The sequence below is a fragment of the Uloborus diversus genome, chromosome 9, assembly GCF_026930045.1.
Source record: "Uloborus diversus isolate 005 chromosome 9, Udiv.v.3.1, whole genome shotgun sequence".
NCBI classification, from domain to species: Eukaryota; Metazoa; Arthropoda; class Arachnida; order Araneae; family Uloboridae; genus Uloborus; species Uloborus diversus.
In genome coordinates, this window is record NC_072739.1 from 50,556,493 (window position 1) to 50,700,671 (window position 144,179).

The window sequence follows — 144,179 nt, forward strand, 5'->3', positions numbered from 1 at the left end:
ACTTACAGAAATTCAGGAAAGATTTTTGGGAATATACTTGATTTAATGGGAAAATAGGTAAAAACTTGGAAAATCTTGAAACGATCCATGGAAAAAGCCAATAACGTTTAGGAATTTTTTTGCAGTGATGTACATGCTTCAGAAAATATACTTCTTAAATTCTTTCTAATTTTTTGTTATTATTATTCTTGTTGTTATCATTATTATTATATATAGCCACATTAAATGCGACAGTTCTCTAAATGGGTCATTCACTTTTATGTAAGCAGTTCGTTACGAGAAAACCCTTGCATAAAACAGCTTCCTGCTGAAAGAATTCCCCAGCGTAAATGAAGCGACACCTGATCCTTAGTAATTAGCGTATTTGTATGACCGTAGGGAAATTCACGTTCCTGGGAAAAGTCAAAGATGTTGATGCAGATTGTCTACTGTTGTACTTATTTGTAGTTAGGAACTAAAGTAAGGACTAGGATATTTATGAACGTAGCTCGTTTTGCCTTAAAAAGCAACATGTACCAATTCTTATTGATGTCTAAGAGGGAGGCGGGGAAATAATTTATATACGGGAGGAGTGGGGACTTATAATATTTCATTTATATCTGTGCAAAGTAATTTTGTTTGGCTTAACTTACTAATTTATAATGTTATTTATGTTTAAAACTTTTAAGAAAGAGTTAGATCTTTCAGAAATATTAGAAATAAAATTCTTATTAATAATTTTTTAATTCGTACAATAAATACAGATTTGATTCTACTTTATTGTTAATTCTAAATTTATTTTAAGCTATGATTAAGTATTTGATTTATTTTTCTTGTGGTTTTGTTGCAAGGGAATGGCAACAGTAAATCTGTATAATGCAGGTGTAAGATAATCAAAAATTTTAAAGTCTGGTTACACAAAACTTAGATGATGTGTATTTTATGTTTTCATTTCAAGTATTACATATAATATATTTCTGAATCACAAAAACTTTCTATTTTGTGTAGAAAAGCAATTTAAAATTCTTAAGCATAAAATTTTAACTATGCAACAGAAAAACATTCTATTTCAGTGAGCTTAGTCTTAATGACTTGGAAAGTTACAATTTTTTCCTTGCGTTGTCTCCTTAGAATATTTAATTACATTATTTACATTAGTATTTGTATTTGTTTATTTGATTTAGCTTATTTTAACAGCGAAAAATATATAAAAACCAAATTTCATAAAGAACAATCGAAAGATTATAGTTTTAAAATGCTAACAAAGATACTTCGCTAAGAAGAAAAATGTCAATTTAATCCTTGTGACATTAAGTTATTTTTTCCCTGAAATATTCTAAGAGTTCAAATATATTGCCTCAAAACCGAAAGGATTATCAAATTAGTTGAAAGACAAAACTATTCAATAAAAATAGAACCGACTTCAAAATTGCTCTAAAAAGTGAAAAATAATTTTATTCTTTAAACACCATCGATAATGCTTTTAAACATAATTTTTGAAGTTGGCGCAAAAACAAAACGTAAAATCCAGTGTAACCATGCTTCGTTCATATTTTTTTTCAGAAAAGCATCGAAAGTTACGAACGAAACATTTATATCGCTATTCAAATATGCTGTCATCAATGCATAATGTATGTGATAGTGAAGAAACTGGTCCTGGTTAAATTTATAGTTGTATTTGAGTTATGGCTGTGAATGATTTTATCTATTGTTTTTGCGCCAACTTCAAAAATTATGTTTAAAAGCATTATCGATGGTGTTTAAAGAATAAAATTATTTTTCACTTTTTAGAGCAATTTTGAAGTCGGTTCTATTTTTTTTTTCAAAATTTTTTTATTTCATTCTTTTTAGTGTAAATGTAGGTATTTTAGAAATAATAAGAAGTTACCATCACGATAATTCACATTTTTTCTTAAAAATGCTCCATACTAAAAAAAAAAAAAAAAAAACTATTGACACGCGTTAAACTTTAAGCGATTGGCACTAAAAACTTATCTTTGTTCCTCTCTGGAAATCATGCGTAGTTAATTTAATTATAACCATTTAAGTATTACGTTTTTCCTAACTAATTTACATTCCACAGCATCTAAGTTGCTCATGATGCAATTCTGTATTTTCTTACTTAGCCCCGATCATCTGTTATCGGCCTAGATGATAACGATAAAAATACTACAGAGTAGTTGAGTCAAACCTAATGCTTGCATTGTGAAGGCTAAGCAGATCCTAATCACTGCATCACCTCGCTTCCAGGTTAGGTTTACCCCTACTATGGAGCAATAGCACTGAAGAAAGGAAGATTTTGATAATTCACATAGGGCTACTATAAATCAGCAGGGTTACTAAAATAAAATTATTTACGCCAAAAATGAGACGACAGCGTCAGATTCCCCATTATCGAAATATCCCTTGAAGAAATTTGATGCTTGCTTCAGAGAAGCCTTCATTCAAAATTATCATTACAATTACTATTAATGTTATAGGGCACCAAAGTTTTATAACAATGAGTTTCCTACTGTCGCGTAGATGAAGAAAGCGAAGACAATGTGAAAGCCAAATGAAGCGAATACTCGTTAGTCTCAACTCGAGATCTTTATTCAGAACCACGAATGAACGTTACATCTCCTTATATACAACTTGAGAAAGTGCTGGAACTTTCCAGACTTGGAAAGATACAGAAATTAATAGAAGATTCGAGAAAATACGGGAAACAGTAGAAACGAAATTTTAGTAAAATACACTTTGTCCTAGTCGGGATTTGAACCCGGGTTGCTCGTGTGGGAGGCGAGAATTCTACCACTGAGCCACCGTTGTCCACGGATGAAAAGTGCGAACTTCGCTACAAAATCATTTAATAGGGAAATTGCATAAAATTTACTGTTTTTTGCCCATAACTTTTTTTCTAAAGAACAAATATGGTCAAACGAAATAATGGGACCTAAGTTGAGCCATCCCCTATCCATTAAAAAAAGAATCATCAAAATCGGTTCACTAGGTGAGACGCTATGAGTGGACAAACAAAAAAAAAAAACATACATACGGTATGAATTGATAACCGCCTCCTTTTTGAAGTCGGTTAAAAAGCAGTTATGCTTTTCAATAATACAGCAAAAAAAATTTCGTTTTCCAAAAATTAAGAAAGATAAGCCTCATTTAAGATCAAGTCCATATAAATCGTTAACTCTAAGCCATATCTATTACTAAAGTTTTTCCTATTATTAATTCATTCAACATATTAGATTATATCAACTAGACTGCATTTCAAAAATATTTTTTAAACAGAAAAACTGGCTAAAATTTAATATTTTAAATGTTTTTAGACAACTGTTAGCAGAAAAAAACTTTTGGTTTTCTGTAATCTCTTTCAAAAATAGTTAATTTAATAGTTATTATTCATGAAAATGTTTTCTTAAAACTCGACAGTACATTAAAAAAATACATAAAACGTAAAAGTGAAAATAAACATAAGTAATATTCAGATGCTTCAATGACATATACTTTCGCGTTTCTATTGAGCAAGTTAATTGTTTTTGTCAACAAAGGCAAAATCAATTCCTGTTTTAAAATAGTGTTAGTGTGAAATTTCAGTTTTCAGTTTATAAGACTTTCAACAAAAGTTCTGTAATCACTTGAGTGAAAAATTCACAGCATTTTTTTACTGTTTTTTTACTGTGTATAATGATTTTTATTATGCCTTATGGTTTGACTGAGGATCTGTAAAATGCCTTAAAAGAACTCACCAATATCTTGGTCATACCAGAGATAAAATTTAAATGTTTTTCTCCATTGTAATGCTTAGAGCGCTTGTCGGTGAACATTGCAACTCTATGAGTAAAGCTTGTGGCTTTTATCACATAATTTGTTTTGTTCATGCTTACCGAAAACCCTACTGTACTATAACTTCTATTATTATTATGATCATGCAAGTTATATTAGAGCTGGTTAATAAAATATGTTTCCATTTTTCGGGTCTTGAAAATCTTCACATTTTCTTCAACAGCCAGAGAAGTTGCGTTCGCATACCACGACCGGTCGCTACTGGCTGGTTGTTCACACGACAGCCAATGACGTGAGCGGTTATTTACCGGTTGTTCAGCAACCGATGATTCATCAAACGCTTTCGGTTCATCCCCGGTTACTTGCGCAAACGAATTACGCGCAGGTGAAAAATACTTATTATTGTTCAAAGATGTCACATGGTTCAATCAACCAATCAACCAGCTTAAATTGCTGTAGATCTACCAGTGAAGCTACACTGGTGTGCAAAAATTAAGGACGAGACGGTTTTTTCAATATAACTTTGTACAAAAGCTTTCCAAATCAACACATTTAATATCGTAAGATCCCCAATACGTAAGGACATGTGTAATGTAAGCAACACTTACTAAAAGAGAAATCAGAGGGATAAAAAGAAGCTTTATTGAAAAAGTAGCGTGGAGCACAATGCGACTGAAGGCCGAAACATCGCTGTGATGGGTGTCCAGCAAGAAACATCCGGTCTTTAGTAGGGTATATGATCTCCCCCGACTGCTACGCAGGTTTCACAGCTTCTGCCCATGCTGAGAATGAGGGTGTCAATGAGTTGTTGAGGCATTGCTGCTCATTCGTCTTGCAGCGCCAATCGAAGCTCCCGAATTGTTACTGGTGGTAAGGTACGAGTTGCAAGGCGTCTGCCCAGAAAATCCCATACATGCTCGATGGGATTGAGATCCGGACATCGTGCCGGCCAATCCATACGTTAAATATCCTCACTCTCTAAGAGCTGTTCGGCAGCTACTGTGCGATGACATGGTGCATTGTCGTCCATGAAAAGGAACTGCGGACCCATAGCGCCTCTAAAAAGACGCACATATGGAGAAGAATCTCTTTACAATAACGGGTCCCGTTGACTGAACCTGCGTCGAAGATGTGAAGGTCTGTACGACTACCAAGCATGATGCCTCCCCAAACGAGAACACCACGACCTCCATACCTGTCCCTTTCAATGATGTTCGAGGGATGATTGCGGCTTCCCCGCTCTCTCCGGATGAGTATGCGATGAGAATCGCTACTCAGAGTGAATCTGCTCTCATCTGTAAAGAGTACTCGTCCCCATTCATTGTCTCTCCAATTCCGGTGTTCCCGGCACCACAGAGAGCGCCTTCTCCGATGGGCAGGCGTTTGGAGGTACACACCGTGTAGGGCGTCGTGCAAACAGACCACCACCGTGCAGTCTTCTGGCCACGGTAAAACGCGATATCGGTCGTCCAGTCGCCTGTGTCGTGTGTCTAGCGATTTCTCCCGCTGTCTGCCGCCTGTTTCTTCTGACCTGTAAGACAATATACCGGTCATCTGCGGGTGTGGTTCCTCGTGGACGACCACTACTGAACCCCCGGATAGCTGTTCCTGTAGTTTGAAATTGTCTCCAAAGTCGTGAAACGATGCTGTGAGCAATTCCGAACTCTGCAGTCACACTTGTCACACTGCGGCCTTCCTTCAACTTCCCAATGATTCGACCTCGGGTAAAAGCATCCAGATGTCGTCTAACAGATTGATTATTCGCCATTTCTCGCTGAGGCAGCAACTCGGTGTGGTTTTAACTGCTATACCGCGTGCAATCTCTTTGCCAGAAATACTGATCTTACACCGGCAACATGCTTTATCTACTCCACCATTCCACCATTACGTCTGCCTGTATATCTGCGCATGCGCTACCGTACATCGTCTTACTTAATTTCCTGATTGGTCTTTCCGTCCGCTCTGCCTCTTCGTTCAGCTGATATGCTAATTTTTCGACTTCGTCCTTAATTTTTGCACACCAGTGTATATAGAATGACATCGGAAACAACTAGTTTCCCGGTAGCGGTATGCGAACGCAACCAAAGAATTTTTAAGTCCAATGTAATCTCTTCATCAGGATGCAGCTTAAAGTATACATATTCATTCCTTCACAGCTGATCCGGAAATTATTCGCATCCTCTTATCTTTTTTCCCCAAAAGCTTTACTTTGCCCTCGTTCACAGCAGTGAGAAATCTGCATTCATGAAACTCAGGGCGATTCAGCGTTTTTTTTTTTTTTTTTTTTTTCAATTATATTTGTTTTGGATTGGTAACTGGTGGACATAAGTGAAATCCTGGAATGTTGGCGGAAAATAATCTGTGACGTTTCAAAACTTTCTTCCAGTGTTACTATCACATTTCATCTGATGATGTTCTTGGCTTTAAAAAGAACTTTAAATACACGTCCTATAGATTTTTGTTTTTGTGATATAGTACATTTTATACCCGAGGTACATATTAATTTTTAGGCTCTGTGTTTCAGTTACTTATATTTTTTCAACTGCCAAACTGCATTCCATAGAAATGCAGTTACTGTTTCGATTTTTACAGTACTTTATACGTAACAATTTATCTTATCTAAAAATTCTATTAACTAATTTTTCTCCTTTTTTTAATCTTTAATAATTATTTACTACGTTCCAAAAAAAAACACACAGATTATAGAAAAAAAAATTATATTTCCTATCGAAGATAAAACTCAGCCCTTATCATTTCTGTAACTTTACTAACAAAAAGCATACTTTTTCTTCACTAATATGAAGTCAAGCTGTCAAGAATAAAAAGTTCTATCAAAAACTCAAGCATAAGGTTAATGATGTGTAAGTGTAAAACGGAAAAAAATTAGTTAAGAGGAGTACTTAAAAAGAAAATGCTGGATAGTCAAGTGAAAGAAAAAGGTTAACACAAGGTTGAGTGCGCTCAAAGTACGTTATAAGGCAAAGCACAAGAGGTTTTCTTTTTATTATTAACATTTTATAATTTTTATAAAGAGACTAAAAATTAAATTTCGTAAGCTCAAAAATATACAAGCTTAATTAACTATTACAAGTAGTAAAATGTTTTTAATAATTATGCAGAGAAAAAATGTCAAAAAAAAATGCTATCATCTATTTAAGTGGACAAAAAAAATTTAAGCTGTTTTTATAATAAAAACGGAATAAAAACTTCATCAAGCTTAATTGGTGTGAGTAATTTAAGTTTCATCTAGAAGTTATAACAGATAAGCTTTCATCAACCCAGTTATGAAAAAAAAAACCTAAAACTTTTACATTTTTAACAAAAAATGAGCAGTTTATGTTTCATCAACATATTAGAATACATTTTTTTTAAACTTAGCTTTTGGAAGAATTTGAATTTTCATTACTACACTGTAAAAAAATTCCGAAACGTTACTGGTTATTTCCGTGGAACGTTTCGTGATTTCAGAGGTTTTCACCTATTTCCCCAAAAAATCAAGTATCTTCGCAAAAAAGTTTCCTGAATTCCTAAAAAATGCACGAATGCAGACCTTGCACTGGTGTGAAAAATATTTTTTGCTACCAGTTTAAATATTGACGGAGCGTATTTATTAAGTGTATCGGCTTTAGATTGTTTATGGCCCGTCCGTGTTGAGTACGCTTCCAATGGGAGCAAATAAGTCACTGGATAGCTACAGCTATTGCAGGCAAGGAATATGCTTGGTTCTTGCCTGCAATTTTTGCGTAGCTTGGCCGTGGTTGCTCTAATATTTCTGGAGCATTCTCGGTAAATCAAGAAGGTTCTAATCAAATAAATTAAACCTATTTAATTTTTCTAGAAGGTGCACGACTGGCTTTTATAGGGGAGATTTTGCAATATTTCAGAAAGGTTACTGACTTTTATTGGAAAACGTTCCTGGTTTTTGCAAGATATGTTACTGGTTGAAATTGGGCACATCAGCTGCCTATTATTTTCCAGAAACGTTTCTGAACCGTTTTTACAGTGTAAGCCACTATATCGAGTACTTGCGAAAGTACACCATTGGGAACGTTATTGGTGGAATACTTACAGTCATTCAGGATGATTTTGATCTGCAATTATTTCTTTTTAACTGCCTGAACTCATCGTTTAGAGTGTTATTACATCGATTAGCGCGAAACTCCTAAAGTATTGTATGGAAATCCAAAAATTACGAAGTAATATTTATAGAAACGAGCTGATGTGTGCACCACATGACTTCCTTTTACTCCAATTTAATAATAATAGTGCCTCGGTGTAAACAAAGAAACACTTTAAGTGTTTTCAACCCAAGTTTGTTGCTATAGTCGAAGCAAAGAAATCGTTTTATACAGCTAAATTTTCCAATTTTTGGCAGTTTTAATGTGATTCAATGGTTAACTCTCAAAATATGGCCAAATGGAAACCAGATTAAAAGAAAAAAAACGCCAAATTTGTCGCCAAGTTGGTGATAAAACTTGGCGACCAAAAGCTTGGCGATATATTGCCAAGTGTATGCCAAATTAAATCAGCAGTTGAGTTTGCATTGAAATTAGCAATGATTTTACCCCAAAAAGGTGTAAAAGACTCCCATTTCGAACATCTGAATGCCTCCAAAAGGGAAGGTTCACAACTAGATTCCACTAAGACGTACCAAATGTCAACTTTCTAGAACATGCCGTTTTTGAGTTATGCGATTTACATACGTACATACATACATACGCACATACGAACGTCTCGAGAAAACTCGTTGTAATTAACTCGGGGATTGTCAAAATGGATACTTCAGGTGTCTATACGTTCTTAGGCATATATCCACATGTGGTCGAATTGAAAAAAAAAACTCAATATTCATTCGGAGGTGAGCAAAATGGAAATTAAGACCGATTTTTCAGTGAAAATTTTTTCGCTAATACAATACTTCCTTTTTTGTAAAAGGGAGTAAAAACAACTTAATAAGTAATTTTATTCTGCTTTAAAGTTATCCTGCCTCTAAAAGTAGCTCCCCTCCCTCCTATACAGCGAACAATTTTACCCACCCATCATTAGTGCATTCAGGATTTAATAATTGCATCCAAGATGAATGGATGTAAAATATCGTGCGATGCACATTATGTTCAAATAATTCATGAATTAATGTGAGTGCCCGCCGCAATCTATTTAATTTATGAAAATATCTAATTGTATTTTAAAGACTACTTCCTTCCTCTACTTCTGAATTAAATTAAATTCAGTCTCGACTAAGTATCTTATTCCTGGTCAATTTGTTTTTTTTCTTTTATTGACACCTAAACAGTTCCAGAAAATTTTCATGCCCAAAATGTTATATTTTTCAGCGTTATATCATGAAGATTAAGACAAAAAATTGGTATAAAAGTGAAACCTTAAAAAGGATAAGATGAGACATGCTTATTTGCACAGTTCCAAAATCAGTAAAAATGATTTGTTGTTCATTTTTACTGATGTTCTTGTGTTCAAATTATATTTATTTTTGGTTATGGTAGGTCAAATTTGTTTATCCTTTCTTGTTTCAAAGTAAGTGTAGTCACTTGTAAATATCAATTTCGTTGTTCAGGGAAAAGCTTATATACGAGATTCTAGAAAGCTTATGATAACTTGTTATATCTAAATTTTTGAAATTTTATTCCGCAAATTTTTATGCTTTTATTTTTGTTTCTAAAGTAACAACTTACAAAACTGCCAGATTTAAAAGACTTGTTAACTTTTTAAATTAATAGATTTTATTGTGTGACAAAAGACAAACTACCGAGGTTTGTAGAACTTTGTCGTCACGACAGTCATTTTTCTACCTCCTGCTAAGTATTATTAATGATCCCACCAATTCAAGTAAGAAAACTATTTATCTTAAGATAGAAAGGTTACACAAAACACTCTTTTTTGTTGAAATATTATAGAAAATGGTAGGGTCAGGTGGGGTAAAATGGCTATAAAATAGCCTACTTTTGGATTTTCACTCAAGTATTTTTGTCAAAATATTTCGTTTCTAATTTTTTTTTTTTTTTTTTTTTTTTTTTTTTTATGTATACATTACATATGTTGAGAGTAGAATTAAATGATTTTCACACATAATTTGATATAAATTTATTTTTGAGAGGAGTGTTTATGACTATATGTTTTGTATACCCATTTTACCCCACGCAGGTGAAAATGGGAAGCCTATGGGGTAAAATGGGTATTAAAGTCTAAGAAGTGATGAAAAAGCATACTATTTGTTCAATGCAGTGTGATAGTAAAGGCATAAGAGTCAGTTGTCAAAATTTAAATGTTTAATTTTAAAAAATAGTGCAAAGAGTAAATTTGACAAAATATTAATAAGGTTTCTTTGAACGCATGATATCCATACTTGTTTTTCTTTTAAAAAAAGTAATGGCCTATTGTTAATTTGTGGCGCATTAAATTTTTTTATTATTTGATGTTCTTCAATGAAATCCATGTCGTCTATATCAGGAAAAATAAAAAGAAATCCCCCATCTCGGATTTTTTAAAAGTATTTCACCTCATAAAATTTTCCTCAACAGCCATATATTTGCCAATAAATTCTTTCTTGCTTGTTTCCTCAAAGTATAATACTTATACCTTTGCACCTGTGGTTAAACTTTGCTTCATAAGCATATTTTCAGCAGTTTCTATTCCAGATACTTCCTCTGAATGGAGACTTTCTTTTTCATCTATTTTTTATTTTCTTGTTTTTAAATTCCTTACGTTTTTCACTTTCAACTCTTAGCCTTTCTAAAACATCTTTGTCATTTATTTCCTGTATTTGCCAGCACCTGTTTAAGTTATTTTAAATAAATCATGCAGATAGTTGTCAAATCTGAAGCACTTGTTAAAATTGCTGACAATATTGCACTTTTCAAATCTTTATAAGGTGACGAAATTGTGCTTTGTGACGCATACTTTTCGGATTGAAACGAGGATGTGTACCGAGAAATTAAAGGTACATTAGAGTACATTAGAGAAATTGATATAATCTGATTGCAATCAAATAAAAATGTGACGAGCAGCAGGCTGGGCCCAGCATATTCTGAGGAAATTGTTATTTTATGCGCAAGTGGCACATAAACACTAGAATAAGTATGCCTGTGGCTTATTTTTAGTTATTATGATGGAGTGAAGTTTATTTTATAAAATCATAGCATTGTGCATGTTTTTATATTTCAATCATTTTGAATCAACCACAAACGAATTAATATTCATTTAAGGGAAAATATGCTGTACCTTTTAAAACAACTTGCTGGAATGATAAGCCTAACCATATATACCCATTTTACCCCATTTTCAAAATATGAGATTAAAAATAGAAAAAATTATTTTTTTTCTTCCCTGTAAGTTGAAGCAGCAATAAAAATGTCCAACTAAAGATATTATGACACAGTAATAAAAATTCCTCAAAAATCAGGAGCTGGAGATAGAAGTTTAAGCAGACAACATGCGGCTTGAATTTATCGACTTCAATTTAAAGTGTTACCACTCACTAAAAAATAATCTACTGAAAAAATATATTTTGTGATATAGAATTCAGAACAGCCAAGTATAATAACCAACTCAAAAAAATGCAAATTTAATTTTAAAAAACTGACTTTTTAAACCATATATATTGACTACCCATTTTACCCCACTACCCATTTTACCCCACCTGACCCTAACAATAAAGTATAACACAACCTTATTATATTGTAGTTAGCTTGTGTTTTGATTATTATCGTGAAATACAAATAAATAAATCTTGTATGCACGGGACCTCACGATAAATGCAGCAAATTTAGTTTAGAGTTTTGAAAGACAAATGTTTTAATAAATTATTTTTGGTAATTGTATAGATAAACAAAATATGGCTTATAATTCTGAATTTAATTCATAGAAGCAATTTTAATATGTTATTTACAAGATAATTTATATTCAAAGATTTATTCAAGTACTTCCAATGCGATAATTTTTCTAGTCAGAAATTCAAAATATTATTGATCGATTTCTTATTCCTGAAATACTTATAAGTTTATTTATTGAAGGGTGTCCCAAATGAGTTCATATTTTTTTTAATTTATCACATTTTTTTTTCTACTATCATTTCTGTTTAGTAGTTGGTAGTAATTGTGCTTTATCACAATGTAGTGACATAAGGTTTGCCCCGTGAAACGTTTCAAACGATAAATAAGTCGATTGCAATCAACTCATTTTTGATAAAATCTTCCAAAATATGCTGACATAAGTTTTACTTAAAACCTTTTATTGTTGCGTGACTTTTCATTCAATTTTACTTTATGTTATCTTCAATGTTCATGGAAATGTACATTATTTTTGAGACTTTTTTAACCAAAAAAAAAACTCAAGCGGGTCAGCGATCTCAACAGATGAACCAATTTACAACATTACATCTTATTTGCGATATTTTTTCGTGACTCTCTCATAATTTAAGAATGAGTTTCGAAAATTGAGTTCTGTCTGACTGTGTAGTTTTGCGCAATTTTCATTAATGCTTAATAATGATTATACACCAAAGTTTAATTTTCGCGCTATGAAAAACTCTCAGAAAAGAGAAATTGTTTCGACCTAAAAGAAATGTTTTTTCCGTATGTAGTGACGATATTATTCGTTATATTTTTTATAATTCTTTGACTTTTGTATCGTCCGAGAATCAGGGTGGAAAACAAGTATTTGCGTACCCGTATGTTTCAATAGCTGTACGTTTCAATACTGGAGTAATAAGTTTGTTTTGAGGAAACATTTTAGTAGTAAATAGTGTTTGGATTACTGGCGCAGCAAAAATTTACCTTTCGGAGTGGAATAATTTTATCATAAAGTCCTTGCCTAGTGTAAATTACTGCACTGGGATTGGCAACAAATGTTAAACCCAAGGATTTTGAAGTTTTGATTCCAAAACGCAGCCCGTCGTTCTGCCACTGAATCTGATTCTTATTTAAATTGAAATATACATTTAAAGTTAAATGTATATTTAAATAACAGTTTCATCCAAACTCGTTCAAACCAAAAAAAAATCAAAGTACCTTTCTTACGTTTTTTTCTCTCTTTTTTTTTCAAAACGAGTTGATTAGCAGTTGAAAAGAAATACATAACAAATTTCATTGTAGTGATATTCAGAAGCAGGAATACATTGTTCATGAAAAAAAAATCTTTTTTGAATTGAAATCTGGTCGAATTAAAAACACTGTCACTTAATAATGTAAGAAATAACAACGTCAAAAAGCAAAAATTGCCGAATATTGCAGACACGTGTTTCGGCGTTACGGGGAAAGTTTTTTTCAATGCAAAACGGAATGTGCTTATGAATGAAAACACATCAAAGCCAAGCTTTGTTGGATGTCTTTTCATCTATAAGCTCATTCTTTTTTGCATTGAAAAAGGCATTCGTTGTAACGCCGAAACACGTGTCTGCAGTAATCTGCAATTTGTGCTTTTCGATGTTGTTTTTTCTTACTTTATTTTTCAGCACATAGGTATTTATTTATTTTAACTGACACTTTTTTTTAAAGAAAAATTGAAAATTTGAAAAGGCATAAACTTGGCAATGAATGATGAAATACTTCCTTAAGGTTCAACCGAGGTGGGAGAAGAACGCTCCTAAAATTTAATTAGTTTCTTTTTTAACTTGTCATTCCTTGTTGGAACTCAGAGAGAATAATCTGTTTGTATACGTTTTCAATTTCGATATTCGCTGGCTTTTTGTAAATATCATTTTATCTGTCAAATACTCATCGCCACCATGTATTTTCTTAATAGTTTATTGCCCCCTTTATGAGACAATGATTCGGTGCGTATGATGTCTAACTTTGTGATGACGTCATATCTGCATGGCGTGCCATGAGCTTGGTGAGAAACGAAAGAGATATTTTTAAATTTTAAGCATTTACCAGACTTTTTCGGCTCCGCATTCGGTATGAAATTGCCAAATGTTGCCGAGTTTGACACTGCTGGCGATTTTCGAACCTTAAGGGTCATCATTGTTATGTGACCCAGTAAGATCTCATGAGATCTGCGATGACGTCATCCACCCCACTGCCAATCGGAAACAACATCAACCCGGACATACATACATAAATATATTCATTCATACATACGTACCTACATACATACATACGTAGATACGGTTTGATTTTAACCGTGTAGATTGATTACTTTATGGTAAGTAGTATACAAATATTTTTTCGTGTTGTTTTTTTTTTTTATTGAAAACCAAAATTTTTACCAATGTAGTTGTTGATTTTTTTTTAAATCTGCGTTTAGTATAGCTACAACGTCAGCATTTCCGAAACAAATGGATCATAAAAATTAAAATGCGAATATAAACGGCGAAAAAAAAATCGGGATTCACAAAGCAAAAACATCTGAAAGTATTACCCGATGAATATTTTCCACATCTATTTTATACACAATATTACTAACAATATACTGCAAATTAGAAAACATTCACTCCCTTAAGCTATAAATTTCTAAATATATCTCTCTTTTCCGAAAATAATTTCGTCAAAATAAAACTTTTCATGAGAGCAAATATACAACACATGTAAGATAAATAGAAACTTTTCTGAACTCGACGTTTTGTGTTTGTATTAGTTGTATTTAACTTGCATTTCATAGCATTGTTTATTTAAGCTATGCTTCGAAAGGTAAAACTCTGTTTTGCTGGAAAATCAAAACAATACATAAAATTATAAAAATATTTGCATAGTATATGCCTAGAAGCAGAATATTTTTTAGCTGTCTAAGACGCAGACTAGAAAACTTAAAAATAGTCTTCTAGGTAAACCAACATTAGATAAGACGTATACTTATTACAAATCATCTCCAAGGAATACCTGAAAATAAAAGGCTAAATCTAAAAATTATGAGTGAAATATAGGCTGAAAAAATGCAAATTAACATAGAGGACTAGGGCGCAGGCAACTGCCGGAGCAAATGCTGCTGACTTTCAACCATTGAGGAGATTTCATAGATTTTATCGAGTTTTTTGTTTTTACTTTTTCTTCCTGGATTATCTAAACTGTGTTTTTCCACTTAAGTTTCACAAGTTTGAGCAGAAAGCGACCATTGACTTTCCTATTCAGAAATAGTCTGTATCTTTCTTCAAGAATCTTCATTGCCGCGTCACGTGTTGTTGCTACTGAGGGTATACGTATCATATAACCTCAGCCTTTTAAATGCTCGTACAAATCGGAAAGTTATATTCATGAAGATGATTTCTTTATGAATCAAAGCCGGGTATTTCTTTAACTCACAACATATTTACTTCATGAAGAATGTGAAACAAAGACAACTGAATTTGCATAAAAATATAAAATTCTATTTTACCATAGGAAATTTCATTAATTATCTTTTAATTAGTCTGTATAATTAGCATCAAATACATTATTCAAATGTGTCTCAAATTTTTTTTTTGTGAAATAAACGTCTAAAATATAAGACGTATCAGTAAAATATTACGATTAGCGCTGATTGATTCTACGCTGAGAAATTCTCTCATTAGTGCAGCAAACTTGAATCACTGAATTATTATTTATTTTTTTTTTAGTAAGAAGGGGGGAAAAATTCCTTCTTTAAAATTCGATGAGTGAATTTATCTATTTAACTACACTCCCTGAAATTAAGCTCGAAACATTGTAGATTAATGAAATTTTTTACAAACTGCTCAGAAATTATTAATAAAAAAAAGAAAAGAAACGCAATTTTTTTCATGTATTTTGCCTAATTTATTATTTTACAATTACCGTCCCTTGCATCTGCCACACTGCAAATCATTAAACAATTTATGAATCCATTATAGACATTAGTCATCTTTTTTAAAACCCTTTGAAGCACATTTTTAGAATAGTTTTTAGTGCTCTTGTAAGAACATTGTTCAGAATATTTATTAGGTTCAGCACACTTTTGAGAACGCATTTTGGAACATTTTCTGAACGCTGACATTTTATGAACAGTCCCGTTTTCTGGCTCACTTGAGCACACATTCTTACAACATCTATGGAACACTCGTTCTTTTCCAAACCGTAAAAAAAATTCGAAACGGTTCTGATTGTTTCCGTGGAGCGTTTCAGAATTTCACAGGTTTTAATCCACTTATTGAGAAAATCAAGTATATTAGTCAAAAAGTTTCCTAAACTGTTAAAAGATGCACGAATGCAGATTTTTCACTATTGTGAAAAATAATTTTTGCTACTAGTTTAATGATTGACCGAGCTTGTTTATTGAGGGCATCGACTCTTGGTCGATTAATGCCAGTTCAGGATGACTAAGCTCTCAATGAGAACAAATTAGTCAATGGATAGCTGCATGTTGTAAGGCAGGAGTTTCAGGCAAGGAACATGCTTAATTTTTACTTACTTGCTTGCCTTAGCCTGTGGCTTCTATAATGCTTCTGGAGCTTTCTTGGTAAATAAGAACGGTTCTAGTTAACTAAATAAAACCTAACCTAATTTTCTTGAAGGTTCCTGAGACATGACCGTTTTTAACAGGGGAGATTTTCCAATTCTTTAGAACGTTTCAAAGGTAATTTTAGAAAGGTTACTGACTTTTTAGTGAAAAACTTCCTGGTTTTTGGAAGATATGTTACAGGCAGAAATTGGTCATATCAGCTGCCTATTATTTTCCAGAAACGTTTCTGAATTGTTTTTACAATGCAACTATGTTACATCTTTTACTAGCTTTGGCAGTTAATTTTACTCCAACATGGCTGCAGGCATCGGCCGCTGAAAACTGTATTGCCCAGTCTTCCAGTGAGAGTAGCTGTATTTTAAAAAATCATGCACGACGACTACCGACTCAATCTAATAAAATTTCTACAAGTTTCATATTGAAGGATTTCATTGATTGGTAGTTAAAGAATGCTGTTCAAGAAGATGTTGTCGGGAAAGTACACGAAGATTTCACAAAGGTGCATAAGTTTCTTTCCTATCTATTCTCAAATGTGCTGCTCCCAAGATTAAATTCAACAAGTATCCAGGGCAAGACACATTTGGAAATGGCCCGGAGTACATTTCAGTACACTTTCTACTTAATAGAATACATTCGGGGCACATTTTAGTGTATTTTTCTGAATTAAAGTATTTCAAACGCGTTTCAAATATGTACTTGGAATTTGCAATGCAATAACTTTTCTATTAAATTTCCTCAACTTCATTGCCACAAGAAATTTTCTTATACTTCTTTGTAATTCTTAATTCATTAATAGAAAAAAGACTTAAAAAATTCGTTTATAGGTTTATTGCTCACATTTATGTGAGCGAAGAAGAATTATAGATCAGAAATTAGAAACATAAGTCTACGGTCTAATTTCTGAATATTATTTTTAGCAAACTATGAAGTTGTTTTTTTTTTATACTTGCAACTAGCAACTTTTCAAATGTTCAGAAAATACCAAACCATAGCTTCATACCAAAAACATTCTAAGCATAAAAAAGAAGGCATTTAAGAAAACCTTTAGGCACTACAGTTATTAAGTGCTCTCCGCTTTATTTAAACACTCATTTATTTACATTACTTTTTCCTATTTTAGTTCCTGTTATATATTTCTTTATATTTGACGTTTTAATAGCTTTCATCAATTCCTTTATTCTTTCCATACACCCTATTTCCTTTTTATTCTAATATTTTATGATGTGTTCAAACTTTTTTAGATATAGATATCGTATAAAAGCATTCGGGGGGAGTATTCAAAGATAATTGCATAATTCATCGCTTGCAGTACCTTAAAATCAAAATTTTCCCTATGTAGAAAAAACACTCATAAAAGGCACATAAAAACACAAAACAAATACTGTAATTTGTTGTATTACTAAACAACTTTGAGCATCGTTTAACAGTGTCAGCACTAGCTTCTTGAATGTTTTCGTTAGATATTTATGTGAGCCTGAACAATTCCTGACGTAGCCTCATATAATAAATGTTGTTAACCATGCGAAATCTTTACTGGTTTAAACTGCATTACTGACGGAGAAGAGGTTTGCATAAAGTACTAATACATGTAGGAATTTTAAAATTATGATTACATAACTTACATTTACCTCATAAAACACTTTAGTAACAGTGTCATTAGCATGTTTTCGTTAGATATTTATGTGTGCCTGAAAATTCCTCCCGTGATGCAGCCTCGTATAATAAATGTTGTTAAATATGCAAAATATTTCCTGCTTTAAACAGCATTACTAACAAAGAAAACGGTAGCGTAAAATGCTAATACATGCTTGCTTTTTCAAATTATGTTTACGTAACTTGCAAATTTTTAAACTATTTTTTAAATCCTATCACTAATGTTTTCCTATTTTATAAAAATTGAGTTTTTTTATTTTAGCTATAACTCTTTTAAATGGAATTTAAACAATATTTGATTTTTTTTATTTGTCAAGATTGTGTGGTTTTTATACACTAGTTTGAGCTTCGTCAATTTTTTTTTACCCACAGGTTTTGGAAATTTTGTGTTCTTTATTTTTTTGGTAATTGTTTTGTAAATAAGAAACAAAATTAATAGTTTCTCATTTCACGAGCTATCTAGAAGGTCTCTGTCTTAGAGCAGGAATAAGTAAATAGAGGGAACAAGTCCAATCATTCGCTTAGCAAAAGCTGAGGCGAAAACCACACGTCACGTGACTCGAAGGCAACGAATGGTTGACACGTTTTGCATAAAACTAGCGATAGAAACCTGATTTTTTCCAATGATTTGCATTGGAATCTGTCAAGTGACTTGGGGTCTTTGCTTCATGAATTAAAACCCTCACTCCCTCCATTTTATCTCTTCTCAATGGTCCATGTAGGTTTATGCCTTAACTAAAGTATGAATAAATTTTAGGTAGTTCAATTAAAGAAGACAGATATTTAATTTTCCTAAAGTAATAGCCAAATACATTACATAAATTAAATCATTCGTAAATAAAAAAAATTACCAGGATTTTATATTTACTTAAATACATAAAGTCTACTTTATTTATTTAGATAAATAAGAGTTAAGTAACAAAACTGTTTCATACCTGAATGAAACAACCTTTTCCCACACTTAACCATAGCAATATTGCTTCAGAAATTCAAATAACAATTACTGCTGTAATTGTAAAGCATACAATTATTAATATTCAATCTAAACCACCAGTCCAGCATCACAGAGAACAGTGCCAATGATACTGATTACAGTTCCACGCGTTTCAAAGTGGTTTTAAACGGAAACTATTTTAATTAAAAGTCACTTGAGTAAATAAACATTCTTTGCTTGTCATGATGCAAAATACCGCCAAGGCTAATAAGATCATAACATCCACTAAAGACAGCATGAATGCTCCAGTGAAAATTAATTTGAAAGCAACGTTATCTGTCACACAATTCCACATCTAATGCATTTTCGGTACTTTCGTTGCAGGTTTACTCTCCTTAGCTTTGTGTCAAGTTCATTTGGTAATTGTATATGTATAATGAAATGTTTGAATATAATCAAGAATTTTTTGAAGCCCAGGCTAACTAGGATGTTAAAATAGTATTTTCACACATTTTGTCCTTATATTTACAGATACCAATTACGTTATATTATATTATTTTCATGACTAGAATTATTTAATGCATCCCATATTTATGAAACTAACGTGAAATGGTTATCGCGAGAATTATCTTTTAACAAATAAAGATTTTTCATGAAAATACAATATACAGCCTTGATTATCAGCACAACATGAAATACACTTTATCAAGCGTATGAAAGTGTAAATTATTTTTTATTTATTTATTCATTTATTTATTTATTTGTCTATTTATCTGTCTATTAATGTAATTACTATTTACTTTATTATATATATATATATATATATATATATATATATATATATATATATATATATATATATATATATATATATATATATATATATATATATATATATATATATATATTCATATACATTTTTCATATACAGTTTATTTTATCATAAAAATTTCCTAAAACATTAAAATTAAAGCTAATTTTCGTGCATGAAACTAAATTTCTAATTTATACGAGCATCGGATTAAACGAAAGTTAATAACTGAAAAATTAACAGAAATTACATTTTTGTGCCTTCATACATCTTCATTCTTTGGCAGTTCAACTTGATTCGCAATATGAGGGGATTTTCGTTTGGACAATGTAATCGAGAGAAAAGTAAAAAATCAATCTACTTAACTTGAATGATTTTTGCTAAAGCTAAAAAGACTAGGAATGATAATCAACAGACAAAAAGGATAACTTGAAACTGATTTTACAGTGTTACTGGTTACAACTAAGATTTGAAATAAACTTGAGGGAATTTAAGAACTTCAGAACGGAACAACGACCTCTACACATTCCTCAAACCTAGATTTCTAATGAGTTTCGCAGCAACCTTTAGTAAACATAATTTTCTCCCCTAACCTTCATTTTTCATGAGACAAACAGTCTAAAATGGAAAACAATTCTACGAATGTCTCGGAAAAAAATTTCGATATATAGAGATTTTTCCGATGTATAGAAAATTTTGATATGTGGAAGTTCAATGTATATACCCGTAGAAAAAAAAAAAATTACATATATATATATATATGCTTAAAAAACACGCAACACGTTATTTTTTGTGTAGTCATTAGTAAAAATGTTTTATTCGAGTGTTTTAAACTTCAATTTTGCTTTTTGTTGGATCCTGTACGTTTGTAATTGGTGTAACATCTCGAAAAATGCTAAAACTTTATCTGTTTTGGCATAAATTTATTCATAAAATGTATTTGCGTTGGATAATTAGGGCGGGGAAAAATATACATACAATTATTTATTTATTTATTTATGGATAAATGCAGAAATGTATACAGCTACCATGTTTGTAATTGTTCTTATTTTTGGTTTCTCATAAAAATAAATAAAATGTTCTAGTTCCTCAAAGCTCAAAAGAAAATAGTTATCCTTTACAATGGAATTAACATTGAAAAATTGTTTTGAAGGTCTTTCAAAGTTGAGTTTGTTAATAAATACAGATTCTACAAGTACAGCATGAAACAATAAATAATGAGCTTTAACGGTCTACTGTAATAGCTTTAGAGTAACAGATTAGTTCAACCCATTATGCCTTCATTCCTAGTCTGTCAACTGTCTTAAGATTTTACATACAAAAAATGGAGTTGAAACGGATGAAACTGATAATATTTTTAATCTAAGATAACATCACATCTGCATAATCCATAATCTATTTAAGATGGTTATTCGTGGTTATATTTAACATTTAGATCTCGCGGATAAGCAAGAATGTTATATGCTGATGTTGTTGGCCCGTTGTAAAAGTGTAAGAAATTAAAAAAAAAAACATTAAACCAGCGACAAATTTAGACTTGCTTAAAAAATTGTCTACATGAAAATTATTATTTAAGTCAACGGTCGAACAGTTTGGTTTAAGTCATTTGAATCCTATATTTACCAAAATAACTGAATAATAAATGAACACTAAATTAGTGCTTAAGAAAATAATACGCTCTGAAGTTTCAAAGAAATAATAAAATGTATGATTCAGCAAGTAAACGATTTAAAGTAAACTGTCAAGGAAAACATTTTGATACGAAAAAAAAGGAAACAATTTTTCAAGCAGAAAGCATGATGTTAACTTTTGCTATCAATGAAGACATTTGGAAAAATTCACGAAAAAGTAAAAGATATTATTTCTTAAATTTAAAAAACTAAGAAAGTTTCGACAATCAACATCACTTTCGCTCAACTACAGCCAGTCTTCCCCCTCCCTCACTTAAAACTAAGACTAGTCCCAGCTAGAAATTTACAGCGTGATATCTTCCTTCCATGATGCTATTATCTTTTTTTTTTTTAAGGATAATAGCATCTCATTCAAAGATTAACTCGCGTATCAAATCTAATGTTAGTTTGTATCACCTTTCGAGTTCAGGAATCTCTTTTTGTAACAAAAAATTCACCAGTAATCTGGGGAGAAAGAAGCAGGAACAATGTAAGTAATGAAATTTGTCAAGATCAAAAAATTCGGTTAATGTATTTTTACCAATTTTGTGGTGTAAAGAAATAAGAATATTTAACATTTCACCGTTTAACATTTGTAGAATTTAAGCAGAACATTTTTTACAACTAGTATGTACTCAAAACTATGCATCAATCATTTAATATTTTGGAATCCTTTTGAACCAAAACTACCATATTTAAGGCATGAATTTATAGAATCGATTGACTTTTGTAAATAGTATAAAATTTTTGCAAGATTCCTACAGCTATTTATGAAGCTCCAGATGTTTTATGTATGAGTCACACAAGTCTCATATTCAATAGCACATGTGAATTTAATTCAAAAGATTGCAGTTAAAAAATATACAGCTTGTATACACTGTAAAAAATAAAAACTTATTGATGAATTATAGCTTTTGTGCAGAAACATTCTAGAAACACAAGGTTTTTAAGCCCAAAAGGAAAAACTTTTGAGCTTAAGACGATTGCCGCAGTCACAATAACTTCAGGTTAGCGTTTTGATGCTTAAAACTTTTACTCACGCATTTGCCCAATTTTTGATATATTTTGCACAAACCATGCACTGTAAAAATTGTTCATTTTTGTACATGCCTTTAGCGATGTTAGTAATCCATTGGAGATGGAATAGCTATTTCAAACGTTATTAACCAGTATGATGTCTTTTTATCCCTATAGTCAAACCTGCATTTTTGCAATGCAGGCAAATTTGTATGTGCAACCATTTTTGCACATACAGCATGCGATGTTAGTAATTCATTGGAGATTGAATAGCTATTTTAAACTTTCTAGTCAGTATGATGTCTTTTAATCACTATAGTTCATTTTTGCACAAACATCATGCGATGTTAATAATCCATTGGAGATTTAATAGCTATTTTAAACGTTATTAACCAGTATGATGTCTTTTTCTTACTATAGTCAAACCTGTTCATTTTTGCACATAAATCATGCGATATTAGTAATCCATTGGAGATTGAATAGCTATTTCAAACTTTATTAACCAGCATGCTGTCTTTTTATCACTATAGTCAAACCTGTTAATTTTTGCACATACATCATGCGATATTAGTAATCCATTGGAGACTTAATAGCTATTTCATACTTTAATAACCAGTATGATGTCTTTTTATTACGATAGTCACACCTACCGTTGATCAGTGAAACAATAGAATACCGTTGATCCGGAAAACAGAAATGATCTTCGCTTGCTGTTAAAAAAAGAATATGTCTGAGTTCTGCTAGTAACATATCTGGCAAAAAACAGAGGGCAGTTTCTTGATAAAAGTCAGTAACCATCCGAAAATCTTTCGTAAGGATCCAAAAACCCCTTTAAGAACCAATTAAATTTCTGGAACAAAGCAGAAACCTTCCAAGAATTACGATGTGTGTATTGCCCGTTTTTTACGAGAAGGCAATTTGCCAAGCCTCCTCGAACGCAGAGTTCTATTTTCCGCGGGGGTGATCGGTAAGCAACCACGCGCTTCTAAAGGAGACAAAATCAAACATCCTTAACTTGGGCGTGCATTTCAGTTTGCAAAAGAAGTCTTAGTGTTCTTTACATCACTTGCTTCACTTGTCTAATATCACTTTAGTTATTCTTACATTTTGAAAACTGATGCTTTTACAACAAAATGCCATGATCCGAATATGGCTTCTGCCGAAAACTGCGAAATAGAATCATCGGATACCATGTGACTAGAGAGGAGTCAAGTGCCTTCTCCTGAAATATAGACAATATAGTCAGAGCTTTTTCAAAGCCAATGCCGCCGAAGTTAAGGCAGAATTGTATGAAAATATCGAGCAGCAAATTTACCTGTTATTCTTGCATTAACTAGAATATACAGAGACTGCCTTTCGCCCTAGCTTGGCTCTCTCGCTCCGAACCTTTCGAAATTGCTGGGGCTCCGTCTAATTAGAAAAACTCGTAAGCGAATTGAAGGGGAAGCACCAAATAAACAAGTTGAATAAATCTTCGTACTGCTTGCTAGATTTTGAAAACAAAAATGAAGTTTAGTTCCATGAAACTTATAGTGAGTCAGGGTTTCCGCAAGTATACTTGTTTTTCACAGGAAACTGGACTGTTGCGCAAAACTAATATGTTCTGTTTCGGAAATTTCTTTCAGTGTGAAGGTAAAGAATTTTCCTTCAATTGCACTTGTTCTCCTTATTTATCAATGAATACCAAGAAAAAACACATGCATCAGAGTTGGACAAATTTTAATTGCATTGATAATTAAAGATTAACAATTGATTAATTGGTAAACGTACCCATAACAACTAACAATTGATCAATTGTAATTGTTTAAAATTACAATTAACAATTAATTAATTGTAGTTTACTACAGTTAACAATTAATTAATTGTTAGTTGTAGTTTACCACAGTTAACAATTAATTGTTAATTGTAGTTTACTGCAATTAACAATTGTTGATTGTTCTGTGAATTTTAAATAAAACTAACTCATAAAAAAAATACTGGTTTTGTACAATATATTCTACAGACGACAGGTCTACCTGGAACGTGGACGCTAAACGGGTACCATATTACTATCTAACTATTTAAATACAGATGTTAGCAACAAATAAAATATCAATAAAATATCAGTAACTTTCAGTAAATTACCGCCCAATAGCCAGGGCTAAAGCAGAAATACATGAAATACTCGAGTTGAACCGAACCATTGCTTCGGTCACTCGCCTGGTCTGCGCTAATTCTATATTAGCTACCAGTTTGTTTAGCACTCTTGGCTTCCTTAAGAGGTTTTCTATCTCCAGCTCAGGCACTTTCCTATGTCGGGCTGATGAGTGCTAATAAGCACGAAACTGCTGTCCTCGGGAGGAAATGACTGAGCTGGCGGTGTAATTCATGTATCAGTAACTTTATTACGAGCAGTAAATTATTTACTGTAGTATATGACTTCTCTCAAAAAATCTTATGGCTATAGAAAATATCCTCAAAAAGGTATATTTCAATTAAAAATTAATTTTTTTCCGTACTAGTAGAAGTCCAAAGAACATCTGAAGGAAATTACGGAAATGCATCTTAATTACACGATTAAAAAAAAAAAAATAAACGGAGCGGTGTCTGAGATCTTACGTGCCCTGTTATGTCCTTCTTTCTCATTTCCCTCGTTACAGGTTAAACTATAAAACAATGATTTTCACAATTTTAAAACTCTTAATTAAAACACAAACATTTACGTGTGGAAAAAACTTGCCAAAATGAGAATAGTTCACGCGGCGAGCGAGCAATCAGCACTGAACGAAAATACGAATTCGAATAATAATTTGAACTCTGTACGCTGCCCTGTACCTATTGATACATTAAGTTAATTGTTAGTTTTAATTGTTTCATAAAACAATAAAAAAAATTTATTGCAATTATTTTAATTGTGAAAAGCGATTAACGTACATTGATCTAATTAATTTAATTGCAAAGTACAATTAATAGTTTAATTGCAATTAATTTAATTGCAATTACTTTTTTAATCAATTAACAAGGCAATTGAAAAAATAATTGATTAATGCCCAACACTGACATGCATACAAAACAACGCATCACGAAAGGAAGAAACTAACTTATTTAGAAAATTTGTAATAAACATCAAGAAAAAGAGGAGGGGGAGTCACGAGTGAAGAATTTCACAAAATGCAAAATAAAGCATAAAACTGACAAAGATCAGTTTTAATCCAAATTCTGCTGTTCATTAAGGGTATTTACGTGTTTTTTTTTTTTTTTTTTTTTTTTTTCACCCATTCAATTGCCATATAATACATTATCTTTCTTTTTAACCGACTTCAAAAAAGGAGGTTATGACTTCGTCTTGCTGCTTTTTATGTATGTTTTCGTATAGCTCCAAGACTACTGGACCGATTTGAAAAATTCTTTTTTTTTTTTTTCTTTTGTTTGGAAGGGTATATTTTCCATATGTTGGAATCTTAATTTTGTCTGGATCTGACGAGGGGTCTCGAAGAAATCTAAGAAACTTTCAATTTCGTACGTTGTTGCTATGTAGACCAGCATTCGTCAGCTGCGCGATACGTCACCCGGTCACGTGGGTTTGGCGTGAACGGTGCATTTTTCCAACTGAGGAATCTTGTCTCGAAAAATATTTAATTCTCACGCATCGGGATATTTGATTTTCAAGGAGTCGCCTGTTGATTTCAATTATAGTCTTACTAATGTATTTATTACTCAAGTGCAAATCAGTAAATTAAATGTATTTTGCAACGAAAATAGTTGTTAATTTTATAGGGAAATTTTTTTTTGTTAATAAATAACTTCATTTAGTCATTAGTTTTTTTTTTTTTTTTTTCGATATTTCAGTTTTAAAATATATTTAGTGTACAATTCATCAATTCAAGGGGAATTGAACATAAAAATTCCCCCCGCACGGCCGATAACATTTATATTCCTTTTTCAATATATCGTAACTGGTGTCCAATTTTTGAAGTTTGACAAGTACTCTTGATTTAATATTTTATGACGCCGTTAGTTTAATTTACAGTTATGGCAATACTAATTAACAGACTTCGTTGGAAGTTTTTTATGTACTATGCTCCCCGATTACTGGATGACGGCTGGACCAATTAGGAAAATTCTTTTTTTTTTGCTTGAAACGGTATAATTCTCCCGGTCGTCTGATGGTCTTCGAGTCCGGGTATGAGGGACCCTGGAGAAATTGAGGGAACTCGTCAAATTTCATACTCACGCTTTGTTGTTTGTAAATTTATAGCGTCTCACTTAGTAAAACGATTTTTATGGTTTTTTTTTGTTTAATGGATAGGAGTGATTTAACTTAGGTCCCAAACCTTTGCTTCAATATATTTGTTCTTTAGAAAAAACAATAAACTTCATTTAATTTGAATATTAAACGATTAAATATAAAATCCATTGTTAAAGAAAGTTCCCATAAAACAAAGGTACTTTCTTTACTCAGTGTCAAAGAAAGTACCATAAAACATTAATATTAATCAGGGGTGCCCCCTTAAGGGCAGGGAGGTGTTTTGAGGAATATATTTCCTATTTAGGGGGCTCTTGCTTTGGGTTAGTATCCCCCCCCCCTTAAATATTTCCCCTGTGTAGCATTAGCAGTCATATCGCAAATTTTCAATAAAGACTCCTCTGAAGCAAACAGGAAATTCATTTAGTATCATTGCTCTAGTAGTATTTTGATCTTCATACATATAACATCACAGTAGATACTCTGTTTCTAAAGTAGTGTTGATCTATGACGGGGCCAAATAAAGAGAAATGCGACTTTTTTCACGAGTTACGTGACACGTATTATTGTAAAATATAAAATAGTTAGGAAAACCATTGACATTTAAAAGATTCTAATTAAATTAGCGCACAAATAAATCCTGGAGAGGAACAAAAATCAGTTTTTAGTGCCAATGGTATAAATTGTTGTGCGCATTAAGATTTTTTTTTAACCGACTTCAAAAAAGACGTTCTTAATTCGTAGGAATATTTTTATATATGTCCCCCGTAAACTCAAACACGCATAGACTAATTTGGAAAATTCTTTTTTTTTTCTCGTTTGAAAAGGTATATACTTCCCAAGTGATGCCATGGTTATCATGTCAGCATCTGAAGATGGGACTCTTGAAAAATCAAGAAAACTCTTCAAATTAGATATGCAAAAATAAAGCCATTTCTGTTGTTTCTTAGTGACTCGTGATTTTTTTTTTCGGAAAGCATACTTAGATAAAGTCAAACTGATGATGAAGACAATTTTCTTTGTAAATAATTGCGCATTTGAAAAAGCCTTTCCTCAGTCTTCGAAAGTCTCCGAGACGCTGTGCTCCATTTCTTTCTCTATTTTGCTCATCTTAGCTGTTTTCAGACTTCTGTGCTAGACGCTTTCTCACTCGAGATGTACGTAAGGAGTGTACCTTATACTCTACCTTATGTACTTATTTTATATTTACACCACTAAAAAGCAAAAAATAAATTATTTTCAAATAAAAAAAGAACCGACTTCAAAAAACAAGAGGAACTAAAAAGCAAAAAATAATTGGTCATACTTACATACGATTTCCGACCCAAACGTATAAATTAAATTTATTTTACGATTCCAGTACAAAAATCAACTAAACACCCAATTATAAAATAAACACTGATTTTAATTACTATACGATGCATTATTTTAGTACCTAACTAATTAAATACGATCTCTTAATTTTTAGTGACCATTTGAAGTCAGGGCCACCTATAAACTATTATCTAACGTAACTGACAACCCACCAAATCCTGAGTTAAACACTAATGTAACAAAGTCTTTAAAACTAAACCTAAAATAATTCAACGTATAGTAATTAAAATCAGTGTTTTTTTATAATTGAGTGTTTAAGTTTAGTTGATTTTTGTACTGGAATTGTAAAATAAAATTAATTTATACGTTTGGGTCGGAAATCTTTTGTAAGTATGAGCAATTTTTTTTTTTTGCTTTTTGGTTCCTCTTTGTTTTTTGAAGTCGGTTCTTTTTTTATTTGAAAATAATTTATTGTAAGATTGTGTTTTCACATTATTAAGCCTATTTATTGAAATATACATAATTTTAGAAAACCTAGTCCCTATGTCTTAAAAATCTCAAGTGCACTCTTCAGATAGTCACATCTTGAAAGTTCTGAATAATGAGAGAAAGGTTTTTAGTTAGCTTTTCTTCAATTCTTGGGAAAATAATTTTAATTGAATAAAAACACTGAATGTTTCGAAAAGAATTGAGGAAAAAACCGAGATTTAATCAAAAAGCGTTCTTTGTTATTTTAAGGATCTTTTTTAAATAAAAATTTTGAAAAGAAAGGACTTTTCGAGCACTTTGAAAGATTGGGGAAAGATTTTCTCGTTATAATTACAGTCAAATGTTTCAACATTTTATTCAGTTCTTTTGAATCAGAGAAATAAATAATTACGTTTCTTACGTTTCTCTTCTCTCTCTCTCTCTCTCTCTCTCTCTCTCTCTCTCTCTCCATCTTACTCTCTCTCTCTCTTTCTTTGATATAGTACGTTGCTTTTTATTTATGAATTTTTTATTTGTTTTAATATTTGTATTAATATTTAAAATTTTCCTGAAAATTTACGGTAAAAAGTACTGGCTTAGTTTTTACTAGTACTTTTGACCGTTAAATCCTGTCTTAGTGTAAATTTTAATAAGTAAAAAGAATAAGATGCAGAAGGCGGGACTCGAACCGACTCATAATATATTCGCAGACCAGTTTGCTATTTCTTGTACCCATTGGGGCGTGCCAGGTGAGTGGGAATAGAAACATAAACGCTTCGTGCCGTAAGTCACGTGGTGCTTGAGTTGGAACTGCAATGTCTTACTTTTCATGGTACGATTTACTGTAAAAATATTCTGTACTGTAAGCACTCCATTTTTACATTCATATTTATTATCAAAATTTTATGAATTGATAACAGAGTATTTATTTGAGTTGTTAGGTTGAAAAGAAAATTCATGTAAATTCAAAAAACCAATACCTTCATTGGATCTGTAACATTTATATACAATCAACTATCAAGTGCTAATTTAAAAGAGCTACATTTTCATTTCTATAAAATGTTACGAAAACACTTTTTTTCGTTTCTAGTCTAGTGCATCAAAAGATTTATAGATCTTTGCCAGCTGTATGCATTTTCCTTTTGGTTTTTAAGTGGCTCAAATAGCAAATTCGCTATTTCTTAATTCACACTCTTCAAATTATCATATCGTTAACAGGAAAATGTTCTGAAATGCGTTCCGAATGTGCCTTGCTCAGGATAGTAGATAAATTTAAACTTGAGAACAAATTATTGTTCACTTAAGAACGGATTGGGAACACTTGTGAAATCTTTGCTTTTTTTTTTTTTTTTTTTTTCAAATATAGAAAACATTGATATTCTGCTGTACTTCAAAGTGCTTTAATGCATTAAATGAATTTAGTAATGTAATTCATTAGATTTATACTTGTTACGCTGTTTGTTTATATATTTATTTGCAGCGGTTTTTCTTTTCTGCAGCTTTAAGGTACTAACGAATGAAAAGGCAGAAAAAACATAACACTTCCGTAATTTTGCCAAGCTGTTTTTATACAATGTATTTTATTGTTATTTGAAAGTATCTACTTCTCTCAATTTTAAAGGTTGCATTAATTAAAATTTGTCTCTTTTTCATTTTAATTAAGTTAAGTCTGTAAGACAATCATTGATTTTAAATTCGAGGAGTTTGGACACTTCCTCTTTAACTTTTTGCATTGTCTAATTAAATTCCATTAGATTAAAATCATCTAAGTTAATTAAGATGGACAAATCATTGCATTCTTGTGTGTTTAGTTTTACTTTTTCGAATAAAACATTGTTCAATGAATTAAATCACATCCGGTATTTCACTCGATCTTTTAAGCAGCAATGTTAAGAATTTTGAAAAACAATTGGAATCGGTTAATTTCTAAAACTATTTTTTACTCATACAAACAACATCACAGTATCTTAACTATTTCGGTTTTTTTCTGCTTGTTTTATTTTAAAATATATTTGCAGAATTGTGCCTCTTTTATAGTTACTTCTTTACATTTTATTTTATTTTTATTTATTTCCAATTCTTAAAGGCAGTTTTTTTTTTTTCTTCTTTTTCATTTTTGTGAGTATGTCTATAAATGTGTGCTCTTTTTCTTTCCTTTTGATAATCAATGTGAAGCGTAAATATGATTAAATATTCTGTGAAGTTCCGTTTAAGGAAGATTGTTGGTGAAAATTTGAACAAAAAAATGAATCCAAAAAAGACTAACCGCCAAACGTTTTCATTGCTACATTCAAAGTAACATACATTTTCTTTACTGTTTTATCTTTAAGTTTAATCACTACATTTTGCGCTGATTGTTTTTTCTTTTCTTTGTGATATTTTGAAGAAGTTTTTTACAATGGATGATTTTTATGTTACTCAATTTATTTTTAGGGCAACGTTTGATAATCTAAGATATTCAGCAATCATTTCTTTTAACATTTTACAATTTAGTACTTTTCGTTATTTGTGTATCACTTAAACTGGAGACATATATATTTTCCGAGGTGAAAACTGAAACTTTACGCTCACGTCGTCGCCATGTTAGCTCTTCTCTTCGAATTTTACATTTTTTTTACTTGAAATGTTTATTTATGTCTCCATATACATTAACTTGGTTGATTTTTTCTTATATTTTAAAGGAGCATTAAAACTTATTCAGCGAATTATTTTAATGGGGTGTTTCCCTGTTATTTCAGAGCTTGTCTTTTATTCGCCATTTTGTTTTACTTTTAACGACTTACTTAATTTATTATTTAGTGAATTATTTTCCATTTTCAATTGAACTTTTAGTCTTTTTCTGTAAAAAACTTCATTTAAAGTCAAAATAATGAATACTATCTCAGGACAAGTAGCTTTTGTGTAACTTTGCCCAAACATAGCGACGATAGATAAAACGAAATCTAATCGCCTAGACTAAAAAATGCACCGTGACGTATCTATAATGGAAAATTACTTAAACAAGTCCACGGGTAACTGACTGACATCTTAGAGCAAAACTGTGCAATTTGCAACATTCAGCGCAAAATATACGTTGTGCAAACGATCTTTTCGCCTGGATTACTGTGTTTTTAGGCTGAACTTAATGATTTAATTGAATTCTTGAAATACATTTTGAATGATTTATAAAAATATAAAAAGCATCGTAATTGACTGACAAGTAGGTGACTTTTTAAAATGTCAGTTATTTACCATGTTTTGAACAAATTTTTAAAATCAACTGAAAGGTATTTCGAGAATTCATCTAAACCATTAAATTCAGCTTAAAAGAATACAATAACCCAGAATAAAATATCGTTTGCACAACGTATATTTTGCGTTGAACGTTACAAATTAATTACTGTTTTGCTCTAAAAATGTCAGTCAGTTACCCGTGGAATTGCCCACTCACAGTTTACTTCGATCATACAAAAATCCTCTATTCAAAGACACCAACAAGTTTACAGTCGACATCAAAGAAACGACATCCTATCCAAATACGAAACAAAATGTATAAATAGTGAGCATTTTGATTAAAAGCGCAATGTGAGTTAAACAAGCTCAGAAATTTTCTTTCAATTCTTCCGGATCAACTAGTTTCCTTTCAAGATGGCGCCTACATGGATTATAAGATAAAAGTCCTTGATGCTGTGTTGAAGAGCGGAAATATTCTTTAATGGGAACTCTACAGAATATGCTATTGAGAAAACTATCGAAGCCGGCAGTGAAGTTCCATTTTAAGAGATTAAATTCTACTTTTATTGCTTATCGTTAAACAAGAGATGTGAATTTCATGTTCAAGATGCCTAAATGATAGGTTTCTAAAGGGTTATTTGGCAGCTTCTTGATTTGCACGGCTTGGTGCTGATTTGATTTATAACTTGAGCAGTGAAAAGTACTTGAATTTTCAGTCTTGAAATTAGCTATCGAGTGGGAAACTCTTTGAACTTTTCTGAAGAGCCTTGAGCTGACTTACTTTATTGATTAAAAAGCAATTTTTAAGAAAGGGGGGTATTTCACATAGAAAATTTTAAGTGGAGAGAAAATTTACGCGGTTTTCTATCACTAGAAAATAGTACAACTAATGCAATACTGCTCAGCAGATTATTATAATGTATACCAGTTATTTACCGTAGATTTACTTGCAATCGAATCGAATGGAACAGCAGTGAATACGAGGGACTACCCAATGTAACGCTTACAAAAATCCTGTTGATCTGCCGACAGTAAATTCAGATGCCCATAAAATTGAGCAAAAATTTATGGGCATCTGGCATCATGGGCGTTTTGCATAGTGGTATTAACAATGTGAAACGATATGTTCTTAATATTGTCCAAATATGTTGCCCACCCAATCACGTGAAAAGCTATTGTATGACAGAAGGCTCAAGACGGCAAATAGTGTTTGGTCTACATATTGGCATAGGGTGTAATGTTGTTACAGAGGGTTAAACGAACTTAATGTATTTTTTTAAAAAAAAGAAGAATCTACTTCAAATTGTTAAAATATCGAAATTGTAAAAATTATACGCATTTCCCTGGTTCGACGGTGGACTTAAGTATCATAAGATATCACTTTTTTTCTTTTTTAAAAATTAAAAGGGACATACTGGGCAACTTTTTCAATACTGGCGATGAAAAAAAAAATCATGCACAAACATTTGAAAAATTAATATAACCTATATATTATATTATATGTTATAATAACTTATTTAGAGAGACTTCAAGGGCCTTGCAGGAGTCCTATTTTTATTTTCATTTTAAAATAGTTTTTACAAGCATTTGATAATACTACACGACAATTCCCAGGCAGGAAATTTTCAATTTAAAAAAAAAATTTAAAGCGGCTCACCCTAATAATTATATGCAGGATACTATTATTATATACATAATCCTATTCTCTACTCTAAGCACGAGTAAAAATATAATTAAATAAAAAAAAATTGCCGAACCATATTTTTAAAATGAACTAAAAAGTATAAAATAATTTTTTTAAGCTTCATGTAGGTTTTTAAAACCCCATACAGTTTCAGAATTTCTTACAGATTGTCTGACAACTTTGAGATTGTGAGTTTTTACTAGCTACCAAAATAGTTCTTAGGCTCTAAAAGGAAAATTTGGAAAGCACGATTCAGACAGTTGATGCATTTATAATTTAACTAACGATTCATTAACTTAACAATGGGGTCGCGGAAAAAATTTCAAAACACAGGAAGTAGATGAAAATTCAGTTGCAATATTTGGCCGGATATACCAAACCAAGTTAATTAAATACATTGTAAAAGTGCGCTTTTAAAATTTATTTACTTATTCATAAACGTAATGTTATTATTGAAAAAAACAAAGAAAGAAAATAGATAATCCTATATCATTTTCAATCCGCTTTTGTCAATATTTGAAATTTTGATTAGATCATCTTTTGTAAAGTATAAACATGTCTGTTACATGTATACACTGTAAAAACGATTCAGAAACGTTCCTGGAAAATAATAGGCTGCTGATGTGCCCAAATTCTGCCAGTAACAAATCTTGGAAAAATCAGGAACGTTTTCCGCTAAAAGTCAGTAACCTTTCTAAAATTAACCTTGAAACTTTTAAAAGAACTGCGAAAGCTCCCCTTTTAAAGCCAGTCTTGTCTCTAGAACCTTCTAGCAATATTAAGTAGGTGTAGTGTAATTGATTAGAACCTTCCTGATTTACCAAGCAAGATACATAAAAATCTGAGCGACCACGGCCAAAGCTATGCAAGAAAGAACCACGCATATCTTTTGCCTGCAATTCCTGCCTTGCAAAGCTGTAGCTATCCATTGATTTTTTGCCCTTACTGGGAGCTTAATCAATCAGGTGAGACCGCAACCGAACTTTGGCAGATATACTTAATAAACACGCTCATTCAATCATTAAACTGGTTGCTAAAAATATTTTCCTCAACAGTGAAAAGTTTGCATGCATGCAACTTGTAGCGATTCAGGAAACTTTTTTGCGAAGATACTTGTTTTTACGGGGAAATAGGTGGAAACCTGTGAAATCCTGAGACATACCATGGAAATAACCAGTAACGTTTAGAAATTTTTTTACAGTGTAGCAACATACTTTCAAGATTAAGGCCATAAGCAAGCCACGATCTAAATCCTTTAAGGATTTGAAATGGGTTTTGTTTCATATGCGTTTAAAGAGCCGTATTTGAACGCCTCGTTGAATAAACTCGCAATTTATTTTCAGATAGTGGTGAGAAAATTCCACCACTTTCAATAAAAGTAACGTTTCCAATGTGTTTGAAAATCTATGCACATATATTTTTCCATCCTCTATTTCATACGAAGTATTACGACGTACATTTCACATGGGAGATAATTTTACCTTAACTAAAGTTTTCCTTACTCCTTGTTTTTTAACAGCTAATTGTATTGGTTAATGTCTGTAGCTACTGAAAAGTAGCTCCAAACTTTAAATATATACAATAATACAGTTGAAATGCTCTGAAATATAAATTTTATCACACGTAACGAAAAATGTCAACTTTCTGATCAATCGACTTTTATTTCCAAGCTCTATTTCGTTATTGTTCAAAAACAGTTAAAATTAAACCAAATTGCCATTGAAAATTGTACGGTTAATCGTAAGTTAATCGCAAACAAATTCAAAAAGCGGTTTGATATTCTGACTCGATTGAAAATATTGAATTATTGTTTACATAGCTCAAAGAAACTTTCTTGCTCTTTCAAGAAATCAACTCATATCTTTACTAATAATAAAACTCAAAGTTTTTGTCTGGATATCTGTATCTCTGTGGAGATATCTGTAAGGATATCTGTGACGCGCATAACTCCTAAACCGTTCCGAAGATTTTCATGAAATTTGGTACAAAATTATTTTGTAGCATAAGGAGGTGCACCTTGAAGCGATTTTTCAAAAATTCAATTTTGTTCTTTTTCTATTCCAATTTTAAAAACATTTAACCGAGCAAATTATCATAACATGAAAGAGAAAATTTCCATAACGTGGCGAGCAAATTACCATAATGTGGACGAGCAAATTACCATAAGAAGGACGAGCAAATTAACATGGCGTTGCATTCATCGTCCAGTATTTGTAAATATACAGGAGAATCAAATGATCTTTAAGTTTTCTAATACAGGCAAAGCCGAGTGTGTACCGCTAATTAAAAAATTAATTTTAAAAATTAAAAAAATATTTTAAAAAAAAAAAACAAGAATTGTTTTCAGTACTAATAAATCAACTTCGAATTATGAAGAGCAATTATATTGCCTGTGTTCAAAATTTTTGGTGTTTTATTAGTTTATAAGTTCTTTTTCAATTTGATAAATGACTTTTGAAACAGGAAAGTCCTTCCAAAACTCAATTTTGTTGATAAAATAATATGTACACAAACTCTAAATACTGTCAAGAAAGAAATTGAAATCATAATGTTGCAAAACTATGTGTTAATAATAGATGAAATAAATTGCATTAAAAAAATGATTTTACTGAACTTGAAATTTAAAAGTCAAACGTTTTCTTATTTTTTAATTAACTCAATGTATTTTAATTTGCTTCGACTTGTTTTTTTCTTTTTCTTCTGCCTTTTATAGCACAAAACAAATACAATGTTCAGAATTTCAACAATCATCTCGAGCTTTCGGAATTTCTAATGTACGCTGCTGTTTCTAATGCTGTTTCGTTCGCTCAATAGTCAATAGCATATTAAAAATATATATATTTAAAATTCTCTTGATTGTATTGGAAACAATTGAGACAAAACTAACTATTAACTGTATTTGACAAAATTGTTACACTAATTGTTCTCATCATTTGTTATATCAACATTTTTCTTTTACAAAAATATCATTCTAAATCTAAAAACAATGCTCAAAAGTATTTAGGAGGGATAGACAGAAGAAATTGTCCCTCCAATTAAATGAACTTCATTTATTTATTTTCAGTTTAATTAATGATTTTACTTTTTTTTTTCTTAAAAGTTAAGCTTCTAAGTTAAGCTTGTTTTTATACCATTTATTTATCGTTTTCAAGTCTGCTTTGTCATAATGCGACTCCTCACTTTCAAATGCAGTAATAATCATTTGCGAATGTAATTCTTAACTTAATACATTGGTTTGTAGCAACCAACTTTTTTATTTTAATCAAAAGTTATGCAAATAACGGATTTAAATACACAAAATGTTGTAAATTAAGCCTCATTTTTTAGTTTAATTTGGGTAAGACGAAACGTCTCATCTCCATATAAATTTTTCGATGAAAAACAATAACTAACTTTACAATTAATTATAAGTTATTCTATTTCGATAAACAATGGCAGACAATTGAACTAACCCTTATCGGAATTCTGTTAAAAATTCAAATTTCTGAAAAATCGACAAACAATTTAAGCCTTTTCTGACTTCTATTGGAAATTCAAATTTCTAATAAATCAGAAGGAGTTTTTCTAAAATCAGCTTTTGTTTCATTATCTCTTTGCTCTTTTCAAAATAAAAGTCCTTTCAACTGCATTTCATTGAAGGAAACGAAATTCTGCGAATCCTTTAAGCTTTATGTGGATCGATTTCATTTTGAAATTGTATCGCAGAAAACATTAGACTCTCTCAAAGTGGTGAAACTCTTAGGCTTTTTTTCCCCCGTTTCTGGTTTTGTAAAAATCTCTGAAATGTTTATTCATTTTATACGGCAAGCAACATTTTTACTAAATCTTAAAATCTTTTTATTATTTTAAATAATAAATAAGTAACGTAATATTTATTTTAAATGGATTTTTATCTATACGCAGCTAACATACGTTTTATTTTTAAAATACTCCACAAATCGATAAGGAAAAGTAATTTTATTTACGTTCTAAAGAAATTACCCGTGGAACGTCTTGAAAAAGTACATATCAATGCCCATTACGGTAAATAGCGCTGCTTATTTTAAGTATTGCATTGGAGATATCTTTTCATGGATAAATAGACGAACATTGTCGGTTTTTTTATTATTTTATTTTTTCATTTTAAAGCGGATGTTTGTCCAGATCTAAATAAATTTATTTTCCCTTGAACATAGGAAAATAAATTTATTTAGTTGAGAGCATGATTTCAAGTGTACTTGATGCGTTAAAAATGAATGAAACATTTTGAAAATCAACATAATTTGGCCTAACTAAAGTTTTGAACAAACATTTCTAATCGAATAAAATTAGAGTCCATGAAATTGAAGAAACATTTCTCGACAAACAAATATCTGCACTCATTTTCCCATCTCATAACTTCACCTCCAGTTTTGATTAATTAAAGTGATTTTTTAACTTATATTTTATAGAAAAGTTAAGCCCCCTATCATGCTTCCTTTTTTCTTTTTTTTTTTTTTTTTTTTTTTTGTTAATTCTATAGTACCTAATGTGCGTAAAAATTAGAATGTAGCCAAAAATCTAAAATATCATTTGCAGTGAGAATCGTTTGGATAAATTTTTATTATCCAGTTCAGACTGTAATATGACGTAATTATCAGACGATATTTTACAGTCCGTGCCGCAGTATTTAATTTTTGCAGCACGCACTTTAATTTCCGTCGAACAAAATTTAAAATGTTTCCCCCAATAACAAGATAAATAAATTCCATGCAGTTTTACAGAACTACATCCAAATGGATCAACTCCAATTACAGGCGTCCCTCGTATTACACGATACTTCTACAACACGGTTTCGATATTACACGGTACCAAATTTGCGACTATTATAACACGGTTTCGATATTACACGGTACGAAACGTTGAATTTAATGCTTCATGGCTTTGACACAATACGAATGTTATATTTATAAAAAATGAAATTTCATTTTTGTTTAATACATTCTGTTAATTTTTGCTATTATCTCTAATATTTTAATTTGTTTTTATGAAATTTGGTTTCGATACAACACGGTACACATCCCTTGATTTACATTATTTATAAGTCTCGCATAACACGGTTTCGATATAACACGGAACACGGTTTCGATATAACACAATACATCTTAACCCGATTTTTCTCATGCACATAATTAGTATTAAAAATAAGTAAAAATGTTATTTTTAAAAATGTCTCGTATAACACGGTTTCAATACTGCACGGAACGAATTAACCATGTTATACAAGGGACACCTGTATATAGAATTTTTGTTAATTAGGCGCCTACGAATAATTGTATTCTACACTGTAAAAAAAATTCCGAAACGTTACTGATTATTTTCGTGTAACGTTTCGGGATTGCATAGATTTTCATCTATTACGAAAAATTAAGTATCTTTGCAAAAAGTTTCCTGAATTGCAACAAGTTGCACGAATGTAGACTTTTCATTGTTGTAAAAAATATTTTTAGCTACTGGTTTAAAGATTGACTGAACGTGTTTAAACACGCTCAGTCAATCTTTAAACCTTTCCATCTTTAAGTATATCGGTTTCGTTCCGGTAACTGCCCGTCCAAATTGACTAATCCAACATACAAACAGCGGCCGCACATCACGTTCGCCCACGTCAAGCGGACACACTTACGTTTTCCGAACTGGGGGAAGCATTCCTTACATTCGAACGCGCGTAAAGCACATGTCGATACTCTCACCCAATAGTAAGGAGAGCGCTCATCTCGTGGAGACCAATGAAATGCGACTCCCAACTCTACGGACGTCAGAGCCGTCAGATATCTGGCTTCTAGGCACGTTGACGGGTCCCTCACGGCTTGCTGTCATGGCAACGCCGGCCGTAAACTGGTTTTATGCAACATTCACACTACGTCCGCACATCCGTCACCAACGTATGCTTTTCTCCCCTAAAACCAGTTTTCGACCGGCGTTGCCATGACAGCAAGCCGTATTGTACGGGACCTGTCGACGGGACGAGAAGCCAGATTTCTGACGGTCCGTAGAGTTGGGCGTCGCATTGCATTGGTCTCTACGAGATGAGCCCGCTCTCTCTATTGGATGAGAGACTGACATGTGCCTTTTTCGCGTTCCGCAAAGTATGAATGCTTCTCCCTTTTCGGAAAACGTTACTCTGTCCGCTTTACGTGGCGAACGTGATGTGCGGCCGCTGTTTGAATGTTGCATTAGGGAGAAAAGTATACGTCGGTGACGGTTGACGGATGTCAGTGGCGGATGTGCGGAAGCAATGTTGCAACAGCTCTCAATGAGAGCGTATAAGTCTCCGGATAGATGCAGCTTGGCAAGGGAGATATTTGGATCTTACCCTGTAAAAACAAATCAGAAACGTTCCAGGAAAATAATGAGCAGCTAATGTGCCCATTTTCTGCGAGTAACACAGTGCAAAAAAAAAACTGTTGTTTTTACAGTATAATACTGGCAGCTCACATTCCAAAGAAAAACTGTAAAATTTACAATTTTAAACTGTAAAATTTGCAGTAATATACTGTCTTATAACAGACTTTTACTGTGAAATTTACAGTGCTAAACTGTAAAATTAGCAGTAATATACTGTCTTTTAATGGAAATTCCCAGCGAAATTAACAATGATTTACTGTAAAATTAGCAGTAATATACTGTTTTTTAATGAAACTGCCCTGTAAAACTTACAGTATGAAACTGTAAAAGTAGCAGTAATATACTGTTTTAGGAATGAATTGGCCTGTAAATTTAACAAAGATAATATGTAAAATTAACAGTAATACACTGTTTTTTAATGAAATTGCCCTGCAAAATTAACAGTAACAAACTGTAAAGTTAGCAGTAATATGCCGCGAAATCAGCTGCACTGAATCATAAAAGCAGTAGTATACGGTTTTATATATGATTCGAACAGTAAAATTAACAGCAGTAAACCATAAATTAAATAGTTATAAATTCTTATGCAAAAGGGTTCCCCCCCCCCCCTATCGTTGTCTCTTTTCATAGCCGAAATCAATGCTTTTACAGCTGAAGAACAATATAGAGAAGTAAAGCAATTGATTCTGTACGTACGTAGTAGAAATCAGCCTACAAACGAAATCTGTGTTCCTTTTCTAAAGTTTTTCAAGAACAAAAATAATGTTTTAGGCTATGAAAAGTGACAAGTAAAGAAATATAAAAGCCTTTTACATACAAATAATCAACTGCTGCTAAATCTGTTTTGTTACAAAATAAATCAATGCCCCCCCCCCCCCATCTCTATATTTTTTAAACACCTGTTAAAGATGAAAAAGTCGCGCTTTTTCATTTCTACAAAAATACCTTGCTCTATTGCTAACATAAAAATTTACAAATAGAAGGAAATTGCAAAATGTATTCTGAAGCTTTATTTTAAGAACAATTATAGCCTTTTCATAAAGCAAAACTTTTTGATCCATGAAGGTAGTAAAAATGAGAAGGTTTTTTATATATATTCAAAATACTACATCGTATCTTTACTAAAAGTACCTTTTTTCACTTCCAGCATTATTGCGTTGCTAAAATGTGCAGCATAACGTGGGAAATGTTTTGCAGTATGCAATCCATTATACCTTTAAGTTTATTTTAACTTCATACATGCAATTCTGTGCATTTATTTTCCTTTTCTGGTAAAACAGATTATTCTTATGTATTTCTTCTTTTTTTAATGTTATAAGTTGCACTTGGACCTATATTTTATTTGAGAATTACTGCTGACAAACTAACTTTATTTCACAACATATGTGCAGTATTCAGCATTTAGACTGCACAGAATGGTTATTATTGTAAACTGATTATTATAGATTAGATAATACTTCATCCTATTAACCTTTTAAAGTTTACATACATGAAAACAATAAATATGTGACGGTTCAAAATTCCAGAGCTACTGAACAGAAACATTTTTTCACTCGGTATAATAAAATCTGTCACGTTTATGAGTACTTGTATTAAAAGTTAAAAATTTGTTTTACTACTCCAAAAATTATGTAACTTTATAGTCTGTTATACTGTTTTCATGAGAAAAAACGAAACATTCACACCATTAAAAATTGCTAAATTATTTTATTTTGTATACATTACCTATAAATTTAGATTAGTCGTATTTACAGTGAAATTGCAGAAATTTATTTAAAATCGAATGCTAATATTTTCGAAGTCAACATTTTTACATCACGAACTTGATTTTTCTTGGTGACATCTTTGCCGACTTAGGTGCCATCATTAGAACTTATATTATGAAAGCATCTGTCAAAATAAAAATTGTTAGAATCTCATAAAACTTGTAGACACCAAAAAACATACATGGAAAAATCAAATTACGTAGGTATAAAAATACGCCCTAAAATGATTAAAATTATGACTCTGAATGATCTGAAATTGCCTTGGGAATTGCTTTTATTTTGAAACCGCTCAAGATATACCTAAATTGTAATTGAACCGTTTATTTCAGGAACCAGTTTTGCGCTAAATAGGTTGTTTTAAGCAGAAAAAAAACTTTTTGGCAGAAATTTGCAAGCTACGCATTTGTAACGGTGGTTATTAATGTCTAATTAAAGTAGACCTAATCTGGATACTTTACATAAGAACTCAAAAAAGAAATAAAATAATATCTTACATTTTATCTTCCATGTAAAGAAATGCACTTATACTGGTTTCTGAAGTACAATTAAAAAAAAAAAACAATCCTTGTAATTTTCGGTATTTTTGAAGGATTTTGTAATTACATATGAGACTGTTGATTAAGAATCATGTTTTTTTTTTAGATCGGATAACTGAAGCGATCGAGAGAATAACTCCTTCTATAAGTCAAGAATTCCAAAAAAAAAAAAAAAAAAAGCAGCCGAAATTTGTCCAAAATGGGAAAACTAACATCTTGGCCTAAAGAAAAAAATAATGTTTTAAGGATGATAAAACTTGAAACTACACTGCTCAAAACAATTAGGGGAGCAAGCAAAAAAATCAAGAAAACCGTGCGATACAGCCGCGTATTGGCATAAAATGGGTAGTACACGCGTATCCATGTGTAATACAGAGAAAAAAAATAAAACAATGTGAAATTAAGCTTTAATTATTTGAAAATATGGGAAAAACATGAAAAGATGATTTAGGGCAACAATTTGGTTGCATGTAAACGATAAAAAAAAGGCTCTGAATTGACATGATGCATGAGTTTTAATAGGCCGTGTGGTCTCCTCGAACAGCTAAGACTGCTGCACACCTGTTTGCCATGGATGCGATGAGGTTATCGATCAGACTTTGGGGAATATTGTTCCATTCCTCAAGAAGTGCAATCTCCAAGTCTGGGACAGTCACAGGCGGCCTTGGCCGCACAGCAATGCGTCGTCCGAGCATGTCCCAAACATGCTCAATTGGATTCAGGTCAGGAGAGCACGCTGGCCATTCCATACGTTGTATTGTTTCAGCTTCAAGCATGTTCTCCACCAGACGAGCTCTATGTGGTCTGGCATTATCATCCTGGAAAATAAAGGAATCGCCAATGGCTCCAGCGTAAGGGATGACATGAGATCGCAGTATCTCGTCTGCATACCTGCGGCCCGTCAAAGTGCCATTCCGAATGATATGCAGGTCCGTACGTCCGCCTATGCTGATTCCACCCCATACCATCCAACCAGCTCGTCTGTATTGTGACCTTTCACGAGCGAATGCGGGGGTTATTTCGGGTGCCCCTCTCCCGCCATACCAGAACGCGTCGAGTGTCACACTCCAGACTGAATCGGGACTCGTCTGTAAACAGCACTTGGCTCCAATCATGTTGCTGCCAATATCGATGTTCAGCAGCCCATCTTCTTCGGGCCGCACGGTGGCGTGGGGTCAACGGAATGCAGACCATTGGCCTACGTGCATAGAGCCCTCCCCCATGAAGCCTATTACGTACTGTTTGGCTGGACACCCTTCGTCCTGTTGCCAAGAACAACTGTCTTTGCAGCTGAGTAGCATTCTCTGCTCTGTTTCGACGGGCTGTTAACCGTATATACCGGTCATCAGTTGCTGTAGTGGCGCGTGGCCGACCTTGCCCTGGTCGACGTCTGACATTTCCTGTTTCTTGGAATCGATTCCACAGTCTTGCAACAACACTTCTGGCGACTCCAACAGCGTCCGCGACACTCCGTTGTGTTTGGCCTGATTCCAGTCGGCCTATGACACGCCATGCCATGGATTCAGGTAAATCACGTTGTTCAGACATTCTCTTAAGCTTGTCTCAAAAACAGAAAGACTGCGCAATCAAATCTCACAGTTACGGCAATAAAACAGACGTGTCTGCAACATCCCGATTTCTGGCCTTATCTTCTTTTTCTGGTTTGTGACGTCATGAACTTTGATTTGCATATAAAGTTTTCTTCTTCCGTTTATTGGCAGGCTGTAATTTATGGAGGATTCATTTTATGTTACTTATTGGTAGACATCTTTGCGCAATTCTGTTAAAACCATGTGCTCCCCTAATTGTTTTGAGCAGTGTAGTTTCTTCTTACAATAGGCTCCAGATTTTCGGATTGCAATATTTTTACTTCAAAAGAATAATTAGGATGAGGTAGAGAATTATTTTTTTAGAAAATGGAGCAAGGTCGACGTTTTGGACAACCAATTGGGAAATATTGGACTATTCATTTAAAACAATGAATACTGTATCTAGCCTCTTTTAGTCCCCCCCCCCCCCCGTGTTACTATAGTAGCACTGAAAACCGTACATGTTTTTTCTTTCTTTCCTTTTTGTAACCTATATTCCTTTCCAACACTTGTTAACAGTTCGAGCTATGTTCAACTGATACCAGCTTCATCTTCTTTTTCTTTGACGGCTGCCCATTATTAGAAATCTGAATATGAAACAAAGTGTGACGTAAAATATTTTTTTAGAACTCTGTCTGTACTTAATATGAAATATTTTACTTAATTTTTTAAAATATTTTTTTCCATGCATTTTATTCCACAGTTGTGTTATTATATTGTTAAAGTTTAATTTTTTGGAGCTTTTTTCTTAAGTATTAAGGAATCACATAAAAGTGGCATTTGATTTGAAATAAAATAATACCGTAGGAGCAATTTATCTTATGTATGTCTTAATATTTAAGCATAATTTAGGATGTTTTATTTATATTCTATGGCTTTGAAAATGGGAACGACTCCCCCCGCCCCGACCCCCCGTTTTTAACAACTATCGATGTCCCCATTTAAGCCACCAGCGACTTTTTTTTTTAAGTGGCCCTTCTTTTGAGAGGATTCAGACAATTTATCTTTACGTTTTTCAGAATTTACGTGAAATCTTGAAGAAAGAATTCTATATTCCCAAAATCAAGATGGCTTAGTTAAAGTCAATTCAGTAAAAAATGAAAATCGGTCAGAAAAGTTGAATGTTTTTAACAAAATAATAAATCGTCAAACATGTCAAAAAAGAGTAAATCTGGTAGGGCCAGTTCTAATCATTAAGAAATTGTAAGTCCACATTTGACCCGCCGTTCTTGTTGTAAACAATGCTACCTTTCTTGAAAATGCTTTTCCAGAAGACCGCACTACTTTTAACTGTAGATTTAAACACGCTCACATTTGCAAAATAACTGCTTTTTATTTACATTACAATAAAAATAATAAGTAAAAAAATTAATTTGAATTTTGACCTCTTGAATTCAAATTATGTTTTTCTCAATCACAGTGTGTGTGTGTGTATGTAGGCATATGTGTTTATGTGTGTGTGGGGGGTATGTGTGTAGGCATGTGTGTTTGTGTCTGTGTGCAGGTATGAGGGTGTGGGTAGTTGTGTGTATGAGTCTTTGTGTATGGGTGGGGAATGTGTATGTGTGCGTAGGCAGATGTGTTTGTGTCTGTGTGCAGGCATGAGTGTGATGAGTGTGTGGGTATTTGTGTGTAGGTGTGTGTGTATGTGTAGGTGTCTGTAGGTATGTGTAGGTGTCTATGCAGGGCCCGACTAACAAAAAGTGAGGCCCAAGGCCCACAATAATTTGGAGGCCCCCTGAAGGCTATTATTTTAATAATGTGTGTATTTTTCGTATAGTTGTAATGCTATGCATAACTCTTTAAGTAATTTGGGGCCCCTTAGGAAGAGGGGGCCCCAGGCCCAGGCCTAGTAGGCCTGTGCGGTAATCAGGCCCTGTGTCTATGTATGCGTGTGTGTGTGTATGCATGTGTTTGAGTGTGTGTTTGTGTGTATGTGTTTGTGCATGTGTGTGTAGGTGTATGTATTTGCGTGTGCGCGCGTGTGTGTAGCATATGGATGCAACATGGAGACGGTTTTCGCTATAGGAGCAGCATCGTGCGGAGCCAGTCGACGGTGATGCTGCAGAGGGTGCTGGCGGGAAAATAAAATGATAGCACATCAAAACAGTCAACTGAGAACAATAAGCAATCGTGATTGCTCAATAATCTATAATTTTGTTTGATAAGTGTCACACAAGTCTGAATACGCGAAAAAAGTTTCATACGCTGTAATACATCGTACTTTTAGGATTCTGTTTTGGTTCCTTCGATTTAATAACATGCAAAAACAAAGAATCAGTGTTCCAAAATTTACTGGAAAATTTTTTAAAAAAATAGTGAAAGAAATGTACGTCTAATTTATCTCTAGCAACAGAAATTTCTATATTCCGGTGATTCTTGAAGTTATAATATTGAACTACCCGTAAAATCTAATACTGAATTACAAATTAAAAAAAATCAGACTTAAATGAATTGTATGACCGATCATATTTCAATCAAAACAAAATAAAAGTTAGTTTATCTTATTCCAATACATAGTTCTTGATTGTAAAATAGAACCTGACAATGGGCCACAAAAATCAGCTTCAGTGGCCCAATATGGCACGCAGACCGTAGGATAGGCTTCAGTGGCTAAGAACGCTCAAAACTCAAAGGCATTGGTGATTACAAATTACATCCGAAAACACAAAAATATAAATGAAAAGAGATACTTATAAACTTCCGTTGCCGGCATTCATGTCACAAAGTGAATTATCGCAATATCGTTCAGTCTAGAGACTTCTTTGAAATTCCAAGCGGAACACAACTGCGAACTGCCATCTTGATAAAATGAGACAACTCATTATTCAATTCAGTTCTGGTCACAAGTTACGTAGTTCTTTACATTTGCATACCACTAAACTCAAAGAAATGATATTGCATTAGTGATTAAATTTCAATGAAGTAAATTCAGGCGGCTAGAATTAAATTTATAGTTTAAATTTTTCCGAAATACCTAACCGCAACCATATCACCGGGCACAAATTAAAAATGAAATCAACTACAATTGTTTTTCCTCCGTGCGCTGGAGGGACAGGAACAAAATATTCGCTAGCAAATTCCCCCCTTCTTCGCACGCCAGCACACGGAAAAAAGGAAATACTTTAAGACATGAATAAAAGAAAAAATATACTACAGGCCATCCGTTTGTGTGCACAAATTATAGCTTGAACATAATGGAATAATTGTTCAAAAAAAAAACCTCTAGAAAAATATGTCATTGCAATACGTAAATTTTCTTTTGAGAAAGGTTTTGTGAAACAATCAGCTAAATTATTTCTAGTTTCTCAACAAATTTCATTCCAAATTCATTTTTATCAATAAAATTCCTTAGGAAATGGTACCCCACATCAATCTGCTTAGTTCTGCTACTAATCAATCTAAAATTCTGAACTCTTTTCGTGGTCAATTCATTTAAAATTCTTTTGATCCACATAACTTCTTCAGATTGTTCACTAATTGAACTATACTCAGCTTCCATCGTTGACAGTGCTCCGCATTTTTGTTTGAATGTACACCATATTATTCGAACAGTATCCAAAACACTACAAGCGCCCCCCCCCCCCCCCCCGCCATTGGAATGTTGTCGTCGTGATTCGAGGCGTAATCTGTATCAGGATAACAATGATTCATTCAATTAACAGACAAAACTTAGATTTCAGGGATCGACAAACCCTTCAGGTTGTCTCACAAATCTCCTATTTTAAATCCGCATATAGATACGCATTACAAACATCTGCTTGGAAATGGACCTAATGCAGCTTATACAGAAAAAATGAAAAGAAAGACTCAACCAAAGGAAAGGAAATTACTGGAGAGAACACTTGCGAAAGTTCCTCCCCCCTCCCCCATAGCTGGTGGTTACCTAAAATTACCAGTCTGGCCTTGAAACGCATTTAGTTCTGCTCATCAGTTCTGTTGCGTTTTGCCAATCTTCACTTTCTGGCGTTCTCAAACTTTGTTTCAAATTCGAAGGAATTACATCTTCGGAAATGTTAACTTCTAGCTTACTTGAATTATTCCCCCTGTCTTCATCAGAATCTGATACTTTTTCTTGAATTATCATCACAAGTGAAATCAAAATACTTTGGGTCATATTCAATGTTATTTTCAGAACAATAAACCTCGGCTTCGCGATTCGGACGTTAGAATCGTCGTGTCAATATATACTTTGCCTTGGTTATTTTTTTAACTCATTTAATTCTCACAGCATGCTATTTTATGATTTTCAGGATATTCTTCTTCTACTTCAGATTTACTCAGAAGTGAAAGAAAACTGTATACCTCTGTTTCCCGTTCCTGTTTTTTTTTTTTTTTTTTTTTTTTTCCCCCGCCTAGAATTTATTTTTATCGATTTTAACATACAGCGCTAAATCTTGTCACTTCGCTATTTTCGGAATCCCAAATTCTATAACCTTTCGTATGAAACGCATATCCTACCATGACTCCCTGTTTAGCTTTCATATCCAATTTCTTTATTTTCTGTTTTGGAAGTCCAATATACGAAATACAGCCATAAAACACCGGAGTGTTTAATAGATGGCTTTCTTCCCTCAAATAGCTCAAAAAAGATTTTGGTTTTTCCTTTTAAAACCGCTCAAGTCCGTAAGTAGTGGAAGAACATAGCTGCTTCGGCTCAAAACTGCTGTGGCAAACCCGATTCATTTAAAAGTGTCCTAATTCCATTCATTAATGTTGAGTTATGGTGTTCTATGACGCTACTTTGTTAACTGGAGGATTTGTTGGTTTTTTCGATTCTTATGCTTTGGTCGCTAAGGTAAATTTCAAACCGGGAGATCAGAAATTCCTTTCCGTAATCGGATCTTTCCCGCAAATCTCTCCGTTCTGTTTTGAAACCTGACAAAGTATTCGAAAACCTCACTTTTTTTGAAAAATCGTCTATTATTGTGAAAATAATCCCCCCCCCCCCTAAAGAACTCAACTGCTAAGGAACCCATCGCATTTAAATGCAAAAGATCTTACCCGGCTTTGTCTTGAATCTCCGTTACAGGTTTAAACGAAATTCTCCGATTTTTTCATTTTACACGGATAACAATCTGACATATTTTTACTTTTTATATGCAGTGAAAGACAGTGAAGTACAGAATCACCCTTTTCAGTATTTATAATACAGTTTTTGTTTTCATCACAAACACGTTGATGCCAAACTTTGAGACTCAAAGGGTTCTTAAAGTTAAAATATAAGGGACCTGACGAGTTCAAGGTTCAAGAGTTTCAAATTCTACTGTAATTCTCGAGAATCTACTTTTCTAAATGCCCTTCAAGGCAAATAAAATATGACAAACAATGCATAATAATGTAAATATTCTACTTTAAATTAAAAAGCTGTAATACTGACGAGAACGCAACGCTGCCAGATCAGAAATGAAAAGCTGAACATTTTAAAATATAGCCAGGCACGGCCTGAACTTAAATATGTGGGGAAGGCGTATAATCTCAATTTGTCGAACGGAACTTGCATATTTGCCGAGTAATAAAATACTGGTGCATGCACACATTACGTACGCACAATTAAGTACAATATCTAATGAAATTTGGACATTCGATGATTCAAAATTGCAACATTACAATTATGTCCCCAAATTTGCCGAATCGGCAAAGTTTTCCCAATATGGTTATTTTGGGGAGGTCATAGAGGCTTCCCGTGACCTCCCATCGAGTGAATTTGAATATAGTTTCTAAAATCATTTTTATGTTCACAAGTTTCAATGGTACTAGTGCATTTTTCCTGAAGTAAAACTTTAATTTCCTGCTGACGTAAATATAAAACGTTTAAAACATAAGGGTTTCGTGTTTGTATCTTAAGATGCTTATTTTTTATTGTTATTTTTTTTTTTTTGGAGTGCTTTATTGATGATTTTTTTAATTATTATTATTTTAGTTTTGTTCGATAAGTATGAAAGCTGACTCCAGATTTCAGAGAATTTTGTGTCGAGAGAGTCGATACATCAGAGTATTGTATTTCCAGAGTGTTAAAATTCTTCAACAAAAAATATCAGTAAACTTGATACTGTTTGCTCGTCTCTCGGTTACGTTGTTATTTTATTTATTTACATTTTATTCATCGAATTATTTACAGGATATAAAAGTTACTTACGCTATTAACTTAAAGTTTATCAATAAAATGGTTAAATGCAAACTGTTAAAGAATTTAAAACTGAACATAAGAAAGAAAAAAAAAACAGAAGAAAGAAGTCAATCGCGATATGCTAAAAATTTACTAGAGAACATAAGAATTTAAATTTTAAGTACTCACATCCTATATAACACAAAATATAATCGTAAACAAAGTCTAATGTTCTAATAACTTTAAATACAATCAAGAAAGGAATCGATTTATTTTTAAAGCAAATTTGAGTTTCAGAAAATGTTTAAAAACTATCATACGTGCTGTAAAATATTCAGATACACAACAACTACTCGGATTTTTGCTATAAAGCAATCGCCACAACTTAGCAACTAAAAGAAATTGCAAAGTCAACATCAACGAATATTGGAATTCAAATTATGATTTCAAAATAAACACTGTTATTTTACATACATTATCGATGATAAAGAAAACTACAGTTTGAGGAAAAGGGAATGAATAATATAACTAGCACTTACCTTTAACTTGGATTACAACTGAGCAGTCCTGCCTCAGCACATCCGAAAAATAACTAACATGGCTGTCATGCCTTGAATTCATTAGTTTCTCTTCCCGTATGAAAAGAAACACCTTTTGCGCATCGTTTTACGCAATCTAAAACAGTTTTACAGTTTTTCTCTGTTATTTAGCAGAGCAGTATTAAACTGTAAGAAAAAACAGTATATTACTATAAAAACAACAGTTATTTTTTGCAGTGCATATCTTGCAAAAATCAGGAATGTTTCCCGCTAAAATCCAGTAACCTTCCAGAAATTTTCCTGGAATCTTTCTGAAGAATTCAAAAATCTCCAAAGTTAAAGCCAGTCATGTCTCTGGAACTTTCAGAGAAAACTTCAGTAAGATTAACATAAAAGCTTGACACTTTTCATATTTACCAAAAGAAAGTTACACAATCATAGCCATTGGCCACAGCTAAGAAAGAATAACACGCCGGCAATTCTTGCAAAGCTACGGAATCCAGACACTACGGAATCCAAAGACTCTTTCAGTCTCATTGGGAGCTTAGTCAATGTGGTCGGCCGCAATCGAACTGATGCCGATATACTAAATAAGACTGGCTTTAACCGGGGAGATTCCCAAATTCTTCGGAAAGATTCAATGATAATTTCAGGAAGGTCCTGTCTTTTAGCGGGAAAAGTTCCTGGTTATTGCAAGATATGTTACTGGCAGAAATTGGGCACATTAGCTGCCCATTATTTTCTAGGAACGTTTCTGAATCCCTTTTTACAGTGCATAAACGGAGTTAATAATGTTTTTATGCTAGAATTTGGTTATATTTTGTCTTTTATCATGAAGACTTTAGTGTTTCTGTCATGCTTGATTGTCGCTGTGGCTAATACAGCTACTAAGAGTTTAGTAGTGATTTTCTTCTATTCGGCTACACTGTAAATACGATTCAGAAACGTTCCTGGGAAATAATGGGCAGCTGATGTGCCCAATATCTGCCAGTAATATATCTTGCAAATTCCAGGAACTTTTTCCGCTAAAATTCAGTAACCTTCCTGATATTATCCTGGAAGCCTCCTGAAAAAATTCAGAAAACTTCCCGTTTAAAACCAGTCGTGTCTGTGGAAATAATATCTTGGCATCATTCTGATTTATCAAGGAAGTTAAAAGAGCATTATTGCAAACATTGCCAAAACTATGCCAGAATTGCAAGTAAGTAACGAGAATTTTACTTGCTTGCAAAGCAACGCAGTCAACACTTTTTCGCTCCCGTTGGGAGCTTAATTAGGATTGATGGGTCGTACTTAGAGTAAAGCCGATACACTTTATAAATACGTTCAGTTAATCTTTAAACTGGGAGCAAAAAATATTTTTCACAACAGTGAAAAGTCTGCATTCTTGCGACTTGTAGCAATTCAGGAAACTTTTTGACAAGAATAATTAATTTTTCCAGGAAGTGGATAAAAACCATTAAAATCACGAAACGTGACACGGAAATACCCAGTAACGTTTCGGAATTTTTTTACAGTGTATCTTAAAAAAGTTTTAGAAACGTTTCTGGAACATAATGATCAGCTAATGAGCCTAATTTCTTCCAGCAACATGCCTGGCAAAAAACAAATAAGTTTTCTGCTAAAAGCCCGTAACCTTTCTGAAGTTAACCGGGATTTTTTTTTCTCTTCCCAATAAACCACTGCAACCACTGTTGGACCACTGCAACCATTTTGAATGCAATTGCTACAAATATGCATGTGACATATTGTTAAAGTTCCATGGCAATGGCTCGTTGATTAATGACAGTAAAAGTGGTGCTTATGCGTTTTTTGGTTGTGTAAAGCATAGGGGAAGGTTGCCGTCAATGAACCGGTTCCATGACTAGACCGCAAAGATATTTCCCATACCAGAGATTGTGCAGACGTTTAATCAGTTTTAGTACCTTCCTTTGTCTGAAAACAGTCTACGGCAGAGTCTTCAAGTAGCTAAAATTATTTCATCCTATATTTTCTCGATCAGAAAAGTTTTCTATCATTATCTTACTAGTTATTGAGATTTTCATTTAGTTATAACATGCTTTGAATATCACTGATAAGTTAAACGTGAGCATTGACTTAAAAGAGTGCCTTTTCAAGTACAATTCGCATACTTCATGTTTCATCATGATTCGTCACAGCAGTAACACCTATAAGAATATTCAAAATGGCGCATTTGCTATCATTGGACCGCTAGGTGTTTTCACGAATGGACCCACCTGACAAAGTGGTTTATTCATGGAAAATCTCAAATATTGTTGTACCTTCAGCTCATTTACCTTTGAAAATTGTTCAATTGTTTTAAAATAAGTATGACCCAGAAAAAAAACAATCTCAATAATTCATGAAAATTCTCCATGCTTTATAATAATTTCCAGATATTTTTTTCAATTGATTAAAAATTGAAAAACACATTAATTTAGTTTCAAATACTTTTGCTGTTCCAAAAAAAAGCAGTTAAATACAGCCAATGAACAAGTGAGAATATGTATCGTGCTACAGTAGCTTACAGAAATGGTGGTATGAACCTAGGAACTTAAACGAAGTCTGCCGACAATATAGAGTCCCGGAAAGCAAACTTGAAACAGTCACATGGAAGATAAAAATCGGTTTGCTGTTGCCTAAGTCACTTATTAGAAATTTAAGAGGTAAGTCCTGCGAAATAGGAAATATGATTAGTGAATCATATTTTAAAACCAGAGAAGACATTTTTGGAATGACTTCCGAAAAATTGGGGGGAATTGGCCTTTCAAGAGGCTGAGAAAAATAACGTGTCCCCTCAGATTTAATTTAAGATAAAAAGGCTGTTAGTACTATAATTCTCTGGTAGTTTGAGACTTAAGCTTCTGGTTTCAGTAATAAAATGGTCAATAAGTTCTCTGACATTTTAGAGAGCAAGTACAATCTTGTGTCGAACGAAAATTTTCAAAATCGATTTTAACAAAATTCTCAACAGTTCAAAAGAGGTTGAAAAGATATTTAGCTAAGAACAGTGTTGCACAGGTTGGAAAATATCAAGTGGTGAACAAGGTGTGATGAGAACAGCTGTGTGTTGTGTGCGTGTTTTTTTTTTTTTTTATTTTATTTTATTTTTTTATTTTTTTTTTTTTTTAACGTTTCTACTATCTGAAAATAAAACATTTAGAAAATAAATCTATTTTTCTATAATTTATTGTTATTTGTAGTGTTTATTGATCACACTGGTATAAATATTTGCAAGTTATGCACAGATTTTTTTAATTTTGAGAATGTGGTTCATCGATGGAAACTGATGGTCCATCCGTAACAAACGGTTGCCATGAATGAACCACACGCTAAAGTATTTATTTTTAATTTTAATGATTTATTGTGTATATTTATCATGAAAATGAATATTACTATTAATAGAGAAATATACTGAGAAATTATTCCTATAATTAATGTGAAGTTTTGAGTTGGATTTCCTTTCTAAAAAATCGAAAACTGTTGTGTGGTTCATTGACGGCAACCTTCCATAGACTGCTAATCTATTTTGATAAATTTGATTACTATGCTACGATGATGGTACAAAATCTAGTAAATGCTGATATGTAGCGAGGGAATATCTGCATCCACAGACTAAAAGCATCGGAGAAAGACCGAATATTCCCGGTGAATCGCCGATGTAAGTCGACATGTCTCAAATTTTGTCTTTTACGATAAGAAGTATGTATATGTTTAAACATTTTGAAGAAATCATTCCAGCTTTCTATTTTTGCAAATTAAGGCTATTACAATAATAATAATTGTAGTTATTATCTTTGTCATTATTGTTAAAATAAAACAATAATTATTATCATCATTATCATAATTGTTATAATAATGATAATAATAATAATTGTATTATTATTATTATTATTATTATTATTATATTATTATTATGATACGTGCATTCATTTCTATTATTATTAGTATTAAAGATGCTACCCTTATCATTATTATTATTACTATTACGGAGCCGTGACAAAGATATTATATGAGTCCATTTGAGCCGATAAAAACTAATAACAACAACAAGTATTGCAGCTGGCATACTTTTTCGAAATAAAACAATTAAAGGTGTTATGATGCAAATTCTTAAGCCCGACAAAGAATTGTTACTTTCATAATTAAGAAAAATGTATTTTGAAGATTACGAGTTTCATCTGTGGTTTAATTTAGAGCCTTTCTTACCTTAACTGTTATTCTAAAGGTGAAAGGAAATGCAAATAGCAAACCTTAGCGTATGAAAGAATTTTTGGAACAGCTTGACGTTGTGTTGTGTTGAAAAAAAGCACTAATTAAATAGGAACAGGCATAAGAATAAAAGTTTTCACAGATTAATTGAATATGAAATGAAGTGAATTCAGTTCGTAAGAGGAAAATTTGCAAATAATCGCCTGCTTGGAAAACTTTTGAGTTAATTAGAGGTTCCTTCTCTACCTGTTTACATCGAGTTTCAGGAAAATGAATTGTTTTTCTGAATTTAATTTTAAAATTATACGACAGTGTTGTGTACTGTAATAATTAAACTTAATAACAGAAGTACGGTGGTTATGCTTTTTAGAGGAATTATCTCATTTTAAATTCGCTTTTTTAAAGAACTTTACTGTAAAAATTAAATACCTTTCCAGTTAGAAATTTATTAAAATACGTTTCGTCGTGATTTCATCAAAAAGTGTTTTTTTCTGCCGTAGAAAGGTATAGGGCAGTAAATGCATTCTTTTTAATTTTATTTTTGCAGTTTTTTAATATGTTGTAGTTTAGCTTTATTGTGTTCTAGTGGTAACCGCACGGTTTTGCCCGTAATAGAAAAATCAAAAGGTCTTTTGGTTCGCCTGTATATTTACAAATAATGTATGGTGAACTTTCTCGCCTATTGGCTTGTACCCATGTTACCGACATTATGATAATTTCGTATCTCGCCAATTAGCTTGTGCCTATATTACGGTTCCACGCTATGATAATTTCGTAATTTACTCGTCCATCTTATGATAATTTTGTTCTTAAAATTGGAATAGAAAAAGAACCACATTGAATTTTCGAAAAATCGCTTCGAGGTGGACACCCCCATGCTACAAACTAATTTTGCGCCAAATTTTATGAAAATCGGCCGAACGCTCTAGGCGCAATTCGCGTCACAGAGATCCAGACATCCACACATCCTCCGAAAATCCAGACAGAGAGATTTTCAGCTTTATTATTTGTAATAAAGAAGATTGTTTGTTTAGTGGTTTCCGTTGAAAATAAAGAACAAAAATAACGTTCAATTTCAACATTTCCCTATCTTTAGTATGGAAACTAAAACACGTTTCTTTATCTATCTCGAAAATTCATTTCTGCAGATACTGCCTTTAACCTGTCCCCCGGAAATATTTGTTAAGGTATTAGTATGGAATTTACCACATATTTTACATTCACAGTCTCTCTTTTTTTTTTTCAATTTCTCGTAGGATATTTCAAAACTTAGTTTTAGTGCTCAAAACATGTACTAATTCCTTACACTAATTCTTTACAGAATTAGTAAATAATTAACTTCTTACTAATTCTTTACTGGACTAGTAACTAGTTAATCAATTTCTTACTAATTCATTACAGGAATACATGAATAGCACAGTTAAATATTCGAAGTAATTTACTCAACATAACATTGAGAAGTTCTCACATTAGCAATTTTCATTTTTAGCTGTCGATTTCTTTAAATGATAATTCTGATTTGATTTCGACTTTCTGTTGTCCTGATTCTAAAAGTTTTGTTCAGCTGTCAATTGTAAAGGACACATGCTTGTTAGTGCACCTTTCAGTTGCATAGTTTCATTCGTTACCAATAGTTGTCATGGCGTAGAATTATTTTCCTTAAACGCAGTTTATTTATTTTCTACAAAATAGACTAAATGCAAGATTTCAATCAAGCTTTAATTTCGATTTCGTTTACGTTAAAAAAATAAAATAATCATTTTTCGAATGTTGCAGACATATCTAGCAACTGCCAATGTAAAATAAGAAATAATAAAGTCAAAAAGCACAAATTGCAGATTTCTGCATACACGTGTTTTGGAGCTACATGGAACGCCTTTTTCAATGCAAAAGAAATGAACTGCTTTCGTCGGATGTCTTTTTATCCATAATCTCTTTTGTTTTTGCATTGAAAAAAGGCGTTTCCTGCAACGCCGAAACACGTATTTGCACTCTGCAGTAATTTGCAATTTGTTTTCTTTGACGTTGTTATTTCTCATTTTACTTTTCAGCACCAATGTATTTATTTTACTTACCTGAAAATGTGTTTACGGATATTTATTTATAAATGTATATAGTTTTTGTTATTAGTTTAACTATGTTGATAATTAAAAACGAACGGGACTAAATACTCAATTACGAGGAATTTATCAATTATATTTTAAACGTGTACTACTCTAAACAGAATTAATCAAAATTCCTTATTATTATGAAGATCAGAGAGGGAAATTCATTAAATAGTTAAAAGACTCGCAATAAGTAAAGTGCCGGAATCAAACTACTCGGCGCATTTATCGTCTAAGGAGCTGACGTGATAGCTAGTACTTAGCAAGACTTTAGTTAAGGAAAATTACCTCCAATAAGAATAGTTACTTTAATTCCGTAATGCATTCCAGCATTACTATTGAAAATAACATTGGAAACTTTATACTTCAAACGAAATAATTTATCACAGGAGAATTAGTAAATGGATAAAATAAAACTTTTAAGTAATGAATAGTAAGAAAGTTTTCCATCTGTATTTTTGAAATAAATAAATATTTATTTGTGCACTACACTAAAAAAAAAAAAATCCAATACGTTACTGAGTATTTCCGCGTAACGTGTCGGGCTTTCAATAGTTTTTATCCACTTCCTGTAAAAATCAAGTATCATTGTCAAAAAGTTTCCTGAATTACTACAAGTTGCAACGAATGCACACTTCTCACAGGTGTAAAAAATATTTTTAGCTTCCAGTTGAAAAGATTAACTTTGCGTATTTATAAAGTGAATCGACTTTAGATTCCGTACGGCCCGTCCATGCTGATTAAGCTCCCAGAGGGAGCGAATAAGTATGGACTAAGCTGTTTTGCAAGAGTTGCAGGCGAGTAAAATTCTCGATATCTGCTCGCGATTCTGACTTAACTTTGGCCATGTTTGCAATACTGCTTATGGAACTTTCTTTATATATCAGGAAGGGACCAAGCTATTGTATTAAACCTACCAAAGTTTACTCTGAAGTTCCACAGACGCGACAGGCTTCAAACGGGAAGATTTCTGAATCTTTAAGGAGGTTGACAAATTAATTTTAGGAAGGTTACTGAGTATTAGCGGAAAACGTTCCTGTTTTTTGCAAGATATGTTACTGGCAGAATTTGGGCACATCAGCTGTCCATTATTTTCCAGGAAGTTTCTAAATCGTTTTTACAGTGTATATTGGAGAAAAAAAAATTTTAACATTTAAGATTTCTTATTGATATTACTTTTTCATGTCTTGACGTTTCTGATTCTATTGTTTTTGTGATTAATAAATGGCGAGTCACATGATTTTTTTTTTTTTTTTGGTGGCGAGTAGATCTTAGGTAAAGCAATGTCATGTTAACGTGGGTAGATAACGAAACACGTGATTCATTGCTTCATGCGTTTTTATATACAGTGAAATTCCGTTACAACGAATACCAATACAACAAAATTTCCGTTTTAACGAACTACATTTTCAGTCACTATATAACTGCCATTACATTATTTGAATTCCATTACAACGAAATTCCAGTTACAACGAACAAAATTTACGGTCCCTTGAAGTTCGTTGTAACGGAATTTTACTGTATTTCTTTTCCAGGCAGTAAATTATTTCTCTTCTTGTTAATTCATTTTTTCGTTCACTTATACACAGTTCGATATTGAAAATGCAACACCAAGAAAACGTGGTCAGAAAATTTCGGGGTAGGTGCACGTCACTGAGATGTGCAAATGATGTGAAATGCGCAGATCTCCAACGCACGAGAAGCAAGATATGCGTAGTACAGTGCAAAAGTTCGGGGACAAGTTGTATAAAACTTTGAACAGTTCACATCACCGAGGCACATCCACCTTCAAAATAGTTACCTTTAGCGACTATGCACTTTTGCTAGCGTTCATATAACTTTTGGAAGCACTCTTGGAAGCCATTTTTCGCAACCACCTTTAAGGCCTTCTGCGATGTAGCTTTAACTTCAACTGACGAAAGAAAACGGCGTCCATCCAAAAGTTTTTTAACTGCTGGGAATACGTAAAAGTCACACGGGGCTAAGTTCGACGAAATTATTATTTATTTGACTTTTATTATTAAATTATTTGCTTGACATCCAATCTAAGCGTGCATCCTCAACATGGAAGTCGCCTTCTTCACCGAAGTTAAAGCTTCATCGCAGGAGCCCTTAGAGGAGGTAGCGAAAAATGGTTTCCAGGAATGCTTCCAAAAGTTACACGAACGCTAGCAGAAGTGCATAGTCGCTCAAAGTCACTATTTTGAAGGTGGATGTGCTCGGTGATGTGAATTGTTCCGGGTAAGGTTTTATACAACTTGTCCCTGAACTTTTGGATCGTTCTACGTAAAAGAAGGAACTTGTAGAATGGGGGATATTCCAGCCGGACAAATCATTGATTTTTTTTTTTTTTTTGTCTCAGTTCAGTGTTTTGTGTACAGTGTGATAGAAACGAATGTGGAAGATTTTTACTACTTTTTGTTTTATTGACTTTTTTTTTCTATCTGCTGGTGTGACCGAAGTTATTTTCGCAACTTCTCTTGTAGCACCGGATGTTACGTCAAAATAAACTCATGGAGGGTAAAATTTAAATTATTACTAAAAGAAAATGTTTCACGAAAATATACCTAATAAAATAATTTTCATTATCACTACTACAATAATTTTATTAGAAAAAAGATTGAATGCAAACCTAATCATATTTTAGCCTTATACAAAAATGTGGAGATAACTTAGAAATATTCATTTAGGGCTACGAGTGCTTACCCTTTTTTTTTCCTCCCTCTCTCTTTCAAAGTTTGTGAAACAAATGTGGTCAGTTTAAGTAATGTTTCTATGAATAAAAAAATAATTTTAATGATTTTGTCGAGTAAAAAAAGAGAATAGATCCAGTTTTTCATTCAAATATTTCTTTTAAAGAAATGTTCAAGAACAATACAAACGAAAAAGATTTTCATTCAAAAAGTCTAAGAAATGCGAAGGTCATTATTTGTAAAAATAAAAGAGAGCGGAAAAATTAATTTTCGGAAAGTGTGGCTGAAAAAATATTGAATTATCTCTTTGAATAATGTTTGTTTTTGAAAGCAGATGTTCCAATACCCTAGAATTCTTCGACTTGGAGTCTTTTGTTCTATATAATTTATTATGCAAATAAATGCAGTTATTTCAGGATGAATTTGAACAGCGTAATGACTGTTTGTTTTAAAACGAAGAAATAGAGATTAAAAAAGATGGGCGATTTTTGTCGACAGTGGAAAAAAAATTACTTTGTTTTCCAATTCTTAATTAAAACATCAAGGAGATTTTGTGCTTTTTTTTTTTTTTTTTTTTTTTGCTGTTTTCATTTATTTGTTTTTATGTAGGAGGTAATGAAAGAAAATGAGGTACTGTACGTTCAAAATACAATAGATACATTACTGATTCGTTTATTTATGCCATTCATTTCAAATTAACGTTGACGGCATAGATAAGGTTATCTAAAAAAATTCAGACTCTTTTACGCTTTAAAATTTTTAGAACACTTTGCAACACACTTTTTTTGGACAATTTTTATAGCTCTTATGGAATTCTCCTTTGATTACACCTACACCAGTTGTTTTTGCTGTTAATTTTACAGTAATCTCCATCGAGATTACTGTAAAATTAACAGCAATCTTAGACAGCCACTGATCTAGCCCAGTGGCTGTCAACCGCCACTGGGCTAGAGACGGCCTTCGGTCAGGGAAGGTAATTCTTATGAAAGGCATTTACAACATAAAGGGACAAGCTCGCAAGATCAACAATTGTTCAATAAATAAAAAAAAAAACTTTTTAGTCACACCAACACTATATACCGCAACGGTTACTAAGTACTACAACTTCGCCTTGCTGTGATGGAACTGTTCTGCTAAGTGGTCACGATCAAGGATCATCAGTCATCGAATACTTGTTGCATTGTTTATGCTTCTGTTGGTGAATTAAAGAGCTTTTTCATTGCAGAATTGTTCGTAAATTTACAAAATTATGCAACAAACCAAAAAAGTAGTTCGTAGGAAACTTGATGCTTTGTTTTAACTTTTAATTTCACAACCGTATTTTCATTAAATCACTGCTGATAAAGAGGTTATATCATAATAAAACAGTTGTTGTAATATGTGATGCACCACATTACTTGATGTGATTGTGGGAATTTTTTCTATACTCTGCTTTTGTTTCTTTTTCTCTTCACCTTATTTATTGTTATCTCCATTGCAAGAATAAATTAATCAAAACTTATTCACTAAATTACCTTTTCTTACATGGCAAAGCATAATGAATAAGCTAAACCAGTACTTCTCAACCTTTTTTACTTTACAACACACTTGATAGTTGGTTCAATCCTAGCGGCACACTAGATCAAGCTTCATATGTCAATATGGACAGTGCTTTCATCATTCTTTAGTCAAAGCAAAGGAGAGAAATAAAAACAGCACTTCCATATGGATATAACAATTAATATTTTGAATATTTGAAATCACTTAAATATTTCAGTTTCTTTGGAAATTGATTTAAAGTTCATTACGAATTTTAGTGCTTATTATGGCCTGCACCTCCCAAATGTTGACTTAACACGACTGAGACACCAATGCCTAGGGACAGTGGCCCTTTTTATTCGGCTCCATGTTGGGAAGAGCTACAGGAAGTTTTTAAATCGAGGATTCTTGAAACGCACAGTGCTAAGAGTCCCACATCACAAATCAATATGTTCTTTTACATGGTTAGAGTAACAGTTCGTAAACAGCGTGATCAGAGATTTTTAGATACCCTTTTTACTAACTTCCACAAGCACTTCGCTGCACACCAGTTTCAAGGAGCAGTCGCTCCTGAGGTCTGTATAAATTTTTCTCGTGCCTTCAAAGAAAGTTCCTTGCTGATACTACAATGGATCACGAACCCAGTCATATTGTTCTACTCCAGTTAACAACAAGTAGAGCTTAAACTTTATTCAAAATCAATGCCAAATGTTCTGCCACCACATTCAATAGCTTTTCGTTAAGAATGTGTGTAGCTGATTCGTTTGAACATGTACAGTGAATCACGATCTAATAAGATATATAAATACCTTTGTGCTGAACACACTGTAAAAAAATTCCGAAACGTTACTGATTATTTCCGTGTAACGTTTCGTTATTTCAGTGGTTTTTATCTACTTCCTGGAAAAATCAGGTATCTTCGTCAAAAAGTTTCCTGAATTGCTACAAGTTGGACTTCTCACTGTAGTGAAAAATATTTTGAGCTCCCAGTTTAAAGATTAACTGAGTGTATTTATGAAGTGTAACGGCTTCATTTCGATTGCGGCCCGTCCAGACTGATTAAGCTTCCAAAGGGAGAGAATCAGTCCATTGACTGCTTAGAATTGCCGGAGAGTAATAATAGTTACTTTCTTGCAATTCTGCTTTGGCCATGTTTCCAATACTAAATATGGAACTTTCTTCATAAATGAGAAAGGTTCTAAGCTATTATATTATACCTACTTAAGTTTACTCTAAAGCTCCAGTGGCACGACTGGCTTTAAACGGGAAGGTTTTTGATTTTTTCAGAAACCTTCCAGAATAACTTCAGGAAAGTTACAAAATGTTAGCGGAAAACATTTCTGACTTTTTCAAAATATGTTACTGGTAGAAATTGGGCACGTCAGCTGCCTATTACTTTCCAGGAACGTTTCTGAATCTTTTTTACAGTGCAGTAAAGTAAGAAAAAACAACGTCAAAAAAGCACAAATTGCCGATTACAGCAGACACGTTCCCTGTAACGCCGGAACACGTGTCTGCTGTAATCGGCAATTCGTGCTTTTTTGACGTTGTTTTTTTTTACTTTACGATCTAATTCCTCTCTCCACAATAGAATTTTTGATTTCAACCCACTTATATATATAACTTGTCCTTACCAAAAACAATCTCACCGCATCCGTGAATTCTTCTATTCAGTTCGTTAAGATTTGAAAAAATATCAGTCGAGTACGCTTGTTTTCCCGGACAATATTTCTCTTGTGATAAACTGGTATGTTTCGTTTTGTCGTGATTCATCAGAAATTTGCACCTTGTCTCCTCAATTCAAAAATTCTTGGCTCGATCATGCTTCTCAACCGAACCACCGTGTGAAGAAGCTGGGAGTGGGGATCTGCCTCCACCTCTGCAGAAAGTACAGTGCAAATGTGGGAATTAAGTAGTCTTGATTGTATGTTGACGGTTTTTACGGCTTCAACCACGGCTGAATTCAGCTGATCGGGCATATTGTTTGCCAGGAGAGTTTCACGATAGAGAACACTGATTTGAACCCATGGATTTGGACTTCTCGCATCCAACATGAACCCTTTGACATTTTCTTCCGTTCGCTGTAAAAACGATTCAGAAACGTTCCTGGAAAATAATGGGCAGCTGATGTGCCCAATTTCTGCCACTAACATATCTTGCAAAAAACGGGAATGTTTTCCTCTAAATGTAATTTCCTGAAATTCTCCAGGAATCTTTCGGAAGAATTCAGTATCCCCGGTTGAAGTCAGTCGAGAAAAAACTTGCGTAGGTTCAACATAATAGCATGGCGTCTTCCTCACTTGCCAAGAAAGCTCCAGAAGCATTCTTGCAGCTAGGATCAACGCTAAGATAGAATTGCAAGCACCTCTCTTGCTCGTAATTCTTTTAAAGCAGTGGAACCCAGAGACTTATTCATTCCCTTTGGGAGCTTAATTTGTCTGGATGAGCCATAATTGAACTGAAACCGATACACTTAATATGTATATGCTCAGTCAATCTTGAAACTGGGAGCTAAAAATATTTTTCACACCAGTGAGATGTCTGCTTTCGTGCAACTTGAAGCAGTTCAGGAAACGTTTTGACAATGACACTTGATTTTCTCAGGAAGTGGATGAAAACCATTGAAATCCCGAAACGTTACACTAAAATAATCAGTAACGTTTCGGAATTTTTTTACAGTGTTGCAACTGCTCCATCATTGCAGTACTTGGGCAGTTAAAGCAATGGATGCAGTTGCAATGTATTTATTTAGGTGTAACTCCTAACATTTCCTCACCAGTTTGCAAGCTGAGAAAGTTTTTTTGCAAAAATATAATGATATTGGATGCCGTCTTCATTAGCAATAGTGCACCTTTTGTGTCTGTTGGCTCATCAACATTAATTAAATAATTTCCCAGCTATTGGTAGACTAGAAACCATTTTTTTAATGTCGGCATTCATGTCATTAACTCTTCACTTGAGAAAATCGTCTAGAATTGATTCTCTAACCGTCACCTCATTTATTGTATCGGAACCATCTTCCCCAGAAGGATTTCTTTACAAGTAGGTAAAATAAATGTTTCACCGTTGGTATGCACTTTTTAATGCACGATAGCAACTAATTAAACTAGAAACTTTATATCTGACCTCTTGTGAAATTAAAATGCATTACTGTTCTTCCTTTTTCTACAACACCGAAAACACCGCGGCACAGCGGTTGAGAAGCACTGAGCTAAACAATACTAGTACTCAGGGTTTGGTGACCTAGGAAAGTTTGATGTCATTGGGAAGGAGGCGGATGAAAAAAAAATAGGAATGTTAAAGAATAGAGTTTACACTTGTTAAGTTAAAATGAGTATTTTCTACATTCAGTAGGTCATCAACACAAAAACAAATAAATAAATTACAGATAAACAAATTCGTAATAAAAATATCCGTCCGCAGATAATCAGGAGTTTATTGTAATAACCTCTTTTATGTCTTTTATGTCATAAAGTGTCTTATCATTTATGGTTGAAGATGGTTCTCTGCTATGATTGAAGACTGAACTAGTTATCAAGCTTATTAACTACTGAAGCTGTTAATTATTACACATTATGTTGAATACAAACTCAAATTCTAAAGATGAGTTATTTTATCAGGACTGCATTAAATCAATGCGTGGTGCTAGAATCGAAGAAGTTCACCTTTTCTTCATAAAAAAAGACATTTATTTTGCTATAACTACCAGAAAACTACAGAGCCAAAACATTTGTGCATTACAGCACCATTTTTAAACTGCAACTGATTTTAATTTTATTTTTCAGTGTTCTAACGATTTCTCGTGCACACATCTATCATTCAATTGGACCTCTCTTCACTTCAGTTTCTAACATACCTCCCCCCCTTTGAGACTCTGGTAAGGGTCTCAAACATGTAACACTCATTATTTAAAAGATCCAGTCTTTTTGGTACTTTCACACACCTTCCAGATCTGGTATATTTTTCCAGAACAATATCAGGATAACACTTTTTAACAGAAGTCTTCTGAACACCTTCCTTAGGATTTGATTCCATCACACTCATGGCTTTGTCGGAAATTGCAACCGCCTCATCATCAGTACGTATCTCCAATGGGTAAACACGTTCCACTGGACGAACAAAAATCCCATTTTGAGTTTTGAGCCTAACAGCGCGAACCCTTTTATCTCGTCCAGGAATCAATTCAATAATTTTCGCCAAAGGCCAAAACACGCGTTTTTTATTATCGTCGCCAATTAAAACAATTTCGCCAACTCTTGGCTCTCGGGTTGGCTTCTCATTGTGTTTTTGAATTAATTGGCCTAAATATTCTTTTCTGAAACGCTGTCTTAAATCATTGAACAGCTTATATCTATATCTTATTCTCCTTCTTAGACTTTGCAAATCCACATGATCAATATCTGTAACATCAGAACTACGGTTTTCAATAAGGAACATTGCAGGTGTGAGAGGAATCAACTCCTGAGGGTTTTCCGACACATATGTTAGAGGCCTTGAATTAATGACTAATTCACAATCACATATTAATGTGTTCAGCTCATCATGATTCAGTACTGATTTGCCAAGAGTTCGTTTTAGTAAGTCTTTAACAACACGAACCAACCTCTCCCACCAGCCTCCCCACCATGCGGCGGTGGGGGGGATAAATTTCCAGAAAATCTTTGGTGTAGAAGTTTCCCTTAAAATTTTAGCCCAATCTAGCTTCGAAAATTCATTATGTGTACCCCTAAAGTTAGTCCCATTGTCCGAATAAATAGTGCTAGGTCTTCCGCGTCTAGCTATAAAACGCCTAAGTGCTAACAAAAAAGCATCAGAAGATAAAGAACCCACTAACTCTAGGTGAATTGCGCGATATACTGCACAAGTAAACAAGGCGATCCAAACCTTTTCACCGGATTTCAGGAAAAGTGGTCCGGCTAAATCAATTCCAACCACTTCGAACGCAACTGAATCTGCCACACGGTCTGGTGGTAAAGGTGGTGGTTCGCTCATTAAAGACTTCGTTTTAAAACGTTTACATTTTACACAATCATTCAAAACATTTTTTACAGTTTTACGTGCCTTCAAAATCCAAAATTTTTCCCTCAGGATACATAACATCATTAGAACATCCGCATGACAATATTTTCGATGAATGGACTCAATCAAGAGTCTCGACAATTCACATTTATCTGGCAACAAAATAGGATTCAAAAACGACTTATTATCTTCTCTACAAGTGATCTTAGTAACAACTTTTAATATGCCGTCATGATCTTTAAAAACATGGATACCATTTAATACCTTTTCTTCTGAAAAGTAAAAGTTTTGCACTAAAATAATTAAACATTTTTCAGAATTTTCAATTTCAGATATAGTTAGCTCAGAGTCTTTGCATTTATCAGCTTTTCTACAATTGTTTACAAATCTCAAAACCCATCCGAACACATTTATGAACTTCTCATAACTAGAAATCTTTATTGGAGGCCAAAACGGCGCGTCCTGGTTCAAATCAATAGTGGTAATTTTTATTCTCTTTCTTTCCACGTCGACTTCTTTGGGCTCACAATCTACTTCACTTGGTGGCCACTTTTCTGGTGCCAACTTCAACCAGGTCGGTCCTTCCCACCATTTGGAGTCAAGAAATTGTCTAGGACTGCATCCGCGTGACAATACATCAGCTATATTCATTTTCCCAGAAACATGTTTCCACAACTCAGGTTGAGTCAATTCCCTGATTTCTTTCACTCTATTACTAACAAAAACTGACCAATTTTCCTGACGTTTTATCCACCAAAGAGCAACACTTGAATCCGACCAAAGTGAGATTTTAAAATTCGGAAAATCGAGTGCTTTTAGTACAGAATTCAAAAGTCTAGCACCTATGCAGCAAGCCATGAGCTCTAACCGAGGAATACTCAGTGGTTTTAGTGGAGCTACTCTAGATTTAGCCCTAACCAGATATATTTTAACTTCATTTTCCACTATTGATCGAACGTAGACGCACGCCGCGTAAGCTCCTTTAGAAGCATCCACAAATACATGCAGTTCAGTTGTAGAATTGGTTATCATGTATCGTGGCAAAGTTACATTTTTTAGCAATGAAATTTCCTTGAACCATTTCAAAAATGTATTTACAATATCAGGGGGTAGTTCTAAATCCCAGGAATGTTTTAATTTCCAAGCATCTTGCAGTATCAGTTTAGGAAGCAATGTAGTAGGGCTTAATAAGCCGATGGGATCAAAAATCTTTTGCACTGTTGATAAAATTAAACGCTTTGTAATTTTTGTGTCACATGTCAATGCTTCTATATTTATATTACACCTTAGAGTGTCATTATCCAAATTCCATAAAATTATTCCTAATACAGACGTTTCCCCTGAATGTTTAGTAACATTTTCACAAACTACATTGCTTTCAAACCCTCGCAAGTTAAAACATCCCTTTGACATAATAAGTTGCGATTGTTCGATGAACTTTGCTTCTTCTTCGGTATTATGAACCCCTGTTACACAATTGTCCACAAAGAAAGAACATTTCAACTTCTGTGCAATCTCATTATATTCAGGAGGACTATTTTCCAAGAGATGAGCAATAGAAATATTCAACAAAAAAGGGCTCGACGTTACGCCGAACACGGCCCTGCAGTGCCTGTAAATCAGCGGACCTTCATCACAAGGATAAAAAAATCGAAGAAAATCCCTGTGTTCAGGAGCAATAGATAACATCAAAAATGCCTTTTCAATGTCTGCACTTAGCCCTATGGAATACAACCTGAATCTATCAATAATATCTGGTATTAGTTCAATGAGGTTCATTCCTTTAAACAAGCATTCATTCAAAGAAGGCTTACCTCTCTGGGATGCTGAAGCATCAAAAACAGGCCGAACTTTTGTGGTCTTACTATCTTTTTTTATAACAGGTCTATGTGGTAGATAGTGGCACTTATTCTCTAATTCCGAATCTGGCACGCGCTCAATAATATTCAAGTTTTCCCATTCTTTGAATACATTTTGGTAATCCTCAAGAAAATTATTACATTTTGACTTACTAATCATTTTTTCGTGCCTTTTCCAGGCTAAATCCTTATTATCTGGTAAGCTCGAAAAATCATGCTTCCAAGGAAGCTCTACTTCATATCTTCCACAAGGAAGAATTTTCAATTTATCCTCAAATTCAGCTAAATGTTCTCCTATGCATGCTTTCTTATTAACATTGCAAGTGGGATCTGTTATTCCTATACTTTCAAGTTCCCACAATTCATTCAAAGGAATATTTTTAACATGCATCGATAATGTTTTGAAAACATTATCTTTCTCATTAGTGTTTTGCTTACCCATAACAGTCCACCCAAGCTTCATTTCTACGGCAGTAAGGCCGGAGTCTAAATCTACTGAACGTCCCGTCAGCAATTTTCCTAAAACATCTGCCCCTATTAAAAGATCAATTTCTTTCATTTTACAAAGGGAATCAGAAACTTCAATATTCTTTTCCTTTAATTCATTCAAAATGTAAGGATTGCTAACTTTTGGTATAAAACTACAAATTTTCCTTTCAGAAAGAGCTTCAAAACTACAAGCAAAAGACCCTTTCAAACCCCTCACTTCAACAGTGAATATCTTATGCCGTTTTGGGTTCGTTTCCCTCCCCCCAAATAACGAGTGAATCACTGTTTCTTCACGAAGTGGAGTTGCTTTCAGCTCAGACAAAACTTTCTGACTTACATAACTACTTTGACTACCAGAATCTGCCAAAGCCCGAATTATTTTTTCTTGATTATTACATTTAATCCTAACACACAGAGTTTGCAAAAATACAGTTTGAGTTTTATCAAAGTTAGAGAGAGAATTTTCAGACTTAGAAACTACATCTTTAGACTCACAACTTTTGTCTTCTAGCTTTGGACACATTACACAAAAATGCGGTTCCCCACAACCATTGCATTTTAACTCTCTTTTTACATTACAATATTTACTAATATGATTTGAATTAAAACATATAAAACAAACGCCCTTTTTTAACAATATTTTTTGTTTTTCATTTACAGTCATCTTTTTTGCAATGAAACATCTTTTACTTGGATGACTTTTTCCACAAAAAATACAACTTTCAAATCGCTTACCCTTTTTCTCAGTACTTACTAACGCTGCAGCTGTCGCTAGGTCGCTTTCCTTCTCAGTTGTGGGCTCTCGTTTGCGCAAATTTGAGTTCGTGCCGAAGCCAGTTCTTGCGAGGCGAACCATTTCTTCTCCATTGACTTCTTGGCGAAGAAAGTTCATTAACTGCTCTACAGTGCGACAGTTCTTATCTTCGGTTAAATCATGGTTACGGCTTCTTTCCCATGTTACTAAAATTTCTTCCGGCAGACAGCTCTCAACCAAAGGTGTCAAGAAATCTCCATACTTCTCTTTGGTCCGTCCAAGAGTTTCCAACGCACGAAGTTTTCCTTCCAATTCGTCATAGAGGGATGGAAGATCAGCCTTCCCCCGTCCTGTGGCAGCATTTTTCATAACTAGTCTCAATAAATCTCGAACATACACTTGCACCAGTAGATCATCACGGCCAAATCTTTCCTTTAACTGCTGTATTGCTCTACTATAATTTTCTCCGGTAGCAGGAAAACTCAGCACTAATCTTTCTGCCTTCGAACCAGGTTCCATCGATTGAATTAAATACTGCATTTTATCTTCATTATCAATGCCCTTGTCCTCATGGATTTTCTTGAATTGGCTCCAAAAATTTAAAAATTCTCTTGCTTCACCGTTAAATTTTTAAGTTCTATCGTCGGAAGCTTAAAGTTGCGCTTACTAATGTTACCATTACGCTGAACATTTTCAAATTTTAAATCAAGCAGAGAGCAAATTTGAATAAACTTGTCCCGATAATTTTCTGCTTCTTCACAATCTTCATAATAAGCCTCCTCGGCATTTTTATCTTTCAACAACAGCTCAGATATTATGCTCTGACAATCATCTAGCCACTTGAATTTGTCAGAAATCTGATTTCTTAAAATTAAAAGTTCATCCGAACCAGTAATTTCCTTCAAAAGTTCAGCTTCAATTTTTTTCATACTGAGGGTAAAAGACGCCCTCAGTCCTTTTCTCTGAGCTTTCAATATCTGAAATTGAAAATTCTGAAAAATGTTTAATTCTTTTAACTCTCTTCACTTCAGTTTCTAACACATTATTTTGCTATCTTACTCTATACTTAATGTATTTTACTATGTGAATATCTTATAATGTTTTGTCAATCGCAATGACGAAATAATCGAATTGAAGTTAAAATATTAAGTTCAGTCTCTTCTACACTGTAAAAACGATTCAGAAACGTTCCTGGAAAATAATAGGCAGCTGATTTGCCCAATTTCAACCAATAACATTTCTTACAAAAAATAGGAACGTTTTCCGATAAAAGTCAGTAACCTTTCTGAAATATTGGGAAATATCCCCTGTTAAAACCAGTCGTGAACCATCTAGAAAAATTAAATATACAGTAAACTCCCTCTAATACGGACACTAATGGGACAAATTTTTGTGTCCGCAATAGAGAGGTGTCCGCAGGACAGGGGTTTAATAATGTTATTTGCATTGGAACTGGGGAATTAAAAATTGTCCGCATAAGAGGGGTGTCCGCCTTTGAGGGGTGTCCGTTAGGAGGGGTTTTACTGTATTTGATTAGAATTCTCCCGATTTACCAAGAAAGCTCCAGAAGCATTAGAACAACCATGGCCAAAGCTATACGAAACTTGCAAGCAAGAACCAAGCATACTCCTTGCCTCGTAAAGCTGCAGCTATCCAGTGACATATTTTCTCCCATTGAGAGCATAGTCAATCCGGACAGACCGTAATCAAGCTTAAGCCGACTGAATAAACACGCTCAGTCAATCTTTAAACTGGTAGCAAAAATATCTTTCGCACCAGTGAAAAGTCTGCATTCGTGCATCTTTTAGCAATTCAGAAAACTTTATTGCGAAGATACTTGATTTTACGTTGAAATAGATGAAAACCTCTGGAATCCCGAAACGTTCCACGGAAATAACCAGTAACGTTTCGGATTTTTTTTTACAGTGTACGCAAAAATAATAAAATGACATGCTTGATAAAATTTAATTTGGCACCGAAAAGCTTTTTAAATTCTTAAGACATAATGTTCTGCAGCCTTAAAATAAAATCGCTGCATATCTCTTTAACCTCAGACCGTAAAAGACCGAACAAAATATTTTATATCAATTTTAATCACTTAACTTTCACGACATGAGTCGGCACCATTTTGTCAAAAAATAAGCAGTTAAATTACATATTTTATTATTAATATCACAAAAATCGATTTGCTTTTACTTGTGCTTCTGAGATAATGTCTTGCAGTAAATTTAAAAATAATGGGAAAACAATTAGGTAAACATCCAGGAAGCATAAATCATTAATATATTTTTGTTTTAGTGCGTGAAATTAATTTCGGTGACACATTTAATGCTCCTATCGCAGCAAATGGTCATAAATAATGTATCGCATGTGAAAAGTCAAAGTAATTTGTTTTCCTTTACGATTTTGTGAAATTTATGAGCCTTGGAATTCATTTGGAGGAAGTAAATCTGTTCCGCAAAATACTTTAGATACATTACAAAAGCTTTTGAAATGTTTCTTAAATTCTGCTTTTGTCATTTAAAATAAATAGATTTTTTAACGATTAATTTAGTTTTATCAAGTTTTTAAAAATATATTATTTTATTTACTTATTTGCTAAATTTTTACTAATTTATTTATTTGAAGGAAAAAAAAGATATTTTTTTGAAGAATAAATTGAGGTTATAATATGGAATGGATGGCCTAAGTAAAATTTTCTCAGGTTATTGAAGCATAAAGTTTAAGAAACCTTGGTTCAAAATTAATATTTTTTTATTATTTTTTTCATTAAATGTTCTACTCTATTGGCAAGTTTTCAATTAATATAGGGATATTCAAATAATATCATGTCACCCTTGATTTGATCGTCTTCTTACAAATAAATGATGACAATTCCTTTTGAATTTGATCTTCGATAAAGATAAGCCTCACCCTTTTTTAAATGAGCTGCTCAGTCACTGATGATAGAAATGCCAGGGGATGGCGCAGGAAAAGATGAGACACTAAATACTACTGGTACGCTTATAAGTGTTGAACTATTTTACCAACAAGTCTACAATTTCATACATAGAATGTAGGCTTCATTATCAGTTGGCATTGCCATTGTTTTTTCAGTTGCATATGAAAACCAGTTACAAATGACAGTGTGTCTGTTTTTTTTTTTTTTTTTTTTTTTTTTTTCCACAGCGTAAGCAATAGTTTTCCAACCATCAATGTCAGCATTCAGCTGTTTGGGATTCTGTGCCTAATCAGAATCTCTATGGAAACTTAAAAAGAGATCTAACAAAGCGTACTTGTGGGTGATATGTTGATGCCATAACCCGTTCTCAGGTTTTTGATATAACTAGTGGCACCTGCACGGCTTTGCCCGTAATAGAAAATTAAAAGATCGTTTGGTTCGCCTGTATATTTACATATAATGGATGACGAATTTCTCGCCAATTTGCTTGCCCATGTTACGGTTCCACGTTATGATAATTTGGTAATTTAATCGCCCACGTTATGATAATTTGATCAGTAAAATGTTCTTAAAATTGGAAAAAAAATGAACAAAACCGAATTTTCGAAAAAATCGCTTCGAGGTGCACACCCCCATGCTACAAACTAATTTTGGGCAAAATTTCATGAAAATCGGCCGAACGGTCCAGGCGCCATGCGCGCCACAGAGATCCAGACATCCAGACAGAGAGATTTTTCAGCTTTATTATTAGTAAAGATGATGAAACTCTTCACTTGATGCCCCTAGAGTTTGGAATTTTAAATTTGTTTCATGCCACCTTTATCGTAATACTAGACGCCTACGGTGGCAAGATTCACAGCCTATGACGGTGAACTTGCACCTGCGGCCCCTCACATTGTGATGACGTCACAGGTGCTTCGAGTCTATTGACTCGGCAAGAAATTGAAATGATATCGCCAAGTTGGTGTCCTTTTTGGAGTCAAATTTGGTGATAAATTAACAAATGTTGCCAAATTCTGCGATTTTTCGAACATCATTGGTCATTACTCTCACAAGATAATCATCAAAATCAAGTGACATCTTTGATGACGTCATCCACCCAACAGTCAATCAGAATTGCTTTTAAGTGGACATACATGCATAGATATGGTTGGATTTTTATAATACAGATCGAAATCTATATAAGATAGTTTACTCTTTTTCAACTTTACTCAAGGATACTTATACAAAAGATCAAAAGCGTGTTAAATACTAGTAGATTTTGTTTTTGTTTTTTCCAATTATCAATATTTATTACACATGTGTTCCATTTTTGATAAAAATGCTAGTATTTCAATCTCAATCTAAGACTTTGGACAGACTCAATTCAGGCATACCAAGAAAATTATTTTAGAATAATACAATAAAAAAGACGCATTAATGACGCATTTTCTGTAATTCCACGTTTTCATTTGTTTTTAAAGAAACATTAAAAAAACATAAAGCTAATTAATTAAATATAAAGTCCAAAAAAACTTTAGTGTCATTATTCATTACGTATGTAATTTCAAAACAAACCATCAAGTAGGTCATACATTTATTAAAATCTGATATCTTGAAATAGCTTTTAATTAGTATACTCAGCATGAAAAGAAGTTTTCCAAGTACGATGTCAAGAATGAAACTCCCCTAACAAGAGGTTTTCGTTCGAAAAAATATCAAAAGTTTTTATTAAAAAACTAACCAATTTAACGAACTTGTTTATTTAACAACAGATTATTACTTGAATTCCCTCAAAACAAGTTTAATGGCTAAATTTTCTTGAGAAATGTTCTATTTCTAAAAATGGGCCATTTCAACAAAAAAAAAAGTATTTTCCCGCTTCCCTAATTGAAATTTTGTAGTCAAAAATATTTTTAATAAGTTCCAAAATGAGAGTTAAATTAAATAAAACAAAAGTAATTTACCAAGCTCTCCTTTGCATAATTAGTTTCAAATGCAACTACAAAAATCTTCTAATTAAAGCAACTTTTCTTTAAAATATCATACAAATTAATAGAAGGATAATGATGTTTCAGAAAAAGAAATTATTACTTTTAAGAAATATTGCGTCATAGATTTTACAGAAATAGAGTTAAGATATAAATGGGTATTTCGTTCAATTGTTACTTTCTATTCCCTGGAATTCATTTATTTGATATTATGTTTCTCTTATTTTACAAAAGCTTCAGATCTATGAATTTAAAAAGCGTATTTTTTATTTTAAGTACGGTAGCCTCCCACTTAAAATAGTCAAACTCAGTAATAGAAACATCGGAAGGTCCCATTGGTGGGTTTAGCATGTAGCAAATATTATAATTTTGCAAGGGATCCCAAACGAGATTCAGCAATGTAAATAAATGTTTTAAGTTCTGGATACACTAAGGAGCATCCAAAAATGTATTGCAATGGGGCCTCAAAAAGCTCTAAATCAGCACCTGGAAGGTCCGCAGAATCTACGACGTTAAATCCAAAGTGACGATATAAACGACGTTGATTTTGCAGATTGCAAATTGGGCCATTCCACGGAAAAACGGACATTTTTGTCCCACTAATGGCAACTCATATATTTCATTAAAAGTTATGATTTTGAAGGATACTGAGCAAAATTTTGTTGCTTCAGAAATCGCCAACGTATGTTGGATTTGTTATGCAAAACGTTATGTTCATTACCATTTAAATTCATACTTTTTAAAGAATAAAGAGGCTCCGCCCTCTGCTCGCTGACGCTCACCAACCCCCGAAGATTGCTTCGCAATATTATTTGACTCACAAAGATTCAAATCGTCAATTAGAAAGAAACAGATTAAAAACGCATTATGAGCTCCCTTCAAAACAGAAATCACCACTTCCCCGGGTTTTCAAAATAACTTGTACCAACTTGCAGAGCTGCAAGCACTAAAGGACTCCTGAGCATTTCAAAATTGCAGTTTTGTACGTTTGAAAAGTCGTTTTCATATTCTATAGTAATATATTTTACTCTTAAGCTAGGAGCTTGAACTGAGTTGAGCGTAAGATTTTCCGTTAAAATCGAAACCCTTAAAGTTTGTGAATAAGAAAAGAAGAAATTAGCGAATCGAAAAGATGTAACTATGGCAAACGCCAAATAAAACATCAATAATTTCAATGGAGATGAGATTATTCGAACTTGGTTTTATGCGGTTTGTAACTTTTTTTTTCTTTGGAGATAGAAGCTCAGTTTTTCGATCAAAGGTCCAGTTAGGATCTGGAGTAAAAAAAGCCGCTCTTTCTAGTGATGTCAAAAAGAAAACTGTGAGACAATTTCTTCACTTTTTACTGATAAATTTAATGAAGAAAGTAGTGCCTAAATTTTAGCTAAGCCTAAAAAAGTTTGAGCTAAAAACGCAAATAACTCCTGCCGTATTTAAGTTAGAGCATTGAAAGAAATTGCGTAGAACGCGGAAAATTCTACCCTTTCCAACGATATATAATGTTAATATGTGCAAGTAATTTTTCCCCCTTTTAATAGGCAATAATAGGCAATTTACGCGAAATTTGAGTTTAAAAAATTTATTACCAAAAAACTAATTTGAATTTTAAAAAAAACAAAACCCCAGGTACAAACCACCGTGGCTCGAAGTAATTTTGTACAAAATTTCAAGACTGTGGACGCAATGGGGTCTCCTGGACACAGGCCCACCACAGACTTCCTTCCAGAATTTCTTTTGAAACCTTACTTTTATTTACTACAAAGAGAATTTATGTGCTGTCACGTGCTGGGACAAATGGCTGTTTCTCCGTGTAATGGCTCAATTACAGACTGTAATGCTGTAAAAGAACATTACTTGCATTAAAAAAGAGTTTGGAATCAAATAAATTACTACACATAAATTTATGAAACATATACTGTTGACATTGAAATGCATGACTTTTTAAAAACACTAGCTTTAAACATCTGTTCAAATCATGAGAGAAATACTTTAAATACCTATAGTTTAATTTAAGTATGGCTTATTGATAACAATCACATTGGTGTATTTACAAGTGTTTTATATTGTTTTAATAGGCATCTTCAGTTGGTATTTTCTTCAAAAATTCGCAACTACCGAGCTTCAATTTGTTCTTAGAGTATTTTAGAAGACTAGATTGGGTTATGTTGCCAATCGGCAACACGATGCATTTAAGGGTTAGCAAAAAGCCTGTGTAACCAAAAAAAAATAAAAAAATCTTAATCCGACAAAAGTGGTTTATACCGCATGGCATAAGCTCTAAAAACAACAGTTTAACATAAAAAGATAAAAATTTTAAAAAGTTGCTATTGATGTTCAATCAAAAAAATATGTTAAATAGGTTTTTTGTATAATGATTAACATTTTCCGTTGTATGCAAGTGATCAAAAGGGACCAAAAAACAAAACAACGGCTCATTGTGAATAAGTATACAGAAATAAAGAAAGTTACATTGAAAAAACTAAACAAGCTGTTAAGTAAAAACATCCGGTAAGAAAACAGATCTAAACGTCATTTTGAAACAAAAAAATCTTTTAATGCTTATAAATACAATAGAACAAGTAACGAATAAAAGATGGTGATGTGACTTGATATTGAATAATCATGAAACACGATGAACAAAAAGCATTCAGTTTAAAATTTCTTCTTAAAATTTATGTATTTTTTTAGCACATGAAGCAATGAAGATCGAAAACAAAGTATTTTGAGCAATCTCGATTGCTTATTGTTCTCATTTGACTGTTTTTGGCGTCCTATCATTTTATTTTCCCACCGCCACCCTCCGCACCTTCACCGTCGACCGGTTCCTCACGATGCTGCTCCTATAGCGAAAGCCGTCTCCAGGTTGCATCCATATCCTACACACACGCGCATACATACACAACTACACACACACGCGCACACATACACCTACACACATATACAAACATATACACACACAAACACATACACGCACGCATACATACAGACACCTACACATACACCAACACCACAACATACACACACACACATACACAAAACTACCCACACATTCATACCTGCACACAGACACAAACACACATGCCTACACACATACACATACCCCCTACACACAAACACACATACCCCCACACACAAACACACACGCCTACATTCACACACTCGTGATTGCGAAAAACATAATTTGAATTCAAGAAGCCAAAATTCAAATTAATTTATTTATTTTTTTTATTTTGTTTTCAATGCATTTTAACTTTTAATTTACAAAAAAAAATTAACAACTTTTATATCTTTCTCTTTTTTAAATATTACCGTCGAGCCCGTATAATGAAACAGGCAATTTGCCATGAAAACTTACTCTAATAAGCGTGATTATCCGAGATTAAAATGACAAAAATTACGGTGGTTAGGTACAAAAAAAATTCATTGCATAAAGCTGGATATTCTTCTAACCAATATTCCAATAGGCTTGCTCGACTATAAAAACCACCATAATTCAAGACTTTCTTTTATTTAGGTATATTTTTCGGAAGTCTAAAAGCCCCAAACTAAAGGTCGTAAAGAAGAAAAATGACACATGAAACATGTTGCAACATTGAAAATACGCATATTTATTCAACAGAAAAATTAAATTAACATTACTTCAACCATTATTTTTTTATTTAAAAAAAACTCTTATAAGTGAAATTTAAAAAAAAACAACTGACATGTGAAATAATGTAATAACGTGAAGGATTTATTTGGTGTGGGAGAAAATATATATGAACCAGCAAAGAAATAGTGTATTTCCTGAAACGAATGAAATTACTGGTGTTATTGCATTACAGATTAAAAGTGTCCGTCTGCTATTGTCCGTTTTTCAGCAGTTGAGACTTGGCCACGCCCCCAACACGTGGTATCGGAAGATTCTATATGCGTCTTTTGGGGATGAGGCTTCAGACCAACACTGAGAAAGGTTGCCAGTTGGCCATCGTTATCGCAGTGGAAGAAGACGAGTGCTCTATAATTTTCTAAGAAATCACTTCCCACCTTCTCTCTCGGAGAAAAGGTGTGCTACATTTGTTAAGATTTGCAGTGTATTTCTATACGTTTCGGGTTAATTTATCATTGATTTTGCAAAAGAAATCCTAAACTTTCTGTTTTTCACACTAACTAAACATTTTCTGCAAACACGGTGAACAGTTACAGGTAAAATTGGAACGAAAATGTTTCATTCTATTATGCTGAAACTTTCACAGAACTCAAACGTGGGTTTTAACGCATTTTCTAATTATAAATTTCTGATTGCATTTTGTTAACTTTGTTGGTCAACCATTCTCACCTTATTTTCGATCCAATTTTCTTCTTTAAAGCGTTTTAAGTATTACACAGTAGTATGAGATAAATGAACTACTTTTGCAATATTTTGAACTGTTTTACTTCGCATATAATGAAGAATTAATACATTTTCGAATTGCGTTTGTTGTTACGTTGCGAATTCGTCCCATTTTGAAAATAATACGTAGAATTTGTTTAGTAAACAAACAAAAATTAATACCAAACAATCTTTTAACCACTGCATTGAAAAAATAATAATAAAAAAATAAAACGACAGACGACAACTTTAATTTCGAAATTTTCTGAAAATATTTCTATGTTACTTCGTTTTTGGCCTATTTCAAACAGTCAATATTTTGTAAAAAATGTTGGGTTGATGTAATATAGAGACAGTATAAAAAAGTATTTAACTACTATTTCAGTTTCTAGGCACTTCATTTTTAACCACACACATTTAAAGCGTATAAATAATTTTGGAAACCATAGTAGGTAAGTTGCATTCTGTGTGCCACATTTGAATACTTTAGTACTATTTTTTTTCAATATAACTTTTATTCTTCAGAAATGAAAAAAGGAACAAAACAAAAGTTAAAGCTTTTCACATGCCAATATGGTTATCTACAGAATAATTGAATAAGTGCCTGAAACAACGTTTTATGTTACTGTTTTGACCTATTTATTTTCGTAAATACAAAAAAATATACATGCTTTTTTTTATTCAAGTTTTTTCGATTACTCTAAAAGTAATTCAGTTCTTCCAGTACTTTTACGGAACAGCGTTACGTGTGGGGATCATAAAATAGGCAAAAATGTGTTGCCCGTATTCTAATGCAGCTCTGATTAAGGATGGATATAAGGGAGGGGCGATGGGGGCGATCGCCCCTTCCTTGAGTCGAGATGCAGAACTCTTCCACGGTATATTTTTGATACAGAAGTTGAAAATTGTTTTAGCCTATCTTCAATAGTTTTACGAAGCTCTTGCTGTCTGGAAAATGAAATTGTTTCACATATCTTAACACTTTAGAGATAGGGATCCGAACTTATATAGGAAGTATTTCAAAGTTCCAAAAACTCAATTTTAGATGATTTTCATGATATTAAATAGGGTTTTAGGGTTCAAGGGCTCTTCTCAGGAAAGTGTCAAAAATTGAAGTCCCCCCCCCCTTCCCAAAAAAAGAGAAACTACTATGAGACACCTTTGATGGCGTTAAGGTAAGGGATGTGGTTTGGTACACTCCTCTGCAATTTTGTAGAAAAAAAGTCCAACCCCCCCCCCTCCCAAAATAACTGAAATGAGACGATCTTTCATTGTGTTTGGATGGGGGGGGGGAGCGGAGGTTTGCGAATTTATAAAAGGGAAAAAGTGTGAAATCAATCGCCTCCTCCTTGAATAGTCTCTGGATCCGTCCTTGACTCTGAATGTAAAAGGCGTAATTTTTAGCAAGAAACGTTGCTATAGTCGACCTATTCAGTTGTTCACCGTATCGCACATTGCTCTACCCCCCCCCCCCCCTCCGCACCATTTAGGTGAGCTAACTTTGCGATTTTTGTGTCGAAAAAGAGCATTAAATTTAGAATTTAAATCAGTAGCGGGTGCGGTTTTCCAAATTTTGAATTGTGTCACTTTCCTTGCCGGGGTGCAATATGATTCTTTGTTAAAAACATACATGATATTAAAAATATTGTGACTAGCTCTATCCAGGGGGAGGGGGGGAGCCGGTCTTTTCCTTAAAACAATTGTTAGTGCGATTTTGGTGACTTAGAGCAAATCTAAGGAGCCTTTCACAAATGATGTTACGCTTGAAAGGGGTAGGGAGGGAGGGTTCATGAACTTCTGATAGTTAGTCTCAAGGGGGAAGGAGGGGATTACAAGAAATGTGACTTCACACATTTTGGTTCAAATAAAAGCATTCGTTATAGCAATATGTTCATCGAACATTGCGTGAGATGTGACGAGGGGAGAGGGTAAGGTGAAGTGTAACATCCTTTATGGACAATCCGTGGGGACGTTAAGCTACTGTTGTACTGAAGTGTTATAACTAACCTTGATTTTAATAGTCAATTGCATTAATATATTTCAGATTGATTTTTTTTTTCTCATTTACTTTTATTTCTCACATGTAAATCCTTTTTGGAACAACTGGCCAGTCCCCGCCTTTGGTTCAACCAGTTTTTTTTTTTTTTTCTTGTCTTGGGGAAGGGGGGGGGGCAACTTTTGTTCGAATAATGTTTTCAGCATTTTTTAAAAATAACTGCTACTGTAGATCTACTGATTGTATATCCACTCTATATGATCTGAAATTTTGTACAATCCATACAGAAGCATCAAAGACCCAGCCCCTGAGAGCTTCTGAGTCATCTCCCCCTCCTCAAGAAAAGAGAGAGGGAGATGGAGAGAGATATACTAAGTCTTCAGAAAGAACGCAACCCTTAAGCATTTCAATGCCACAGTCTGTGTGGCAATGAAATTTTTTTTCCCTTCCCCCCCCCCCCTTTTTTTATCAGCGCACTTGCAATTTCGAATATAGGACGTAAGTGTCTAAAAGGATATCGTTCAAAATTTAGAAGCCAACCCTAATAGAAATGTTTCATTTGGAAAACAAAATACCTTATTTTTTTTTATAAATACAATATTTATAGTTCTGAAATTTTCAGTTTAAAAGGTAAAGATTCCCCGTAGACGACAATTACGCGAAGCTAGAAACGAAAGGAAAGAACACAAAGACATTTTTGCAAATTTAAATGCCCGCCAAAGTTAGGGTTGTCTCAATTGCAAGCGGCAGCGATCACCCCCGCGCTAAAATTAGCTCTGCTTTCGGGAAGGCGTGCCGAAGTGTCTTCTCCTCATGAATGCACAATACATACAAACAATATCAGTGTATTCTAGTAGGAGCAGAAATAATATTGTAGTTTGTTTATTATAACAGTATACACTGAAAATTAAATTTTTTTTCAACCCTGCCTACTTTTGTAGAATGATAAAAAATTGTCCAAAATCTGGCCAGTATTTCCTTAAGTACCAAAATAATCCCCATCTTTGGACGCCTACTTTAACTTTAAATGACTTTGTTAAATTAAATAAACCGTTTTTCATAGTCGTATAACAGTGCTACTCCAGAATACTTTTAATCTATTGCAAGCGACTGCAATAGATGTCCGTCACTGTATTATGAAATTCAACTCCTCTTTCTATGTCATTCGATTTCAACGATTTCATTGACTGCTACGACATTCTCATTAGAATTTTACAGTACGTTGTTACGCTGTTGCATTGTGCCAACTAGGCTGGCAATTTCAGGTGCTCTGCTTCACTTTTTCAACTGTACCTTAATTTGGTGTGAAGTTCGACTTCCTCAGTACACACGTGCCATAACGACCCGTAGGTAGGCTACCATTCACAGCATAACAACACATTCCCACAAAGAAAGGAGAAGGACAAAACAGAGAAATTACATCCAGGTTTGAGCCAGGATTCGAACCCAGGACCTCCTAATCGCAGTCAAACTGCTCTAACCACTAGATAAAACGGATAGTAAGTAATTGGAATAGTAAAAGGTTAAACAATGTTTTGATAGTGAATGCTTATAAAAAAAAAAGATGATAAATGCCAAAGTACGAATGCTCGCCGCTTATAATGTTTATTATCTGAATTATTTTTTCTGGAATAATTGATTTTTACCGAATATTTCATTCCAATAACTTTACATCATTAAAAACAAACAAAAAATACTAAGACGGTGATTCATTCCTTTGTTTTGCAGTTCAGATTATAGGTCATTTAAATATTTATTGCACTGTAACCCTTCCGGCCTTTTACTATATTCTCACATTTCCGCAGCCATCGTAACTACCCATTAACGATAGTTGATTACTAGCGTAACTATCATAAGTAGGATTCTACTACAACTTCTGTTTTTGACGTTATCAAATTTATCATTTTGTATGGCGACGGTGGAAGACAAAAAGAAACAATGTAAGAGCTTTCTTATAAAACAGCTTGCTCCAGTTTTGCGAAAAAGATTGTTTTATATCACGACAGAAGTTATGACGTTTATTATCACTAGAAGCTTCAATCATACAAAGTATCTAAACAACTGCAAGTTTTAATAAAACAAGAAGAATGTATATAAGTAAATACAGTCGAACTCGTTCATAACGAGCTCTGATTTAACGGGAACCCGGATTTAGCGAGGAAATTAGAAATGATTGGTTGGTACAGTGATACGTCTATGGGAACATAACTCGCTTTTAACAAGCAAACCCCGCTTAAAACAGCAATATTTTTGGGATTCATAAAATTTTATTGACTGTTTAACTTTTCAGCTTATATATCAGCTCAGCTTATCTTTTTTTTTTTTTTTTTGGTAAATTTTGTTTAACAGGCCAAATTCAAATTAAGTTAGTGAGAAATCATAAATCCTGAAAACAAGCAATGATGCCACTTTTCTTTAATTTGTGGAGCAAAGAAATAATTAAAAATATATATGTGTGTGTATATATGTCTATTCTATACAGAACAATGATATAAGAACGAGACATTCAGTCATTTCAAAGCAAAGTAACCAACTTCCCTGGTCCTGTACAGTGACTAAAAAGAAAGATAAGCAACTATGATGAATTTGTAAGATTTTTTCACAAACTCGTTTTTTTACGAGCACTTTTATAACGATCAAATACCGCGGTCTCTTTGCACTCGTAAAAGCAAGTTTGACTGTATATCGCTCGTTTGAAAAAAGAGTGCCTCAACACGCGATTTTTTTTTTTTTTTTTTTTTTTTTTTATCGCTTAAAGGGTTTCAAATGACGTTATCTTCTTTGGAAAATAATGACAGATTTTTAGGTTCTAGCATTAACCACTGGATAGCACAGTAAATTTACTTTTTTACAGCAAATTTCCTGAAGATTTCAACTTTAAACGTTTTTCCTGTAAAATTTCATTTCTTCGTATTGTGGTAGTCTTTCAAATGAGCGATATATATAAACCCAAAACTGGTGGATGCAAAAGAGGTCACGAATTCATTACACAAAGACGGTTTTAAACACCATTTTAGTTTTTAAGAAAGGTTCAGGGAAGTTGTTAAAAGTTAGCCTGTAGTAAGGTCTTTACATAGGGGAGCAGACTCACTCATTCGACAGTTTGGTTCGAGAGTGTCGGCGGACAAAATTAGTATTTGTACAAAAACCTCGTTGCAGAAAACTGTTGCCCAAGCTTTAGATGTGTTGCCTGATTGCTGTTTGATTCTATTATTCTGTAAATAAAAAAGATTTAATTCATACAAATGAAAAACCAAAAAGGTGTGAAATGAAGTTCATTACAGTAAACATTCCCCGATACATTTTTGTTGAATTCATGAGCAAAATTATTTTTCTTGATTCAGCTTAAATGACATTTTACTCAACTTATCATCCAACGACATAGCAACCTGCAAATATTATAACGTATTTATAACTGCTGGAAACAAGGTTGGATCCAAAGCGGCCTCAGAACTAAAATGTCGGATAAGTCGGCCTGTCTTCTTCGAGGGGTTCTAGCCCGTAGTAGCTTTGATACACGCATCGCAACAAAGGTGCAGCGATCGATGAAAATTTGTCAAAATGGCTCGTTATTGTAACAATGAGCGCATTGTCAATGTGGCGCTTGCATTACACATACAGGCCGAAAATTTCAACAACCGCTTTAAAAGTTTCTTAATGGCTAAAATGTTGCGTAAAATCGCCTTTGCGCAATAAATTTGTGTCCTCTTTTGCATCCATCAGTTTCTGGTTTTGTGTGCATGTAGTGCTTTAGCATTGCGTATGCTCCTACATGATTCTTGAGTCTTATACTTCCCTCCAACACCCCTTGAAGTTTTGCTTTAGAGAAATACCATAGCGTATATAATGTAAATATAATCTTTATGAGAAGTGTATGGGTGCAAATTGGCCATAATAACCATATTTTTATTACCACACCCTAGTTACCATTAATATTTTTATGGGTATGCCTCGTATTACATAATCTAGAAATCACCAGTCATAATATGACAGGTGCGAATTTCTTCCCAATTTCCATTCCATTCCATTTGTAAAAGCAAGAAATTCAACCAGTTGGTTCTTTCTGTAATTCGTGGCTGCGAAAAACATAATTTGAATTCAAGACGTCAAAATTCAATGAATGTTTTTTTTCATTATTAAATAAACAATGGAAGCAGTCCAAATTTGTTTTCCTCATGGCAGTACCTTTCAGAAAAACTAGCTCCCATAATTGAATCGCAAAAATTGAACGAAAAACAACTTGCCCCCCTCCCTCTGCACCGTTTTCGGGGTTAATAACATCCAAATTCGGTTTTCTCGTACCAATACCTTTCATAAAAAATAACTCCCATAATTTTATAACAAAATGGGAACGGAACGGAAAACCACTTGCTCCTCAGCGCACTTTTAACCGCCCTCTGCCCCTCTGCACCATTTTCGGGGGTGCCAACATCCGAATTCGATTTCCTCGTGCTTATACCTTTCAGAAACACTAACTCCCATAATTGTGTTACAAAAATCGCACGGAGCGCAAATGAAACACCTTTGACTTCCTGAAAATTTCCAATAAGGGAGATGGAGAGAGATATACTAAGTCTTCAGAAAGAACGCAACCCTTAAGCATTTCAATGCCACAGTCTGTGTGGCAATGAAATTTTTTGGCCCTTCCCCCCCCCCCCCCTTTTTTTATCAGCGCACTTGCAATTTCGAATATAGGACGTAAGTGTTTAAAAGGATATCGTTCAAAATTTAGAAGCCAACCCTAATAGAAATGTTTCATTTGGAAAACAAAATACCTTATTTTTTTTTATAAATACAATATTTATAGTTCTGAAATTTTCAGTTTAAAAGGTAAAGATTCCCCGTAGACGACAATTACGCGAAGCTAGAAACGAAAGGAAAGAACACAAAGACATTTTCGCAAATTTAAATGCCCGCCAAAGTTAGGGTTGTCTCAATTGCAAGCGGTAGCGATCACCCCCGCGCTAAAATTAGCTCTGCTTTCGGGAAGGCGTGCCGAAGTGTCTTCTCCTCATGAATACACAATACATACAAACAATATCAGTGTATTCTAGTAGGAGCAGAAATAATATTGTAGTATGTTTATTATAACAGTATACACTGAAAATTAAATTTTTTTTCAACCCTGCCTACTTTTCTAGAATGATAAAAAATTGTCCAAAATCTGGCCAGTATTTCCTTAAGTACCAAAATAATCCCCATCTTTGGACGCCTACTTTAACTTTAAATGACTTTGTTAAATTAAATAAACCGTTTTTCATAGTCGTATAACAGTGCTACTCCAGAATACTTTTAATCTATTGCAAGCGACTGCAATAGATGTCCGTCACTGTATTATGAAATTCAACTCCTCTTTCTATGTCATTCGATTTCAACGATTTCATTGACTGCTACGACATTCTCATTAGAATTTTACAGTACGTTGTTACGCTGTTGCATTGTGCCAACTAGGCTGGCAATTTCAGGTGCGCTGCTTCACTTTTTCAACTGTACCTTAATTTGGTGTGAAGTTCGACTTCCTCAGTACACACGTGCCATAACGACCCGTAGGTAGGCTACCATTCACAGCATAACAACACATTCACACAAAGAAAGGAGAAGGACAAAACAGAGAAATTACATCCAGGTTTGAGCCAGGATTCGAACCCAGGACCTCCTAATCGCAGTCAAACTGCTCTAACCACTAGATAAAACGGATAGTAAGTAATTGGAATAGTAAAAGGTTAAACAATGTTTTGATAGTGAATGCTTATAAAAAAAAAGATGATAAATGCCAAAGTACGAATGCTTGCCGCTTATAATGTTTATTATCTGAATTATTTTTTCTGGAATAATTGATTTTTACCGAATATTTCATTCCAATAACTTTACATCATTAAAAACAAACAAAAAATACTAAGACGGTGATTCATTCCTTTGTTTTGCAGTTCAGATTATAGGTCATTTAAATATTTATTGCACTGTAACCCTTCCGGCCTTTTACTATATTCTCACATTTCCGCAGCCATCGTAACTACCCATTAACGATAGTTGATTACTAGCGTAACTATCATAAGTAGGATTCTACTACAACTTCTGTTTTTGACGTTATCAAATTTATCATTTTGTATGGCGACGGTGGAAGACAAAAAGAAACAATGTAAGAGCTTTCTTATAAAACAGCTTGCTCCAGTTTTGCGAAAAAGATTGTTTTATATCACGACAGAAGTTATGACGTTTATTATCACTAGAAGCTTCACTCATACAAAGTATCTAAACAACTGCAAGTTTTAATAAAACAAGAAGAATGTATATAAGTAAATACAGTCGAACTCGTTCATAACGAGCTCTGATTTAACGGGAACCCGGATTTAGCGAGGAAATTAGAAATGATTGGTTGGTACAGTGATACGTCTATGGGAACATAACTCGCTTTTAACAAGCAAACCCCGCTTAAAACAGCAATATTTTTGGGATTCATAAAATTTTATTGACTGTTTAACTTTTCAGCTTATATATCAGCTCAGCTTATCTTTTTTTTGGTAAATTTTGTTTAACAGGCCAAATTCAAATTAAGTTAGTGAGAAATCATAAATCCTGAAAACAAGCAATGATGCCACTTTTCTTTAATTTGTGGAGCAAAGAAATAATTAAAAATATATATGTGTGTGTATATATGTCTATTCTATACAGAACAATGATATAAGGACGAGACATTCAGTCATTTCAAAGCAAAGTAACCAACTTCCCTGGTCCTGTACAGTGACTAAAAAGAAAGATAAGCAACTATGATGAATTTGTAAGATTTTTTCACAAACTCGTTTTTTTACGAGCACTTTTATAACGATCAAATACCGCGGTCTCTTTGCACTCGTAAAAGCAAGTTTGACTGTATATCGCTCGTTTGAAAAAAGAGTGCCTCAACACGCGAATTTTTTTTTCTTTTTTTTTTTTTTTTTTTTTTTATCGCTTAAAGGGCTTCAAATGACGTTATCTTCTTTGGAAAATAATGACAGATTTTTATGTTCTAGCATTAACCACTGGATAGCACAGTAAATTTACTTTTTTACAGCAAATTTCCTGAAGATTTCAACTTTAAACGTTTTTCCTGTAAAATTTCATTTCTTCGTATTGTGGTAGTCTTCCAAATGAGCGATATATATAAACCCAAAACTGGTGGATGCAAAAGAGGTCACGAATTCATTACACAAAGACGGTTTTAAACACCATTTTAGTTTTTAAGAAAGGTTCAGGGAAGTTGTTAAAAGTTAGCCTGTAGTAAGGTCCTTACATAGGGGAGCAGACTCACTCATTCGACAGTTTGGTTCGAGAATGTCGGCGGACAAAATTAGTATTTGTATAAAAACCTCGCTGCAGAAAACTGGTGCCCAAGCTTTAGATGTGTTGCCTGATTGCTGTTTGATTCTATTATTCTGTAAATAAAAAAGATTTAATTCATACAAATGAAAAAGAAATAAGGTGTGAAATGAATTTCATTACAGTAAACATTCCCCGATACATTTTTGTTGAATTCATGAGCAAAATTATTTTTCTTGATTCAGCTTAAATGACATTTTACTCAACTTATCATCCAACGACATAGCAACCTGCAAATATTATAACGTATTTATAACTGCTGGAAACAAGGTTGGATCCAAAGCGGCCTCAGAACTAAAATGTCGGATAAGTCGGCCTGTCTTCTTCGAGGGGTTCTAGCCCGTAGTAGCTTTTTGATACACACATCGCAACAAAGGTGCAGCGATCGATGAAAATTTGTCAAAATGGCTCGTTATTGTAACAATGAGCGCATTGTCAATGTGACGCTTGCATTACAGATACAGGCCGAAAATTTCAACAACCGCTTTAAAAATTTCTTAATGGCTAAAATGTTGCGTAAAATCGCCTTTGCGCAATAAATTTGTGTCCTCTTTTGCATCCATCAGTTTCTGGTTTTGTGTGCATGTAGTGCTTTAGCATTGCGTATGCTCCTACATGATTCTTGAGTCTTATACTTCCCTCCAACACCCCTTAAAGTTTTGCTTTAGAGAAATACCATAGCGTATATAATGTAAATATAATCTTTATGAGAAGTGTATGGGTGCAAATTGGCCATAATAACCATATTTTTATTACCACACCCTAGTTACCATTAATATTTTTATGGGTATGCCTCGTATTACATAATCTAGAAATCACCAGTCATAATATGACAGGTGCGAATTTCTTCCCAATTTCCATTCCATTCCATTTGTAAAAGCAAGAAATTCAACCAGTTGGTTCTTTCTGTAATTCGTGGCGTCAAAATTCAATGAATGTTTTTTTTTTTTTCATTATTAAATAAACAATGGAAGCAGTCCAAATTTGTTTTCCTCATGGCAATACCTTTCAGAAAAACTAGCTCCCATAATTGAATCGCAAAAATTGAACAAAAAACAACTTGCCCCCCTCCCTCTGCACAGTTTTCGGGGTTAATAACATCCAAATTCGGTTTTCTCGTACCAATACCTTTCATAAAAAATAACTCCCATAATTTTATAACAAAATGGGAACGGAACGGAAAACCACTTGCTCCTCAGCGCACTTTTAACCGCCCTCTGCCCCTCTGCACCATTTTCGGGGGTGCCAACATCCGAATTCGATTTCCTCGTGCCTATACCTTTCAGAAACAGTAACTCCCATAATTGTGTTACAAAAATCGCACGGAGCGCAAATGAAACACCTTTGACTTCCTTAAAATTTCCAATAAATTAATATATATATATATATATATATATATATATATATATATATATATATATTACAAAAACAGTTTTTTTTTTTCAGGCAAGACCCTACTACCAACAAAACACTAACTTTAAGTAGACGCACTTTGTATTTCAATATCCACTCTTTAATATCAGCGGTATTTACGGTATAAAAAGTCAAAAACGCTCACAGCATTACAAATTCCGTCATATAAATAACAATATCAATATATAAATAAATAAATACGTCTATATTAGCGGAGTTATAGAAGAAAAAGTGTTCTCCCTGATTGATTATCCTTCGCTTGATCGAAGAGGTGTTACAGAAAATGCGCCACTACATCATAAAGTGACGTTTTGTCACCTATGAGTGTCGACGATCCTTCATCACAGTTCCTATATTCAAAGGAAAATGGCACTTACAGGATAGAAAAAATTATTTATTTTTTGCAATGTGAGGCGCTAGTGGATAATGGGGTTGTTTCCCTCAATCAAAAGTAGTACTTTTAGTCACTGAAATGGATACAATAAGCAATAAAAATAACATAGAATCAGAAAATACTTTCATTTTCCCAACAGTTATTTTTTAATTAATTTTTTTAAATGTCCGTTTTTTCAAACAAGGCGTGATCTTGATGATGTCACAAATGATGCTCTTTGGCGCATCTTACTATTGCGTTTCCACGTTATGATAATCAGGAAGCGAATTAAAATTGCGCTCTACGCTTGCCATCAACTATATCGTTGCCAATACACGTGAGTAAAGATGCGAATTACATATTTTGTTCTGTGAATGGCAACACTGAATGGCATTTCATCATTTGTGATGTCATCGGCAAAAGACATAAACAATGAAAGCGCACCGATTTAAGTATTTTTTTTAAATATTAAACTTAAACAAATTATTTAAAAAATGGTCAGATCCTATGTTTTTAAACATGCTCTTTCAGAAAAAAATACTTTTAAAAATTTTTAAACGACCCCATTTAATACCTTTCTCTTATGTCAACAGAAGTGCAAAACTAAATGTGACTGAAAAAAAAAACATCATTTGGTTGTTACTCCTTAACCATAAAATATCCCCAATTTCAAATTTAATGTCTATTTCTGGTCCTTGTTTTTTAGTTCAAGTTCCTAAACCCCGTTCTTTCAAAAAATCAGGTCATTTTTTCCTCTCTCTTTCCTTAACATTGAAGTTTCATTTTGAATTTTGCTTATAGTCTGCCTACGATTGCTACAGAATTGGCAAGCGGCCAGCTAAGACGAGTCTATCTGAATGAGGTGGGAAACATTCAGAATCTCCCCTTTAAAAAAGTCAATAACCAATTAAATCTGGAATAGTGAACAATTAAGTGTGCATTCCAAAAACCACAGTTATTGCTGCAGCTAAACATTTCAAGTCTAAATATTCACCAAACAAAAATATATGGGAGTATTTTTTTTTTTTTTCATATCGCCAAAATTTATTTGTCACTGTTTCTGGTCCTCAAAAAAGTAGTTGTAGAGAAAAATGTCTTGTCTGTCAATTAATCGATAAAAATTGGTACAGTACAAACAATCGGCTTACTGCTGAATCGGTAAAGTAGCCGATTAATCAGTAAGCTGAAGACCAGATTCAAAACTAGCATATCATCAATATAACAAAACATTTTCTAGCCATTATCAGCGAAGATGATCTAGTTATATTTATTTTTAAAAAAGAAAAGCTTTGCAACTGTACTAGAGAAATTAATTCCCATACCAAGGGTTTATCTGTCAGTTGTACTCTGACAATAAATAAAGTTTTTATCAAAAAAAAAAAAAAAAAAACTGCAGAGATTTTGAAATAAATCTCTTTTTGTGACAAGTTCAATTTCAAGAGAAAATAAATTGACTATATCTTTGATGTTTTTATAGAGCAAATCGATAGGAACATTGTTGAAAAGATTTTGAAAATGTGTGTGTGTGTGAGAGAGAGAGAGAGAGAGAGAAAGAGAAAGATAAAAAGTTACTGCTAATTAATCTCCATCATTGTTTACAAAATGAATAGATTGCGTTCAAAGTGCTTCAAGATGTTTCTCCTTTAAATATTAGATTTAGTTGAAGAAAAGAAAGGGGTTTTTTCCTTAGTCAAAAGTACTACTTTTAGTCACTGAAATAGATAGAATAAGAAAAAAAATGGACCGAGAAAGAACTTTCATTTTCCCAACACTTTATCTTTACTTAATTTTTTAAAATGTCTGATTTTGAAAATAAGACGTAGTCTTTATGACTTCATAAATGACGTAGTTTGGCGCATCTGTCTACCGCCTTTTCACGTTATGGTAATCAAGAAGCGAAAGCGCAAACAATAAAAGCGCACCGATTAAAATAATTTTTAAAAAATATTAAGTTTAGTCAAATTATTTACAAAATAGTCAGATCCTACGTTTTTAAGCAAGCTCTTTCAGAAAAAAATACTTTTTAAAGTTAGGAAACGACCCCATTATAAATTTCAGTACAATTATTGGTTACAATTTAAGTGTATTGTTATTGATTTGTTGTGATAAAGAAGACGATCCTTAGACAGAAAATAATAAAACACTGTACTGGCGAACTCTCTTCGTTTACTGTAATTGAGACAAAAAAGAACTTTTGAAGTCAACAAGATTTTTTTTTTTTTTTTTTTTTAGTTGTGATTGTGTTCGACAAGCAACCTTGGCTTAGCTTTAAAAGAATTCGAATAAAAGTCTTAACAAAACTGCCATTAACTTTGAAAGATAATTCAATGGAAATCTAATTTCCGATCACTTAAAAGTCTATTAAATGGATTGCCTCTTACACAGCAATATATTTTAGCCCCATCTGGTTTACTTCCACTTTCGTATTTGTTCCCTCTAAAGTTTCGATGCTTCTGATAAAAAGAAGATTTTTAGAGTTAATAGTCTTCAGTTAACTTCATTTTCCTGTGAAACTTTAGAAAAAAAGTCCTGTTAGTAAATTTGGCTTAGCGATGAACATAAACTGTTCGCTAAAATAAAATAAATGCACACAATGGATAAAAATATAAATATATTTTTATATGTATACATACAAATATATTTCTTAAGCTTCTGTGTGTTTAATTTATGTTCTAATCTTCCTAAAATTGCATTTATCATATCAATTTTCACTTAAAATTGACTTACTTTTTGCATCTTTACCTGCGCGTTGATTTTCCCAGCTCTGCACCAGTTTTACGATAGGATTCTATGGGTTTAGCAAAAAAATTGGGGTGATACTGCTAAGATGGATTCGTATTTTTCAACTTTTGTCGTTAAATTAGGCGGGAAATCGCCAAATGCGGCCGAACTTGAGATTCAGCAACATTTTGCACCTGCCAGATAATTCTGGAATTTGGAGGAATATTCCCGTAAGTACTTCAGCAAATATTAATAGCAACTGCACTGATACTGGTCATTGATTTACCATTTCTGGTCTCAGTGCTTCGTCGCATTCATAGGCGGATTTACGGGGGTGCCAGGGGGTGCACCGCACCCCCAACAATTTTGGTTGGATTTTCAAAGAAAATTTAAATGAAATATATTTTATCAGGAGAAATTATATACAGTGGCTCCCAAAAGTCTTCGTACACCTACGACTTTCAACGAAATAGGCCCTAAATCATTGGTTAGAATTAATATTTCGGAATAGGTATTTAATTATAAGATTTATGATCAATTTTTAACAAAACTGCATGAAAAGTTTTTAAAAAATATTAAAACTTAATTTTTAAAAAATCAAAACCCGAAAAGTGCCGGAAATTTTATCTCACAAAAGTCTTCGTACACTTTATTAAATGTCTATATATTATTGAATAATCTAACTTTTGATTAAGTTATTAATCAGTAGAATATCATACAGTATTAATAACACCTTTTAAAAGTCTGGGAATAGGTTTCATTCTTTTTCTTTCTTTTTTTAGCGTAATTTCTGAGTAAGTGTTCTACCACACTTCGAGTATTACTATTTCTAGCTCTATTTTCGTTTTAAAGCCCTATTTTCGTAATCTGGCCTCCAGATATCTCTAAATTCGTTACAGTAAGTTACAATCTGGAGATTGAGGGGATATTTTCTAAACTTTAGGGCAATTTTCGAGTCACTAGACGCAAACGTTGAAAACCGTGCACTTCTTATCGTTATCTTGATAAAAAAAACAAAGTTGTTTCCAATAACCAAATTTTTGGCTAAAAGTTCAAAATTGGTTTTTAAAATATTTAAAGGAACAGCATGATTCATTATTTCATCAAAAAAATACAAACTACCAAGTCCTGATGCTGATATGCACCCTCACACTAAAACACCTTCACCGACCTGATTAACTGATCCAACTAAGCTCTTAAGATTAAGTTCCTAATTTTTTTCTTCTACTTACAGTTATACAACAATTTAACCAAAAATGGTGAATTAATTTTTTCTGTAAGTAAGACATGATTCTAAACTGTTTTTAGCTTATTTATTATTGATTTTGGGCCGAAAATCGTAAGCTTTCTGTTTTTCGCACGACCAAGAAAATTTCTGCAGGAAGAGGTCCCATTTAATCCAGCTAATCAAAGAACTTGGCGAACAATTTCAGGTGAAAAATAAATGTAAAATGTTTCATTTAACTCTGCAGAAACTTTTACAGTGCTCAAATGTGTATTTTTCATTATTTTTTTAACTTTAAATCTACGATCACGTTTTGTCAACTTTGCCGGTTGACTTTTTCTTACCTTGTTTTTGGTCCGATTTCTTTCTTTAAAGCATTTTATCAAGCAATTTACTATACAAACAAATAAACTAACTAATTTAGAGACATTTCAAACCAATTTACCAATACTATGGGAAAAAATTCAAATTTTGAATGGCGTTTGCGGTTTTTTTGCGAATACCAGCCATTTTACAGTAATAAGCAATATATTAAGGAATAAATAAACAAAAAATTAAAGCCAAATGACTTATAAGGGTCAACATAATGCAAAAATATTAATAAAACGGCATATGATAGTTTTAATCATGAATTTACTCGAAAATATTTGAGTGTACGATGACTTTTGTGGCGTGTTATTTCTCTGTCTCTTCGTTTTCTGACCCATTTCAAAAAAAAGATCCGTCAATATTTTGAAAAAAACCAATGGGTTATATTTAGAATGACATAGGAAGGATGTGAAAAAATATTGGACTTCATATTCGAATTCAGTTTTGAGTTATTTTGGTTTTACTAAAAAATTTCAAAGTGTACGAACACTTTTGGGAGCCACTATATTTCTCCTCAGGAATTTTGTAAAGCAACTTATATTTTTCTACAGCTAAATGCAAGTTAATTTACTTGAAAGCAAACTAAAAAATGCAATAATAGGCTGCTTATTGTGTGACCCGGTTACCACACACCAGTAGTGCGAGTAAAAATGGTGCTGCATGAATTAAAAAGAAGTATTTTTCCATTTAAAAAAGAAAGATGATAAATAATTACATAAATCAAATAAAAACATTCCTTTAATTATTTTTCTGAGCTGTATTATATAATAACTTTATACTCTGTAATTGAGTATGTATTGGTATAACATTACAATTTTCTTTTTCTTTGAAACAACCATGGCTAATAAAGTCAAAAAATATGGCTATTGTGATATATTTCCCCAAAAACGATGTAAATTCCTTACACATCATTCCAGTAAACAGTACAGTAAAATCACTCTGAAATCAACTACAAATTAACATTTCCACTGTAAAATTTCAAAATTTTCTGAAGGGGGCGGGGCAGTGCTATCAGTGAGTTCCACTACTAAAATTAATTGCTTTTGTTGCCTTTAATATGAATAATAGTCTCCAAAATAGTTACCAGATACAGAAAATAATTTCTAAAATAGTCCCCAATTAAAAAAAATTACTTTCATATCATTTTAATGCCATGTAGTAAGGCAGACCTACGTTGGGTAAATTTTCTCCTGAACAACTTTTAAAAAGGAAAACTTTAAAAAACATTTTCCAAATTTTAGCCCAACCCTGAATAAACAGTAGAGAAACCAACACTGACACATTCTACTATATTTTTTTCACTATCTGATTGTTAATTAAAGACAACAGTAAAAGGCTGACTGTATAAAAAGAGCTCGAAGCGCCATATTCATATTTCCGATCGAAAAAAATAGCCTCTCGTTAAAAATTTAAAAAAAAATGAATGTATAGTACTAATAAAAGAAATTTGGAATGAAAAAACAGTAAAAAAAAAGTAGTTAAGAACCAGAAATTGCGATTGCAAAAACTAATCCTTTATGAAAATCGCACTCACAAAAGCGATACTGTTACGAAAATTGCGATCTTTTACGATTGCGACGAAACTTTACGAAACTTTTTTTCTACAAAAATATAAATTTCACATTTTTTCTGGTCGTGAATGTTTTATTACATTTCATTTTCCCACTTTTTAAAACGATTGTTTTCAAAAATTAAACGCGGTAAAACATTTCCTTTTTTCCCGTGGTAACTAGAGGGTAAACTTAAAGGCGATTTTTAATTTTTTTTTTACAAAGTGTTTCACCTGGGAGGAAAAAAAACTAGCTTTTTTACAAATTTTGGTTACACTTACTAAAGTAGTCCCTGTATTTTACAACTGATTGCAAAATACTCGCCTTTGTTATCAAAATAGTCGCCTTCGCCGTCAAAACAACAGCTTCAGTTGCCATTTGCAGTGCTGTATCCCCCTCCCCCATCCCCTGTATGGCAATGGCGTAGCTACAGTTTCTGTCGCCTGTGTCCCTTTATTTGCCACATTTTCATTGATACATATCTAATACATTAAAGCATTAAAAATCATCGTTCAAAATAGAAAACTTCCTTTAAAGTAGCAAAGGGAAACTAATTTAATCCGTATTCTTCCTACAAAAGTAAAGGGGGCTGGTCAGGGCGCCTATCTCGGAGAAATATTCTGAATTTACAGGAAAAATTGCAGTTAAAAGCAACTTTTGACCGAATGGGGTTCTCTACCGAATCTTTATCAAACCTGAAGTTAGTTTTAGCCTTTGAGTACGATTGAGAGTCAGCTTTTATTCCGTAACAAAGTTCCAAAAATTTGTTTTCCCTGCATTAATTCAGCACTGTCAAAGAAACAACTTTTACAGAAATATATTTGATATTTATATACAGAAACAGATGTTATATTTCAGAAATATATTTGATATTACATATTTGAATATTTTCCGAAATTTAAGTTTTTAAAATAAAATTTAAGTGTTGAATTACAATTTAAGGACATTAACTGAATGAGGAAGGTTCAAGGGCTCACTACGGAAATATTTCAACTTTGAACACTGAAATGACCGTTCAGTCATACCAAAACCTTACATTTTAAAGTGTTTTTTTCTTTGCCTCCAGAATTAGATTTAAAGTATGATTCCCTTATTTGATTTTTTTTTCACACCAAAAGTGCTATATCGCCGCCCGGCAGACCACCATCTCCGCCCCTCCCTAGCTACGCCACTGCTATATTTTTTGCACCCCTAGAATGTACAGCCTAAATCCGCCTATGGTCGCATTTGGAAGTAAGTACTTGCTTAACGTTGTGTTCACGGTGTTTTTTTTATTTTCTTTATTGCTGAATAGCTCTGCAGATGTGCAGGCTTTTTGTTGTTGTTACATATACCACTCGGATACCCGAGCAGCGTTGCTACTCGATTTAAGGCAGAGAGGTACGGCTTAAGGGCGCGGCACCAATTTAGGTGGAAGTCCAATTTGTTTCAGACAGTACACGTCAGATGGAAGCACTATCAAGATTTCGATAATATCGAACCAAACTAGAAGTCGAACAACTCCTAGTTTAGCACCCGATTCACTTAGAGGACTTTGTGACCACGAGCATATTTAACGTCCCCCAGTCACCATTAATGAAGACTGAGTCTTCGATCGGCTAGGAACCCTTCGGTCACAAGTCCGACGCCTTACCGATCAGCCACCGCGGCCCAGATTATTTGTAAGTCGCTTTTAAAAATCATGCATTTTTAAAAAGACAGACTCATACACTAAAAAAATGCCGAAACGTTACTGAGTATTTCCGTGTAACGTTTCGGGATTTTAATGGTTTTTATATATTTCCTGGAAAAATCAAGTATAATCGTCAAAAAGTTTTCTGAATTGCTGCGAGTCGCACGAATGCAGACTTCTCAATGTAGTGAAAAATATTTTAAGCTCTCAGTTTAAAGATTAACTGAGCGTATTAAAAAAATGTATCGACTTCGGTACGACTGCGGTCCTTCCCTTTCAGACTGATTAAGCTCCTAAAGGGAACAAATAATGCAATAGACTGCGCAGTTTTGCAAGAATTACAGGCGAGTAAAATTCTTAATACTTGCTGGGGCAATTCCGACGTAGCTTTGGCCATGTTGCAATACTGCTTTTGGAACCTTCTCGATAAATCAGGAAGGTGCCAAGCTATTACAATATTCCCACTCAAGTTTTCTCTCTATTCCAGGGGACGCGACTGACTTTTAACGGGAAAATTTCTAAATTTTTCAGGAGGCTTCGAGGATAATTCCTGGAAGGTTACTGAATTTTAGCGGAAAACGTTCCTGGTTTTTGTAAGATACGTTACTGGCAGAAATCGGGCACATCAGCTGCCCATTATTTTCCAGGAACGTTTCTGAATCGTTTTTACAGTGTATATGTTTTTAAAGACACATGAAGTAAACTCGGATTCGTTGTTGTTGTTGTTGTTGTTGTTACTAATACCACTCGGATAACTGAACCCGAGTAGCAATTGCTAGTCGATTTACGGCAGAGAGAAACTCTTCCGTTTAAGGGACCAGTAATTAGATGGAAGTCCGAATAAGCTCACACAACACACGATAGATGGAAGCACCATCTATGAACATTTCGAAATTCAGAACCAAACCAGAAGCCGAACCACTCTTTGTTCAGAACCCCCAGAGGTATGGCTTCACGTGGAGGACATTATGACCACGACATATTCAGATCCTCCATCATCAGTGAATACGTAGGATCTACAACCAGCTGGCATCGAACGCGGAACTCTCCAGTAAATGGAAGTTCACTTATCGGCCGTTCGTCCCGTCCATTCCGTTTTTTGACGTGACGGACTGTCGACGAAAACAGAGTAGCATTCACATACGGTAGCCGCACATCAATCACGTGACTGAAATCACTCACCACAGAGAAGAGCACGCTGCTTGATGGGAATCAATGAAATGCTGTTTTACTTTTGACGGCCGCCAGATATCAAGATTCTTCTGATCGAAACCGGTCTCGTCCAAGATGTCGGTCCTTGCTGTCATGGCAACCAGCAAAGAAAACCTGATTCGGGTAGGAAAAGTTGGCGGGGACGTGACAGATGGCCGATAAATGAACAGTCAGCCTTTAAATTCTTTAAAAAAGTATCGTGGCACAACAAGGGTTGTTTGGGGTCAAGTGCAAACAAAAAGTTTTAAATGTATAGATCTTAAATAAGATTTTTTTTTCTTTTAAGTTTTTGAAATACATTACTTTTGCTGCCGCGATGCCTTATTCTTATATAGCAGGTCACGTGACTAATTTTGGATGAGTGCGGAGCACGGCGTTAGATTAAAACAAATTTTGTCTTTAAATCATTCGAAAATTTTTCCCTGAAATTGGTTCTGATTTTCTGTTTGAAAATTTGATAAAAGAGTGAGCTACTTTCAATTGCGTTAATAGCAACTTAAATTGCTAAGTTTTTTTTTTTTTTTTTTACTTTTGATTTCTGTAAAGATGGTGCTTTAGCTGACGTGAAGTACTTAAAATAACCATGTATGCGACTCATATTAACCTGGAAAAGAAATATAGCAGGAATTTGTCTTTGTGGATATATGTTTTCTTACGTAAGAAACCTCGTAACAAGGATGAAGTGAAAATTTTTTTACCTCCTCCTTTCTGAGTAACAATTCTTTGGAATAAAGTTTGTCTTTGAGATGCTGAACTCATTTACGTATTTTCTTAGATAGGATGATATTGCCTGCGTGATGAAGTTGTAGTAGTTGCTATTGGATTAAACCCAAGCAAAAACTTATCCCTTTTTTTAGCCTACTTTCCCAGTAAAAGTCAGAAAAAGAAGAAAAAAGCATGAAAAAAGGCTAATGCATCTTAAAAATGTCGCGAAAAACAAAAAAAAATCAAAAATTAATAAAATAATTGAATAAATATCGAAAAATTAAAAATTGGAAAGTAGGGTATTGAGATGGGGAAAAATTTCTGTCGGTCTGTCTGTCTGCCCCCCCCCCTAATAACTTTTGAATGAATAGTCCGATTCGAACAAACTATTTTTTGCTCGAAAGATCTCGGCGAGGACACTTTATTCCCATATTTCACTTTTTGATTTGAACTATTTTTTATTCAATTTTGAACAGTTCAAAAAACTTAACATTAGCGCCTACGGGGAAACTGAAAGTCAATGTAGATTCCGTACTTGAAGGCGGATTTATTTCAAACAAATTTTGTTGAAAATAGCTCTTGACGCCAAACTTCAGACTCCGACTCCGAGAATTTAGAGGCACCTGACTCCGACTCCTAAGCCCGACAATTAATCGGACTCCGACTCCCCGACTTCGACTCTGACTTCGTAGCTTTAGCAAATATTTATACACGGAGGACAAATGACTGACTCCGATTCTTGGATATTCGTCTCCGACTCCTTTATCCCAAAATGAGATTGACTCCGACTCCGCAGCTATGTTTTTCACTCTGAAATAATTATTGTTGATATGATTTGTTTTTATTTTCACGCTGAAGTTTTAGTTTAAGTATTCAGTTTTCGGCGAATAAACTCGAAGTCATTTATGTTTCTACATAACGATATGCACAGACGATTTTTTTTTCTTTTTTTTTTGACAATGAAAAATATTTCTTTAAGTTGACATTTTATTGTTTTTATTCATTTTGGTAAGTGTATTAATTCATTTTAAAAAATTATTTTTGGCAACAGGGGAAAAATAAACGATTTTTTTTTTTTTTTTTTTGATATGATGTATTTATTTTAATAAGCTTATTATTTTTAATTATTATTTTTTCGTTTTGAAAGCTGTAAAGGATTTTTTTTTAAAGGGAAAAAAGTGTATTAGCTGCTTTGTTTAAAAGGTGCTTTTTTTCACGCATCTAAATTTTTTTTAGATGCGTAAAAAATGAGGAATACTTTATCCCTAGAAATTAGCAAAAATATGTTTGAAACAATTTGCGATTTTAGCTATTTTTGAGAATATTGATCAGGTACTAGAAAGTAGTATGGGTATACGGGAAAGTAGGATCGTATAGTTCTAGACTGAACTTCTTGTTTATTTATATAAAAATATACAGAGAAGGCAAGTAAAAAGGGTATACTTGGAAAAATATGCAGTAAAATTCCATTAGAACGAGCTTAAAGGGCCCTCAAAAATTAATTGTTGTAGTGGGATTCAAGCACCGTAGTGAAAATTCAATCGGGACTGAAAATTTATTTTGTCAAAATGGATATTTTGCTGTATTGGTATTCGTTGTAACGAGATTTCACTGTTCTACCCGACTTATTATAAAAATCATACTAACCAAAACGGTATACGCCCAAAATGTCGCGGCCAAAATGTCGCGGGCCAAAATGTCGCGGCCAAAATGTCGCCGGTCCAAAATGTCGCCGGTCCAAAATGTCGCCGTCCCAAAATGTCGCCGTTCCAAAATGTCGCCGGTCCAAAATGTCGCCGTCCCAAAATGTCGCCAGTCCAAAATGTCGCCGGTCCAAAATGTCGCCGTCCCAAAATGTCGCCGTTCCAAAATGTCGCCGGTCCAAAATGTCGCCGTCCCAAAATGTCGCCAGTCCAAAATGTCGCCGGTCCAAAATGTCGCCGTCCCAAAATGTCGCCGTTCCAAAATGTCGCCAGTCCAAAATGTCGCCGTCCCAAAATGTCGCCGTCCCAAAATGTCGCCAGTCCAAAATGTCGCCAGTCCAAAATGTCGCCAGTCCACAATGTCGCCGGCCCAAAATGTCGCCAGTCCAAAATGTCGCCTGTCCAAAATGTCGCCAGTCCACAATGTCGCCGGCCCAAAATGTCGCCAGTCCAAAATATCGCCGGTCCAAAATGTCGCCGGCCCAAAATGTCGCCAGTCCAAAATGTCGCCGGTCCAAAATGTCGCCGGCCCAAAATTCGCTAGTTCAATTGGTACGAAAAATTTAAATGTACGTCGATGCTTTTCAGCATAAAAGTTGCGAAAGAATATTAATTGCTTTTCAAAGTAAGTTCCTTCAAAAATTCCAAACGTTTTCTCCTGTCTTAATTCGTAAACATCAGATTAATTCCAGAAAATTAATAGTTTTCAGAAAAACATACGTTTTTCTGTATACTATTACGAACGTAAACATGCGAAAGGCTGCTCCAACGGATTTCTCTTTCTCGTTTAATCTGATTAATAATAATACTCAAGATGTAACGCAAAGGATCAAGATGTAACGCAAGGATTCAGACAAAAAATTGGTATGGAAGTAAAACTAAACTGTTCTAAAGGCGAATGAAAGAATAGTGAGGTGCGATGTGAATATGGCAAGAGAATAGGCGGTTTATATTTTTTGGCGTAATGAAGTAAAAACAAATAACTCCTTCACTCTAGCATATAATTACCTTAGCGACAAGTCAGTAATTTAGGGGATCAGGCGGAATGGCCCCCGACTTTGAATTTTTTTTTTTATATATACAAGTGGAAGTGCTTTTTATAGCAATCCTATGAAATTTGCATTGGTTATATGCCCGTTATCCTCCCTCTCCCCTTTCACTGGAAAAATTCGAAATCACGGGCCAGGGTGGATCAAAACTGTTCTGAGACTTTTTCTGGAAATGAAACTGAAGAAGTTTAACAAGACTGCTCGAGACCTTCCTCTGAGAGGACATTTGTATGTCCTTTGCGACCGGGATTTTGGGACAGTAAAACAAATGTTTAACAGAGATGACAGATTATTGCCGTGGAAACTCTGTTTTATGAGTAAAATTCTGAAATTACGTCGAAATGTTCACCGTCAAATCTTTTGAAATCAATGAAACCCGTAACTGCTAAAACAGGTGTCTTTCACTCAGATTTTTGAAAAACGACTCTACGCGATGACAAATATTTTCAATTCTCAACATTCATGAAATTTATATATTCGATAGAACATCAAGGGGGACAATTTCAGAACAGCTATTTTATTAGAAGTTTTCAAGAGGATACTTTCATGCTTGCGAAGTAGCGCTTGTCAGCTGAATCACATTTTCCAATTTTAAATAGAAAAGAAAAAATTTCATAATGTAGGGTGAAATAACTGATACAGTGGTGGACAAAATTATAGACTCAATTTTTTTTTTCTTTTGTTTCAATTACAACATGACTCAGTTTAAATTATTTTCATTGAAGTAAAGATGAATAGTTGAAGAAATAGTTCTAAAATTAGTGCATCTTATCAATTAAATTGAAAAATTCATAAAATTAGAAAATTTGTAAATTTAATATTTTATCATTATGTAAAACCTGGACAAAAGTATAAACTCAGAGGTAAAAAATCCAGGATTACGAGAAAGTTTCGTTCAAAAATGTTAATTTAACGCCATAGAATAAATAAATGTTGCCACCACTGATTGCTAAAAGTTTTGTTTTTGGAAATTAATGAGAAACATATAAATGCACCGCTGGACAAAATTATAAACTCATTTTTTTTTTTCATTTTTTCAATCATAATTTAACTCAGTTAAAAAACTTTTTGTTCCAGTAAATATAAATAACTGACTATATAGTCCTAAATTCAGTATAACTCATAAACTTTATAAAATAAATAATTTAATCAAAAAAATCTCAACTTTAATATCTTTATAATACATGAAACCTGGACCAAAGTATCAACTGAAAAGTAAGAAACTCTGAAGTTTGGTAGAATTTTATTCAAATACTTAATCATTTAATATCCAAAAATAAACCAATGCTGAATTACAAAATTACAAACTTACAATACTGCATAAACACAATTATAAGCTGACATTTTTTTTTTTTTGGAGTTTAATTAAGTTACATTTGCAATTACTTCAGTAAAACAAAAGCATAGATTTAGGAGAATGTAATTTTGCTATTAACATGGATAAATTGAAAAAAAAAAATCAATATTTGAAATGTTTTAAAAATTAACACTGCATTAAATCTAGCCATTATTGTAAACTACAAACTTTGAAAAACGAGTTGGGCCCCCAGTTTTCTGAATTACCTCGAATATGCGGCTGGGCATATAGATTTCACAAGAGTTTCTAACAGCTGCAGTGGCATATGGTTCCATGCTGAAAGTACTGCCCTTTTTAATTCCTCTGTGGTTTGGTACTGGTGCCGATCATGATAAACTTTGCGAACCGTGGTCCCACAAAGATTTTCAATCGGATTAAGATCCGAACTACAAGCTGGCCATTTGATAACTTTGATGCCCCAGCGCTTGAACCATTCTTTTGTACTTTTCGCTGTGTGTACACTCGTGTTATCTTGCTGAAATAACCAGTTTCCTTCAGGAATTAGATGAGCAAAAGGTAAGAGATGATCTTCCAGTATTAATTGGTAATCTTCAGCGTTCTATCTTCCATTAAGAAATGCCGATCCTGCTTTACCATGCTGAGAGAGTTATTTATCTTTACTGGAACAAAAAGTTTTTTAACTGAATTAAATTATGATTGGAAAAATGAAAAAAAAAATGAGTTTATAATTTTGTACAGCGATGCATTTATATGTTTCTCATAAATTTCCAAAAACAAAACTTTTAGCAATCACTGATGGCAACATTTATTCATTCTATGGCGTTAAATTAACATTTTCGAACGAAACTTTCTCGTAATTCTGGATTTTTTACCTTTGAGTTTATACTTTTGTCCAGGTTTCACGTAATGATAAAATATTAAATTTGCAAATTTTCTAATTTTATGAATTTTTTAATTTAATTGATAAGATGTACTAATTTTAGAACTATTTCTTCAACTATTCATCTTTACTTCAATGAAAATAATTGAAACTGAGTCATGTTGTAATTGAAACAAAATAAAAAAAAATTGAGTCTATAATTTTGTCCACCACTGTATCAATGAGATTATTCAGATCAATTTTGACCTAGACTTATTTTTAAAATGAGTTTCAAAAAGTAATAGTTCTAGCTCAATATAGCTTGGTAATTCAGAAAGAAAAGACTACTGATAATAATAATAATAAACTAATAAGTTTTTCCCTCTCAGAAAAAATTGCTGTTTTAATTATTGAATTTTTAATACGCAAATTGTATAAGAATGCAAACTCAGTTTTTATTTAACACCCACGCTAGTTAAAGTGCTACAAAAATGAGAGGAATACACGGCTAATTTAGATTTTATTGTTATCTTGCTCAACGTCTCATATTTAAATTCAGTATATTTTTCATTGTTTATTTAATTACACTGACTCACGTAAACGATTACGAAACTCAACTTTAGAACGAAAATAAGGCTTGTTTTCGTTTAATTTCACTTGCATACTACATTTTTGTATGAATCCTCGCATTACTTCTTGAGTTATAGCAGTCACATAAAACGATAAAAAATATTCGGTGATCCATCCTTTTGGGATGACTGAAGCCAAAAATAAATGAGCAACTCGCCCTTTAAGATATACCTGTAGACCAAATTTTGTCTTAACCGTTGTACAGTAGACCCTCGTTTTACGCGGGTGTTATGTTCCACGGAAATGCTGCGTAAATCAAAAACCGCGTAAATTGAGACCTAATATCAAAAATAGGGAATGGGTTCAAAATAGGGATTAGGTTTCGTAGATAAAAAAATACTTCATTCTAGTGATGACTAATTGTATGAAAAGTTTAATGTGTACTTATATCGATTTTTATGCATAATATGCATAAAGAAAACAAACTAATTTCGTGTTCTGTTTATGAAGAAGAGCTGGCTATGATAGTCTTTTGGTAGTCATTAAGAATTTTTCCTCTAATTCTTTGCTGAGCATTAACGCATCCATGACCACTTGCGTCATTTCCTTGATAAAATCTTCCTTTACTAACAAATCAGAAAAAAAGATTATTTCTATTGTCTACGAATGATTCAAAATTTTCAATGTGAGCGTTTTTGGTTGTGTGTCACCGGAGTCGGTATCCTCGTTGGTTTTGACCTCCTTTGTCACTCCTAAAAGCTCTTCTTCCAGTGAGTTCTGAACTGTGTGAGTTTAATCACTTTACTTCTAATGGAAAAAGGTCTGGAACCAATCGCATAAAATGTCTCCAAGGACCCAAGTTTGATTATTAGCACGCCAAAATGCAGTTAGTTGCGAGTAATCTGCAATCTATAGGAGCTTGGGTTTTGAAAGAGAGGAAAATGTTACCTGTTTGCATTGCCGCATCAGCGTAAAACCGAAATTTATCTGCGTAAATAAAATAAAGGTGTCAAATCTTCAACCGCGTATAATCGAAACCGCGTAAAATAAACCTGCTGAAAACGAGGGTCTACTGTATTACTTTTTGAGATATATCAGTCCCGGATAATAAAAAAGAAAGGAAAAAAACATTCGATTGCTCCACCCTCTGGTGTTATTGGCCCCAAAATCTGTCCCCCTGCTGCTTCCTAACATTTTATTTGATTCCGTTCATCATTTTTTGAGCAATGACAGTCACGCATATCGATGAAAACGTTCAGTTACTCCACTATCTTGAACGAATTGACGCAAAAAAACCACGCAGCCCTAAATCATATATGGGTACTTGCGGGTATCGTTCGAATTCTTACTACAGGTTTTGACGTAGAATGGCCCCAAAAAATCGGTCACATACAAACGCACACTATTCTTGAAGAAAAGTTTAAAATAATTTATCGAACGTCAGAACTGAACGCCGTCAGAACGTTTTACAGTTGGTAGATAGCGAGTCACAAGAAATAGGATAACGTAACGCTTGTATTCTATTTGTTTGCTGAAAAACAGCCGAGAGTTGCGAATCAAAACGGAATAATCTTTTTAGAATTCATCAAGAAACTCAGTTAGTCCAGTCCCATTTTTAACGAAGACATTCATTAAAGGCAGTAATTATTTATTCTGCAAATTTGGTGTTAAACAGCATTTTTGTACATTTGCATTTTTCTTACCAACTGAATGAGCGAATTTTGGTTCTACGACATTTTGGACAGGCGACATTTTGGCCCGGCGACATTTTGGATCGGCGACATTTTGGCCCGGCGACATTTTGGATCGGCGACATTTCGGCCCGGCGACATTTTGGGCCGGCGACATTTATGATCGGCGACATTTTGGATCGGCGACATTTTGGATCGGCGACATTTTGGCCTGGCGACATTTTGGACAAGCGACATTTTGGACCGGCGACATTTTGGCCTGGCGACATTTTGGACAGGCGACATTTTGGCCCGGCGACATTTTGGACCGGCGACATTTCGGCCCGGCGACATTTTGGACCGGCGACATTTTAGCCGCGACATTTTGTCCCGCGACATTTCGGTGGCGACATTTTGACCCCAAACCGTCCAAAACGTTATCAAATGTAAGTTACAGCAACCTGTCGTTTCATCCCACTTTTTATTTGTCGTTTGAAAAGCCATGTTTAAAAAATTTTTGCTTTGCATTTGATATCACAGAAAAAAAAGCTGTATTTCTCAGATTTTTCTTTTAATCAATGAATCGAACATGGTACGTTTTCTCCACATCTGAACTCGTTGCAGTTTTGGGCTGCAACTTTCGTTTAGCACTGCAGCATGATGCATTATTTTTATTTTATTTTTTATATTGGTAAGAAAATATGTTTTTGTATTCATTCTGAAAATTTTCCTAATACGATAATAAACTAATCTTTTTTAGGTGAAGCCGTTAATTTGTACGGCCTTACGTACGTTGATTGAGTAGTTACTTTTTAAGATCTCGGTTACATCACGTTTTTGGATATATTGTTGATTTGTTTTTTGTTTTGTTTTTTATTGTCTCCAGACAAGAGCGATATAACTAGAGTTTACTGTACTGCTATTGTAGTCATAGAAAAAAAAAACGAAACACTCGATCGGATTCAAAGACTATTGACACTAGAGACACGTGTAAGGTGTTATTGTTTCAGGAATAAAAATTTCTACATAATTATGTTAAAAAATTGTTGTTAAGGGGTCGTCTTCATATTAAAACGAGCATCAACTTCAAATTTTTCAATGAGAATCCCCCTTTTTTTATCACATATTTGTGATCAGCATCCTTTTTTAACTTTGTATACAAAATTTTGTTGAATTCGATCCAGCCGTTACTTCAGAATCGAGTTTTGAATAATTCCTCTCGTAATGTTAAAACGTATTTTGATATTTTTGCTCATAACAAAAAAACTAGATTAGGCACAGCAAAGATTGCTTTTTTATATCAAAATATGAATCAACCCAATTATAAAAACATCATTTACAACACCAAAAATATAAATTTAATTTTTTTATGAATTATTGTAATATTTTTTGAAAAAAATATGATCTGAAACCATATTAAATTTTGACAGAGAAACAATCTAGAAAAGCTCTTATGAGGGAATCCAAAATTTGAGCTAAAAATATTCAGTAGTTTTTGCGCTATGCTTAAAAATTCATTTTTTCCCTTTTTAGGGGACCGTATACTTTTTTAAAACAGAAATTATGAAAGTTAGTTTCTTCGTAAAAAAAGAAAAATAAATGTTCAACAAAATATGCAAACCAATTATAACGTGGTTTTTTTACATTAGAGCTACGTCTATGAATTTTTAGATGCATAAAGGTATTCGCTGTCTCTGCAGAAGAACAACATAATATTGCGACCGTCAGTTTTTTGTGGATATCGTTCAAACGTCAATGTGTAGACAATGCGAAACACTATTTAATTGTCCAATAAAAGAATATTTTATAGAACTTTTAAAACTAAAATCTACACTAAAAATACTTATGTTTTTTTTTCTGCGTTTAGCCATTGCCTTTTGTAAAACAATAACTCAGAAAATAAAATTAACATGCACAACTTTTTCAAAGAAACATACAATAAAACTTCACTGTCTTGCCAGTCATATTGCAGTAGGCAGTGTAGAATTAATGGCTTTTCACGGTGATAATTTGCTAAAAGGAAAAACTATTGCCTTGTCCAAATCGGGGAAAAGCACTCGAAAAATAGCTGACAGCATGAAATTTCCTCTTTAACAGTATCCAGATGTTTCAATAGGTAATACTTGCTGTTAGATAAGTTTGCTGGATTTTAGGTATTATTGTTATTATTATTATTATTATTATTATTTTTTTGTAAAGTGTTTGAATAATTTTCAATGTGTTAAGATCTAGGAGAGGAAATGGCAGTCGCAGTAGTGAGCCGCGTGCTTTGAGCCCGTATTCTGCACAAAAGTAATAGTTGTGGATAATTGTGAACTTTTTTTTTTTGACTTCGTCAAAGATTTAACAAAACATTAATTTGGGTGTTAGATTAAGTTGAGTTTTTGTCGATTCTTAATTATAATTTAAATACTATTTTCCTACTTACTTTCTGTGTCATTGTCCGTGATTTGACATTAAAATCAATATCGCAAGACAAAGATAAAATTTCAAATTATTTTCTTCTTTTTCGAACATGGAAAAATATCGAAAAAGAGCATTATAATAAATTACACTAGGAAACAATTTGTAATATAATTTCTGTTGAGTTTGGTTTTTGAGCTGTTATATAGTTAATTAGGCTAGCTGATTCCAAAGCTGCATTTAGTTTTCTTCTGCTACGTCAAGTTTTTTCTTTACAACTTATGAGAATGTGAGTACTCTCCGCAGAATTGAGCATGGATCGAGGCCCGGATCTATAAATTTTCAGCCGCCCTGCAACAAAATCTGTAGGGCCCCTCTCCAGAGGCCAGCAGTGTATATTTGCAACGATAAATCTCAGTACCGATTGTTTTTTTTTTTTTTTTTTTCAACTTTTTTGTCAATTTCTTGGGTCGTTGGGCCCTTTTAGACAGTGCCACTCTGCTGCATCTGCGGATACGCAGATCTGCGCATGCATGGATTATAGGAAGCACTATTACATTCTAAGTGTCTCATTTCCACTTCTACGTTCTTCAAATTTACGTTCAAATTTACGTTCTTCTAAGTGTCTCATTTCCGTATTTCCTAGCCTGTCATTTGAAAAGATATAGGCCGGTGTTTTTGATGGTCCACAGCTTATTAAAGATGAAACTTTCATCGGAACAGTGTTAGAAACTCCAAAAAAAATGTTTGATTGGCGTTCAAAAACATTATTAAAAGTCTTCGTGGAACTATGCGAGCCTTTTATTAAGCAGAAATTGTCCAACAACTTGTGGAGAGCTTCCGAATGCTTGGTTCCCACATGAGCATGAAATTGCATTTTTTACATAGCTTATATCTTGCAAACTTCCTGAAAAATCTTGGTACAGTCAGTGATGAACAGGGTGAGCAATTCTATCAAGATTTGAAGGTCCATGGAGACACGATATCAAGGTAGATTGGATGCGTTTATGATAGCTGACTGTTGCTGGAGCACCAGTCCACAGATTAAACACTCCAGAAAAAGCTATAAGCGAAATTTTTAAACTTAATTTGTATAAATACACAATTTTACTTGCGATACTATAATAGCCTTTGTATGAATAAAATTATTCATTGTAAACAGTGCATTTCATAAGTTTTTACTGCATTTTACTTGTATGACTTTTGAGGGTATTCTGTAGTTTGAAAAGTTGACGTGATAGACAAAAACTGCGATCTTTGTTGAATTTAGAGGCCAAAAGTTAGTTGAAAATAAGTCACAGATTTAAGACAACGAAATTGCTGTTCCCCAGTGTTATTGTTATCAACTACTGAATGCCTATCTTACGAAATGCATGTTTTTCAGAACCCAATATCCGAATATTTGCTCAAACTTTATGACACTGGAATTCTAATTCTGCTTTCTGATCTCATACTTCGAGCAGGCAACGTGCCATTTAGAGCAGCTTCAAATGTAGCCCGCGTCTTCACTGCGATAAAATTGCGGTTTGGTTATCCCATTCGAAGGCGGCTCTTTGGTCCGAATAAGGAGCATAACAGCCCTGAACTAGATTTAACCGAGCAATGAAGCAGATGTCATGTCATTGAAGCTTAGAGTGTCTACAAACTGGTGGATGAAGAAAATTTATCTCACCAGTAAGACGCCGTAAATATACAGCAGATAAATTTACTTTACCTACCAGTTTGTTCGCGCTCTTAGCTTCAATGACCTGACTTCTGCATCTAACACGAGTTGATTCCGATTCCAGTCTGCCAAATCCACAGCAAGGACGGAATTGTAACCTAAGGCTCGATAAAATCGCCTGACGGGTATGCTGTATTATAGAAAATGTTCGTTTGCAAGTATGTGGTTTGCAATACAAAACAATGCTGATTGTTACAAAATCAGAGAAATGACAAGACGTCTGATTTTGGTTCACCTTGGTTTGGCTAAAACAACTTTGTCTCTTTAAATTACGGGTTGGACCATCTCGAATCTCGTTGCTAGAAACAGCATTGGGAAATTCTTTTCCTAAATTGCTTTTAAGAGCCCTTACATGTTTAACTAAAATCGCCAATTGTGTTATGTTTTTTAATAATACCACGCATTGTGATCTTCCGCATCAAATTTGGCTTTGAAACAAATTCTCGTTTTTTGATTACAAAAAGGCCGCTAGAACAATGACTGTGTTTGTCCACTGTGTAAATTCAAATAACCAAATTTTTCCCAAATGAAGTTAAAGTATGAACGGTTTGCTCACTAACGGGTATTTATATTCTCCTATTTCTGTTTTATTTTTTGTATTATTACTTCGGTTCATTTTATGTATTTATAGCAAATTTTCACGGAATAAATGAACCTTGCTTCGCTCGAGTCTCCACTCATTTAATGCTGCGTCTTCCCACGTTGAGCGGTGCATTTTTTATATTTTTGTACGCGATGTCTCAAACTTCTTTCAATGTTTTGCGAAATTAAAAACGCGCAATTCCATTTTACATCAAAGACTTTCTATTCATTCGAAAATAAACCTGTAACATAGGTGCAATACATTTCTTAAACATATTCACATCATGATTCTAGGTATAAGTTGGATATTTTCATTTCTATGAGGCTAATTTGCTGAATGATTGTATAAGCAATCCAATAGGCTCATATTAGAAAAAGCAAAAAGTTCCATTACTTTCAATTTGTCATTACTCGATTTATTAAGCAACGATATATACGATGGACCAGCCAAACCCCATCCGTCTTTCTTAGGTTAATCCAGACAGACAAAAATCAGTAAATATTTTAACCTTTCTTCAAAAAAAAAAAAAAATTGCGACCGTAAATCGCTTTGTGGCGCAACATTATCGACCGAAAAGTATCGAATTACGGAAAAAAGAGAACTTAAAAAAATCATGAATTGTTTTTGGCGTCCTATCATTTTATTTTCCAACCGCCACCCTCCGTACCATCACCGTCGACCGACTCCTCACGATGCTGTTCCTATAGCGAAAGCCGTCTCCATGTTGCATCCCTTTCCTACACACACGCGCATACATACACAACTACACACACATACACACACACACACACAAACACAGACACATACACACACAGACACATACACACACATACACCTACACACATACACACACACAAACACAGACACATACACACACAGACACATACACACACATACACCTACACACATACACACACATACAGACACCTACACATACTCACAACTACCCACACATTCATGCCTGCACACAGACACAAACACATATGCCTACACACACATACACATACCCTCGTGATTGCGAAAAACATAATTTGAATTCAAGATGTCAAAACTCAAATTAAATGAAAGTATTCTTTTTTTTTTTACATTCCGTTACTTGATAAGTCGTGACCTTGAAAGAAGCGTTTTCAATGTGGTGATGGTCCCTAAAACGTTTTTTGTTAATAACTCCTGTTCTACTGCACGGAATGCAGTGAAATTTCGCACCCTGGCTGAATTTTGCTGTCTAAACATAATTATGTAGCAAAAAATGGGGGTTCCCATTTGAAAATCAAGAGTTGGTGTTCATTTTGCTTTGTATATGGTCCCTTATCAAAATTTAACCTACGTAGTTTGAAGAAGACTTCAAAACAAGTTGGATGACACCTTTCTTTTCTTTCTAGCATGTATAATGGCTGAATGATTAAAAGTGTTTCGTTTTTTTTTCTATGACTGTACATATCATCTCTCAGAAGAAAAGTTGTGATTAATATACGTAACAGAAAAAAATATGTTATCCTAATGAAAAAAAAGTAATAAGGGGTTTACAATAAAAAAATATGTGGTCCGAATGAAAAACTATCGCAGAAAAAAATACCGATAATGTATGCGTCATTATAAATTGTTTCTGTTTCCATAAATTTCTTTCCTAAAAATTATGTATTAGCTAATTTTTTTTTACGCACTTTAAAGGCCCTGTTTGAATGTTAGCACACGCTACTAAATACCAAAACCAGAATACGAATTAATAATAAATAATTTCCATTCTTAATTCATCCGGCTTGTCCTTGTGTGAATAATCTATAATACACGAAGAATTCCGTAAAAATGAAGGCACTTACAGGGTTTATTTTAACCTGACAGATACCACACCCTTAGTTACTTCATTTTGAACAGAAAAAATGAATTAAGATTGTATTGATTGCACGCTATTTTTGAAACAACTCATTTATATATTTCAGGTGCATTCATTTGTATTCGTTTAGAAACACCCCGAGCGGTTTGAAGTTTTGCATTAATGGATCGAATCGAATTTTTCACATTGTCGTTAAGTATTCTAGTCCGCGGAGTTTGCGACAACCCCCCCCCCCCCCAAATATTTCACTTCCGGATACCAATGTGAAATTTTGCAGTGCGAATGTACATATCTAAGAACAAGCTACTAAAAAGTAAAATAATACACGGTAAAGTGGAGGATAATTGAAACTATTACGTTAAAGAAGAAAAAATTGCTAAGAGCAGCCGTGACTCGGTGAAATACTAATTATTAGCATTAAAACATGTAGTACTAGTACAATTTTATATTTGATAAAACTGGAAAGGTTAATCATAATGCAAGTATTAGAGCATGTCGAAATTTTTGTCAGCATCGGAGAATACAAGGAAGCTTTGTTTTTCCACCTATTTCCACGTTGAAATTGCAATAACTCTTCAACTATTATTTTTAGAAAGAAAACTCAAGCACTTTAAAATAGCTTTTTTAATGCGTTTCAGATGATGTATTTGAATTTTAAAATATTTAGATCTATACTGGAGTTCTAAGACGTTAAACCAACGTATTTATCTATATGTGGCGACCATTTTGATGACGTCATCACACAGAGGGACCTTGACCTCCAGTCAATTGCCTCCCGGTGATTTTTTGCTCTCTTGCATAAGCATAAGCTCTACATAAAATGGTGTCCGGAAGTGAAATATATTTGCACCAACTCCACCGACAATTCAAAGAAAATTTGAGAACACTTGGTAGGAGTGGTAGGGGGGGGGGGGCACCGCGCAGACTGCGCCATTGATATTTTGAAGGAGGTGTTAAGGGGTTCTTTCTCTCTTTTGGAGGGGGGGGGTGCTCTCGCTCTTAGGGGCAAAGGGTCCTCGTGGTATCGGGGGAGGTGCACCCTTGCTTTTTAGGAAGATGAGCATCCTTGAGATTAAAAACAAACTTGTATATCATATAACTCATCAACACTGTAAAAACGATTCAGAAACGTTCCTGGAAAATAATGGGCAGCTGATGTGCCTAATTTCTGCCAGTAATAGAACTTGCAAAAACCAGGAACGTTTTCTGCTAAAATTCAGGAACCTTCCTGAAATTATCCCGGAAGCTTCCTGAAAAAATCAGAAATCTTCCCGTTAGAAGCCAGTCGTGTCTCTGAAACTTTAGATTAACCTTAGGAATGTATAATATAATAGTTCGGCATCTTCCTGATTTACCAAGGTAGTTCCAAGAGCATTATTGGAAGCATGGCCAAAGACTAAGCCAGAATTGCAAGTAAATGACGAGAATTTTACCCGCCTGCAATTCTTGCAAAGCAGTCCACGCTTATTCGCTCCCTTTGAAAGCTTAATTAGCATGGACGGACCGTACCTGAACTGAAGCCGATGCACTTTATAAATACGTTCAGTTAATCTTTAAACTGGGAGCTAAAAATATTTTTGACAACAGTGAAAAGTCTGCATTCGTGCGACTTGTAGTAATTCAGGAAACTTTTTGACACGGATACTTGATTTTGCCAGGAAGTGGGTAAAAACCATTAAAATCCCGAAACGTAACTCGGAAACACTCAGTAACGTTTCAGAATTTTTTTAGTGAAAATGTAAAATGCTCATAACGAAGAGTTTCAGGAAGTTTCAATCCTATTCAAAATATTTTTCATTTCATAGCATAATTTCACACAATTTGAGAGGAGCTTTTTCATTACTATTATTTCTTTTAAAAATGTTATTCATTTACAAAGATTTTTAGGAGTGAAAATCATTCATTTCATTCTATTATTCTATTTTATTTTTCATTTTGATTTATTTATTTTTTTCTTTTGATAGTTGAACTAAAGTTCAAAAAAACATAAGTCCTAATCAGTAGGGATTTGCTTGATAAAAAATCCTAACTGCAACACTTTAATATAGGTTTTAATAAAGATTTTAAATTTGTGTTTAAGGGGTGATTTATTTATTTAACCGTATTATTCATTTTTTTTTTCTTTTTCTTTTTTTTTTCTTTTGATACTGGTCCAAAAGTTCAATAATCCATAACGTTAGTAAAATAAATATTTACTGCATTAAAAAACATACCGATTCAGTAAAAGTATTAGAAAACGCTTGCGACGTGTTTTTAGAATAACTAATGTTTAATCAATCGATAACGACAAGATTGAAAAAGAAACTTGGGAGTTTTATTATATTTACAAGTAATTTATTTCACGCTCAATCAGTACTACCTTATGGAGCGCTAAGAGCGACACCATGTTTCTCAGAAATTCTAAATTGTATAAAAGAAAATTAGTCTTTTTTAATATTTATTTTTTACAGTGTTAAGCACCATTTACCAAATTAATTCCAGTTGATTTAGCATATTTATCGTTCACTTTAAAATGCTGATGCTTTCATTTTTAGGAAGAAATTAAATTCTGTAGCGAAAGGGAGAAAAATTACTTTCTGCGCTTGAAGTTATTTTTTGAAAGTAGCTAATTAACATGAAAACAAATTTAGATTTTTTTTCTTATTACTATTTTTTGCGTCACTATGTTGTTAAGCTTTCGATTTTTTTTTCTTTTTTTTTTCTTTTTTGCAATAAAACTCCTGAATTAATGTCTGATGAATTTAGAAAAACAATGTCTTAACATTTCTTTATTTTAGATTTTTCTAGTTCCAGGGTTCCAAAGTTTGTTTTCAAAAAGTTTCCCAATGTTTTTTTTTGTTTTTTCCCCCGAAAAATAACAAATTAACAAAACAGGACAAGTCATTATGAGGGAAAATTACGTTATGCTTATCATGTTAAATTTCTTGCGTATTAGCCTATTTACATACTTTCACCGTAAAAGAATTGCGCAGCGACACTGATTATTTCCGGGTAATATTCTGGGATATCACGGGTTTCACCAGTTTCCTATGAAAATCGAGTATCTTTGAGAAAATGTTTCCTGAATTGCTACACGTTTCATAAATGTAGACTGATCGCTATCAAGAAAGAAATGTTCAGCCTCTAAAGTAAAAACGTTTTGTTTTTCTTTCTAGTGGATGTGTGTTAGTCGCCTTAGCCTTTTGCAGACCTAGTGCGAGCCCTTGGTATGGTATCCAGTTTTTTATGTGCCATCTGTAAGGCGCAGATGTCAACAGCCAAACTAATTTTAAAGTTTCCACCAGATGGAGGCACCTAGGTTCTCTTTGATTAAAAACTGCACTAAAGTTTTAATTTTGCCAAAGGCATTCAATGCTGAACAAATACCAAGGGATCTTTTACAAGCCGCATAATAATACAACTTGGGCCCTGGCGGTTTTCGTTCTCTCGAAAATCCATCGCTTGGCCACCACGGGCCAGAATCCGGGTCCACGGAGGGTGCAGAAGATCAACACTTAACCACCACGCTACCCAGACGACCCAATGTCAAAGAGTACTCAGTGTTTTTTTTTTTCTTTTTTTTTTCCGTTTTACTTTCAGCTGAGTTACGGTCCGTCCAGATTGAAAGAGCCCTAAGTGAGGGAGACATGCAGTCTCTAGATACAGTAACTTTACAAAGAAATGCGGGTAAATAAGATGTTCGGTATACCCTTGAAATTCAGCGCAAGCTTTGGCCAAATCTGATAAAATGCTTTATCATTGGAACTGCTGCCTAGCACGAGGAAGACGATTGTACTGCAGCAATTTATGCGAAAATAAGGTTGAACTACAGAAATCTCACGTCGCTTTTTCAATGCAAAAAAATTACCTTTTTGCTGCATTGTGCTAAAGCCAACCGTCCAGCAGATCAAACATCCAGAAAAGGGTTCTTTGTTGCCTCGATATGTTACTTTGAGAGAATTTTGCTCATAAAAATCCTAGTTATTGCTTTTCACCTAGTTTCTGGTGACATGACAAAAAACAAAATGTGACAAAAATCACGAACACTTTTTTCCCCAGAGCAGTCAAGAGAGCTTATTGGTTTACCTTTGCTGTGCCTTGACGTTTCTTGTTCAAATATTTTTGTGACTGGGGGCTGGCTACAAATGATGTCACATTTTTCTCAACCAATTTGACCTGTGAACTTAGAATACTTTCATATTTAACGTTCCCCAGTAACTATTAGCAAACACGGAGGATTTTCGACCGGCATTCAACGAATTCGAGATGCTGCAGCACAAGTTCGACGCCTTATCGATCGGGCCACCACTGCTGACTACAAAATAAAGACATTAGTAATAAAATTATTACTAGAAGTGTAGCACATCATCAAGTTAGTTCCTGATTTAAATGTATGCAATATACAGGGTATTCCGTTTTAACCTGCAAGACCTTTATTTTCGCAACCGTTAGTCCTAGATGTATACTTCCAATTGCAAAAATGTTCAAAATCAGATGCAAGGTTAAGATATTGAAAGTTTGAAGCGAAAATAAAAAGGAGTAAAAAAATACAATATTTAACATTTTTATACGGACCCCAGATCCCCTAACTTAAATTTCGGGAAATAATCTCAATTGAAAAATAATTCCAACACAAAAAGTTTGAAATTAGTACGACCAATATTCACCGAGATATGAAACGCAGCATCTTGTGACTTACACCACTTTTCACTCGCCGTCAATAACACCTTTTAAGGGAAAATATAGTTAACAAGTGTTTAAAATTACATGCGTGCATAGAGTGTGATTTTTCAAATTATTCTAGGTTTTGTGGTGTGTTTTTGCGTATCACGGCATAACATTTGCATTTATTTTTTAATAGCAATGAAAAATATAAATACCTTGTTTTTCTTACTTTGACAACCTGTCATTCTTCTGAATGAGCGATAAATTCCAATCTCATCTTCTGTATGGTCCCTTAAAACTTAAAACTGGATTATCTCCTTGAGTTTTGGTCGCACAAATGTCAAGTTTTTTGTGTTAGTAATAGTTTTCAATGGAGATTATTTCTCTAAATATTAGTTAGGGGACCAAGGGCCCGTATAAAAAGTTGAATTTCGTATTTTTTGAAATTATTTTTATTTTTGCTTCAAACTTTCAATGTCTTAACCCTACATCTGATTTCGAACATTTTTGCAATTGGAAGTATACATCTAGGAAAAACAGTTGCGAAAATAAAGGTCATGCAAGTTAAAACGGAACACCCTGTATAGAAAAACAAACTCTGATATTTTTCCCAAAAAGATATATTTCAGGGATGTGAGAACAGAGAAGTACTACAGCCAAAAGAAGTTTGAGTGGCATGAAATTTCCCTTGGTGATTGTTATGCATTAAAGTATTTTAAAAGTTCCTTGCCAAAGGTGAGAAAGTTCCGAGGAGCGTAAAAGATAAAAGTCTGAAGCGTCAGGCTTGCTTCGGAAATTCTTTAGCGTATGAAATGTGAGAAAAAGATAGTGACAAGAAGAGGGTTCAAAAGATTTCAAAAAAAAAAGGAACTTTTTCGGAAAAAAGAAGAAAATTGGTCTTTGTTTTAAAAAATGCAATGCATCTCTTTCATTGCAGTGAATGAATTGTTTTTAGTAGTAAGTTTTTTTACACTTTTTTTTAATTTTTCAATTATTTATTTATTTTTGATCTACAGTAAAACCCCTGTAATGCGGACACTAGCGGGACAATTTTTTGTGTCCTTAATAGAGGGGTGTCCGCAGGACAGGGTTTAATAATATTATTTGTCTTGGAATCGGGGAGTTAAAAATTGTCCACATAAGAGGGGTGCCCGCAGTTGACAGGTGTCCGTTAAGAGGGGTTTTACTGTACTTAACTAGTTATGAGCAATGTTGATATTGCAATGATCCGTTCATCGGAGGCTCGCTCATTTCTTTTATCCGTTCTTTGAACTCGTTCATTTGAACGATTTCGTACATTAAAAAAATATATATATTTAAATTTTTAAAAAATAATAAACAAATTATCAATAATAAATTATTAAAAACCATAAATTTATGAAGCTAAAAATATTTCAAAAGCCCGAAAAGGTGGTTATAAAATGATAAAACCTAATCTATTGACTTACCGGTTTTAACACGACGGTGACAAAAAAGCTGAAGAGAAGTGACGCCAAATACTTTATTATAAAGTACAGAAGAGAAAAAAAAAATTGTTTTACTTGTGCAGGATAACTTAAAGAATAAAAGAGTAAAAATGAACGAATAAACGAGCTGAAACAAAAGTACTTCTAGTGTAATGTTCAAAACCGTTCACCGTTCAAAAGAACTGCAGTAATTTTTTTAGGAGATCGTGCAGTGCCATTCATTTTAACTCTTTCAGCCGTAATTAAGCAATATTTAAACAAAAATGTTTATATTTGGCACATAGTGTAATATAATTAAGAGTATTTTGAAACAAAATTTCCAGTTTGTATGTGAAAAATTAATAGAGTTATAATACGTCCAATATTCCGGACTTATATTTTTTAAATTAAAATTTCAGATTTAAAAATAAAAATAAAAAAAAACGATAAAACGATCAAGCAAACATTATTGTAAAATGTGCTTCATACAATTATAAAACATAATATAAGCATGTCAAATGATTAAGTCCGGATGCATAAGAAATAAGTGGCACGATAGCTTGCTTATAAATCAATTGAAGTACATTTGTATTAACACCATAGGTGTTATTCGGAACTCATTAATCCATGTAGAATTTTTTCACTTTTTCTAGAAACATAAGTAATATGCTCTTTCCATTGCATTTTGGGATCAATAACAACGCCCACAGGTACATAAAATGTCGCACTTTTTTCTTCAAGTAGCGCACCTCCAAGCTTAAGGTTAATTTTTAGAGTAATAAGCGATTTTTTTTATAAATCTTCATAACTTTAGTTTTGATGGGATTAAATTGTAGCTTGTGTGTAACAGCCCAATCATAAACATAATCAAGCACACTTTGTGACAGCGAGCAGGCACGCTGAAACTTCTTATCTTGGACAACAATAGCTAAATCGTCAGCAAACGCAATTTTCTGGCAGCTTTGAAGCTTTGAAATAGCACAAAGAAGATCATTCATGATAAGGTTCCGCAAAAAGGGTCCCATCAGTGAACCTTGAGGGGACAGCCTTTTTCCAACACAGTACTTTCTGTAACATTGCCCAGGGTTAGCTCAGCAGAACGGCAATTTATGAAGGTCTTAACTAAATAGAAAATGTTCCGGGGAACTTCGAAATTCCTGAACAGGTGCAAGATCCCTGGCCACCACGACTTATCAAATGCACTTTTAATGTCCAAGGAGATCAGACTAACCACAAGATTTTTTCTTTTACCACTCTTGACGATATCATATAGACGAATCAAAGCGTCCTCAGCTGATCTTTGATGCGTAGAACCGTATCGGTCGTCACTTAGGCAACGAGACTTTTTCAAGTAGTGGTTTAGTCTAGTGATGCAGTTTTTTTAAGTATTTCCCAAGACAGGGAAGCAAACTAATACAACGAATATTTTCAATATGCGTTCTTGATAGTTCAGAACTTTTAGGAAGGAGCACAATTTTCGCTTTTTTTCCAGATTCTTGGAAAAACACCTAATTTTAAACAGTTGTTAAAGAGAGCCAAGAGGATAGAAAGACAACAATTATGAAACTTCTGTATCAGCTCATTATCGACTCTATCGGCACCACGTGATTTATTTAAACATAAATTGTCAATAACACAGTGCACCTCTGTTTTTGAAAAAGATACGTCATCATCGTTTTCATAAATCAGTTCTGCCTCTGCACGCAAGACCTCACGCTAAGAGTTGTCTTGTCTTTTAGAATAACAAGGGAAAGATTTTTCCATGATATAGCCTCTAGAGTGCCTTTAAAGAAAGAGGTAAAATGTCCAGAAGTAACCTCAATTCCTGAAATTTCAAGCTTTTTGGCAAAATTATTTTTAACTCCATGAGTGTAAATTTTTTTCCAAACATTCTACATAGTAATATCAGCGAGAAAAGACTTCCAGGAATTAATCTTGTTTTCATCAAGCTTCACTTTGTGAACTTTCTTAATTTCATTGTATTTTTTCTAATACACTTCGTTCAGAATAGTATTTGTTGCTCTTTGATATCGTCTTCTTGCTGCATTCGATTGTTTACGCATGCAATGCAGTTCAGTCGACCACCAAGCGACTTTATGATAACCGGTTTTTTTCAACGGGATTGACTTTTCTGCTGCAGAAATAATCAAGTTTTGCACATCTTTAGCACAGATTTCAAGCCCATCACGTTGTGTACAGTTTTCAAAGGATTCTAAAATATCCTTCCCGGCTGTAGAACAAAATAATAAAATGTTGTCCAATTTACCTTTTTTTGTATTAAAAACGTTTATATTTACAGAACAGTCGAGAGAGCTGCTTGACCAGGGAATGCTTAATTCAAAACAAATCGTTCTATGATCAGAAAGAGATTCATACTCAGGTATAAATAATATCTCAATGTCGAAGCGAACCTGACCAACGACTGTAACATCGATGTAGCTAGTGCCTTGTGTAGCACAAAATGTAGGTCCGTAGTCTTTATGAACTGTGAACAACTGTCACAAACTAAAGAACTCGCACAGCTTCGCGCCTCTGAACTACACCAAACTTCTGACTTACTGCTGGCATCTATGCCCCAAACTAGTTTCTTCAAGACTTCATTATTAAACATCTGCTCAATTTTTCTTAAATCTGAATGAATTTTAAGCGAAGGATCGAAATAATAAGAAAACACAATAAAATCGTGTAACCCGAAAGAGATACCAAAAAAAGCACAGTTATAATCAAAATTTCTAGAATCAGAAAGCACCGTAATCGCATTATTGCGAACAAAAATAGCCGCATTCACAACCTCAGAATTTTCATCATAAAACTTCCTGTAAGAGCTCGGGAAACCAGGAAGGTTTCCTGAAAACCAGTAAGGCTCTTGAATAAGAGCATTGTCAACATCATCGTATTGCAGACTGATTGCATTACCATTTTAGTACCGCAATAATGTCCAATATTAATAGTTTTCACTAACGGCGGTGTTAAACTGGATGTGCAACATGCCCAGCAGCGTAACTCGGGATTGGTATGAGTGACTCTCGCCAGGGGTGCAGCAGCGAAGGGGGCGGCATTTCAATTAATTAAAAAAAAATTTAAGAGGGTTTGAAAAAGGCTTTAAAAAATGTTCGCAAGTAAAAGAGCTAGAGGGAGTATAAAATACATATACACGCACATAACAATTACTGAGAGGGAACATTGGACATCATTGATAGCAATTCGAAAAAAGAAAGTAAGAAAAAAAAATTACAATGCTGTGTCCTATTTGTCGAATCAAGTAATCAAAATGCTCAAAAAAAAAAAAAAAATCATCCGGTGACTTCCTATGTGGGCGACCAGGCGCAATTTCTTTAGTTCGCAAGGGGCACTATACCCCATAGTTACGCTATTGAACATGCCCTAACAATAGGATTGCCAGATTTCTGAAATGTTAAACCGGGATACTCCCCCCCCCCCCTCCAGCGTTGCGAGTATTCGAAAGGTTACATACACCAGGGTTTTAGAGAGTAGTTTATTCTCAATGCTACGAATTAATTGCTACTAATTATGAGCCCAAACCAGGGATAATATATAACACATGAAGTAAACAGATACATTTAACATTATATTTCTTATATGAGGCAGTGAGAAGCAAAGGGTTGCAAGTGGACATTTTCAAGTTTTAAGTAAAACGCGATTAAAGATTAGCTCCTAGGTAGGCTTTCATTGAAATTTTTTTCTAAATCATGTTGTATAGCAGCACCTACCAGGGCTACTAGTACCATCTCTTGCCCCAAGACAGAGGAGAGGTTCACCTACCATGTGTACTGGTTATATCCAAATTTTTAACTTTGCCACTTACATCCCTCTGCTTCTCACTGCCTCATGTGATAATATTTTTAAGTTTATATAGAAAAATATCTTGAGGAATACATAAAAGTTTAAACAATGTTTACATGTTCTTTGTATTGGCTAGGACTTTTTCAGAAAGTCATTTCTGTTTTTTATCTTGTTTAAAAATCCTCACAAGCTAATCTGATATTAATTTTACTGGTCAATTTTTAAATCTGTACCTCAGAGCCAGACTAACGTAAGTCACAAAATCGCTACCTTACAGGAGATAGGGAAAACATTTCTCCGGTGCATGCAAAGGATAGGACGCGCCCTCTTTTACCATTGGTAAATATCTGGGAGGTTTTTTTGAGCAATCATGATTGCTTATTGTTCTCACTTGACAGTTTTGATGTCCTATGATTTATTTTTTCCCCGCCAGCACCACCGTCGTCCGGCCGCCTCACGATGCTGCTCCTCTAGCGAAAACCGTCTCCAGGTTGCGTCTATATCCTACACACACACACCTACACTCAGATACACACCTACACACACATACGCACACACACACGCATACAAACACATACTCACACGCACACACACATACACAAAACACACACACATTCGTGAGTGCGAAAAACATAATTTGAATTCAGGATGTCAATATTCAAAATAATTTTTCTCTTTTTTTTTGAGCAATCACGATTGCTTATTGTTCTCACTTGACTGTTTTGATGTCCTATCATTTTATTTTCTCACCGCCACCCTCTGCCAGCATCACCGTCGACCGGCTCCTCACGATGCTGCTCCTATAGCGAAAGCCGTCTCCAAGTTGCATCCATGTCCTACACACACTCGCGCATACATATGCAACTGCACACACACGCACACATACACACAAACACATACACACACAAACACCTACACACATTCACCTACACACACATACACACACGCATACATACAGACACCTACACATACACACACACACACACAAAAACATACACACATACATACACGCAACTACTCACACATTCATGCATACATACAGACACCTACAGATACACACACACACATACACATAACTACCCATACATTCATGACTGCACACAGACACAAACACATATGCCAACACACGCATACACATCCGCCCCCCCCCCCCCACACACATTCATACACACAATTACCCACACACTTATGCCAGCACATAGACACAAACACACATGCCTGCACACACATACACATACCCTCTACACACAAACACACATACCCCCCACACACAAACACACACTCCTACATACACACACTCGTGATTGCGAAAAACATAATTTGAATTCAAGATGTCAAAATTCATTTTTTTTTTTTTGAGCAATCACGGTTGCTTATTGTTCTCACTTGACAGTCTTTGATGTCCGTGCCTACCGCCCACCGTCCACTGCAGGCGCGCCTCCTCTGGTCCTGAGCAATGTCCTCCGGTGGTGGCGTCCATGTCCTACACACACGCACGCTCAACACTCACACACATATACACACGCCTACGTGCATACACACAGGTCTACGAACACACTAGCCTACACTTACACACAACTATACACACGTAACCACCCAGGAGGAGGGGCAGGCTAGGGGGGACAGGAGCCTTTTCTAGGGACAACAACCCCAATGAGTAGGGTCCTGTCGCAACTCGTGATTGCGAAACACATAATTTGAATTCAAAATTTCAGATTTAAAATTAATTTCTTTTTTTTTAATTTTAATTTTTTTTAATGATTTTTCAAAATGGCTGCCGAAAAACATATTGTCCGAACAGTACGGATGTATATATTTAGTATGTTTATTAGGAGCATGTTATCTACCATTTCCCACAAGAATAATTTCTGTTGCAATTTGTTTTACCTCTAACACTATTTCTACTGGACTATTATTCAAAATACGCATTCTTCACAAAATAACTTTCATTCTCTCTTTCAACATGAATTCGTTAAAACAACCTGCCCGTCCGCAATCTGCTCTGGCGAATGCGAGACGTGAAGTAAAATGATGATTATTATTTCCCTTAGACGATCAACCAAATTAATATAAATATGCCTAAGCTCATTTTAAAAACTGGTAGTTGTTTTGCAATCTTAGGCAAAACTTAAACCCTGGTGTAGGCACTGTACACTGTTATAACCAGAGGTTCCAGACGAGTGAATATATTCCCCCTAAGGTGAAAGCATGGTGACCAAGGGTGCCATACTGGCCAGGAAGTAAAGCAGAGGTGCGAAAGTAGCAGACAGTCGTAGACAGGGGTGCCAAAACAGCAAGCAATCGCTAAATGGCTTGCTGGCGCATGCGCTTCCGGCATACATTCACCATTCAACCACTTCAATATGGCGGACGAATGATAGATTGCACTACGCGTGGCTTCTACGTCTTTCACATTGAATGAAGTACACTATTGGATTAAATCTCAACTTTTGTAGGATAATTCTTTAAAATAACAAGTAAGTACAGCTTTTGATCACTTTGTAGCTTTTAGGGCTTTCAAACATAGTTAAAAGTACGTTTAATGCTTTTCAGTTACCGTTAGTCCGTTACGATACCGTAGTACAATTAGTTGTTTATTTTCAGGTTACCGTTACTATCGTGAAAATTCCATCATTCACACAAAACGCTACTAAATGTATCTATCATTATTTTCTTGAGTACTCGATAAGCAACATTTAATCACCGAAATAGTAACCGCAATGATATTTTCAATAACCAACAAGTGAGAACCTAAATAAAAATGATTCTTGTGCTTCGTGTAGCGAGTGCAAAAAATAAAAAAGAAATCTCTCTCCGTCTATCTTTTTCTTTTGCTTTTTCGTTCAAGTGTTTGAATCATTTCCTGTTAGCGGTTATTCGATAGTGTTAGGAGTTTCTTTAAATTTTTAACTGTCGAAAAATTTTATGCGCATTTTATTTTATTGCTATTTTGATTGAAATGTTGAACGTTTGAGAAACGATTTTGTTTTATCGTAACTTGAATGTCCCAGAATATTTTTGGCTGTTCATGTAAATAATTCATAAGTACATCTACACTTTACTTTCGGTGCGGTTATTTCTCACAAATGATCATTAACTTAACTATGATTATTCAAATAATTACTCGTCTTTAACTTTAAATATATTTGTGACAACTCTTTGATACCAAATAAAGTCTGTAGATATTTATTGTTTTATTCATCTTTAATATTACTTTGTAAAAAAAAAAAAAAAAAACTCATCAGTACGCAGAATTTTTTTACAAGTTTTTTTACCGCCCCGAGAGTTATTATAATTATTATTATTTATTTTATTTATTTTTAAGAAAAGGATAAAAATTTCACAGGTCCGAAATGTTTTTCATTTGTTTTTACCGACCCGTGGGTCAAAAGAGGTTGAGAAACACTGATGTAGAGAACGATCAGATGAATTAAAGCAATGAGCACTTCTTAACTATGTTGAAAACTCTGAAATATGGTCAAATGCTGTAATTACAAGTTTTAATCATTTCCAGTACTGAATTCATGCAATGTGAATAGTGTGCAAAACGTAGACTATCATGAATCAAAACAAAACTATTAAAAAAAGAAAAATACACAACTGTATTCAAAAACGCACACAATACGGGGGAGGGGGAGAGGATCTACAGTAAGGGTGCCATTTCTCTCTCCGAAGGTTCATTCTTTTCACCCCGGCTGCCTATTTTTTGAAAGGTGCCTGTTTTTCACCCTAGTTAGAGGTGAAATTCCGGCTCCGTATTGGGTGAACAAGCGTTTCACCCCTGAAAGGTGCCGAAGGCAACCTGTAGTTTTAACAGTGTAGTGCAGGGGTTCTCAAACTTTTTCGACTCGCGGCACCCTTCGACATAATTGGAATTTTTTCACGGCAACCTAATCCATTTCTATTATTTAAGTAAATGCGTATGCGTGGCAAATAAGGCTACCCTTCAAATCCTTATTTCTCCTCTATGAAAGAACTAGTGGTCCGTTCCGACCTTGTTCGGGTTTAAAAAGAAATCTATCAAGAATAAATATTATGCAGGTACTTAATTGAAATGCAAGAGTAATCAACATTTTTTTAGAATTATGTTTGCATGACTCGATGTGGACTTGGATCCTACGAACGATGCAGTACGTCCGATGCTACGTTCGATAAACAGAAAATCGCAATTTTCGAACTTACGTCAGCCTTACTCTGAGGTGCAAAGATGACTAAGTTATTATTTTTTGACCTTTTTGGTCACCTATAATTAAATTTATCATTTACCGGGACGTGAAGTAAACCGACCGGATCAAGCCGGGACGTAAAGTAATAAACCCACCTAAGAAGCGACGTGGCACTCGTTAACACTTAATTTATTTACCTACATTGATTGCGTGAAGCATTAGATTAATCCTGCGCTTTTACCGACTTGGAAAATACTTCACCAAAAGCAATGCAAATGGTTTTTCCCATGTTTTATGTACAATACGCAGTTCAAAAATCTGGTAGTAATCTTGCAATTCTTTCAACAATTTTTTGTTACTTATTTATATAATGACTCATTCGATATTTTGGTCTCAAAAATGGCGGGCGAAAAAAATAGTATTTGTACAAAAGTCTCGTTGCAGAAAACTGGTGACCAAGCTTTACATGTGTTGCCTGATTGATGTTTGATTATTTTATTCTGCAGATGAATGCGATTTAATTAATACAAATAAAAAACAAATAAGGTGTGAAAATGAGGTTTATTACAGTAAACATTTCCCGATACATTTTGTTGAATTTGTGAACTAAGTTACATTTCTAGATTCCCCTTAAGTGACATTTTACTCAACTTATCATTAATTGTTTTACGACCTAGCAACCAGCAAATATTATAACGTATTTATAAATACTAGAAACGAGGTTGGATTCAATTTTGTCTTGGCACCAAAATATCGGAAAAGTCAGCCTGTCCTTTGCAAGGAGCTTTATCCAGAAGGGGCGAAAGTAGTTTGTCGGATGTCTTTTTATCCATAAGCTCCTTATTTTTTGCATTGAAAAAGGCGTTCCCTGTAACGCCGAAACACGTGTCTGCTGTAATTTGCAAATTTGTGCTTCTTCTAACGTTGTTTGTCTTACATTACCCAATATTAATAGTTTGCACTTATGACGTGGCTGTGCGACCGGCATGACATGCTTTAAGAACAATCATGGTACTAAACTCTTAAAATACATTTAACTTCATTGCAGGTGTAATGCATTCGTTATCACCTGCGCTTTTAAACAGATAGAAACTTGGAGCAAAGCGAAAACGGTTTTTCCACTTTATATCAACAACCCGCAGTTTTAAAAACTGGTAGTAATATATCATTTATATCTAGAACTCAGGAACTGTTAGAGCTGTCAACATGCGGAGGTTACTTTTCTGTAACTGAGTGGCATAACGTTTGATTCCTGCATGGTACAAATCTAAATATTCAAATTGTAGTATGAAATTGAAATAAGAATAAAAAAATTTGCAAAATTGATCTTAAAAATATAACAAACAAAAAATCGCCGAATACCGTCATATAAAACATTTTGAAGGGGAAAGTAAACTAAGAAGCAATTTTGGATGTGTAAAATAAAAGTAATATCCACGAAGACTTTTAAAAAAATTAATTAAGAAATAAAACGAGGCAGAGAAAACTATGTAAAATAAATATCGTGTAATAAAACTCCTGCTCATTTTTATGAGATCTTGCTGCACCGTTCATTTTAAGTTGTCAGTCATTTAGACCTGTTAGTTCATGTACGACACATCCCTTCATAATACATCAACTTGAAGTAACTAATTGCCCATTTCAGTTTTTATTTTTACACAACTTGGAGAAAAAGGCTATTATAGTGCAGATTCAAAAAATGAAAATGAACACTTTAATATTCTAGCATTTTGCTTTAAACTCAGTTGGAAGTAAAATGACCTTTAACACGTAACAGGGGATGTGAAAAAGTCGGACGTTATAGGGTACGTAAATTCTTAGAGACCGCTCTATTTAAAATTTTTTATAATCGTGTAATTAAGATACATTCCTGCAATTTTCCTTAGATGTTCTTTGAACTTTTATTAGCACGGGGAAAAATATTTTTTAATTTTGAAACGGAATATACCTTTTCCGAGGAAATTTTGCTAGTCCTAAAATTTTCGAGAAAATCATATGCTGCAGTAAATAACTAACTACTCATAATAAAAATGAATCTATTATTTATTAATGATTTCATTTTAGTTCTTAAATATATACAGAAAATATTGTATAATCATAGAAAAAAAACGAAACACTCGATCGTATTCAAAGACTATTGACACTAGAGACACGTGTAAGGTGTTATTTTTTCAGGAATAATGTGTTCTACATAATTATGTTAAAAAACTGTTGTTAAGGGGTCGTCTTCATATTAAAACGAGCATCAACTTCAAATTTTTCAATGAGAACCCCCCTTTTTTATCACATATTTGTGATCAGCGTCTTTTTTTTAACTTTGTATACAAAGTTTTGTTTAATTCGATCCAGTCGTTATTTCAGAATCGAGTTTGGAAAAATTCATCTCGTAATGTTAAAACGTATTTTCATATTTTTACTCATTTCACAAAAACTAGATTAGGCACGGCAAAGATTTTTTTTTTACATCAAAATATGAATCAACCCAATAATAAAAACATCATTTACAACACCTAAAATGTAATTTTAGTTTTTTTATGAATTATTTTATTATTTTTCGAAAAAAATATGATCTGAAACCATATTCAATTTTAACAGAAAAACAATCTAGACGAGCTTTTATGAGGGAATCCAAAATTTGAGCTCAAAATATTCAGTAATTTTCGCGCTATGCCTAAAAATTCATTTTTTCCCACATTAGGGAACCGTATACTTTTTTAAAACAGAAATTATGAAAGTTGGTTTTCTCGTAAAAAAAAAGAAAAAAAATGTTCAACAAAATAAACAAACCAATTAAAACGTGGTTTTTCTACATTAGAGTTACGTCTATGAATCTTTTAAATGTATAAATGTATTCGCTGTCTCTGCAGAAGAACAACACTATATTGCAACCGTCAGTTTTACCGTCCAAACGTCAATGTGTAAATAATGCGAAACACTACTTCATTGTCTAATAAAAGAATATTTTATAGAACTTTTGAAACTAAAAGCTGCACTTAAAATACTTCTGTGTTTTTTTTTTTTTTTTTTTTTTTTTTTGAGCAATCACGATTGCTTATTGCTTTCATTTGACTGTTTTTGGCGTCCTATCATTTTATTTTTCCACCGCCATCCTCCGCACCATCACCGTCGGCCGGTTCCTCACGATGCTGCTCCTATAGCGAAAGCCGTTTCCAGGTTGCATTCATGTCCTACACACACGCGCATACACACACAACTACACACACACGCGCGCGCACACACACACACACATACATACACAAACACATACACACAACCACCCACACATTCATGCCTGCACACAGACACAAACACAAATCCCTACACACATACACATACCCCCCACACACACATTCATACACGCTACTACCCACACACTCATACCTGCACGCAGACACAAACACACATGCCTTCACACACAAACACACATATCCCCACACACAAACACACACGCCTACATACACACACTCGTGATTGCGAAAAACATAATTTGAATTCAAGATGTCAAAATTCAAAATAATTAATTTTTTCTTTCTGCGTTTAGCCACTGCCTTTTGTAAAACAATAACTCAAAAAAAAATAATAATATGTACAACTTTTTTACAGAAACATACAATAAAACCTCATTGTCTTGCTTGTTATGTTGCAATAGAGAGTGTAGAATTAATGGCTCTTCCCGGTGATAATTTGCTAAAATAAAAAATTATTGCCTTGTCTAAACCGGGTAAAAGTACTCGAAAAATAGCCGACAGTGTATAAGTTTCGCCTTTAACAGTATTCAGATGGGTCAAAAGGTAATACAGTAAAACCTGTAAAGTTGACCACCTTTGTAAGTTGACCACCTGTCTATGTTGACCGCTTTTGTCAGGAACGGAGTTAGTCCTATCTTATATAATGAAGGAAAACCTCTGTAACTTGACCACCTCTCTATCTTGACCACCTGTCTATCTTGACCACTAATAAACACCAAATTTGGTTTCGAGTATTGTAAAAAACCCTTTGTAAGTTGACCACTTGGTTTATTTTTTTTAAATTTTATTTAGCAAATTATTTTTTTTTATTATTTTTTTATAGCTTCCCAAGAATACTTTTGGTACCAGACCAGCATTTTACCAACTAAATGAAACAGCAGCATAACTAAACCTCCTCTTGAGTTTGAGTAGATCATCATGGGGTTTTAAATGTGTATGAGAAAAAATTAAGCGAAATATTTGTAATTTTTGATTAGCTATGAATTTTTAGGAACTATTAATATCAAATGCGTAACTTTTCATAAACAATTAGACTTTTTTTTTTTGATCAGTTTACTGAAATTTTAAATTTGCATGACACATTATATGTCATTCTGGGAAAATAATCCCAAAAAATATTTTAATAACATTTTAAATCATTGTTTAAATTATTGTATCAAATCAAAGCAATGCTAAACAATGAAAGTGAGTTAAACAGAAAGAATAAGTGTCAATTAGCCAAAAAATGAATACATGGTGCAAGAAATGACAAAAAAAAAAAAAATCATCATTACCCCCTTTATAAGTTGACCACCTGTCTAAGTTGACCACCAAAGTACTGCACCGCAAGTGGTCAACTTACACAGGTTTCACTGTATTTGTTCTTAGATAAGTTTACTGGTTTTTAGGAATTAAATTTTTTCTTTGTAAAGTGTTTGAATAATTTTCAATGTGTTAAGATCTACGAGAGGAAATGTCAGTCGCAGTAGTAGGCCGCGTGCTTTGAGCCGTATTTTACACGAAAGTTGTAGTTGTGGCTAATTGTGAACTTTTTTTTTTATTTGACTTCGTCAAAGGTTTAACAAAACATTAATTTGTGTGTTAGATTAAGATGAGTTTCTGTCTATTCTTAATTATAATTAAATTCTATATTTCTCTTTACTTTCTCGGTCATTGTCCGTGCATTTCACATTAAAATCATTCTCGCAAGACAAAGATAAAATTTCAAATTATTTTCTTTTTTGAATAACATGGAAAAATATCGACAATGAAAGAAAGTTATAATAAATTATTGTAATCAACTACTAGATGCCTATCTTTTGACTGCATGTTTTTCAGAATCCAACATCTGAACATTCGGCTCCAACTTCATGACTTTGAAATCATTCTACTTTCTGATCTTATTCTTTAAGCAACCAACGGGCCACCTGGACCAGCATCGCGGGCTGAATATGGTCCGCGTCTGAACTGAGACGTAATTGCGTTTTGTTTATCTCATTCAACGGCCGCTGTGGATCCTAATAATGAGTACAACAGCCATGAGCTAAGTTTAACCAAACAATGAAGCAGGTGTCATGTCATTGAAGCTGAGAGTGCCTAAAAACTGGTGGATGAAGAAAATTTATCACCAGTGAGATGCCGTAAAAATACAGCAGATAAGTTTACTTTATCTACCAGTTTATTCGCACTCTCAGCTTCAATGAGGTGATTTCGGCATCCCGCCCGGTTAGCATTACTAGACGTTAAATCCCGGTTATCGCAAATTTGCCATTTCAACTGGGCTTGCGCACGGACTTCGCTTTTTGTGCTTTCTGTTTTAAGATTTCGTGTTGCTGGTTTATATTTAGGCTGAGCGAGAGTCCCACCGAATTAATGAATGCGATTAGGATATTTTCACAGCAATTTCGTGATATAATATATAAAACTACGGATATGAATAACTGATAATTTTAAGAGAAAAATGACACTTCAATATTTATTAGTTTGGAAATATTTATTTGACATAAATGTAAAACACGTTGTGTACTTCAAAAATAATTTGAATATTAGTACAGAAATCCGTCTTTTGCGGATATTTTACGTTAGGCGTAAACAACCCTTTTATTTAGGTTGAGGGTTCGCAGCTCAGTCATTTCCAGCCGAGGACTGCAGTTTCGTGCTTATTAGCACTTATCAGCCCAGTATAGGAAAGTGACTGAGCAGGAGATGGAAAACCTCTTAAGGAAGCCAAGAGTGCACAACAAACTGGTAGCTAATAAATTCTAGCCTTAATTATTCTAGGTCTTAATTATTGTAATAAAACTGCATGAATCAACTTTGTTTTAATGTGTGTATCTCTTTTTACTCAAACATTATTAATTTAAATTGATGGTCGAAACCCACACGAACACTTTTGCTTCATCGATTTTCTTTTCTTCCCTAAAAGCAAATTTTAAGCACTTAAACGCAAAAGATGACAGTGCATTAAAAGCAAAAATATTTCCCATTAAGCGTAATAAATAGGAAATCTTCCCACAAGAAAAAACTTGCTTTCTTCTAAATTTGATGCTCAGCCTAAAGTCATATTTTGACATTGAAAGACTTTGTATGAAATATGAAGTGAGTGATGCAAATCTACGAAAGCCATCATTTTTCCAGGAGTGATTGATGGAGTGTTGTCTTTTGAGAAAACAAAAGATTTATATACAGGAAGTATTTTTAGATGGATCGCCGCGTAAAAATAAAGAATTTAGGATCATTTTTTGTGAGTGTTTTTGTATTGAGTATTTGCATTTTCTAATTGATAAACCCATTTCCGTGGGAGTGACAATTTTTTGCATAAATTTTAGTTGTTTATTCATGGCGATTTAAACTTTTTCTTTTAATTGTGTCACATAAGAATGTAAAGAACCATCATATGTCATAATACCTTCTAAAGAAACAACTTTCAAAAAAAAAAAATATTTTGAATTTGATGAGTCACTACGAAGATTTTTAATACACTGTAAAAAAATTCCGAAACGTAACTGGCAATTTACATGAAACTTTTCGGGATATCACAGGTTTTCACCAATTTTCTATGAAAATTAATTATTTTTCTCAGAAAGTTTCCTGAATTACTTCAAGTTGCACGAATACAAACTTCTCACTGTTGGAAAAAAATATGTTTAGCTACCAGTTTAATGATTAACTGAACGTATTTATTCAGTGTATCGGCGTAACAGCGATTTTCGTAAATCCAGGTTGCCAATGAATAGCGTAGGCACCAGTTGCAATAATGTATATGGAGCTTTCGTTGCAAATCAGGAAGAAGTCAAGCTACAATGTAAAACCTCCGTAAGTTTTCTGTGAAGATTCCAGAAATATAACTGGCTTTAACCGGAGATGTTTCTGTAGATTTAAAGATGATTTCAGGAAGGTTACGGACTCTTAGCGGAAAATATTCCTGCTTTTTTGCAAGATCTGTTACTGGCAGAAATTGGACACATCAGCTGCCCATTGCTTTCCAGGAACGTTTCTGAATCGTTTTTAGTGTGTAGTTCTTCTTGCGTTTGTCACGAGTCTTTGTCCAATATAGCCTCCAGTTCGGCATCCTGAAACTTTTGTGGCCGTCCATCGCGCTCTTTTTCATTGGTATTAAAAATCACAATATCTAAGACGTCTATACAAAAACTCACATGTGGGAATAGATGAAGCATGTTCTCTGTAAGCCTCTTGCATCATCTGATATCCTTCAACTACACTTTTCTTCAAATGCAAGCAGAACAGTAAATTTTCCCGCAAATTGTGCTTTGTTGGCACAAAAGTTGACATATTCAAATCACACAAAAACGAAGTTGTTTCCATTTTAGTGAATCCGTTTCATTTATTCTCCGTTTCGATTTAAACCTAGTGACGATAGCTCTTGAAATTCCTTTAAAACTTATTTGAATACCACAAAAAAAAAAAAAGACATGGAGCCAGAAAATGCTTTTATTTTCCCAACATTTAATTCTTATTTTTTTTTTTTTTAATTTATTTCTAAAACAAGATGTTTCATCGTGTGACGTCACAAGTGAAGCTAGCCATATTGGATCGGATAGCGTGGTTGTCTTTTCTAGCAAGATGTCGCCTTTTGGTGATTTTTCACTGCGAGCAATTATAAGCGGAACGAGAATTGTTAGTTAAATAAAATATTCATTTAGCGAAATTTGGCAATGCCCTGAAATTTTGTTCTGGCAACCCAAGCGATTTATTCACTTGTGACGTCAGCAACAAAATTGAAAGCAGCAGCTGAACACCTTTTACGATTTTTTCTTTTTATATGAGAGAAAATAAGTCAAATATGTCAAAAAGAAAAAACATCACCCACCCTATGTTTTTGACCATGCTTTTTCAGAAAAAAATATTTTTGAAAAATGAGAAACAACCCAATTGCGCACATCTTTTGCTGTATGCATCTGTTTTTTCTTTGTCATGACTAAAATTATTGTAGTTCATTAGTGTTCTTTCTGTTTTAACACAAAATATGAATAAAAAATCTGATACGGTAAACTAAAATTTAGAAACCTTTAGAAATACGGTGTCAACGCTCATGTAAAACGAATTATAAAACGGTTACATTATAATAAACTTATCACTTAGCATTTCAATCTAGTTACTGCACTGAACTCGGACGCTCCTTTGTTCTGCTCTCTGCATACGCAGCTTTTTTTTTTTTTTTTTTTTTCACAAACCAAAATGGATATGATTTTATAGTTTATTTTGAGTTATATAAAAACATTTATAGTTCAATATATGTATATATCAGTATCTGCTTAGTTTTGATATCGTTTAAAATTTATTCACTACAGAAAACATACGGAGTTATCACCTCGCTACACTTTTTGATTGCGCAAACTTTTATTTGTCAAAAACGAGTTCAAGATAATTTTACTAAAATACCTTTCAGTGTGCTGAAACTTAATGGACTGCTTCTGATCGTTTTAAATTGTGCTGAATAAAATTTTTAACAAAATGTTTACAAGCAGAAAACGTAAACTCAATTTAATCAAGTTCGTTTAAGGAAAAAAATTAAATAGACTTGGAGTATCCGCTTCTGCTCAGGAAATTATATTGGATTTTTCTGTTTGTATATTTTGGGTGAATGTTTATCGATTTTAACATACAGTCAATTGAAAAGAAATCGTAGTTTTGTTATCTATGAATAAAGTGCTTATTTTGTTAAATTTTTACTTTAATTCACTAACACTCATCAGATCATAGCGCTTAAAATCTAAATTTCGTCAATTTAACGAGTTTGGTTTGACAACCAAAAAAAAAAAAGATTAACCATTACACATATCTTATCCGAAACATCATCTTTAGGCATTGTTCGTTTGTCTATTAGCCACCCACAATATTGTTCCTTCCCTATTCTATTATGTTCTTTTCCAGTCCGATACCTGAATCTCACCACCACTACTGAATTATCACTTTCTTTTAGCACTTTCCAAAGCTTTTCTATTAATGATATCATTACCTTTTTCCGTTATGAGATTTTTTTCTGGAGCTTTTGTTGGGGAAGAAATGCCAAGCAATTACTGGAAATGTATTTCCTCTTGGTATCAATGCCTGGGGAATGTAAGAGCAGTTTATGAAGAGACGGAATTTTCACTCAGCGTATACAAGTGTGATGTATAGTAAAAGATAATTTCCAACACCAAAAGTTCGTAGGTAAAAAAAAAAAACTGAAAGTGTTTCTCTTTTGCACAATAGAAAGTCTGCTGATGGCAGATTACTTTCTGCGGTTGCATTCGAGGCAACTATTTATAAAAAGTATAGGGGTTTATATATAGTATTTAGGGGTTTTTTTCTGTCTCTAGTTTATGTTCTGAAAAGCGCTTACTAATTAGCTGATTTTATTTTTATTCCACAGCTTTGATATCTCTCATCATTCTTCGTAGTTTATGACTTAACTTATTCATATTGTCTCATAGCAGAATCAGCAAAACCTTGTCCTCCAGGTAAAATTAATTTTTAAGGTTGGAATAACAATTGCCAATGATTTAACGATTACTAACACAGGGGAGTGTCAATTAAAGCGCCTAGATCCAATGAAAATCTGTGATGCAGAATTTGCGGCTTTCACTGCCGATGTGGAGCCTGCGTAAATCCTAAAAGATAATAGGGTGCGTATGCTATTGTTTAAAACTAAAAGATATTTTTTATAAAGCAATCAAGATTCTATCTTATTTAATTTATTTTTATATTCCTTTTTACAATCAATGTATTAAAGTGGAGAATGTTCCGTTAATTCTCTCAATTATAATCATTGTGATTCTTTTTATTTAAAACCCTTTTTTTTCATGTACAATTTACTCCCCCCCCCCCGTTTCGACTGTTGAATTTCAAAAAAAATTGGTCACGTTCCATTCAAAATCAAGTTTTAAATTCTAACCCGTTTTAATACATTTTTGCCTTCACCTTCTTTTCATAATCAATTCTCTCTTAATACTGAATACATCTGTGTGTTTCTTATCAGTACTAATTTTCGATCGTATTCTGTTTCTTTTTCTCTTCACTCGTTCCGGCAGCTTTTATTGGCTGAATTCCAAAACTTTAGCCCCATTCCAATCAGATTTCTAACAATGGTATCATCATCACTTCCATTTACTAAAGTAATATGGGCTGCACTGTAAATAAGTGGCCAGCGAAAGGTAAAGCCTTTCTCTAATTGCATACCCTGCGGAATAACTCTGTTTAAGGAAATCCCTTTCCAAATTATCAGGAAAAAAGGTAACCTGAAAGGAAAATTAACGTATGCACTTATTTGCCACGTTTCGTTAAAGTTTAAAAAAAAAAAGGAAAAATGTATTTGTCATTTTAATAAGAGAAACTTATTTGCATTTTCAAGTTCAAGCAAGAATACATTTGCATAACTGCTCATTAGAGGAGTTTATTTATTAGAAAATGATACATGAAACATGAAAAAAGGGATATTTGAAAAAGCCTATTATAGTTTATACGATTTGTATTTGAAAAAGAATAGAAGTGTTTTTTTTTAATATTATGAATGCCAAACAAAGGCCTAAGTCTTTCCCTGTGAGAAAATTCCGAAACGTCACAGATTATTCCCGGGGTTTCACGGGTATACACCAATTTTCTGTGCAAATTAAATATCTGTGCTAAAACGTTTCCTGAATTGCTATAAGTTTCATAAATATAGATTTCAATCAGTTTAAAAAAAAAAGCCACCAGTATGAAAATATATTTATGTTCTTTATTAAGTTTTTGAACTTCTAAACAGCTATGCTTCTTGCTGGATGACTAAATCCCTAACTAACGGTTAATTGCCGTCATTAGTCACTGTAGCTCTTCGTAAGGCTACTATGTAGGTGGAGTAGATTAGTCCGACAGTTTGCTTTCAAAATTGTCGGGCGAAAAATGTAGTATTTGTACAAAAGAATCATTGCAGAAGACCGGTTCCAAGCTTTAGATGTTTTGCTTGATTAATGTTTGATTATTTTATTCTGCAGATGCAGACGATTAAATTAATACAAATTAAAAACAATTAAGGTGTAAAAATGAGGTTTGTTACGGTAAACATTTTCCGATACATTTTTGTTGAATTTGTAAACTAAGTTATCTTTCTAGATTCACGTTAAATGATATTTTACCAACTTATCATCATTTTTTTTACAACATAGCAACCAATGATTATTATAAAGTATTTATAAATACTAGAAACAAGGTTGGATCCAACTTTGTCTTATCACCAAAATGTCAGATAAGTCAGCCTGCCCTATTCAAGGGGCAGGCCTAATCTATAAGAGGGGCTACCTCTGCGAGATTAGACAGCAAATTATTAGAACTCCTTTATTTAGAGCACAAGCCGTGATTTTGGTTCCAGCCTTGTAACAAGTATTTGGAATTGCGTAGGTGAAGTCGCTGGTTGCAATGTCGTAAAATAATGAATTTTAAGTTGAGAAAAATGTCCTTCAAGTAAACCTAGAAGGAACTATTTTTTTCTCAAATTAAATCAGTTTATAAGGAGATGTTACCTGTAATGGACCCCATTTTTATACTTTACGTGGTTTTAAATATAAATGATAATCAAAAAAAATTAACCAACACATCTACAGCTCAGCAACCAGTTTTCTGCAATGTGGTTACTGTGGTAGGTTTTCTGGTGTCCAAATATGGAACCAAGATGGTAGATAAGTCAGCTCCTTTTATTGGTGGTCCAAGGCTATAGGCGCATCAAGTGTTTTACTGTAAATATTTGTGTGTCTTCTGAAGTTACTGATTTAAAGCAAAAACATTACTGACTCTTATTGGAGCGATTTTATTTCAACTATTTGACCCTGTCCCCCCTTTTGGAAAAAAAAAAGCTCAAAAGGAGGACTCAAAAAGTAGGTAGGAAGGTAGGAATTCCGATTTGCATCCCTTTAACAGTAATAAGAAACTGAGTTACTTGAAAAACTCTTCACGAACCGTCTAAATAAGCGCAGTAACCAGAGTTTCCTAATGTGCTTGTTTTTGAGGTAAGAAGCAGTCAAAATGTTTTGACGCTTTCATTACAAAAATTTGATGTTTTTAAATTCTGATTACTCAAAAATGGTTCATAAAATATCCTCATGAGTTGTAAGCATTTGATTTGTGACATATATTAATATTATTTTAGAACAGGCTTTGCATTTTGCGACTTATAGTTGAGGTTATATGTGGATTAAATGATTTCATGTGCTTGGGCAAAGCGGGTAGTTACAGTCATAGACATAAAAAACGAAACACTTTAAATTATTTGACTATTATACGTGTTAGAAAAAAACGAAAAGTCTCACCGGAAATGGATAAAAGTCTTGTTTAAAACTACGTAAACTAAGTTTTGAAAAGAGAAGTAAAATGAACGCAAACTCTGAATTTTCAAAAAGGAACCCCTGTGTTTTACTGTATAAATTAGCTTCTGAAAATAAAAGCAGCTAGGATACAAAATTTCATTGCATTTCCCGAATAGAAAAAACGATATTGGCTAAAATCAATTCAGGGACCGTCACCGCACTTAAAATGGTACTTTCAAGGTCTAAGTTTACCGATAAATTCAATCGAGTTTTCTAAATTACAGCTGTTTTCCGAGAAAATAAATGAAACTAATCACTAGTGATGAGCATAATCATAGGCGCCCATATGCAAAATTGTAAAGGGTGGGCTCAGATATTTTAACCGTGGTTTAGCAGGATATTTTCCTCATGGAAGCAGATTTCAAGACAGATTAGAGTCATTAAAATTTGACATTTTTAATAACTAAGTCATTAATGGCTGGAGAAGAAATGTTTCTACATTTTTGCAAAGAAAAAAGTACTAAAAGCAAGGAAGTTCTTTTTTCTAAGGGGGGGGGGCTCGAGCCCCGCCTTGTCCCCCTATATGGGCGCCCTTGAGCATAATCGAGTTCTCATATTTGAATCACTCGATTATTCAAGATGAACTTGATTATCACGAGTTCTCGATTATCAGATCTCTTGTGTTCGAGAATCACAAATCAAGTTCTCGATTATCACATCTCGAGTTCTCGATTGTCACATCTACAGCTCTCGATTGTCACATCTACAGCTCTCGATTGTCACATCCTGAAATCTCGATTTAAAATAATCGAGAAGTTAATCGCTCGAGATTTCGGTTCGAAAGATCTCGATTGTCAATCGCTCGAGCTCTCGATTTCGAAAGGTTTCGATGGCAATCGTTCCAGTTCTCGATTTCAAAAGAACTCGATTATCAATCTCTCGGCTTCGAAAGATCTCGATTGACAAAAACTCGATCAGCGCGCTCTTCTCTCTGGCGGGTGGATTCAGTCACGTGATTGATGTACGGTGACCGTATGTGAATGCTACTCTGCTTTCGTCGGCAGTCCGTCACGTCAAAAAACGGGATGGACGGGACGGGCGGCTGATAAGTTCCATTAAGATAAGATACCATTTCAGACGTGGCATTGATATGGTTTCCTTTGAAGCCCACATTCCATTACAATTTAAATGTAAATTAGTGTCTATAAATTTGTGTTGTGAAGTTTATTAAAGTTCATTAGCAAGATTTTATTGATTAAGTTCATCAATCAATCATTACAGTCCGCTCAACATAATTGGTGACAATAGTTAAAGTGAGTTCCCTCTATTTTTTTTTTTTTTTTAATACGTTCCTAGCAAATAGGAATATGATTTTCTTCAGCATTTTTATTTTTTTTAAAAATGTGATTGGAAAATGTCATATTTTTAGAGAATCACCCTACTATATTAGTATCCGCAGCAATGTTTAAACCAAGGGCTTTGGAGGAGATTTTGACCCCCAACTCTTCACCCCTGGTTCTACGGTGAGTCAATTCTTGTCACCTTCTCAGCTTGAAATATGAAGAACTCTTTAGGGTGTACGCACATTGAAACGGAAGAAAATTGGTATTTTATCATACTGTAAAGTCTACTTAAAATTTTGAGCTGAAATTTTGGATACCTGTAAAAAAAATCTCTTGACAATTGTTTTCCCTTTAAAATATAATCTAGTTCCAGATCATTCTTTTTAGAATATTAAATTCATAATTCAAAAAAAATCAAAATTTAATTTTTTTATAGTGAATGAATGACGTTTGTGATGTTGCGTTGGTTGATACTTTGACATAAAAAAACAATCTTTGCCGTAGTCAAAGTGGTTCTGCGCAGAAGCTTCAAAACTATTTTTAACACTACGAAATGGTTGCTTCTCAATTTACAGGGTCAAAAATCAATAAAAACTAAACGGGCAGCAATAGAAATATACCGTTTGTTGCATTATGCTTGAGACAACAGTAAATTTTCAGGCTGACAAACTTTCAGAATTAGTTACAATTTTAATTAACAGACGGCGCTGCAGATAGTTAGAGGAGGTTGTATGAAAATTTACTGTTTTTCCAAGCATATTGCAAATAAACAGTGCATTTCTTTCGCTGCCCGTATAGTTTTTATTGATTTTTTTCAAATAAACCGGTCATTTTGGCAATCTTACTGACTGAGTTTTTTATACCTTTTAAAAGTCCTGCAGCACCATCTGTTTATAACTAATTTTGAAAATGTGTCTTTCTGCATTCAAAATGCAGCAAATGGTGCAAAATTACTGCAGCACCATCTGTTGTAACTAATTTTGAAAAATTGTCTTTCTGAAAATTTACTGCTGTCCTAAGCATAATACAACAAACGGTATATTTCTATCGCTGCAAGTTTAGTGTTCATTGATTTTTCAAATGTATCAGTCATTTTTTGAAATCCCTGTAATTGCGAAGCAACGACTTGAGCAAATAAAACAAAATTTGGTATACAAAGTTAAATGATGCTGCTGATCACATATAAGTTACAAAAAGGGGAGGCTCGCGTGGAAAATTTTGAAGCTGACGCACATTTTAACTTACGGAATAATGTAAAGTACATTCTTTTTGAGAAAAAAAACTTTTTCCGCGAGTCTCTAGTGTCAATAGTTTTAGAATAGGAACGAAAGTTCCTTTTTTTTTTTTTTTTTTTTTCTTGTACGATGACTGTACCTACTTTAAAGGTATCATTATTGTTACTAATTTTATTTTTGGCTCATTGACGCAAATTTTCTATAAATTACAACAAAAGTATAATAATTTAACAGCAGTCTTTTTAACTACCAATTTTTTTTCAATCTGCTATAGGTTTAAATTTAAACGAGAAAGGAAACATTTTAATTATAAGAGCAATATAAATATCTAAAACTCAAGTACTCTTCTTTGAAGAGAGGATTGTAATAATAATTTGAAGTCCTTTAACTCGAGGAATCCTCTTTCACGACACTTTCCTCCGGTCTGAAAATCATGTAGTTTTTTCAAAATACAAAGTTGTATCTAATTGTCGAACGTACTCCTTGAAAGCCGAAGTTATGTGAGAGTTTCGTTTCCATTTAATGCATAAAAATGCAGACAAAAGAAAAAGGTTTTTTGGTTTTGCACATTGCGTTGCTTATCAGCTTGTGTGAGGAGGAAAAATTATTTACAATAGTGCTCTTTAAAATACATAGTGGCCTTACTTTAACGTACTCAGTGTGTCAAGATTACACGAGGAGTAGTCGGTTGGGCTCCAAATGCAAATCTGTGTCTACTTCGTTAGTTTTAGTTACTTACAGCTAATGTAAAGTGATATTTTACAGCGGTTCTTACTACTAGTCTTGATTGTCTGTAGAATTTGTGATTTACAATAGTGCTCTTTAAAATGTATAGTGGCCTTACTTTAACGTACTCAGTGTGTCAAGATTACACGAGGAGTAGTCGGTTGAGCTCCAAATGCAAATCAGTGTCTACTTCGTTAATTTTAGTTATTTACAGCTAAAAAGTGATATCTTACAGCGGTTCTTACTACTAGTCTTGATTGTCTCGAGAATTTGTGATTGTGAGTTATTAATAGCTATCAAAATATTTGTGAGCTTTAAAAAGAAAAACAGAAGGCGCATGTAGATAAATGCTACATGATGATAATTGTAAAGAATAACTCTCAGTGAAAAAGCTTATACCGCAGTTTATACTATTTGCAGAGCGATAAAATTGTTAGTTAAACTATAAATGCAACAATTGTCTATTGCGTAGACTAAAATAGCTGCAAATCAATCAAGCAATATACAATACTTATTTGATGCGATTAGGGATTTTCGATACTCAGTCTATACCAGTGGTTTTACGAGTCAAAATGACAGGCCAATCGAACCTCTTGCTTAAGCGAATTATGTCTAGTCATATGCTTTGATGGTGTCACATGATTCGGCGAAATATCGCTAAGTTGGTGATAGATTTGGCAGTAAAAATGACATGCCGAGTCTGCTACATAGATGTAGTATAACTAGATATACAACTCCGTAGCGAAAGTCAATGGCATTGAACGCCAACTTGAATTAGACGGGAAAAAGCGTATCCTACGCAAATGCAACCCTGTTTGCGTCCTATTAGGTTACGGCAGAAATTGTTGCGTGCATGCTTTTATTGTACATTTTCCAATTATACTAGAGGAGCACGTTGCCTATGAAACCGGTTTCTAGTTGTGCATCTAGTTAACGCTACATCTATGGTCTGGTGCCATTAGCCAGTTTGGTATTAGTGATATTTAACTTGATCCCTGTAGAACCAAAAATTAAAGTTGGCAACATCCGATACTTGTGACATGAATTTCTGTAAGCTACTGAGGGTACTGAAGTTTCAAAAAAAAAATATCCGCTCACATTATAAAGCACTATTATTTCGAAATTGTGCTCTTTTTTCTCATTCCATTTCGTTATTATTACTATTATTATTATTGCCCGACTGCGCGTGCGCGACGAAAAGGAGGGCAATGTGTTTATGAGTCTATGTATGTACAGTCATAGGAAAAAAAACGAAACACTCGATCGTACTCAAAGACTATGGACACTAGAAACACGTGTGAGGTGTTATTGTTTCAGGAATAAAAAGTTCTACATAATTATGTTAAAAAAAATTGCTGTTAAGGGGTCGTCTTCATATTAAAATAAAGCTTCAACTTCAAATTTTGCAATGAGAATCCCCCTTTTTAATCACATATTTGTGATCAGCATCCATTTTTAACTTTGTATACAAAATTTTGCTGAATTCGGCATAGCCATTACTTCAGAATCGAGTTTTGAAAAATTCCTCTCGTAATGTTTAAACGTATTTTGATATTTTTGCTCATAGCACAAAAAATAGATTAGGCACGGCAAAGATGTTTTTTTATATCGAAATATGAATCGACCCAATAATAAAAACATCATTTACAACACCAAAAATGTAAATTTATATTTTTATGAATCATTGTAATATTTTTTGAAAAAAATATGATCTGAAACCATATTAAATTTTAACAGAGAAACAATCTAGAGGAGCTCTTATGAGGGAATCCAAAATTTGAGCTAAAAATATTCAGTAGTTTTTGCGCTATGCTTAAAAATTAATTTTTTCCCATTTCAGGGGACCGTTTACTTTTTTAAAACAGAAATTATGAAAGTTAGTTTCTTCGTAAAAAAAAAGAAAAAAAAAATGTTCAACAAAATAAGCAAACCAATTATAACGTAATTTTTGTACATAAGAGTTACGTTTATGAATCTTTAAATGCATAAATGTATTTTGCTGTCTCTGTAGAAGAACAACACAATATTGCAACGGTCAGTTTTT